The sequence below is a fragment of the Panthera tigris genome, chromosome C1 (genome assembly GCF_018350195.1).
Source record: "Panthera tigris isolate Pti1 chromosome C1, P.tigris_Pti1_mat1.1, whole genome shotgun sequence".
NCBI classification, from domain to species: domain Eukaryota; kingdom Metazoa; phylum Chordata; class Mammalia; order Carnivora; family Felidae; genus Panthera; species Panthera tigris.
The window spans coordinates 100,737,981-100,859,876 of NC_056667.1; the positions used below are offsets into that span (position 1 = coordinate 100,737,981).

At 37.3% G+C, this 121,896-nt stretch overlaps 1 long non-coding RNA gene and 1 pseudogene across 1 annotated transcript; both read left to right on the forward strand.

Annotated features, from left to right (window-relative positions):
• The first annotated feature begins 24,561 nt into the window (after positions 1-24,561).
• LOC122241231 lies at positions 24,562-106,567 on the forward strand. Its single transcript, XR_006221265.1, has 4 exons — positions 24,562-24,750; positions 51,179-51,237; positions 84,987-85,062; positions 106,486-106,567. It is a non-coding gene; the product is annotated as an uncharacterized LOC122241231 (long non-coding RNA).
• A 3,269-nt stretch (positions 106,568-109,836) lies between these two features.
• Positions 109,837-116,592, forward strand: LOC122240785 (annotated as a pseudogene).
• Positions 116,593-121,896: the final 5,304 nt, after the last annotated feature.

The window sequence follows — 121,896 nt, forward strand, 5'->3', positions numbered from 1 at the left end:
GTATTTAAGCACCTGAACTCAAGTGAGGATAATAAATGTCAGAGGAATATTTATAGCTTGGTATATGGAGACTTTCCAGGTCCCTGTTCTGCAATAACACAGATCCATCTGCTAAGAGCATTAGAGTTGTGTGTTGTTGCTTTTTTTCTTCTTTTTTTTTCCAAGATGATAGGTTCTGAAAATAGAAAAACTGTAGTATGCAAAGACCAACATTGACTTTAACCCTTTGCTACTCAAATAATTACTAAATTAGGACTTAATTACCAAGGGCAAAGTTTCCCTACAATCCCTGGCTATTGGATGAGAGCCCAGAAGGAATATTATCTCAGTCTTATATAAGCCCCTGTCATCATTGCCCTGATAGATCTGCCAGAGGATTTACTATATAGTTGTCAGACTTTAGGGACCTGGGGTTAGTCCACTCCCTAATCTATCGTTGGGATTATGATTGTTTTTACTGCTATATCATAAACATAGTTACCACCGGTACTATCATAAGTTAATGTATTTCTATTGTAAGGTCTGAGAAAGAGTACTTGTAAAAATCCACAAAGAAAAATATGTATTTGTACCAAGAAGTTATTTAACTTCCTTTCTATGATTGGCAAGGGCAAGAAGAACCTCTTTGGTCTTTTCCATCTGTGTGTCCCAACCTAGATGCTCAGAGTCAATGAGTTGCTAAGTGAGAAATTCTATGCATTTGTTGAGATTAATACAAGAGTACAAAAGCAACACAATGAAGTGGAAGAATGATACAATATCTCTTCTGTGACTAAAGAATGAATATTCTCTGCAACACAAAAGCACAGAAGACAGTACTTTGGTATGTCAGGAAGTTTGCCTCATGTTACATCTGGGCTTGTTTTGAAATGGTATGCAAATTAAATTTTGCACAATGTATTTTCCTTTACAGCACAGTTTCCAGTTCATTTCGTTTCTAGGTCATCAATTGACACTGACTTCCCTCTTTAAATTTGTTTATTTTTTAAAAGATGCTAACTGCAGACAGTTGAGTTAACCATATTCCTCAGGCTATGGCATATTATTATTTTGGTCTGCGCAAGGCACCCTTCTTAGCTATTTATTAAGTTATCCCTTTGTCATTCCCATTCTGTAGTCCCGTATCTTGCTCTCACCCTATGATCAGCTCCCCTCATAAGCTTGTTTTTAAATCTTTTCTTCATACACAGCCTCAAAAATGGGAGTGGTTGCTGTATACATGACATTTAATGTAAACTGCTAGTGCTGTGCTACAGATACTAACTTTCTTACTTTTTTTCCACTCAGCAATATATTTTTAAGATAAAGCCTTCCTGCTATACATCCATCCAGTTTGCACTTTCTGGTTTCTGCAAATATTCCATCATATATATTCACCTTGTGTTAATACTCCCCCAGGGTTGAAAAACAGATTACTATCATCTTCCTGCTACCACAAATAATACTATGATAAACTGTGCTTTAAGCTTCTATTTGTTCTGTGCTCAATAATGAAAGCCTTTAAACAAATATTCAAGTGCAATGATAGATTCCCTAAGAAAATATGCAGACTTTTATTGCAAATTAGGTTACATGGCTATTTCCCTTATTATGCAAATAATTATCCTTAATATGTTTGTGGTATAAGTTTTCTGTCTGGACTTACATACATTTGACTTACATAAATATAAAACATATAAATGGAACAATCTGGACATTCTTCCAGCTCAGTGGCTTCATGCTTTGTTCCCTTATGTATACACTGTTTCAAGTAATCAGCTTTCTTCCTTGAGATATTGTATCCCAAGCCAATAGATATGATTGCTCAGAAGTCCTGACATTGGCCTTACATTTTCAATTTTTTTTTAACTTATTACTTTTTAGATATTCTTACTTAAGTAAAAATGGTATAGGACACTATATAAGTTTCAGGTGTACAACATTATAATTTAACATCTGTAGGCACTACAAAGTGATCACCACTAAAAGACTAATTACCATCCATCATCATACAGTTGACCCCATTCACCCAATTCACCCACCCTCTCACCCCTTGCCTTGTTGTAACCACCTATCTGTTCTCTATGAGTTTTTGTTTTGTTTTACTTTTTACTTAGGCATACGACTGAAATCATATGATATTTGTCTTTTCTCCACATTATTTCAGACTTATTTCACTATGCATAATACCCTCAAGGTTCAACCACATTGTCACAAATGGCAAAAGTTCATTCTTTTTCATGGCTAAATAGTATTCCTTTTTAACCACATCTCCTTTAACCATTCATCCAACACACTTGTAGGTGTTTTCCATTTCTTATCTATTGTAGATAGTGCTGCAATGGAAACAGAGATTGAGAAATCTTCAACTTCTTTCATCAGTGTCTTAGAATTTTCAGTGTATTGGTCATTCACCTTCTTGGTTAAATTTATTACAGGTATTTTATTCTTTTTGATGCAATTACAGATGGGATATTTTCTTAACTTATCTTTATTACAACTCATTATGTGTGTATATATATGCCACAGATTCCTATATGCTGATTTTGTATCCTGCTACTTTACTGAATTCACTATTTAGTTCTAACTTTCTTTTAGTGGAGTCCTTTGGGTTTTCTCGATATAGTATCATTCTATCTGCAAATAGTGAGTTTTACTTCTTCCTTTCACATTTTGATGCTTTTTCTCCTTTTCCTTGCCTAACTGCCATGGCAAGGACATGTCAAATAAAATACTCCGTTAACTAAATGTGGTGAGAGAGTACATCCTTATCTTGTTCCTGATCTTGGAGAAAAAGCTGAATGGAGGAAAACCTTTCAGCTTTTCACTATTGAGTATGGCACTAACTGTGGGTTTGTCATACATGGCCTTTATTAGGTTTAGGTACATTCACTCTGTACTCACTTTGTTGAGAGTCTTTTTCATAAATGGATATTGAATTTTGTCAAATGCTTTTTCTGCATATTGAGATGATCATATGATTTTTACCCTTTGCTTTGTTAATGGGGTGTACCATGTTGATTCATTTGCAGATGTTGAACCATCCTTGCATTCCTGACATAAATTCCACATGCTCATTGTATAAGATCCTCTTAATTCATTACTGAATTTGACTTGCTAATATTTTGTTGAGAATTTCTCCGCCATGCTCATCAATGATATCGGCCTATAATTTTCTTTTTGTGATGTTCCTCTCTGGTTTTGTAACAGAATGATGCTGACTTTGTAAAATAAGTTTAGAAGTGTTTCCTTCCTCTTCAATTTTTTGGAAGGGTTTGAGAAAGATAGATATTAAGCCTTTTTTGAACATTTAGAATTCATCAGTGAAGCCATCTGATCCAGGACTTCTGTTTGTTGAGAGGTTTTTGATGACTGATTCAATCTCCTTCCTAGTAGTTAATTGGTCTGTTCTGATTTTCTCATTCTTCATACTTAGAAGGTTGTATGTTTCTAGAAATGTATCCATTTCTTCCAGGATGTCTAATTTTTTGACATATGATTTTTCATAATAGTCTCCTATGATCCTTTGTATTTCTGAGGTGTCAGTTCTCTTCTTTTTTTTTTTTTTAATGTTTTTATTTATTTTTGCAACAGAGAGAGACAGAGCATGAGCAGGGGAGGGGCAGAAAGAGAGGAAGACACAGAATCCGAAGCAGGCTCCAGGCTCCGAGCTGGCAGCACAGATCCCGATGTGGGGCTCGAACCCGCAGACTGTGAGATCATGACCTGAGCTGAAGTCGGACGCTTAACCGACTCAGCCACCCAGGCGCCCCAGTTCTCTTCTTTTTCACTTCCGATTACAGCACTCTTTCCTTTTCTTGGTTTAGTCTACCAAAGCTTTATGAATTTTATCTTTCCTAAAAAACAGCTCTTACTTTTTCACTGTTCTCCATTTTTCTAGTCCTCTTTTATTTCTACTCTGATGTGTATTATTTCTTTCCTCCTACTGACTTGGGGCTTCAGTTGTTCTTTTTCTAGCTCCTTTACATGTAAAGTTGGATCGCTTTTTTGAGATTTTTCTTATTTCTGGACATAAGCCTGTATTGCTATGATCTTCTCTCTCAAAATGGTGTTTGCCGCATCCCAAAGTTTTTTGGTATGTCATATTTCTGTTTTCATTTGTCTCTAGGTATTTTTTTTAGTTTATTCTTTGATTTCCTTGATGACCCAGAGGTTGTTCAGGAGCATATTGTTTAATCTCCACATTTCTGTTTTTTCCCAGTTTTCATCTTGTAATTGTTCTAGGTTCATACTATCGTGGTCAGAAAAGATACTTGATATGATCTCAATATTCTTGAATTTATTGAGACTTGTTTTGTGGCCTAACATGTGGTCTATCCTTGAGAATGTTCCACGCACTCAAGAAGAAAGTATATTCTGTTGTTTTTGGATTAAATAATCTGTATATACTTATTAAGTTCATTGGGTCTAGTGTGTCATTTAAGACCAATGTTTCTTCATCGATTTTCCATTTATTTTTTTTAATGTTTTTATTTTTGAGACAGAGAGAGACAGAGCATGAGCAAGGGAGGGGCAGAGAGAGAGGGAGACACAGAATCTGAACCAGGCTCCAGGCTCTGAGCTGTAAGCACAGAGCCCAACGTGGGGTTCAAACTCAGAGTGTGAGATCATGACCTGAGCTGAAGTCGGATGCTTAACCGACTGAGCCACCCAGGCATCCCATTAATTTTCCATTTAGATGATCTGTCCATTGATATAAGTGACCTGTTCAAGTTCCCTACTACTACTCTACTACTATCCACTTCTCTTTATAAATCCATTAGTATTTGCTTTATATATCTTTGTGTTTCTATGCTGGGTGCATATATAAATGGTATACCTTGCTTGGTTGACTTCTTTATCATTACCTAATAGTCTTTTGTGTCTATTATTATAGTCTTTGTTTAAAGTCTATTTTGTGTGCTACAAGCACAGCTACATAGCTTTTTGCTTCCATTTACATAGAATATATCTCTCCATCCCTTCACTTTCACTCTGTGTTCTTACATATAAAGTGAGTCTTTTTAGAAATAGCACATAATTTTTTTTTAATCTGTTCACTCAGTCTATGTCTTCTGATTGGAAAGTCTGGTCCACTTACATTTAAAGCAACTATTGATAGGTCTGTATTTTTGCCAATTTGTTGGTTGTTTTCTTTTTCATAGTTCTGCTCTATTCCTTTCATCATCTCTCTTGTCTCTTATGGCTTATGATTTTCTTTACTGTTATGTTTAGATTCCTTTGATTTTTTGTGTGTTTACTCTAAGCTTTTGTTTAATGGTTACACATATAATTTCCCATGTATATAAATGTTTTGAGTTAACAGAAACTTAATCCTGAATATATTCTAAAGCTTTATACATCTCTATCCCCATTTTATTTTTTTATTTAAAAAAATTTTTAATGCTTATTTGTTTTTTTACAAAGACAGAGCATGAATGGAGGAGGAGCAGAGATGGAGACACAGAATCTGAAGCAGGCCTCCAGGCTCCAAGCTGTCAGCACAGAGCCCGATGTGGGGCTGGAATCGATGAACTATGAAATCATGACCTGAACTGAAGTCAGATGCTTAACTGACTGAGCCACCCAGGCACACCTCCCCATTTTATTTTTGATGTCGTGTTTTACATCTCTTTATTTTATGCATCCTTAAACTAATTATTACAATTTTAGTTAATTTTACTATTTTTGTTTTTTAGTCTCCATACATGCTTGTAAGTGATTAATCCACTACTTTTATTATACATTTATCTCTAGCAGTGAGATTTTTATTTCATATGTTTCTTGCTCTTAATTAGTGCCACTTCTTCTCAGTTTAGAAAAGTCCCTTAACATTTCTTATAAGGTCAGAATAGTGGTGATGAATTTCCTTAGCCTTTGCTTATCTGGAACAGATAAGCAAACTGTTAAACTCCCCTTCAATTATGAATTATAACCACATCAAGCAGAAAATTCTTGGAAGTTTTTTCCTTTCAGCACTTTGAATATGTCATGCCACTCATAGCTTGCAAAGTTTCTGCTGAACAATACACTGGTAACCTCATGGGTTTCCCTTGTATGTAACAGTTTTGTTTTGCTGCTTTTAAGATTCTCTTTAAATTTTATCTTTTTAATTGTAACATGTCTTGATGTAGATCTCTTCAGGGTCATTTTATTTGGAACTCCTTGGACTTCTTGGACCTCTATGTCTGTTTCCTTCCCCAGATAAGGGAAGTTTTTGACCATTTTATTTTATTTCTTAAAATAAGTTTTCTGGCCCTTTCTCTCTCTTCTCCTTCTGGGACCCATATTATACAAATATTATTCCACTTAATGTTATCCCAAAGGTCTGTTATCCTCATTTATAAAAATTATTTGTTCTTTTTGCTATTGTATGTGAGTTCTATTGTTTTCTCTTCTACATCATTGATAAAATCTTTGGCGTTAAAAACTCTACTGCTGAACACCCCTAGAGCATTTTTCACTTAGATTTTATATTCTTCAGCTCTGTAACTTCTGTTTGAAAGCTTCTAGTATTTTCTCTTTGTTGAGGGTTTTTTTCTTTTTTAGTTTCAAGTTTTTATTCAAATTCCAGTTACATACTGGAACCTTAGTTTCAAGAGAATTTAGTTATTCATCACTTACATATAACACCCATTGCCCATCCCAACAAGTGCCCTCCTTAATACCCATCACCCACTTAACCCATTCCCCTGCCCACCTCCCCTCCATCAACCCTCAATTTGTTCTCTATACTTAAGACTCTGTTTTATGGTTTGCCTCTTTTATTACCATGTTCATCCCTTTTGTTTCTTATATTCCACAAATGAGTGAAATTACATGGTTATTTGTCTTTCTCTGGCTGACTTATTTTGCTTAGAATAATACACTCTAGCTCTATCTACATCATTGCAAATGGCAAGATTTCATTATTTTTGATGGATGAAAAATATTCCATTGGGTATACACATCTTCTTTATCCATTCATCAGTCAGTGGACATTCAGCTCTTTCCATAATTTGGCTATTGTTGATAATGCTGCTGTAAACATCGGGATGCATATTTCCCTTCAATACAATATCTTTGTATCCTTTGTGTAAATACCTAGCAGTGCAACTGATGGACCATACAGCAGCTCTATCTTTTACTTTTTGAGGAACCTCTGTACTGTTTTCCAGAGCAGCTGCACTAGTTTGCATTCACACCAACAGCGTAAAAGGGTTACCCTTGCTTTGGGTGGTATAGACATTTTAACAATATTTGCTCTTCCAATCCCTGAATATTGAATGTTTTTCCATTTCTTTGTGTCCTCTTCAATTTCTTGACTTAAGTGCTCTACAGTTTTCATGTACAGATCTTTTACCTCTTTGGAAAGGTTTATTTCTAGGTATCTTATGGGTTTGGGTACAATTATAAATGGTATCAATTCCTTATTTTCTTTCTGCTACTTCATTATTGGTGAAAAGAAATGCAACAGATTTCTGTACATTGATTTTATATCCTGCGACTTTGCTGAATTCATATATCAGTTCTAACAATTTTTTGATGCAGTATTTTTGGTTTTCTACATAGAGTGTCATGTTGTCTGCAAAAAGTGAAAGTTTGACTTCTTCCTTACTGATTTAGATGCCTTTTATTTCTTTTTGTTGTTTGATTGCTGGAGGCTAAGACTTCCAGTACTATGTTAAATAGTAATGGTGAGAGTGGACATATCTGTCCATATTTTCACCGATTCCTGACCATAGGTGAAAAGCTCTGAGGTTTTCCCCATTGAGGATGATATTAGCTGTGGATCTTTTGTATATGACCTTTATAATGTTGAGATATGTTCCACCTACCCCTACTTTGTTGACGGTTTTTATCAAAAATGGATGCCATATTTTGTCAAATGCTTTTTCTGCAACTATTAAGAGGATCATATGGATCATTATCCTTTCTTTTACCAATGTGGTAGGTATATCATGTTGATACTGAACCACCCTCCAGACAAGGAATAAATCCCACTTGAACATAGTGAATAATTCTCTTAATGTACTGTTGGATTCTGTTTGATATCTTGTTGAGAAAATCTGCATCCATGTTCATCAGGGACATTGCTCTGTAATTCCCCTTTTTAGTGGGTCTTCCTCAGGTTTTGGAATCAAGGTAATGCTGGCCTCACAGAAGCAGTTTGGAAGTTTTCCTTCCATTTCTATTTTTTTGGAACATTTTGAGAAAAATAGGCATTAACTCTTTAAATGTATGGTAAAATTTCCCTGGGAAGTCATCTGGCACTGGAATTTTGTTTGTTAGAAGAAGTTCGATTACTGATTCAATTTCTTTGCTGGCAATGGGTCTGTTCAAATTTCCTATTTCTTCCTGTTTTAGTTTGGCAGATTGTATGTTTTGAGGAACTTGTTCATTTCTTCCAGATTGCCCAACTTGTTGGCATACAATTTCTCATAATATTCTCTTATAAAAATTTGTATTTCTGTGATGCTGGTTGTGATTGCTCCTCTTTTATTCATGCTTTTATTTATTGGGGTCCTTTCTCTTTTCTTTTTGGTAAGTCTGGTTATGGGTCTGTCAATCTTAAATCCTTTCAAGGAAACAGCTCTTAGTTTCATTGATCTGTTCTGGGGTTTTGATTATTTGTTTATCATTAATTTCTGCTCTTTTTTTTATTTCCCTTCTTCTACTGGTTTTAGACTTTATTTACTATTCTTCTTCTAGGTCTTTTAGGTGTAAGATTATGTTGTGTATTTGAGACTTTTCTTGCTTCTTGGAATTAAGTCTGTATTGCAATATGCTTCCCTCTTAGGACTGCCTTTGCTGCATCTCACAAGTTCTGGACTCTCGTGTTTGCGTTTTCATTTGTTTCCTTATACTTTCTTATTTCTTCTTTAATTTCCTGGTTAACCCATTCATTCTTTAGTGGGATGTTCTTTAACCACCATATATTTATGGTCTTTCCCAATTTTTTCTTGTGGTTGACTTCAAGTTTCATAGCATTGTGATTTGAAAATATGTATGGTATGATCTCAATCTTTCTGTACCTGTTAATGGCTGATTTGTTACTCCATATGCAATCTGTTCTGAGGAATGTTCCATGTGCACTCGAAAAGAATGTGTATTCTGTAGCTTTAGGATGAAATATTCTGAATATATCTGTTAAGTCCATCTGCCCCAGTGTGTCATTCAAAGTCACTGTTTCCCTGTTGATTTTCTGCTTAGATTTTCTATTGCTGTAAGTGGGGTGTTAATGTTCCCTAATATTAATGTATTATTATCAATGACTTTCATTAAGTTTGTTATCAGTTGATTTATATATTTGGGTGCTTTCAAGTTGGGGGCACAAACACTTGACAACAGTTAGATCTCCTTGATGGATAGATCCCCTTATGATATAATGCCCTTCTTCATCTCTTATTATAGTCATTGGTTAAAATCTACTTTGTCTGATATATGTATGGCTGCTCTGGCTTCCTTTTGATGTCCGTTAGTATGATAGTTGATACTCCATTCCCTAACTTTCAATCTGTAGGTGTTTTTAGGTCTAAAATGAGTCTCTTGTAGGCAGCATATAGATGGGTCTTATTTTTTTTTAATCCATTCTGATACCCTATGTTTTTCAATTGGAGCATTTAGTCCATTTACAGAGTGATTATTTTAAGATATGAATTTAGTGCCATTGTATTACCTGTAAGGTTGGTGTTTCCAGTGATGGTCCTTTCTAGTCTTAGTTGCTTTGGTATTTTTTCCCCCACTCAGAAATTCCTCTTTAATATTTTTAGTAGGGCTGGATTAGTGGTCACAAACTCCTTTCGTTTTTATTTGGGAAACTCTATCTCTCCTTCTATTCTGAATGACTCCTTTAGTGGATAAAGTATTCTTGGCTGCATAGTTTTCCCATTCAGCATGTTGAATATATATATCCTTCCATTCTTTTCTGGACCACCAAGTTTCTTTGGACAGATCGACTACAAATCTGATCTGTTTCCCCTTGTAGGATAAGGACTATACTTCCCTTGCCGCTTTCAAGATTCTTTCCTTGTCTCTGTCTTTTGTGAATTTGATTGTGATACGTCTAGGTAATTACCAGTTTTTGTCAAATTTAATGGGAGTTCTCTGTGCTTCCTGGATTTCAATGTCTGTGTCCTTACCCTGATTAGGGAAGTTTTCAGCTAAAATTTGCTCAAACAAACTTTCTGCCCCTTTTTCTCTCTCTTCATCTTCTGGGACTCCTAGGATCTGAATATTATTGTGTTTTAAGAAGTTGCTAAGTTCCTTAAGTCTACATTCATGATCTACTACTATTCTTTCTGGCTTCATTATTTTCCATAATTTTATCTTCTATATCACTGATTCATTCCTCTGTATCTAGGTTATAGCATTTTTAATTTCAGCCCAATTAGATTTTAGTTCTTTTATCTCTGCAGCAAATGATTCTCTCATGTTTTCTCCACTTTTTTCAAGCCCAGCTAGTACTCTTATGATTAGTGTTTTAAATTCTAGTTAAGACATCTTTCTTATGTCTGTATTGATTAAATCCCTGTCCATAATTTATACTTCTTGTTCTTTCTTTTGGGGTGAATTCCTCCGTCTTGTCATTTTGTCCAGAAAAAAAAAAAAAAAAAAAAGAGAAAACAAACAACAACAAACTAGGCTTGTTTTAGTCTGCTTGTTAAAAGAAGATATATCCAAGGATGCCTGGGTGGCTCAGTTGCTTAAGTGTCTGACTTTGGCTCAGGTCATGATCTCATGGTTCATGAGTTCAAGCCCCACATCAGGCTCTGCACTGGCAGCACAAAGTATGTTTCAGATTCTCTATCCCCCACCCTCTCTGCCCCTCACCCACTCACACTTTGTCTCTCTCAAAAATAAACATTTGAAAAAAATGCTGGATTCAAAAACTACACACACACACACACACACTGATAAGCAAAAATTTAAAAATAAGAAATAAACTAAATTAAAAAAAAAAATGCCAGATCCTATTTCCCCTAGAGCTGAAGCTTTTCAGCACTCTATGATCAGTAGACTTGGTGCTTGTGAGTGGTCTGTGCTGGCCTTCTAGGAGGGAGGCCTGTTGCACTAATTCTCAGGCTGACTTTCCCATACAGGAAATAAGCCTTTAGGGTGTAGGGGGTGGGGTTTGGTGTAACGACAGCAGTCTCCAATTGGTGGTTCTCTTTAGCTCACTAAGGTTGGTCACTGCTGGTGGGCCAGGGGTGAAAATGGCCTCACCCTGCTCTCTCATCTCTGGAATGGGGAGTTCATGCCCACCACTGCTCAGGAAACCTTCACAGATGAGCAAACAATTACCCCTCCTGTGTTCCCAGCTTCAGTCAGATCCTCACATGCACCCTATCTAAGTCTGAGCTGTCTACCCTCCTATGTTTTATCTCAGATGTGGCTGGGTTTCAAAACTAACTTCAAAGACTCCCCCATTGTACAGCCCTACATTGATATTCTGGGGGAGGGTGTCACTGTGGCTGTGTTAGCTTGTACCAAAAAATGGTTGTACAATTGAGCCGTGGTTCCTAGTTTATGATAAATCACAGCACAAAGCTGGTGCCAAGGTTTGCTGCCCTCAGCTGGTGTCTTTGTTCCTATGCTTGTGAAAGGAGCAGCTCAATCACAACCACAGGGTCTTTTGCCCTATCACCTCTACCAAATGCACTCCAAGAAGGGGAACGGTTTCTCTCCATATGACTCAGGGGATCTTCAGATCATACTATCCACTACTGCATCTCTTTCCTCCTTCCCCAGCAAAGCACCACCAGGCATGACCTTGGCAATGGCACTGACCTATGAAACTTCAGACTCTGTGCTCCACTGTTTAAAAAACACTCTCCTTGGGGCACCTGCGTGGCTCGGTCGGTTAAGCGTCTGACTTCAGCTCAAGTTATGATCTCACAGTTCACGTGTTCAAGCCCCACGTCGGGCTCTGTGCTGACAGCTCAGAGCCTGGAGCCTGCTTTGGATTCTGTGTCTCCCTTGCTCTCTGCCCCTCCCCTGCTCATGCTCTGTCTCTGTCTCTCAAAAATAAATAAATATTAAAAAAAATTTTTTTTAAATGCTCTCCTTTTTCCAAGTCAATGGTTTGGGGGAAGTGGTTTACCTGTGAAATTCCCTACTCGTGTTTTCACTTTTTTCATTCTTTCTCTCTCTTTCTCTCTCTCCCTTCAGCTACCAGGACTCCCTCCCCTCCCCAACACCTGCAGCTCTTTTCTCCCCTAAATCAACTCTCTATACTTCCTACCTTCTACAAGGTGGTCATTTTTTCTGCTTGTAGATATGCAGCTTTGTTCTTTCAGGCTTCAGATCAATTTCTCAGGCGTTCAGAATGATTTGATATTTATCTAGGTGTGTTCAAGGGAGGAGGCAAGCTTAGGGTTGCTCTAGTCATTTGCCATCTTAACAATCCCCCTACAACTCTTTCCTAACTTAAGTAAGGTCCTAATAAGGATATTTTTAGGCTGAGGCCAAAGTAGAAGAGAAGACTTAAACCCAGATTATAGGGTGCATGTCTTTACATGTTGATAGTTCTTTTAGGACAAGATACTAGGCATGTATATGGGCTAGGAAAATATCAATATTATCACCTTAGGACATTTGCATAAGTTTTCTCTCTGCCTGAAGAATTTTTTTTCCCAATTCTTCATCTGAATGATTCCACTTATCTCTCAAGTCTCAGTTTCAATGTATCTTTCTTGATGGGCATTCAGGAGGTCACTTGTTGGGATGAGCACTGAGTGTTATATGTAAGTGATGAACCACTGGGTTCTCCTCCCGAAACCAATAATACACTGTATGTTAACTAACTTGAATTTAAATAAATACATTTTTTTTAAGAAATCACTTCCTTAGGCCCCTTTTAGCCCACATGTCTGAACCTAAATTTGCCTTTCTATGCCATCCTTTCATCTTTTAGGTCCTTTACCATAAATTTTAATTCCATATTTGTGTATTTATTAGTGGTTATCAAACAACGTGTTTAAGAACCCTGGGGAGCTAATTAAAAACGTAGACTCTTGCATCTAACTTCAGGAATTTCTACACAGTAAATCTTAGTTGGGACCCAGAAATCTAGATTTTTAACAAGTTTGCCCAAGTAGTCCTGATGTAGGTAGATCTACAAACACACTTGTGGAAGTTCCCCGTGACGGTAGTAACCATGTTTCTTTATGTCTACACCTCTAGCATCTAGCAGAGTGATCAATAAATATTAGCTGCATTACAAATAGTAGGACAAAAAATGTCCAACATGCTTTGGCAAATGAGTCAGTGGACCGATACTGCAATGGGTCAAGGCTGCCTTCAGACCCAGGAAAACCTTCTATATCTAAAGAGTAGGTGGAAGAAGTTAGAAAATGAGAAATGGAAGAGTTCAGAGGGGGGTAAAAAAGGAAGCCAAGTATTAGGGTTTTGGCCAGAAGTCAAAGTTGATGAGCTGTCAGCAGCCAGTCTTTATTGTGATGAGTCAAAGACTATATACAAGACTCCCACGGGGTATCCAGTTCAAAATTTCAGCTGGATAAGGGCACTATCTTCCTTTCATCGCAGTGCTGCTTTCAACACATCAGGAAACACCATATCACTCCTTGACAGAGCCTGGCAATTTGAACTAGGAAGATAATCTGATGCCTTTAAAGCTGGCTGATATTTTCATTTGTGATTCTGCATGGCAGTATTGCCCCTCCTTTTCTGATCTGTCCCCTGTTGTGAGTGAGGTTTGGCAGCTAGCACTTATTTTAAGGCTGAGCCGGTGGTGGGGTGTTACAAGGGAACTGTAATGCCAGCATTTCTGATAAAAGGTCCTCGAAGGGACAATGATGCATAGGAAAATGGCATCTAGGGAACTAAAAAATACTGAAATGAACCAGAGGGACTTGAGAGCTAAGGCCTAAGGTTACCTTCTGGAGCTACAGATAAGCATAGTAGAGTTGTTTGCTATTTTAGAGTGCAGAAAAGATTATTTAGGGTCTGTCTTTTCAACTTTGCCTTCCAAGCAGAAGTTCAGTTTGGGTATAGTGACTTTAAGGGAAGTCTCAACAAAATCAAGCGTTCAGGAAACCAGTTACTGAAAAAAGTTGACTCAGTAAGGAATGGTAAGAACAGGGCTGGAAAGAAAGTCAATTACTGCATGGCAGTCAGCATAGCTATGTGAATTCTACCTGTACCTTTAGGGAAAAACAAATGTTTGCCTTCTTACCTGCCATTCTGTCTTTATAAATTTCTGTCTTTAGATGTTCCTTTTTAAGGAGTTGGCATACAGACAGTCTCTGACAAGACAAAATATCTTTAATGGGTTTTCTCTGAGTTAAGATCTTTGGCCTCTTCCAATCTTTCATCTCCTTTGAGCAGTAAATCCCTTTGCTCTTTTAGACAGCTCTTGAGACCAGGTTGACATAAACAGTAATATCTTCCAGGAAGCATGGCAGCTCTGCTTAGAAGAACCTGGAGTGCCTGGGGAATACTTGGCTGCAAAGTTTTGTGGTGAGAAATGTGGCAGCAGAGATCAGAGGGGATACATGTCCCTCTGGCTTTTAGTTTGCACTCAAGGGCTATGCTGTCAGTGACCAGAGGCCAAAGCTAGAACAAAGCCTCCTTAATCTGTGCATCTACCAACATCTTTCCCATCTGGCAGGAAGATTCTCCTCTTCTGTTTTCAGTTACTCCCAGTTAATATTTCAAACAGAATTTTTATTTCTGTGGTCCCGATTCTAATCAGACCCCTTCCAACCTCTAAAAGGCTTATGTACCTACTATTGCTAGCCTGTTCTCTTGACTTCATCTGAATTACTCAGGATACCACCATGCTGACATTTGGACTCTAATATGACTTTAATTTAATAAATATAAATTTCAGATGGTATTGTTTCTCTTATCTTAACTTTATCCCAGTATGACATTCTAATTACCTACATCAAAATTACCATGAAACGGGAGGACTACCAAATGAAATCTCTTGAGTCCTTGCACAAACATATTTAATCAGAGTCTCTGTAGGTAAGATCTGATAATTTGTATATGTTCAGCTTTTGTGAAAAAGGGACTTTGTCTTCCAGCTATGGCAGAAGAATTGGTTATCAGACCTCCACAATAAATAGCTATGAAAGTGCACAAAATACATAAGACAATTTTCACATATTAGAAAACATGAAGTATAGAACTGTGATCTCTGAGAAAAAGAAAATAAATGAGTTGAGTCTCAAATTATATCAGCTCTCTGCCCACAATCACTTTCCAGATGATGTCCCAGGGAAATATACCCCAAAGGGAGCACAGTGATCCTAATGAAATTAGGAGATAAAGATAAGAATTCAATGTTATTAGCACAGATGAAATTTGTAGGGCATATTATTAGAAGGGGAAGCCATGCAGAAAAGGAACTCCAGAAATCTACCTAGAGGTTCCATTGAATTTTTGGTTCAATTCTAAATTACACATGGAGTGATTTTGCAAGTCCTGGCAGAAAGTATCAGAGATCTCTCAATTAAATGGATATTCTAGAGACCATACAGAACTGGGAGATGAAGCTATGACCATCCAGAGTAGAGAGATATTGATAAACACTTCAGGCATTCAGTTGATATCCCCAGAAAGTCCACACTTTAGGCACAATATTACTCTAAGGCTACAGTGAGGACAAATCTAGACCCATAGAATCAAATTCAAAGCTCTTTAAAGAAAGATAGCACATATCTGCAATGCCCAACAATTTAAATTTCTTGAAAAGCAAAGAAGTGGGAAAATGTGACCAATGGCCAGAAGTAAAATCAGTCAACAGAAGCAGCCCTAGGAATGAGAGATGTTACAATTAGCCAAAGAGAACTTTAAGAGCTATCACAGCTCCATTTCTTTATCCACCCTCTGCAGATAAGTTTTTTTTTTCAATTTTTCTTAATGTTTATTTCTTTTCGAGAGAGACACAGACAGAATGCAAGTGGGTTAGGGGCAGAGAGAGAGGAAGACACAGAATCCAAAGCAGGCTCCAGGCTCCAAAGCTGTCAGCACAGAGCCTGACACAGGGCTCGAACTCACGAGCCATGAGATCATGACCTGAGCCGAAGTCGGACGCTCAACTGACTGAGCCACCCAGGTGCCCCAAGATAAGAATTATAAACTCAGGACAAATAGACCCAAAAGCACTTTAGAGTGAAAACATCAAGCAGATTCTAGATGGAGTTGACACTTTGAAGAATGAAGGACTGAGAACCAATTATATGGAGCTCTTAGCCTTAGTATAGACCATAGGTGACATCTATCATAACAGCTAGAACTCACAATTCTTCTGGGATGAACTAGGGTGGAAAGTCTACTAAAACCACAGCCACTAGAAAGTGAGGAGGGTATCCCAGAAAGGGAAGAACCAGACAGAGGGAAACCCAAATTTAATGTATCGTCAGCCACTCTGGCTTACCCTGAAATAAGTAAGTGCCAAGTAGACTCCAAACAACTGTATCTGGTTATAGTATCAGGCTGGCCTTATAGAATGAAGCTTCCTTACTTTTCAATTATTTGGAATAGTTTAAGAAGAATAGGTATGAACTCTTCTTTTTTTAATGTTTATTTTTGAGAGAGAGAGCACATACACACACATGTGTAAGCAGGGGAGGAGCAGAGAAAGAGTGAGAGAGAGAGAGAATCCCAAGCAGGCTCCGTGCTGTCAGCACAGAGCCCAATGCAGGGATCAATCTCAAGAACTGTGAGATCATGACCTAAGCCAAAATCAAGAGTTGGACACTTAACCAACTGAGCCACCCAGGCACCCCAGTATTAACTCTTCTCTAAATGATTGGTAGAATTAACTTGTTAAGCCATTTGGTCCTGGTCTTTTGTTTGTTGGGAGTTTTTTGATTACTAATTTAATTTCTTTGCTGGTTTTCAGTCTTTTCAAGTTTTCTATTTCTTCCTGTTTCAGCTTTGGTAATTTATATGTTTCTAGGAATTTATCCATTTCTTCTAGCTAACCAAATTCATTGTTTCTCATAATATTTTTCTTATACTTGTTTGTATTTCTGTAGTGTTGGTTGTTATTTCTCCTCTCTCATTTGTGACTTTTCTTATTTGGGTCATTTCTCTTTTTTTAATAAGACTGGCTAAAGGTTTATCAACTTTATTGATTTTTTTCAAAAAACCAACTCCTGATTTCATTGATCTGTTCTATTGGGGTTTTTATAGTTTATATATAATTTATTTCTGCTCTAATATTTATCATTCCCTTCCTTCTGCTGGCTTTAAGCTTCATTTGTTGTTCTTTGCTCCTTTAGGTGTAAAGTTAGGTTGGTTATTTGATATTTTTTTTCTTGAGATAGATCTGTATCTTAGGACCAGTTTGGGTGCATCCCAAAGGTTCTGGGCCATTGTGCTTTCATTTTCATTTGTTCAATGTATTTTTTTAAATTTCTTCTTTTATTTCATAGTTAACCCACTCATCATTTAGTAGCATGTTATTTAACCTCCACGCATTTGTGTTTTTTTCCAGATTTTTGCTTGTGGTTGACTTCTACTTTCATAGCATTGCAGTCGGAAAAGGTGCATGACAAAAACAAACACATAGACGAATGGAATAGAATAGAAAACCCAGAATTGGATCCACAAATGTATGGCCAACTAATCTTAGACAAATTAGGAAAGAGTATCCAATGGAAAAAAAGACAGTCTCTTTAGCAAATGGTGCTGGGAGAACTGGACAGCAACATGCAGAAGAATGAAACTAGACCACTTTCTTACACCATACACAAAAATAAACTCAAAATGGATGAAATACCTAAATGTGAAACAGGAAACCATCAAAACCCTAGAGGAGAAAACAGGCAACAACCTCTTTGACCTCAGCCGCAGCAATTTCTTGCTCCAAAGGCAAGGGAATGAAAAGCAAAAATGAACCATTGGGCCCTCATCAAGATAAAAAGCGTCTGCACTGCAAAGGAAACAATCAACAAAACTAAAAGGCAACCGACAGAATGGGAAAAGATATTTGCAAATGACATATCAGATAAAGGGTAAGTACCCAAAATCTATAAAGAACTTACCAAACTCAACACCTGAAAAACAAACAATCCACTGAAGAAATAGGCAGAAGACATGAATAGACACTTTTCCAAAGAAGACATCCAGATGGCCAACAGACACATGAAAAGATGCTCAATGTTACTCATTATCAGAAAAATACAAATCAAAACCACACTGAGATACCACCTCATACCGGTCAGAGTGGCTAGAATTAACAACTCAAGAAACAACAGGTGCTGGAGAGGATATGGAGAAACAGGGACCCTCTTACACAGTTGGTGGGAATGCAAACTTGTGCAATCACTCTGGAAAACAGTGTGGAGTTTCCTCAGAAAAATAAAAATAGCACTACCCTATGACCCAGCAATAGAACTACCAGGAATTTATCCGAAGGATACAGGAGTGCTGATTCATAGAGGCACTTGTACCCCAATGTTTATAGCAGCACTTTCAACAATAGCCAAATTATGGAAAGAGCCCAAATGTCCATCAACTGATGAATGGATAAAGAAGATATGGTTTATATATAAAATGGAATACTTGGCAACGAGAAAGAATGAAATCCTGTCATTTGCAACGACATGGATGGAAGTGGAGGGTATTATGCTAAGTCAAATAAGTCAGTCAGAGAAAAGACATATCATATGTTTTCACTCATATGCGGAACTTGAGAAACTTAACAGAAGACCATCACAGAAGAGAAGGAGAATAAAATAGAGAGGGTGGGAGGCAAACCATAAAAGACTCTCAAATAAAGAGAACTGAGGGTTGATGGGGGGGGGGCGGTGGGCGACAGGGGAGAGAGGAAAATATGTGATGGGCATTGAGGAGGGCACTTGGTGGGATGAGCACTGGGTGTTATATGTAAGCGATGAATCACAGGAATCTACCCCCAAAACCAAGAGTATACTGTATACACTGTATGTTAGCCAATTTGGCAATAAATTACATTTTTTTTAAAAAGGTGCATGGTATGACTTTGATGAGGCCTATTTTGTGGCCTAACATTGATCTATTCTGGAGAATATTCCATGTGCACTTGAAAAGAATGTATTCTGCTGTTTTAGGATGAAATGTTCTAAATATAACTGTTAAGTCCATCTGGCCCAGTGTGTCATTCAAAGCCATTGTCTCCTCTTTGGTTTTCTGTTTAGATGATCTGTCCATTGATGTAAGTGAGGTGTGAAAGTTTCCTATTACTGTATTATTAGCAATTAATTTATGTTTGTTATTAATTGTTTTACATATCTGGGTGCCATCATGTTGGGTGCATAAATATTTACAACTGTTATATCTTCTTGTTGGATTGTCCTCTTTATTATTATATAATGAACTTCTTTGTCTCATTAAAATCTTTGTTTTAAAATCTAGTTTATTCAATATAAGTATTGCTAGACCAGCTTTTGACATTGTTTGCATGATAAATGTTTCTCCAACCCCTCACTTTAAATCTGCAGGTGTCTTCAGGTCTAAAATGAGTCTCTTATAGGCAGCATATGGATGGGTTTGGGGTTTTTTAATTGATTCTGACACTATGTCTTTTTATTGGAGTGTCTAATCCATTTACATTCCCAGTAATTATTGATAGCTGTGTATTTATTGCCATTTTACTACTTGTTTTGTAGTTGTTTCTGGAGATTTTCTCTGATCTTTTCTTGTCTTTCATGTTTTGCTGATTTTCTTCAGTGATACATTTTTATTTCTTTCTCTTTATTCTTTGCATGTTATGAGTGTTTTTTTATATTTACACTTTCCATTAGGTTTGTATATAACCTCTTCTGCAAATAGCAGTCTATATTAAGTTGATAGTCATTTAAGATTGAACCCAATCTTTTCTCCTCTCCTCCCCATGTTTTAGGTATATGTATATATACATGTGTGTGTGTGTGTGTGTGTGTGTGTGTGTGTATGTATGTTTTAGGTATACCCTTTTTTGTGAGTTCCTTGACTAATTTTTTGTAGAAATATTCATTTTTATTACTTTTGCATTTCTTGCCTTTATACTATCACTTTTAGACTCTCCTTTGCACTCAAAGAATCCCCTTTAATATTTCTTGCAGGGTTGGTTTAGTAGTCCTGAACTCCTTCAGTTTTCATTTATTTGGGGAACTCTCTCTCTCCTTCTATTCTGAATTATAGCCTTACAGGATTGAGTATTCTTGGCTACAATTTCTCCCATTCAATACTTTGAATATATCATGCCACTCCTTTCTGGCATGTTATGTTTCTGTTGAAAAATCTCTTGCTAGCCTTGTAAGTTTTCCCTAATATATATTGATGACTTCTTTTGTTGCTTTTAAGATTTTTTTCTGTATCACTATGTTTTCCAAATTTAATTACAATATGTCTTAGTGTGGTCCTGCATTTTTTTATTTTGAAGGGAGTCTTCTGTGTCTCCTAGAGCTGGATGCCTGTATCCTTCTCCAGATTAGGGAAATTTTGAGCTATTACTTCTTCAAGTAAATTTTCTGCCCCTTTTTCTCTCTTCTTCTTCTGGGATTCCTCTAATACAAATGTTATTACATTTGATGGACTCACTGAATTCCCTAAATTTATTCTCATTTTGCACAATTCTTTCTTTTGTTCAGCTTCACTGCTTTCCATTACTTTGTTTTCTATGTCACTAATTAATTCCTCTGCTTCTTCCAGGCTTCTGTTCATTGCATCCAGCATGTTCTTAATCTCATTTACTGCACTCTTCATGTTGCTCAGCATCAAGAAAATACAAATCAAAACCATGATGAGATACCACCTCACACCTGTCAGAATGGCTGAAATTAACAACACAAGAAACAACAGGTGTTGGCAAGGAAGGGGAACCCTCTTGCACTACTGATGGGAGTGACTGATTCTTTTTTAATTCTTTTATACCTGTGGTGCAGGTCTCACTGATGTCTTCCATTCTTTTCTCAAGTCCAATGAGTATCCTTATGATCATTGCTTTAAATTTTCCATCAGGCCATGCTACTTATATCTGTTTCTTTTATATCTTTGGGCAGGGCCTCATTTCGTTCTTTCACTTGGGATAAATTCCTCTGTCTTCTCATATTGCGTAAGTCTCTGCCTTCTTCTCTACCATTTATCTCTCAACAGGTCCTATAGTGCTCAGGGCCTGGCACTTCAGGGAGTGCCTCCAGTGTATGTTGCATGCACTCTGCTGTTGTATTCTGGCTACTCTGTCCTTTAGGCTAGTCATCTACAGAGGCTTTCCTTGCCTGCTGTGGGCAGTGTTTGGTCCCTGGCCTGAATATGTCAAGTTTTAATCAGGTGTGCTTTGGCCTTATCATGAAATGAGACCTGTCACCACCTCCACCAGAACTGAGCCCCTGCAAAACCCTCTGGTCAGGAGACATGGTTTGGGCAGGTATTTGTGCTGGACTTCTAGGGGAAGGGGTTCTGCTGTGCCGGGACTGAGGTAAGTGTGACTGAGAAGAGCAGTTCCATGAAAGCACAGGGTGGTGAGGCATGGTGTAAGCAAGTTAAGCAGCCAGTGTCCATGTTGCACTGTGTCCTGCATGTGTCTCTGTGTTTATTCTGAGGGGTAGGGGAGGGAAATGGGGCCCGCTAGCTCCTTTGTTTCTGGAGTGACATCTCCATGAATGATGCCTCTCAGGGACATGCTCTGAGAAGACCAAATAATCTCCCCGCTGTGTGCCCCAGGAACACATCAGATCACTGTTTCCATGCCATATGCCTCTGGGTTGTCTGCCTGCCTTCTCTCTAAGAGCAGTGCAGTGCCCTCTGGGTTCTATCCCAGCCAAGTGCACTGATCTTTAAAACTCCAGGCTTTAAGCCCTGCTGGTTGCAAGAACTCACGAAATTCAGCCCCTCTCATTTTCCAAGCCAATGGCTATGGGGAAACATTCTCCATGTGCATTCCTGTGTACTCCTCTGTAACACACCCTTCTCCGTGACCACAGCCCCCTCCCCTCCACAGCAGCTCAGATCCATTTCTTCCCTAATTCACATCTCTGCATTTCCTACCTTCTCCAATGTGGCCTTTTCTCTCACATTAGTTGTGGAGTTTGTTCTGTCAGTCTTCAGGTCATTTGATGATTTGATAGTTATCTAGTTGTATTCACAGGACAAGGCAAGCCTAGGGTCCTCCTACTCCCTCTGCCACCATCTTCCTCTATTCCCTCAATAAATAAATTTATGGATGTTTATTAAAATCCTTAGAGCAATCAATAAAAATTAATATAAATGGTATAACTAAAAAAAGAACAAAGTTAAATTGAATTCTAAAAACTAGTCAAAGTTGAAAGCAGGTAGAAAAGAAGGAAAACAATCACAAAAAGGTAGAAACAAAACACAAAGAGTAAAATAGTAGACCTAAATACAACCATATCAACAATTAAAAAACAGAAACTGTCAGGATACATAAAGAACTAAGACCCACTGGATACTATGTATACATAGTATAAAAATAAGTAAATGAATGTAAGACTTCTATTTAGCTCTGATATGTAAACAGCTTGGAAATCATCACTCAGATCTTTATAAGAAAAAAAGTTTGAAATATTAAATGTTAACAACTATTCTTGAGCTGATCAAAGAAATGAAATTGCAGAGCAAACCACCACCCCAAAATCTGGAGAGACAAATTCAAAGAGACACAGCCAAGATCTGATTACCTAGGGCAGAAGCTGCTGAAGCTATAAACTGGTAGGAACTCTGTGGGGTTTTTTTTTGTTTTGTTTTGTTTTGTTTTTTTGACACTTTTCTGGAGACCAAATGTTGACTAGCCTGAGAGTAAGAAACTCCTGGACATGGCACATTTTCATGGGCTTTGCCTCCAGGAATTCCACAATGTTCTTATAAAGAAGATCCAAGAAAGATCACTTCTTCGTTCTGGCAGGGTAGAGAAAATAATCAGTGTGAAGTATACCCATGGAATATTTCATAACAAAGGACTACTCTCCAGAAAAAATAACTTTGCCAGAGTCACATCTCAGTTAGGATAAGAGCATTTCTCCAACTCCAACCACCTCTAGACTTCCTATCTCATTTAACAACAACAAAAAGAACAGTCAACATAGGTCAAGACCTCTTGGAAATACATTGGGAACACTATAGCCAGGGAAGGGAATAAAAATGGGGTTTGGAGCATTATATCACTGGATAAACACATCTGAAGGTCACAGCCCCAAGACACAAGCTCACTAAAACACTAAGATATAACCAGATAATTAGAGAACACTCCCCCTTCCACACACTTTCCCACAATAATAGGGCTTTAGTACAATGACAGCCGGTTACAGGTGAAAAGCTACAAGACACATACACTGACTTTTTTTGAAGAGGAGTACTAAGGGAAGCTCAAAGTCAAGAGGGGAGACAAATACACGGACACTAGAGGAATCTGAAGCCTCTGCCACCTATAGCTACAGAAAACATTAAATATCCTAACTTCTAGATTACTGTAAATCCTCACAATGAAGGTCTGTTTACCATAGTTCTTATTATCTACAACAGATCCAGCTTTCAATAAAAAATTTATAAGTCATGCTACAATGCAAGAACAAACACAATGTGAAGAGATAAAGCAATCATAAGAATCAGACAGATATGACAGATACTGGAATTATCAAAAAGGGAATTTAAAGTAACTATGATCAATATATTAAGGGCTCTAATCAAAAATGTAGGCAACATACAATAGCAGATGGGTAATGTTAGCAGAGAGATGGAAACTCCAAACAAGTAAATGGATGAAAAAGACCATGCAAATAGTAAGCATAAGACTGGAGTCACTATATTAACATCAACAAAAAATAGACATCAAGATAAAGAGTATTGTCAGAAATACAAAGAAACATTTCATAATACTAAGAGGGTGAATTCAACCATATTAACACTCATAAACATGTACATGGCTAATACCAAGGTTTCAAAATACACGAAAAAATTTAGAGCTGAAGAGAAAGACAGTTTCACAGTCATAGTTAACCATACTAACACCCCTCTCTCAACAATTTATAGATCAACAGACAGTCAATAAAAGCATAGATAATCAACAATACTATTATTCATCTTGACCTAATTGATATTTGTAAAACATTACTCCCAACAACCATAGAACACATATTATTTTCAATTACATACAGTATGTTCACCAAGATAGAGAGCATGTGCTGTGATCTAAAATAAGTGTCAATAAGTTTCAAAGGACTAAAATAATACAGGATATGTTCTCTGGCCACAAAAGAATTTAATTAGAAAGCAATTAACTGCTATGAACATTGGGGTGCATGTGCCCCAATCATATGTATCAATATACTGATCATATTTGAATCAATATTTTTGTATCTTTTGGGTAAATATTTAGTAGTGCAATTGCTGGGTCATAGGGTAGTCCTATTTTTATCTTTTTGAGGAGCCTCCATACTATTTTTCAGAGTGGCTGCACCAGTTTGCATTCCCACCAACAGTGTAAGAGGGTTTCTCTTTCTCCACATCCTCACCAACAACTGTTGTTTCCTGTGCTAAGTTTAGCCATTCTGACAGGTGTGAGGTGATATCTCACTGTAGTGTATTTCTCCACCTCCGGGTGGAGGTGAAACCAAAGCCGCACCACCGCAGGGTGCTTTGGTAGCGGAAGAAGTTGGTGCTCAAGCCACTCGTCCTTTGTGTGTGCGATATACCCGAACAGTGGAATATTATTCAGCCTGATAACAGGAGGAAATTATCCCGTTTTGTGACAATACGTTGAGGAACCTGGAGGACATTGTGCCAAGTGAATAAGCCAATTACGGAAGGACAAATACTGCATGATTCTGCTTACATCAGGTATCTAAAATGATGAAACTCATAGAACCAGAAAATAGAATGGTGGTTGCCAGGGTGTGGGGTTGGTTAAATGAGGAATTGCTTTGTTGTTCATTAGGCGTAAAATCACAGTTCGAGAGTACTGCTCTACAACATATTGCCTATACTTAATACTACATTGCCCACTTCCAAAGTTGGTAAGAGGGTCGATCTAATGTTAGGTGCTCCCAACAGAAACAAAACAAAACAAAAACCAGAAGGGCACAAGGAACGCTTGGAGATGATGAATATGACTATTACTTTGTGGTGATGTTTTCTCAGGTGTATGCATGTTTTCAAATTCACCCGGTTGTATACATTGAATCAAAGTGTAGGGTTGTGATTGTTTCAGTTTTGGTTGTTTGTTTGTTTGGTATATCAATTATAGCTCTGTGAAGATGTTTAAAATGAAGAAATAAAAATATTTAGAAATTTTATGGTAAAAAGTACTTTGGAAAAATAAAACAGAGAAGAGACATGGGAAGTTCTAGATAGTGGGGAGAAGGACACTATTTTAAATAGGATAGTAAGGGACAATTTCATTGAGAAGTTCATACCGAGCAAAGTTTTCTAGCTCACTTTTCTGGCTTTTGTAACATCTTGGTTTCCCTCCTTTAACGTGGTTTCACTCAAGTTTTCCATATTGTTCTTTCTTAGTTACACCTTGCAAGATCTTGTTCTTCTGTTTACCTTTAAAAGTTAATATTCCTCAGATTTTGCCTTTAGCTCTTTTTTCATTCTGCATGCTTTTCCTGGATGACCTCCTAAATTTTTATGATTTCAAATATAGACATATATTTCCTAAACAAGATGGTGTCCAGGATCTCCTGGCCCATTATCCACTGTGGCTTACAGACTCTTCAAACTAAAAATACATGAAAACAATTGCAACAATGTTCCTTCTAAGCCTTCTCCCTATTCTGTATTGCTTTTCTTATAATCACCAAAGGCCTGGAAGTCATTCTAAATTCTCCTCTGCTTCATTTCTAAAAATGAGACTGGAGGCAGGGAGAACAGCACAGGTAAGAGATGATAAGAACCTACCATGGACCAGCAGTAGTAGGGATGAAGAGGAAGGGACAGAGTTGAAAAAATATTATCAAGGTAGAGTTAACAGGTTTGTGACAGAATGGCCTTGAGCAAGTTTGGGTTTGGGTAACTTGGTGGGTGGAGAATTGAGCATAGAAGAGGAAGAACAGATTGACACTAGAATACAAAATTGTTTTGAATGAATTATTCTTGAGATATCTGTCAGTGAAATAGCCAGGTTAAAAAGTCTTCTAGTTTGCGAAGTACCTGGGTGACTCAGTTGGTTAAGCATCTGACTTTAACTCAGGTCATGATCTCAAGGCTCATGGGTTGGGGCCCCACGTTGGGCTCTGTGTTGTCAGCTTGGAGCCCGCTTCGAATCCTCTGTGTCTCTCTCTGCCCCTCCCCTGTGCACGCTCTCTTTCTTTCTCTCTCTCTCTCTCTCTCTCTCTCTCTGAAAAATAAACACTTTTTAAAAACTATTTTAAAAAAAGTCCTGTAGTTTGCTAGATGCCTGACTTTGGGTTAGCACATAAATAGACTCTTGAGATAAGAATTCAAATGCAAGTAGTATATTTTGGAAGTGGTCCTGGAAAACACCAATAGGTTAATGAGAAAGTGATGAAGGAAAAGTAAGGAAACCTATAAAATGTGCTTTGTTGAGCCAGTTATAACCACCAAAGTCAGGGGATTTAAAGTTTAGCACCACTGGTAAAACTTTAGAAGATGGTATAGAATATACCTTGGAGTTACCACAACCTACTGGTTAGACGCTGGGATTGTTAGCCACCAAATCTCCACCAGTACTGTTTGAGAGCCATTTCTGGAGCTGTTAACTCTCCCAGCTCTGCAGCACTGCTAGCTTACCCTAGGATGCACATTCTCTTGCAGACCTTCCCCCCACCAAAAAAAAGGTGTGGAGAGTAGTAGGTGTTTCTTACTACTAAGTAGCCTTCACCATATAGAGGATAAATGTCAAGGTGATATGAGTGAGACAGTGATAGCATCTGCTATATAAAATATATGAACCTGGAGTACTGGGAGAGATATAGCTAGAGAAATAGATTGGGAAATCTTTAGTACAGAGTTGGTCAAATTTATATCTCCAAAACAAGAAATTTACTGAACAGGTCAAATAACATCTCCAAATGTCAACTGAGGAGAGAGAAAGAAGATATGAGCTACTTACATCAGTGATCTGGAGGTCAAGGCAATATCCCTTAGAGGATGGAAAACTGAGTTTAGGGGACAGTATCTAAAGTGGACAACAATGGGAGAGGGGAGGGCACTTGGGTGACTTAGTCAGTTTAAACATCTGACTTTGGCTCAGGTCATGATCTCACAGGTCGTGAGTTCAAGCCCCACATAAGGCTCAATGCTGTCAGCTCAGAGCCTGGAGCTTGCTTCCGATTCTGTGTCTCCCTCTTTCTCTGCCCCTCCCCTGCTCATGCGCTCGCTCTCTCTCTCTCTCTCTCAAAAATAAACAAACATTAAAAAATTTAAAAAAAATAAAGAGGATATTAGGTCTATAGAGATAGGCAACATTAAAAAAGGAAAGAGAAAAGGAATTGCTAACAACTCGAGGAAACGGGAAATTTCCATGGTGAGCTTCAGAGTGTCCAGGGAGAGTTATTTACCCTCCTAATAGGGAATGCATGCTTCTTGGGGGAGAGCACTGGATTCACCCCTTGGTGGAGCCCTGAGACACTGCATACTGCATAAATATGCAGTAGAGCTGGCATCATCAGAAATTCCAGTAGGAGCCCTCACAGCAGAAGAATTCCATCAAAAACCATGAAGTTGAGAGCAAGGCTAAACCAGTGATCTGATCCGAAAATATGAGAATTTATCCTCTAGTGACTGTAGTTAAGGGGAGAAATAATACTTCCTACGGATCACCCAGCAATTGGGGATGCTATAGGACATTGTAACTTCTGTTTACTGGATATCTCATGGTATGTGTTGATTTTTATTCTCTTTAGAATTGATTTCTTTCTACACCATTCAGTGTTCCCTAATAGGGTACACCCAATAGGGCGCATTTTTGGAGGGTTTTTTTTACCATTTCTGAGTAGGAGTTTGAGCCAAAATATTAAGACCTGAAAATATATTTGAGTCAGCCCCAAATATAACCCGATCCCAGATTCTGTAGCCATCTTTGATGAAAATGTCCCATTAGCAAACATTTTGATCTGCTTAGAACTGGACGTGGAAAGCCAACGGAGAATGTATTTAACCTGGGTTTTCGACGTGGAGGTCTCCAAGAAATCCCTGATACCATTTCACATATCCAGGTAGTTCACCAGGTTCAGACATCATCCCAACTCCAGAACAAGCCCCTGGTAATTTCAAATACTATGAGCCCCAGTGTGCAAATAGGGTGTATCAAAAAGCCAGCCACTACTATGGTAGTGAGAGTTACACAGTTGGAAGGAAATTGATCTTTATCCCATTTAAATTTTAAACATCTTAAGCTTCAGTCTTTGCAACTTTTACTCCTTCCATCCAGTTCTTTAAAAGAAAATGTCTAAGATTAGTGTCAATTGGAAAGTATTTGTATATCCTGGCTGTTAAGATGGAAAGTGTGAATTTACAGAAACTCTAATATGTAGAGAGATGGTGGTAAGTTTAGTAGAGTGATGGAGGGGCAGTAGATGAGAGTGGGGTGCCTATGGGACAGAGCCAAGAAAATGAGACTCACAGACTGAGAGTCAATTATGCTCAAATTTCACAGTCTCTCCACCTATGTGCCAAAGGCAACGTGTTAGATGCTGGGTGAAGTCTCAGCCAGGAAAAGAGAGCCTAGTAACGTGTTGCTGTGTTTAGTAATGAGGCTGGTGAGCATTTGGCCTTCATTTAGTTTTGCTGGCACATGCAGATAACGCTATACCAAACCTAAACATAGTTCTAAAGTTAAATAATCTCCTGTTGAATTTTTAATAATCACTTTTTAGGGAGGATATAGATAGAAAAAAGCAACTGAAAATATAGACTTCTTTTTTCCATACCCCATCCCCACTGTCCAAAATATGGTCCATTAACCTGGGAGAAGTGGAGATGAGGAAATTAAGTCACCCTCTTGATCTTAGACTGAAGTTTGGGGACAAAATTCATAAACAAGTACTTAGTGAACAGTACTTAAGTTTTCTTTTCTCTGTTGCCCTACCTTTTTCAGAAAAACTATTAGATCTTTTAAGAGTTGGGAAAAGAGAAGCAGTTAATTAGAGCTACTGGGAACTGCTTGAGGTCTAGGCCAACTGCCTCAAATTGACCTGTTTGTGACTGGAAAGTTAGTTTGGCTCCTCCATGGTTTTGGTGCTTTTATAGACTTTGTTTTGTTTTTCATTCCGATGATTTCATAAGCTCCAGAAAGTTAGTGCTGCTGGAAAAGACACGTGGCTATTTACTGCTTCCATTTTTCTAGAAGTGAGCTATTCCTCCTCCCCACCCTACCCTAGCCACAGGCATTAGTCTGCATCTCCATTGTCATCCCGCACAGCTCAGGAGCCACCTGCTAGCCAATTCTGTGAGCTCACCTCTTGGTTCTCACACTGAGGTCTTGCAGTAAACTGTGCCAAGTCTAGAATAATCAGAGCTGCTTTGGGGAGCTACTTCACTGGGGTCACTGCTTTTCTAAAAATCAAAGTCTGCCGTGAAATATAGTGCGCAGTTAAGAAATAATATCCTACGGTCCCCAAACACATACCAGTGCCATTACACAACACTTATTTATGAAGCCCCTTTTGAACAATTATGGGATGGAGCCAGGGCAGGAGCTGTTGGAGAGAGCAAGCTGAGAACAAATGTTGGCAGTTTTATTTTAAAGTCACAAAACTATCGAAAGCAGCAACCGCTGTGTCAATCATTGAATATATCCCTCAAGCCAAATTGTTCTTTTTTCTCTGTTTTTATATTAAATAATGGTATGCTCATTCTCACTAGTATCTAGCTATAATATTAATAAGTCACAAGCTATCGAAAGCAGCAACCGCTGTGTCAATCATTGAATATATCCCTCAAGGCAAATTGTTCTTTTTTTCTCTGTTTTTATATTAAATAACGGTGTGCTCATTCTCACTACTATCTAGCTATAATATTATACAATAACAAGAATGATATTAATTCTCAGGAGTATTTTAGTATGTCTGAGCAGTGGGAACTAAGAAGATAACGAAAACCTTTAAAGTTTACCAATGGATTATTCCTTTTATATAAAATTACCAAAAAAGAATTTTCTAAAGGCTACCTATAAAGCAGTGCATATATGGATAATAGAGAGCCTTCCAGAAACCCATATTATAATTATAATTAAAGTAAACAGTGTATGACCTCAGGATCCAGACTATCATGTCTAAATTACAGCCTCATCAACTGTATTGTATCTTGTATCATGAAAAATGAAGGTGCTAACATCCAGGAGTTGGTCAGCAGGGAGGTTAGTGTAAAGGTAGTATAAAGTAAGAGTTTGTTCTGTGTATTTCCAGCTCTGTCCAGAAAAGAGAAATCCTGGACAAAGGACCCATATCCATTATTCTTGGTAGGTCTTATATAAGTGCATAGGCTGATGGCACCAGATATTAAGATCTTCCAAAGAACTCACTTTTTAAAAATTCCATGCTTACCTGATTCCACTCCTTTTGCCAGAAAGCAGGGGGAGATATGAAGTAGGCAGGAGGAGCGGGGGAAGAGGATTTGCTGTGGAGAGAATTATTGGAAATGCTGAATGAAAGCAAGACAAAGAAACAAGTCCAATACTCAGGATCAAGCAGAGGAGCAAGGTTCATAAGCCAGAGAAGGGAATCTAAACTAGTCTGTAGGGACATCTGGGTGGCTCAGCCGGTTAAGCATCTGACTTCGACTCAGGGCATAATCCCGAGGTTTGTGAGTTCGAGCCCTGCATTGGGTTCTCTGCTGTCAGCGCAGAGCCCTCTTCAGATCCTCTGTCTCCCTCTCTCTCTGCCCCTCCCCCAAGTGCTCTCTCTCAAAAATAAACATTTAAATAAATAAACTAGCCTTTAAAAAATAACAGAACAGCTATAAGTAGACACTAGGCCCAATTACAGAGCCAAAGATAGGGAGCCCTGGGCAATAATGACCTGTGGAAAAAAGGGAGCCAATAAAAACAAAAAACAAAACAACCTGAGCAGGTGAGTAAGAGGAAGGACATGGAAAAAGATAACTTCTGAGGCATTTGATGCTGTCTGAACTGGTTTTGAAATACTCCCTCTAGCTGGATGTGAGGAAAATATGCAGGATCTGATCAGGAAGGGCCAAGAGTGCCTAAATTAAGAAGTTTTCATTTTATTTTAAAAGATATGAGGCACTTCTGAAGGATTTTAATTTTTGAAGTGGCACTATCAGTTGAGTAGAATGTCAACAAGCAGAAATGAAATAAAAGCTATATATCTGAATAAATGGTACATTTAAAGTTATTATCATTTAGTAATAAACCAAATGCAAAGGAAAAAAGCAATAGAAGAAATACGTACTTACTCTAGTTACTTAGCTAGATTTTTAACTTACTCAGGATGTAATGTAATGAGAACTGACCCAGGTCACCTCTGTTCCATCTTAAAGCAAAAAGTTTGTTGGCAAAAGTGATACCAGAATTTTATTATTCATCACTTGTCTACTTCTTGCTCTTCTCTTTCAGTCACAGCCATCACAGGTTAGCGAGGCCAAATCCTTTCACTGGTTGTCCTCATATTCCAATAGCATATTGTGGTTTAGGGCCTGTCCTTTATAATCAAGGAAGAAAAACAATGAGGAAAAGTGATTCATCTAAATTGTTTCTTAAAATGTATAATTTGGAAGAGACTCTGACTTTATGGTGGGATTTGATGCCTAAATCCTGTCACTCCTGTCTACCTCCAAGCTGCTAGCTGAGAGACATCTGCAAGAACCAGATTACATTGTAATTGCCAGCTCTTATTGACTGTTCCATGAAGCAGGCATTGGAAAGAAAGGGTGGAACTGGTTTCTAGATTTTGGATTTTTCATGTGGTCCAATGAATGCCAGTATCTGAGCAATCAGATCAGCTCTTCCTCTCCTGGAGGGAGGAGACAGTGGGGGGAGGTGGAGAAGAAGCAGAAGTCCTCACTCCTATACCTCCCCCTGCAGGCATGGGAAGTAGAGAGAACCCCTTCTCTGTAGAAATAGGAAGAGGAGGAAGACAGAGCCCTCCTTTCCCAATAGTGATCAACATTAGCAAGTCACAGTTTTACCTTAGAGGAGAAATAATAACTGGCAAAACAATACTTGTCTAGGAGTATTGAGTTATGTCTAAGCAGGGAGTTGTAAAATATCTTAACTTTTATAAAAAAAGTTTTATAAAAAAAAACTTTTTATATAAAAAGTTTTATATAAAAACTTTTTTTATTAAAAAAAAGTTAAAACAATTAACTTAAAAAAAAAAACTAGCAGGAAAGATGGGATACACTTAACTAGATTTGTAAGTGGTGTGAAAAAATTCTAAGAGTCTCTTTTCCACTCACATGTTTTCACAAATCATCAGAAAATATACTTTATGCTGAAATATTTATTTTGGAAAATGAGAAACACGGGAAAAATAATTTACAACCATTTTATCTTTTTACAAGGTAGACATCTACTTTACAAAGTAGATGATCTTCTGTAAAAAAGGATAAAGGGCATATACATGTACACATAACTGTCCAAATAAGTCATCCTTCAAACTACTTTTTACCTAAAAAATTTTAGATAACTTAGTAATCCTGATTATAATTACTTCAGTTTTTCAGTTGACTTTATAAAAATGGTTCTATTGGTAAATGACTTTCTCCTTAGGCAGATTATTCATGAGTTGCCACTGAACTATATCCCACCTCCTTGTAACTAATAGCACATATTTATAAAGCTGACTAGAAAGGAAAACACAGTCTATGGTATTAGGACATTTTCCTCTGCATGAGAAAAATTGTCCTACTAACGGAATCAAACCAGACTGAATGAAGATTAGACCTAGACTCATTAACACCATATTTTAACCTAGTAGAGTAAATAGTTTAATACATATTTAAGAATTGTACCTGTTTAAGAGGATTCATAACAGAACTTTGTCACTGTATTCGATATCTATGTGGTTATGGTACATGAAATAGCTCAAATGTTTTGGTCTCATCCTGTTTAGTTTACTCAAATTGATTTGGCCATAACTTAAACATGATTATATCTCTTGGTGATCTAATCCAGTCTCATTATTTTAAATATTTCCTGTATGCTGTCAACTCCCAAACATGCCTCTCCAACCTAGACCTCTCCCCCCGAACTCCAAACTCATACATGACAAGCACCTACTTAACATCTCTTCTTGAATGACTAATAGACACTCCAGACTCAATACACCTTCTCCCCAAACTTCTTCTGTCTTTAGCCATACCCAAATCTGTTGATAGAACATTATTTGCCTAGTGGCTGAGGCCAAAAAACAAGGGGTCATCTTCTCCTCTTCTTTTTCATTTACATCCTGCTTTCCACTAACCAAATCCTGTTGGTTCCACCTCCAAAATATGTCCAGGATCTGACCACTTCTCATCGTTGTAATTGCCATCACCTAGTTGAAACCACCATACTCCCTTGCCTAAATTATTCCAGGAGCCTTTACTTGGTGTTCCTTCAGGCAACATTTCCCTCAAACTCTGCATTAGCTTCCCATTTAACTCAGAGTAAAAGCCAAATTTATCATTGAGTTTAATTGGGGGAAAGAAATTACTTTACTTTCTTCCACTAACTAAACTAAAACGTTATCACCTTCGTATTTGGTACCTGACAAAGTTTTTAATTCCCTTCAGCACTATGTGCATTTTTACAAAGTCATGGTCATAATAAAGGAAAGTTGGTGGGCAAGAAGAAAGCCTTTTCCCTCATTCTAAGAGAATTCATGAAGCATTCTGTGTATGTAAGTATCATTGTACTTTACAGACAAAGAAGTATAATTTTTATTTGTATATCATTCTCACTGATGTGACAGCTCCTCCAGAGCAGAACCTATTTTCTTTGTCCTTTCTATCTCTAGTATATGGCACCTAATCTAACAGTAATGACACTCAGTAAAAGCTTAAGAAATAATAGAAAAATTAATAAATGGTTAATTGGAGGCAGAGTGACAGGGAGAAGAGATCATAACATTTGAAGTTTCAGTGAGTTTCTGTTCTACTAACAATATAAACTTGGCCATGATATATAAAAATATATATATATGTGTGTGTGTGTGTGTGTGTAGATATAAATATAGATATAGATAGATATAAACATAGATATAGATATATCATGCCAGCTCCTTGCTCAAGACGAAGTACTTTGATTTGGATTTGACATCAAAAATAAAGACAACAAAAACAAAAATAAACAAGTGGGACCACATCAAACTAAAACTAAAACATTTCTGCAGAGCAAAGGAAACCATCAGCAAAATGAAAAGGCAACCTACCAAATGGGAGAAAACATACATATCTGATAATATATATCCAAAACGTGTATCCAAAATATATAAGGAATCCATACAACTGAACAGCAAAAAGAATAAATAACCCAATTAAAAATTGGCAAAGTACCTGAAAAGACATTTTTCCGAAGAGGACAACAGATGGTCAACAAGCACATGGAAAGGTACTCAATATCACTAATCATCAAGGGAATGCAAATCAAAACCACAGTGAGAGATCAATGCACACCTATTAGGATGTCTGTTATCAGAAAGACAAGAGATAAAAAATACTGGCAAGAATGTGGAGAAAAGGGAATGAACTCTTGTGCACTGTTGGTAGGAATGTAAATTGGTACAGCCGCTATGGAAAATAGCATGAAGGTTCCTCAAGAAATTAAAACTAGAACTAACATATGATCCAGCAATCCCAGTTTTGGGCCTATAGCCAAAGGACACAAAATCATTTTCTTGAAGAGATATTTGGATTTCCATGTTCACTGCAGCATCATTCACATTAGCCATCGTGTGGAAACAACCTAAGGTATCCATCGATGGATGAACAGATACATACGTATATAATAGAATACTATTCGGCCTTCAGAAGAAGAAGGAAATCCTGTCATTGGTAACAACATAGATGAACCTGGAGAGCTTTGTGCTAAGCTAAATTAAGCCAGAGAGACAAAGACAAATACTGCATGGTATTATTTATATGTGGAATCTAAAATAGTTAAACTCATAGAAACTAAGTAGAAAACTGGTTGCAAGGGCTGGGGGTCAGGAGAAATAAGGAGAGGACAATTAAAGGGCACAAACTTTCAGTTAAATTATCCACTAGTTCACATTTTACCAATTCGCTTTTAAAAGAGCCCTACATTACTATCTGTTCTTTGCTAACTGGAAGAAATTTGAAGGGGATTTTTGCTTTTACCAAAAAAAGGCAAAAAGTGAAATAGCATTCATTTGTTTTGGTCAAAAACATGGTTGGAAAAATCCTTGTTGAAAGAAAAATAACCCAATATTCTGGTGGCTGATTGGAGAATGGATAGAGTTAATCCTTGTATGTTTTCTTACCCTTTCATATGGATGTAAAAGAAAATATACAGTGGATGATTCGGAGGATTCTGGATATGTATACAACACAATCCAGTTGAATTATCAGATACAGTAGAGAGAATTCTTGGGATGGGAAAATCAGAGATTACTGAATTTGGTTAAAATACTTTTTCGGACCAGAGTCTTATGGGAAATGAGTATAGATGAAATGAAAATTAGTTGATGGAGAACTTTAAAGACAACAGAGCAGTAGCGGTCCCTAAAGGGCTGTGTTACTGTCAAAGCTTCTAGTATGAAAAATGTAAGTAGCATGGTCACCAGCAGTTAAGAGTAAATACCCATTTGGGAATTGACAGAACATCCTTATGGCTCTGGTTTACATGAGAGCTTTATGGTGTACCTAAACCTTTAAAGAAAAGCTGAATTGATGAATGGAGGATCAACATGGTTCTAGAAAACTGAACCTGGCAGCACCACACACAGTCTGTGGTCCTAAATCCTAGACCTAGATACTGCTATATGTGGACTATCAAATTGATTTACAGAATAAACAATTTTTAAGATATAACCCTCAAGAACTATTAATGTCCTGTAAGCTATTGAACTTGTTTTCTAAAGTTCTGATTAGCAAAGCTCTAGAGGAAAATAGTCTTCTAGAAACTTCTGACTGGAGATCTTACAGCCTTCACAATCAAGATGCAGTGAGAGTAGAGGTAGGGGAGGAAGCGCAGGATTATTTTTTAATCACAAGAATGATGAACTTGAAATTACAAGCAACAAATCAGCAGTTGAGTGATATGTATCAAAGACTTGTTAGAGCAAAACGTTGAGTAATTTCCCAGGAGGAGCATGAAGCTAAACTCAGAGCACAGAATTTTGCCAAGGGAGACTACAATTAGAACTGAAATTACAAATAGAAAAAAATAGAAAAATGGACAAAAAGACCAACAGCACAAACTTGAGATGGTGCACAAATTACAAATTAAAAAAAAAATAGTATTAAGAACTCAGAAATAGAAAAGGTGGGAAAAAACATAGAGCTAAGAATAAATCACAAAACCAAGCAAAAAAATATTATTTTTGTGTAAATACATCAACACTTTTGAACTTATTTTACTACAGAATGGTTAAAACAGGAGTTAGCTAGTTCCTACACTGATATGAATATCATTTATATGATATAAATATATCATACTGGCTATTTGGCCACTATGGTTACTTGTAGATAACTCATATATATAAATAAATACAGCATATGTCAGATGTGATCATGGATTCTGAGAACACAATTGGTTTCATAGTTCTTAAATAATTAGCTATAAATGAAGGCCAGTTAGAATAAGTAGGAAAGTATTGAGGTAAAGTATATATGTATGTGCATGAAGAGATGAAATGATACATGTACAAAAATACTTAGTCATATAAAACACTTTACCATGATAAGAGTAATGACCTACAGTAAGGGACAGAGCTAGCCTAGGATGACTTCACCTAGAAGAAAACAGGGGAACAAATACTCTGACTTGATTCTCTTTCCAATCTCAGATCTAGGGTTCCCCACTGGCTGATAGCAATAAAACCAGTGAGCAAGGGAGCACATGGATGTAAATTCTAGGCTCCTGGGGCACAGAGTTAAGTAGAAAAGGGTGGAGAGGGGATCCAGAGGTACAAGCAGAAGTAGCACACTGACTTTAATGGAAATGTTTCAAATGTTTATTTTTTAAGTAAAGTATTTGCTGAAGTTTGGAGTAGATTACTTTTATCAGGTTAGGAATGTTCCCTCCCATCCCCAATTATCATCACAAAGTTGAATTTTTAATCCTTTTTCCTACCTCTGTTGAGATAATTGTATGGTTTCCCCCTTTAATCTGTTATTGTATTGATCTAAATTGGTATGTTTTCTGATGTGAACCATCTTTGCATTTCATAGATTTAATACTACTTGGTATCAATGTATTTTCTGTCAAGACTTTATCTACTGAAACAAGTTATATAGATAAAAATTGTGAATTTCCTAAAGGTTTGGTGAAATGTGTTTATAAAATCCTCTGAATTTAATGCTTTATTTCAGGAAGGGGGGCTTAAATTAAAATTGATTCAGTTTTTCTTTAATGATTGCTCTATAATTAAGGTTTTGTAGTTCTTCATGAATCAATTTTGTTAAATCATATTTTCTATAAATTGGTTTAATCCACATTTTACAAATTATGAACATATAGTGCTTATAGCATTATATATTTTTAAAATTATTAACATTATCTACTTTATGTGTGATCATGTTATCCTACTCATTCTTTTTTTTCTTTTTCTTTTTCTTTTTTAAATTTTTTTTCTTTTCTTAACCATGAGAATCATCTATGAATTTTTTTTGGTAAACAATTCCACTGGAAAAGTTGTCAGAATAATAAAAGAAGTTCTCTATATCCTTCTCCCAGGGATCACACTCATGTTTTCCCAACTGTTTCAGTAGCTCCTTTTAGCAAACAAGTCAATCCAGGAACACATGTTGTTCCATTTGTCATGTTTTTATAGTATTGTTCAATCTGGAACATTCTTCATTTTTTTCTTGAAGGTCTGTTATGACTTTTATAACCTTTGCATTTAAATTTTTTTTTTTATTTTTTCAATTTTTAATTTAAATTCTAGTTAGTTAGCATATAGTGTAATATTAGTTTTAGGAGCAGTATTTAGTGATTCATCACTTACATAAAATACCCAGTGCTCATCACAAGTGCCCCTCTTAATACCCACCACCCATTTAGCCTATCCCCACCCCCACCCCCCTCCCCTCCAGCAACCCTCAGTGTGTTCTCTGTATTTAAGAGTCTCTTTTATGGTGTGTCTCCCTCTTTTGTTTTCCTTCTCCTATGTTTCTGTTTTGTTTCTTAAATTCCACATATGAGTGAAATCGTGGTATTTATCTTTCTCTGACTGACTTATTTTGCTTAGCATAGTACACTGTAGCCCTACTCATTCTTTTTTTTTTTTTTTTTTGATGGTTATTTATTTATTTTAAGAGTGTGAGCAGGAAATGAATAAAGAGAGAGAGAGAAAGAGAGAGAGTCCCAAACAGGCTCCGTGCTGTCAGCTCAGAGCCCAACTCGGCTCCATCTCATGAACTGTGAGATCGTGACCTGAGCCAAAATCAAGAGTTGACTGCTTAACAAACTGAGCCACCCAGGCGCCCCTAGCCCTACTCATTCTTAATATTATGTTTGTCTTTTGAGGCTTGTCTCTTCTGTTTGTTTCAAGTATCAGCTTTTATTTTTCTGAATCACCTCTACTGTTTATTTGTTGGCTCTTGCGTTACTATTTTCTTTTATCCTTATCATTTTCTCCTTTCCACTGCTTTAAATTTGTAATTCTTTTGGTTACTTCATGAGTTAAGCAGTTTATTAGTTTTCAGTGTTTTTTGTTTTGTTTTGTTTTCTAATATGTCCTTTTAAGGCTATACATTCTGCCTGCCAATACTATTTTAAGTATGTCCCGCAAGCTCTGGTAAGTAATGCTCTGTCATTTAGCTTCCAAATATTTTTAATTCACTATGACTTTTTATTCTTAATGTATTAAATATATAGAATTGTGGTTCTCTTAAGTTTTCCATGTGATTTTTTTAACACACCAATTTGGGGGGGGTATCTTTGGTTTCTAATTTTATTACATACTGGTCAAAGAACATGTGAAATTTCAAGACATGTCCTTTCTGGATTGGTGTGTTTTATAAATAATCAATGTAATTTTGAAAGAAATATGTAATTTCTATTCCTTGGGTTATGAGATTATATCCAGCTTGTAAATTGTGTTATGTAAAGTTGATCAATCAGAAAGGCATATGATAATTTCCCTCTATTAATTTTATGATTTTGGTAATTTAATCAGTCCTTACCTATGTGTGTCAATGCTTTTTTAGATGCACATATGCTCATAATTGTAGTTGGGGGATATTTCATTTTACCATTATGTAATGTTGTAATGTCCCCCTTTATCCATATGAGTACGTGTTGTCTCAAGTTCCTTTTTTCTGATTTTAATAAATCAGTATTGAGCAGCTTTATAGTGGTGGAGAATTAATATGGAATGATTTTTATCTTTTCCATTTTCTGTCTTTTAGTAACATATTGGGCAGAACCCACAGCTTTTCAGTCACTTTCAGCCATTAAAAATTCAGTCCAGTCTAGTCCAAAACTCCAGTCTCCTATATAATTCAAGGCTATCTCATCCTTATCCCCTAGTTGCATACTACCTTTCCATTTCAGATCCCATAGCACAGCCTAGGAGTTCCTCCAATTAATGAATTTCTCATCCAAATTAGTGTTGAAATTTATTTTAAAGTAAAAATTGAAACAAATAAAAATTACTATATCTTTGCACAGAAATGAATAACAAAATGAGAAAGAAAATAAGAAAACATTAAAATTACTGTTCTGACTCTCAAACAACTTTACCTTAAAATATCTAGAGCTAGGAATCCTGGAAGGAGAAGAAAGAGAGGGGGAGAAAAAAGAAATATTTGAAGAAATAATGGCTAAGACCAAAAATGCTCAACAAAATATTAGCAAACTGGATTAAGCAATACATTAAAAGTAACATTCACCAGGATCAAGGGAGATTTATTCTGGGGATGCAAAGATGGTGTAATATTTTCAAATCAATCATGATATGCTATATCAACAAAGTGAAGGATAAAAATTATATGATAATAGATGCAGAAAAACCATTTGACAGAATTCAACACCAATTCACAATAAAAACACTCTCAATGAAGTGGCTTTATTTTTTTTTCATGTTTATTTTTTGAGAGAGAGAGAGAAAGACCAGGGGAGAGGCAGAGAGAGAGAATCCCAACAGGCTCCATGCTGTCAGCACAGAGCCTGACACAAGGATCGATCCCATGAACCATGAGATCATGACCTGAACTGAAGTCAAGAGTCAGATGCTTAACCAACTGAGCCCCAACAAAGGGCACCCCAACAAAGTGGGTTTAGAGGGAACATGCCTCAATACAATAAAGGCCATATATGAAAAACCAACAGCTAACATCTTAATGGTGAAAAACTGAGAGCTTTTATTCTAAAATGAGAAATAAGACAAGGATGGCCATTCTTGACACTTTTATTCAACATAATACTGGAAATTCTAGCCAAAACAGTCAAGAAAAAGAAATTATAGGCATCTGTATTGGTAAAGAAGAAGTTAAACTGTCACTGTTCACAGATGACGTATACTACGTGTAGAAAACCCTAGAGTCCACCAAAACACTACTAGAAGTAATAAATAATTTCAATAAAGTTACATCATACAAAATGAATATCCAGAAGTTGGTGGCATTTCTATACACCAAAAACAAAGTAGCAGAAAGAGAAATTAAGAAAACAACTCCATTTACAATTTCACCAAAAAGAGTAAAATACTTAGGAATAAAATTAACCAAAGAGGTGAAAGACCTGTACTCTGAAAACTGTAGAACATTGATGAAAGAAATTGAAGATGATGCAAACAAATGTAAATATAGTCCATGCTTCTGAATTGGAACAACTAATATTGTTCAAATGTCCATATTACCCAAAACAATCTACAGATTCAATGCAATCTCTATCAAAATACCAGCAGCATTTTTCACAAAACTAGAACAAATAATACCAAAATTTGCATGGAACCACAAAAGATGCTGAATAGCCAATGAAATCTTGAGAAGGAAAAACAAAGCTGTATGTATCACAATTCCAGATCTCAAGATATACTACAAACGTGTAGTAAGCAAAACGGTATGGTACTGGCACAGAAATAGACACATAGATCAGTGGAGCAAAATACAGAGTCCAGAAATAAATGCATGATTCTGTGGTCAATTAATCTATGACAAAAGAGACAAGAATATACAATGGGGAAAAGACAGTCTCTTCAATAAATAGTGCTGGGAAAACTGGACAGCTACACGTAAAAGAGTGAAACTGTACTACTTTCTCACACCATACAGAAAAATTAACTCAAAATGGATTAAAGTCTCAAATTTGAGACCTGAAAGCATAGAAATCCTAGAAGAGAACACAGGCAGTAATCTCTCTGACATCAACCATAGCCACATTTTTCTAGATACACCTCCTAATGCAAGGGAAACAAAAGCAAAAATAAACTATTGGGACTACATCAAAATAAATTTTTGCACAATGAAGGAAACCATCAATGAAACAAAAAGGCAACCTACTAAATGGGAGAAGATATTTGCAAATGATATATCTGTTAAGGGGTTAATAACTAAAATGTAGAAAGAACTTACACAACTCAATATCAAACAATCGATTTGATTTTCTAATGGGCAGAGGACTTGAATAAATATTTTTCCAGAGAAGACAGACAGGTGGCCAGCAGAACATTAGAGGATGTTCAATGTCAGTAATCATCAGGGAAATAGAAAATCAAAATGAGATATATCATCACCTTACTCCTTTCAGAATAGCTACAATCAAAAAAGGACAGAAGTAACAAGTACTGGCAAAGATATGGAACAAAAAGGAGCATCTGTACACTGCTGGTGAGAATGTAAGTTGGTACAGCCACTATGAAAAATAATATAGAGCTTTCTCATAAAATTAAAAACATAAATACCATATGATCCAATAATACCACTACTGGGTATTTACCCAGAGAAAACAAAAACACTAATTTGAAAAAATATGTGCACCCCTACGTTTATTATAACATTATTTTTTTTTAATTTAATGTTTTATTTTTAAGACAGAGCATGAGGGGCAGAGAGAGAGAGAGAGGGAGACACAGAATCCGAAGTAGGCTCCAGGCTCTGAGCTGTCAGCACAGAGCCCAACGCGGGGCTCGAACTCATGAACTGTGAGATCATGACCTGAGCTGAAGTTGGACACTCAACCGACTGAGCCACCCAGGAGCCCCTATTATAACATTATTTATAATAGCCATGATATGGTAGCAACCATCAATAGATGAATGGATAAAGAAGTGATAGACACGCACACGCACATACACACACACAGTGGAAAAATATTCAGCCATAAAAAAAGGATGAGAGCATACCATTTGAGACAACATGAATGGATCTAGACAATATTAAGCTAAGTGAAATAAGTCCTGTAAGAAAGACAAATACCATTATGATTTCCCTCATACCTGGAATCTAAAAAACAATGAATAATCAAAAAGGAGAATCAAATGTGTAAATACACAGAACAAAGCAATGGTTGCCGGGGGGGGGGGGGGAGTGAGTGAAAGGGAGCAGGAGATACAGGCTTCCAATTATGGAATGAGTAAGTCATAGAAATAAAAGGCACAGAATAAGGAATACAGTCAATAATATAGCATTGGTGACCGATGGAAGCTGTACTTGTGGGGAGCATAGCATAATGTATAAACTTATTGAATAGCTATGTTGTACACCCACAACTAATATGGTGTATCAAATACACTCAAATAAATTTTATTTCAAAAGAAAAAAAAAAAGAATGGCTGTGGTGCGTGGGTGGTTCAGTTGGTTAAGTGTCCGACTTCGGCTCAGGTCATGATCTCATGGTTTGTGAGTTCAAGCCCTGAGTCGGGCTCTGTGCTGACAGCTCAGAGCCTGGAACCTGCTTCGGATTCCGTGTCTCTCCTCTGCCCCTCACACTCTCTCTCTCTCAAAAATAAATAAACATTAAAAAACTTTTAATAAAAAATTTAAAAATGGCCAAATTTCTAAAATTTTGTAATACACACCAAATCACAGATACAGAAGATTTAGAGGACACCAAGCAGGATAAATACCAAAAAAAAAAAAAAAAAAAAAATCTATAACTAGGCATGTCATATTCAAATGGCAGAAAATCAAAGACAAACATCTTAAAAGAAGCAAGAGAAAGACAGCTACTTATAAAGGAATAAGAATTATATTGGACACAGCTTTAGGAAATAATGCAAACAAGAAAAGAGCAGGGTGAAATATGTAAAGTGTTGAAAAGAAAAAAAACTGCCCAGAAGTTTTTTAGGTTTCCAGCAAAATTCTTCAACAGTGAGGGAGAAATACTTTCTCAGACAAACAAAAACTGAGGGACTCTCTTGCCAACAGAGCTGCATTGGCAAGAAATGTTCAAAGAAATGCTTTAGATAGAATGAATTATATAACATTCTGGAAAAGACAAAACTCTGGGGACAATAAATGATCAGTTTTGTGGGTGTTTTGGTTTGGTTTGGGTTTTTTGCTAGAGTTTCAGGTGAAAGGAGTATGTGGAACACAGACGACATTTAGAGCAGTGCAACTATTCTATATGTTATTATCATGAGGGATACATGACTCTATTTTTGCCAAAATGCATAGAACTACACAACATAGAATATACCCTCATGTGAACTATAGACTTTAGTCAAAAATAAAGTATCAATATTGTTTCATTAGTTGTAGCACACTATTTGTAGCACACTAATGCAAGATGTTAATAATAGAGGGAAACTGCAGGGACAAAAAAAGGATATACAGGAATTCTCTGTACTTCTGCACAATTTTTTTGTAAACTGAAAGCTCCCCTTAAAAAAATGAAATCTAGGGGCACCTGGGTGGCTCAGTTGGTTAAGTGTCTGATCAGCTCAGGTCATGATCTCAACAGTTTGTGCTGCATGTCAGGCCCATGTCAGGCTCTGTGCTGACAGCTCGGAGCCTGGATCCTGTTTCGGATTCTGTGTCTCCCTCTCTCTCTACCCCTCCCCTGCTCATGCTCTGTCTCTCTCGGTCTCTCAAAAATAAATAAATGTTGAAAAAAATTGTTTTTAATGAAATCTAGTAATTTAAAATTTTTTACAGTTTTGGGGCGCCTGAGTGGTTCCATCAGTTAAGCATCCGACTTCGGCTCAGGTCATGATCTCACGGTCTGAGTTCGAGCCCCACATCAGGCTCTGCACTGACAGCTCAGAGCCTGGAGCTTGCTTTGGATTCTGTGTCTCCTTCTCTTTCTGTCCCTCCCCCACTCATGCTCTGTCTCTCTCCCTCTCTCAAAAATAAATAAACATTAAAAAATTTTTTTTTAATTTTTACAGCTTTAAAAATAGCTATGTATATACTGCTTGTGTGTGTGTGTGTGTGTGTGTGTGTGTGTGTGGAGAGAGAGAGAGAGAGAGGGAAAGAGAGAGAAAGGGAGGGAGCGGGGAGAATATTAAAGAGATTCTTAGGGCATGGCAGGGATAAGAGTAAAGTATTAATTATCTGAATAATGTTTTTAATGTCCCACTTCAGCTTCTGCCAGAAGCCAAGAAATTGTTACAAAGAATAGTTTTTAAGACCTTAGTTATTTTTCTTACTACATCTTAGCTTCATCACCTGGGTGAAGTCAGCATGCGTTGGGAACTTTTCTGTGGGTCACTGGGTTCCCACACAGATGATGCAATGGAAAAACAACACATAAGCAAGGGAAATGATTTGACTTTGTTATTGCAAAGAGAATTTTTGGTTGGCCATATAATATGCTGGAAATCAGACCTTGCACCCCAGGATCTCACAGCTGTCCTTCTGCCATCTAATTTTTCTCTGTCAGAATGTTAGAGCCACTGTAGAATACCTTGAAGACTTTTGTTGTTGTTTTTCACAACATTCGTGTACGAATCCCTGAATTAGGAGTCCCATGCTGTGCTGATGTGATTCAGAAAAGCAAACGCAGAACAAATGATTAAACCAAAGGTCTCAGACTCGGCAAAACCATTAAGTAGTTTTACTGTTTATTTTCCTCACCTTTCTTCATCCTTCCACTGCCTCATGATATTTATATTGTGGCCTTTGTCTTCAGAGCAATAGGGACATGATAAAATATTTTAATCGGAGTGGGCGATAGAGATCATACTTATACGTCAATAAATCATTCTGGTAAAAAAAGATCAGGAGGCAAAAACCGAACATTCCCTATTAGCAGGCAGTTCTAGTCTCCTAGAGGAGAGAAGGCTCTTCCTTTACAAGGATAGCTGCATTTTAACAGTTAATCCCTTCACTTAAAAGAAGGGAGTAAAACTTCAGATGTTCTTAAATTATGAAGGAAGAAATTTTGAGTAGTCCCAGAGCCCCTGAAATTATTCTAATTATCTTTCGGTACTAATGTACTTTTTGAAATTAAAGAAAAAAATAATGCAGTCAAGCTGAATATTTCTTGCTCACTTACCCAATGGCATTTGGACTGCAAGGCAACATCTCATACTCTGATTACTGAAAAAATTTAGACCCACTGGAGTCATTTGAAGGTTTGATTTCAGTCTCAGTAAAGTGACATGATTTTGCTATTCTCAACTGATCTTTATTGGCAAATAGATGATTAAGCCTGCTGGTATTACACAAAATGCATGGGTTAGTCGGTGAGGGCAATAAGGCTTGGTTACTCATGTACTAAAGTATATATTTAAACAGCAGCTGAGCCCCTAGAACCATTCTTGGCATTGTGGGGGATATAAAAATTCGTAAGACACGTTACGTACCCTTGAAGGAACATATAGAAGAGGTAAGACATGTACACAAATAAACCAAAGAAGAATATACATGTTATTTAAAATTACCTAGGAATATTCAGAAAAGGAAGAAATCTAAGAAACTTTTAAGAGGTTGTATTTGAATAATGTCTTAGCAGCTTAGGTAGATGGAAGCAGAGGACATTCCAGTTGGGGGCTTGGCATGAACAAAGGCAATATTCACATAACGGTGAGATGTCCAATTAGGGTGGAGCGTAGAGAACCAAAAAAAAAGTTTAAGTTCTGAGACTGAAATGGAATGTGGAGCCAGATTGCAAACAGCCATGAGTAGCAGGCTGAGGATCCCAAGCTCATACTTTCTTAGTCATAGAGAGACTAATTAAGGTTTTACAATGGGGAATAGAGAGCAGTGGTATATGGAATTGTAGGAATTTTTCTATCTAAGACAGTGTTTCTCAAAAATGCCCAGGGTTGTACCTCATCTCTGGAGATCCTGAATTAATTGGTCTGGTCATCTGTGTTTTAAATTTTTTTTTAATGTTCTTATTTTTGAAAGAGAAAGAGAGACAGAGTGCAAGTAGGGAGGGGCAGAGAGAGAGAGGGAGACACAGAATCTGAAGCAGGCTCCAAGCTCAGAGCTGTCAGCACAGAGCCCTACGCGGGACTCGAACTCAACGAACCACGAGATCATGACCTGAACCCGAAGTCGGATGCCCAACCGACTGAGCCACCCAGGCACCCCTGGTCATCTGTTTTTTAGAAGCTCCCAGGGTATTATGTTCAGTCAGTGCTGAAAAACAAAAAACAAAAAAATGCTACTTTAGGATGTATCTGCTCCACTCACAATAACCTCTCCTCCTACTATATAATTTGCAAGGCCTAGTGCAAAATGAAAATGCAGAGGTGGTCCTTCGTTCAAAAATTATTAAGAATTTCAAGATGGCAACATTAAACCAAGGGTGGGGCCCTTCCAAGCCTAAGACCCTGCATGGCTGCAAGAGTCACACAACCATGAAGCTGGCCCCGCCTCCCTCCTTGTTTTTCTGTGAACTGGCATTACCCAAACCTAGGTGAGGGCTATCCACAGCCATGTTGAAGTTTCTTCACTCCATTCCCCCAGCCATAGCTGATTAGTGCAGCCCAAGCTGTGTAATGTAATCTACTCAACAACACAATGCAGTAACTGAGACTGAGGGAGTGTACGTAAATTGCCCAAGATCATACATTTAGACCATAGCAGATCTGAGGTACAAATCTAGACAGCTGGACTCAGAAACAGAGCTTTGCCGCCCAATGTGCTTCATGTCAGATAATGGTGTGATCTTAAATACGGTATATGACAAAGCTAAAACTCAGTTCCTTCCAGCCAATATAATAAATAACAATGTATTCGTAAATTTTTTTTACATGTGCCACCTATAAAATACTTTCTTGAATGATTACTTAAATAACAGTTTGGTTGGTATTTAACAACCCCTTTTCTTTCTTTCTTTTTTTTTTAATTTAATGTTTATTTTTTTTTCATGTTTATTTTTGAGAGAGAAAGAGAGACCCAGTGTGAGCGGGGGAGGGGCAGAGAGAGAGAGGGAGACACAGAATCCGAAGCAGGCTCCAGGCCCCAAGCTGTCAGCACAGAGCCCAACACAGGGCTCAAATTCACTAACTGCAAGATAGTGACCTGAGCTGAAGTCAGACACTCAACTAACTGAGCCACCCAGGCACCCCAACAACTCTTTTTCAAGATTTTTTTTTTAAGAAAAAAAAACTGGCTTCAGGATAGTAAACATAATACTTTGTCTCAAACTGCAGTCCTTTCCTTCCATTTCCACTGCCTTCTTTTTAATCTAGGACTTTATTACTCGTTCTGAGACTATTCCAATAGCCTACATCTAAGCTTTCACTGTTCCGCATTGCCCCAAATCACTTTGCTTAAAGCACTGCGGTAAATACCACCCACCCTGCTTAAAATCCCACATACTGGTTGCCACTAGCAGGACCCATTGATTCACCCCATCAATAACTTAAATGAAACTCTAGCTTTCCCATCAGTTCAATTCCTAACTGAGGCAGGAAATGTACCAGTGCCTCCCACCCCCACTTCTCAATCTAGCGAGCCTAAATATTTAGTGATTCCCTGTTGCCCAAAGGACTGTCACAACAGCAGCATCTTCACAGAACCTGTGTTCCCAGTGGTGACTCCCGGGCATGTGTGTCACAAGAGTATTTTGCCTCATCCTGTGCCCTCCCCTACCACACATTCCTACCCCCTTTGCTCAGGGAGTATAATATGGCCCTGCCTTGGTTGTTTTTAATTCCATCTGTTTTTCTAACTCAACAAGCCCCGTTAGACTTGGAATCCTTTCCTCTGTTAAATGCAAACAAAATACTATACTTGAGGGGATACTGAGACAAAAATGATATGGTCCCTGCCTTCAAGAAGGCATGAGGATTGACTAATAAGTTAGATTATAAATCAATAACTATAAGGCACAATAAAATGAACACCATAGTAAATGGGTAAACAAACTTCTTGGGAATTCAAAGAGGGAAAGCTCTAAATTTTGGCTTCAAGGACTGGAAAAAACTAAACAAAGGAGTGGTATTTGATCTGGCTCTTGGAGAATAAGCAAGAGTTTGACGGACAGAGAAGAGAATTCCAGAGTAAGCAAAGGCATAGACAAAGTCACCGAGTATAATGTGTTTAGAAAATAACAGTCTAATGTGACTGAATTTAAGGGTCACATTAAATTAACTGACATTACAAAGCATACTGGTTTCATGTTACAAAGCTGAATAACTATCAGTGCAAACAATACTGCGATTACAAATTAAAGGTCAGGGGTGCCTGAGTGATTCAGTCAGTTAAGTGTCCAACTTTGTCTCGTGGTCTGTGAGTTCAAGCCCCACGTCGGGTTCTGTGCTGACAGCTCAGAGCCTGGAGCCTGCTTCAGATTCTGTGTCTCCCTCTCTCTGCCCCTCCCCACTCATGCTCTGTCTCTCTCTCAAAAATAAATAAACATAAAAAAATAAAAAATAGATTTTAAAAAAGGTCAAAATTAATACTAATCTGATTTATCAAACAAAAGAACTTCAGCATCATGATCCATGCCAATTTACATGTGAAATACATTTGTGTTTAAAATCTTATGTTTTAATCTAGATCACTAGAGTGAATTTAGTATACTAATTAGACACCTTTTGGAATTATACATTTCTAGTGAAATGGCATCAATGTTGTAATTCTCTATTTGAATTCTCTGTTAGAATTCTCTATTCTCCCACTTGACTGGGAATCCCTTAAAGGCAGGGACCTTGCATAAGTCATCATGTATTCCTTCCTATTACCTGACACATGGTAAGTATGCCTTAAGTATTTATGAAGGGAAAGAATGAATTGCAACTTAAGTGCCTTACCACCAGAAATTTTGAATTTCCACAATCAGTAATTCCACAGATTAAATAATAAAATACCACCACAGCACTAACCCTTACTTAGTCAGGATTCAAATATTGGTATCTTTCAATTATAGTAATTCTCAAAAGAAGTTGATTTCCAGGACAGTCCCCTATACCTTCTTATCAATAGCTACAGAGTGTAAAGCTAAAAATAATGAGCATAGCACCAAAAGAATAGTAACAATACTTAATGATTATTTCGTGTTTTCAGTATACAAATTGCTTGGTGTGTACCAATTTATTTGAGCTACAACCCTGAGAGGTATGAGTTATTGAAATCACCATTTGCCAATGAAGAAAGTTAACGTCAGATGAGGTCATAAATTGCTCAATATCACATGTGTGTGAACTGTAGAGCTAAGTTTTGAACATTAAATTATCTTACCATACTTATTAGAGTAGAAAACGCCCTGATATTTCAGAAACACTTACCATATCAACTTACAAATCAACCACAAAAATCTCACTAACCATATTCCTCAAACAATAAAATAGTACACTTCTTTCTACCCTGTATGTGAACTTCCTTTCTGTTTGAGGAAGTTTATACCATAGAAGTTTTGGGGGCAGTCAGAACTACCTCCTACTTATAGAGGCTGAAAAGCCAAATACTTGATTTCCCAGCCTCTGATTTGGCATGGATGTAAGCACTTGACCTGTATTTAGTGACCAGATGTCTCCACCCCAGACTCTGGATCTGGGTGCCGGTGCCACAGAGAAGAAGGATAAAGGAGACCCCATAAGCAGTTCTTGAACATGGCTTTGACTGCCTGGCCTCCCTCATTTCCTGCTTAATTGCCCAGTCTTATTCTCTAGCTTTCCGGGGATTCTAATAGGTTTTCAATAAATTGCTTTTCTACTTAAATCAGCTGGAATGCATTTATTTGCTCACAATTATGAATCCTAAATAACAGATGCAGTGATGTGCCTCATTAATAGCCAGGTGGTACAGGCCCAGTTTGTCTGTCAGTAAGTGTTGGGCTTTTTTCGCACCAAATTGGGATATAATCAAGTCAGAAAAAGACACATTGTGGAACGAAAAGGTTTAGGAACCAATGCAGTAGACTAATTTATTCATTTACTGCTGTCATGTTCACAGTATTTTGCATATACCTTTACATTCCACAGTGAAAACTTGCCAGTGTTCTGTGTTCTGACCTGAAAGTTGTGCTGCTTCTTCTCACAGTGTTGTCACTCGCTAATCTTCAGTGCTGGCCCAGTGTGCAGGAAATACACAACAAAGCCCAGTAGTTCCCAAGAAGGGGTGCCCATCAGAATCTCCTATGGAACTTTTTTTTTAAACATAGACTTCCAGGTCTGTTAAATTAGAATGTCCAGAGATGGTACCAACACAGGGAAACCTACTCCTCTGAGGACTCTATAGCATACTTGTGGTTAAGAACCTCTTGGCTTGTTCACTATTTCTATTTGAATATTTCATGTGTTTCACTTAAAGGAATCCCACTGTGGTGGTCTCTTAATACAAATAATCTAAAGAGAAATTATTAAGTTTAATTTTACCTATCAACACCACAATTTTCTTCCTGGTTTCTTTAGGAAACTCAAATATTAATGCATTGACTCACATAGCCTTCGTAATATCAATAGAGTCCCTATGACTCTATACCAAGGTTTTTCGTCTATAAGATATTTTAATAATAGGTTTTCTACAGAGCTTTTGAGTAATCATGGCAATTAGAAGAATTAAAGAAGAGTTATTTTTTTAAGCCAAAGTGATTAAAGTCCTATTATATTATCATCACTGAAGAGTGAAAATGAAAACAGGAGGATGACGTCATCAGCACTGTGTGAGGTCAGGAAATTAATCATGACTTTCACAGCTCAAACATTGTCAAGTAAACATTGTCCAAGACTTCAACACCTTCTATGCTCTAAATTTAAAACTCTGGTAGGTTCTCAGTATTTTCTCAGACATGCCTTTGAAGAATCTTCACATTCCTTTTTATTTTTTATCCCAGGATTCTGACCAATTTGAAGTGACTTCACTCATCCAAGACAAGGCAACTTGATCTGTCCTGTGAGTAAACTTCATAAAGTCAAGTCTGGTAGATTCCACTGCATTTCATATTATGATGAGAACTGTCTCTCCGTACTTTAAAATTTTTTTCAGGTTTCACACTGTCTTAAGCCTGTATCGTATGTCCCAGGGGAAAACAGTTTCCTTACAAAAGTTGGAGCTGATGACCTGGTACTTGTTTTTATGGCTTCCTCCTGAGTGTGAACTTCCCCAATCCCATGTGCCAAGTGCAGTAAAAAATAATGTGATAAATATTTTCATCTGTCTGGTCTTAGTTGTACTTTGGTATATTATGCAATGTAATAAGATTTGTTTTGAATGGCATACATTTTTTTGTGGGATACAAATCTACCACGTTAATTTGTAGGGTTGAGTGTAATGCGTGCAGAGGAAGGATGGAGGGAGCTTCTGAGATAAGATTTCTGAAAGGAGGAGAGAATTTTAATTCTCCTCAATCCATAGTATTCCACCCAAAGCTTATTTAGGACAGTAGCTAAAATTGAGAGACCTGCATGCAAAGATGCCAACTCTAACAGTGAATGAGGAGGAGAGGGTAGAATCTGAGGAATGACATCTGAGAAAAATTCAAAAAGAAAAGTCAAATAGGATAAGGTAAACCAAGCAAATACGGTGTTCCAGAAGCCATGAAGGAGAGGGTTTTGAGAAAGAAGAAATGAGAGGATGAGAATCAAGGGAACTTTTGGAGGAGCAAAAGAGTCTTGAGCTTCTTTACAGGCTAAACAGAAGAAACTGGTAGGGATAGAGGCATGGAAGGTACAAGAGCAAAAAGAGGGAGTCCCAAAGGTGGGGGGCAGGGGGAGGCTCACAGGACAGCAAGTGGAATGGCTACTGCTTCTCTAACTTTCAGCAATGATCTTGTCTCCTGCCACACAGAAAGCATAGAAGACACCAGGTTGGCACTCTGCCTCCTGGCCCCTCACAAAGACACTTAGAAATGTATCTTTGTCTATTCCTCTCCCTTCTTCCTTCCCTTCCATCTGTGTAGAAGATGTGTCTCTCCTCATGAACAAGGTTAATCTCTATATGGGTACATAAAAATGGGATTGATGTAAGCGCCTTGGGCGGCTCAGTCGGTTAATCCTCCAGCTCTTGATTTCAGCTCAGGTCAGGATCTAATGGTTCCTGAGTTCAAGCCCCATGTCTGGCTCCACACTGACATTGCAGAGCCTGCTTGGGATTCTCTCTTTCTCCCTCTATCTCTGCCCCTCCCTTGCTCACATGCATGCATGCTTTCTGTCTCTCAAAATATGTAAATAAACTTAAAAAAAATATGACTGGCTAATGGTTGCCACATATATTACTATATGCCTAAGGAACATAAGAAGTATGAATTGACCTCTGGTATGTTTAGATCTGTGCAGTAGCATATACTTTATTTGTTTATTTTTTTAGCTTTAAAGACCTCTTTATTATTTTTTTTAATTCTTTTAGTTTATTTTTTTAATTTACATCCAAGTAAGTTAGCATATAGCGCAACAATGATTTCAGGAGTAAATTCCTTAATGCCCCTTCGCCATTTAACCCATCCCCCCTCCCACAACCCCTCCAGCAACCCACTGTTTGTTCTCCATATTTAAGAGTCTCTTATGTTTTTGTCTCCCTCCCTGGCTATACAATGGATCACTCTTTCATTCAAATGAAATTTGACCACTCATTAATATAGCCATTGGTAAGACTCTTCTTTTTAGGATATCATGAACAAATATTAAACAGTTGATCTTGATTGACCATATAATCCACCCAATTATTTGAATAATCTAAGTACTCAAATAATCTAAAACACATTCCTTTTAATATTACATCATATAGATACAGTCTTTAGCTTTACTGAACATAAAAAACGATACAGCCAAAGCTCAAGTCAGAGCAATGGTAACAGTGGGAAGAATGAACTGTCTCATTTGTAATTTCCAATATGCTCTCACCCAAGCCCTGAATGTCTACTAGTCAAAGCATTAGCCTTAAGCTGCTTTTGGAAGAGAAAAAAAAAGTGCTGTAGTAAGCTTCTAGAGATAGAATTTCTCCCTTACCAATGCCCAGATCGTAAGAATGACTACAGCACAGCTATCATGTAACAATCCATATCCACTCCTTCATGTATTGCAGGTGCTTCCCTCATGCTACTATGTGAAAGACCTGTGCTAGGGACTAGACATTACAAAAGTTGATGAAAAGAGTGACTCTGCCTTTGAGGAACTTGCAATCTCCTAGGAGTAAGAGACCCGGTCATAGTTAGTTATTACATAAATATAATATGGAAATATGTGAGACAAGTATGATATAAATAGGCTACAAATAAGTGTTAAAGTTTATATCCTATGTCAAAAATTTTACCTCTAGAAATCTATCTAAAGGGAATACTCAGAAATAGAAGAGAAAAAATCCAACGCAAAAGATAATCATCATATTGTGATTTATAGTAGCAAAAAAAAAAAAAAATTAAAACAATTACCCCAAATAGTCATATGTGTAAGGATAGGCCAAGTTATGCCATATTAATAGATAACTTTCACATTTCAATGGCTTAATACAACAAATGGCACAGTCCAGTGTGGTTAAGAGGCTCCCCGTGTCAGCTTTTCTCTAAGCAGTGACTCCGAACTCCAGACCCTCTCTGTCATGAATGAATGCTAGCAGAGGCTTGCATCATTTTGCCTGCTTCTCGTCAGCTCTGACTCAGTCACATAGGCCACACTCAGCTGTAAACGGAAGCTGTAAATATAATCTTACTGTGTGTCAGGAAGACAAAACAGTGTCTTGAACGCAGAGCTATATTTCTGTAACATAGCATTCATCAACTGCACAATGTAGGCATGCTTTGATCAGGAGTTCATAAAAGTGCCAAAAATATATATTTTGTGTTAAATATAACAAAAACATGTAAAGATGTATCATGATTGAAAAAATGTGTTTATAAAAACGACTGGCAGGGAATATACTAATATGGGATGAAAGAATGACCATTAAAATTTTTTTCTGCTTGAATTTCCACATTTCTATAAAAATTTCCACATTTCTATGATGGAAAAATTTAACAACTTGTTGAATTTCTTTAAGAATGGGTTATAGCAATTACCATACTATTAGGGATAACCGGAAATCAGATACTCTGGGGAGGTGGCAAAGAGGGAAAACAGAATGAGATGGGTAGTAAATTAGGAGTAAGTAGCTTTTGAAGATAAAAGCAATGGACAGTGGGCATTTTAACCTAAGAACCACAAGGGAACATCAAGAATCATTCATGGAAGGAGACTGGGGCCCTGAGAGACATGAAAACCTGGCATTTGTACACGAACAGAGGGCTGGGTGCAGAGTGGCGCTGGGGTGAGGTCACCGTGTGATGGAAGACATAGGGATCATTTGCCTCCACGAATGTAGCATTGAGTAGAGGAGTGACATGTTTCCTTCTGGACAGATGTCCAAGTCACACCGTACCTCATAAGCCACAGCAAATATCAACACGTGCATATGGACATGTGACTTCGGATTTACTGTTCTGTGAGTTGTTTACATCTTGTGTACAGATTACACCAGGCATGTGTGATTTCGGTTCTGCCCAGAGAACTATGGAGTCCTGTGTACTTGCAGTCTAAAATCAGCATAAATCTTCAGTGAAATTGCATGCTGACTCTGGGCACATGAGTTTAGAAAACTCTTTTCACTGACATTTAAATACACTGCAGGTCGCCTGAACTTTTTGTTCATCCAGTCTTCTACTTTCTTCCATGGGAGTTAGACAATCTCCTATTGGTTTGCTAGGTTTATTCTTTAAGTACCATTTGGAAGGTAGAGTGAAGGCTCATGCTCTTAGCTCCTCTGCTAAACCCCAACCAGGCCCAGGTTTTATCATCATGCTGTCTCCCTCAGGGCCTGACTCAGTGTCTAGTACCTAGTTTCTTTTAAAAAAAAATAATAATAATTATCTATTAAAGGAATGATTCCTTATAGCTTCCATGTGTCGTATAAGTTTATGCATTCTAAATCTAATTTTTACTTTGAAACAAACTTACTGAATATCACTTCTAATATAATTTTTCCCAATCCAGTTTGCTCTGAATCTTTGCAATCCTCTTTCAAATAATAGGTTAGTTTGTGGAACTGCCCAACAAGAGCTTGTGGTGTGCCATCTAGTGACCAATGTCACCAAGATGTGTACCACACTAAAGACATTTGTTATTTTAAATGTACGCATTAATATTCTATTAATACTTGAAGGGAAAAGCATTGTTTTCCAAATAACTAGGTGCATACTAATATAACTGATGTGTAACACTCAAATAATAGGGAAAGAAGGAAAAGAAATGTCAGCTGATGTTGACCTGCTACTATTCAGCATTCCTATAGTGTATACAAAATGACTGACCACACTGCGGACCCTTGTTGTCACTAGTTACTTAACACACACCTAGAGTATGCGAGGTACTGTGAAGAATGCCAAAAATCGCTGGCATGCTTGGTGCTTCTCCACAAGCATGTCATGCACGCATTTCTTAAAAACACCAAAATGCGAGGCAGTTCGTGACAGATGACAAATATTTGGTGTATACCACCACAAACAGGTGATAAATAGGTTAGGTATGAAGGCTTCCAAGGGTGGAAAAGGCAACATGTAGAGAGGAGTGTCCTGAAAAGAACGTAGAGGCAATACTCATAAAGAAGTAAGATAAAGAGCCTTGATGCCATGCTAATAAATTCAGACTTTACCCTGCATCCTGTAAGTTATGAGAACCCCTGAATGGTTTTAAGGAAGATGGTAACATGACTTAAATGTCATTTGGAGCAGGCATGTAATGTAGTTAAATGATAGGCACAAGTTCTGTCATACAAGAAGAAATAGGATATAGATTAAAATTACAATTATTTAATCCTAGATCAGGATAACAATTTACATAGTGCAATTTATCTAGAGGATACCTGATATTTGTTATTTTATAGATGATCCTGAAATAATACTGATAAAGAAGATAGCATATTTTTAAAAATTTTTCAAAATATTTTTACACCTATTGCCCTTGCTAGGTGAGCAGAGTAGGGGATGGGTCTGGTTTACATAGAGTTATGGGCCGGGGGAGGGTGTCTTCTCTGTTTTTCTTTACATGAACTATCACAGAACCAGGGGAGAGTTTAAGATGTTTACTGGATCTCAGTCCTAATGGTGAGGCTGTAAGGTGCTGCCCGATGATTGATGGGTTCATGTAGGGCCACCTTCATACTAGCAACACAACTTTGGTTGCTAGATAAACACAAGCAGAGGGATTCCGCTTCAGTGATTTGCAGCAGTGATGGATGGCAAAGGTATTTGCAATTCCCCTTTCACCAAGTAGGACACATCAAAATGATTTGGCAAGATGGAGAGAAAATATTAGATTCGAATGACAAATGATTACCTGACACCAGCTGAGTTTCCTTTGGAGGGTTATTATGAGGCTACAAATAGCCAGCACGTATAGGACTTTAATTCTGATAAGTTAGTGAGGAAAGTAGTAGAAAGGAAGGTGGCATCTCCTATGTGCACATTCAGAAAGAAGGCCCTTTGCCTTCCCATAATTTATGTTGCCATTTCTTTCAATTAGCTCGACTTGTAACATTGGTTACATTAAGAAATACACACAAAATTTATTTCCGAAAGTTCTCTCTAATATGGGAATAATTGTTTTTAAAAGACTGCATCTACGGAAACCCAATTGTATCCACATAAATGATGATCAGGAGCTTGACAGTTCTGAATCCTAAATAAGAAGTTTTTCCCTCATATTTTGTCTGGGTTCATAAACACATTGTTTTAGACTCACATTTTATACCCAAATCGAAGTGACTCTTTAGGTTCCAATCGTATGTGATCCAAAGAAGCTAAGAAATATTTTCAATTATGATTTTAAAAAATGGAAGTAACAAGAATAAAGACAGCAAAGGAGCTATTCCAATCTTCTGAAAATAATAAAACAATTATGTGTGTGTATCAAGTAGACCAACTCCTTACTGATTAGCATGAAGGTGTTTTCTGCTCTCTAGCCGATTTCAGTGTCTCTAATGTGCCCTCTTCCTTTAGGCTTCAGGCCCTTGCTGGAGATCTTCCGTTTTAGCCCCTGGAGCTCTCTATTCTTAGAGCTCAGCTCCAGCATTATCTCCTCAGGACTGCCTCCCTAATTACCATCCAGCCCTTTCCTTACTGTGTTAAATACCCTCCACATGAATGCTTCCAGCACCTCATGATTCTTCTTGGCTGTAATAAAAAGGGTAACTTTAGTTCATCTCTCCCTCCTCCTGCAGAACGAGAGCACCATGAGAGACAGGCTCTGGCCTTTCTCCTCAGCTGTAACTATAGAGAGTCAGTGGCAACTGAAATCTGGCACCTTCCCAACTCTTCTGCTGAAGCACCTCCCAGGCTCTGCCCAGAGGAATGCCCCTCTGACTACCACCCCTATTTTGGGGCAGACCCTGCATGGCTACCTCTCCCCAGCTGCGTACCTCCACCTCACCCACCATGGAGCACCTTCCTTGAACCAGACAAGGATAGCCTCAAAAGTCAGCAACTTGCTCCTGGCAAGTAATTGTATCTTGAAGGGATCCTCAAACTTCGAGGTTCTCAGGGGCAGATTCTAAGATCCCTACCATTCTGCCTTTGACCCAAGAAGGGGCCCAACTTATAATGATGCTAGTGGTTTAACTGATAAGGATATAGTCGGCCAGACTTGAAAGTTCTGTGAAGAAATTAAGGACACAACTCCTAATTTTAAGAAGACACATATTATAAAAAGTATTTAGGACTGGGGGTAGGAATAGACAGTAAAGTACAAATACAGTAAAGTACAAATACAGTACATCTGAGTGTGAGAGAAACATTGATTATTACTAACTTTTTGGATATATTACATGAGCCTCTCCAAGCTGTTAACCCTGTTGGCTGCTGTGGAAATACAGACAGAATCAAATCCAATAAATGTGGACACAAAAGAATTAATTTTCATAGCATTCCAAGACCAGCAAATAAAACACTAGTTTCCTAAGCCTCGTTATGACCTGGCACATTTTTTTGCATATCACGTTTATGAGCATTCTTTGGCATTAGCCAATATGGACTCTGAGGGTGAAATCTTTTTTAACAACTGCAACTTCTCGGTGGGTACTGAACATGGTCATAGAGGCTGTTTTGATTGCTCATGAAATAGGTCATTTCATTGGTATGATGCATAATAAGCAATACCATACATGTCGTCTACAGAAGTGTATTAAAGGTAGATCAGACTCGTCTGATTGTTCTGATGATGATTTTGATTGGGTATCCAGTGGTTTGGAATGTTTCAATGACATGTCCATGGTTAGTGCTATACAAGAGCCAGGTGATAACAAATTGGTGGGAAAAAAAGGGAAGGGATGGCTCAGCAAAAGAAAAATGAAGAGAACGCATACTGTCAGTTAGATTTTAAAAGAAAGCATGATGTAAATTGTCCTGGGCACCTGGGTGGCTCATTCGGTTAAGCATCCGACTTTAGTTCAGGTCATGATCTCGCAGTTCGTGAGTTCGAGTCCCAGGTCGGGCTCTGTGCTGACAGCTCGGAGCCTAGAGCCTGCTTCAGATTCCGTGTCTCCCTCTCTCTCTGCCCCTCCCCTGCTCATGCTCTGTCTCTCTCCCTCTCAAAAATAAATAAACATTTAAAAATAAATAAATAAAATAAAAATAAATTGTACTTTGGGACTTTACTGTAAGGGGTGCAGTTCTCTCCCCGCTGAATACATTTGTAGAAAGAAGAAAAATGAATGTAATCTAAAGGAATTTTATACAGAAATTTCAGAACAGTGCCCAATAGATATATATGTACAAGATGGAACCTGTGTGTAATGATTCCCACTGCTAACATGGTATTTGCAATTCTCACCTTCAGTAGTGCAGATACATTTTTGCTCAAAAATTTAGGCATTAATTACAGAAAAAGTGTTCATCAAATGGCCAGTTGTGCCAAGGAATACAATGTGTCAATGCTAAGAGCATCGCTGTTATGACAGAACAGTTTCCTAATTCAGACTTGAATGGAAAGCAACAGTACCACTTAGCAGTGATGCCATCAGGCTTGCATGATATTGAAAGAATGAAAGCGCCTCATGTGGCAAGAATGAAATATGTATTCAAAGGATCTGTCAGTGTATCAGTACTTAATATGACCGTCTTCAAGCAAAGCACAGCCAACAGAGATATGCAACAATATGAAATATTGGCACTGAATTGGCCCTGTCTTTCTGTGAATATCCTAGAAATGAAGTAATCTTTAACATCGACCACCTGGGAATCCCTTGGTCCCTCTTCTCAGGGCAGCCATTGAGGTCACCTTTCACAAAATAACTTCTAAAAGACATGAATAAAAAGATATGTGTCATATGTGTGGGATACAACTATAAAGAAAATTATTTTATTTTCTTTTTTTTCAATATGGAATCTTTCTCATTATATTGTGATCACACCTTATATAACTGACAAAACATATATAATATTTTTCTTAAACCTTAAATAGAACCTGAACTTGCTTATAAGTTTCTGTATTGTATTTTTGAAAATGGCAGGGGAAATCAGGACCATTAATTGATTAGAAATTAATATCAGTTTTCATAGGCTTGGCTTCTTCAGATTAGACAAGGAAATGTCACTTCATATTAGAGCCAAGTGAAATTTTATTTTCTTTCTACACCTAATGTTTACAATAAAGAGATCTTGTCTAAAACCATGAAGTAATATATGCTAGATGACCTGTGTCAGCCATCTGACCACCTGCATAAAAATCATCTGTGGAGCTTGTTGTAAATACATATCTAAACAAACACTGACTAAGGAAGAAATGTACTTATGCATATTTTAATCTACTAAGATAATCCTAACACTATGTTATGCAGCAGTCATAAAATTTTTAAATTCTAATTTTTTAGTACTAGTTTGGCACATAGTGAGATTCCAATCATATTATGAGTTTTAGAGGGAAATAGTAGATGAACTTGAGTGAACGTCTAACCGTGGCCATGGTAACACTGTGTATGGTAACAGCTATGTAGTTATATAAACTTCCAAAGTTATTTCATCATCCCTTAGCCAATCAGCTTCTTTCAAAGTTTATAGTTATCCATTCAACTCTGTAGAGTTAGAAAGTACATTAACAATATCCTGATTAGACTCTGTCATATGCTTTTATCTCCCCAAAATTTGGCCATTTAATTTTAGCAAAAGAAGTTCTGCAGGAAAGGATGCATATTACTAACCTTTCCTAAGCCTCTTTCCTTATCTGCAGAGTTACAGAAAGGATAAGCAATACCATATGCTGAGTTATTGGCACAAAGCATCCACTCAATAATTGATAACTAAAATCATAGTTATTGTTACTATTCAGTGGTCAAAATCTGTGTTTGGTCTTCTAAATGTTGCTGTACCTGCTAATACTTGGTTGTTTATAAAGCTTATACTGTGATGTAACTGTTAAAGGTCAAACTTGATATGGTAAGGTCACAAAGGAAGCTAGACAATTTTGTAGTTGTAGATCTTCAGTCTACATTTAGCCACTTACCGATCAAGTTAGCACGTTCATTTGATTCTAGACTTCCTCGTCAATATGCGGTACTTGGTGTTCATGTCATTCAGATTGCATCTTCAAGTCTCATGTAAAGTTGAGCCTTGAGAAATCATTGCTAAATTTGCAAATTGCAACAAAAATAACTTATCCCACTACGCATACAAACTAGACTAGTTGTTACCAGTCATCAAATTTGCAGCTTGAATGCAATAGGAACCACAGATCCTCCAGATTTCTAATCAAATTTAAGCTTTGGCAAACTGAAAAAGAAAAGCATACATGACTTAGTTTATAAAAATATCTTTGTTTTTAAAATTTTGCAGTTCAGACTTTGGTAACATTCCAACATTACTCATTGGGAAAAATAAAATTTGTATCACAGCTTAAGTGGTGGTGCTAAAATGTAAATTCCTACCCACATTAGGAATATGTAAAGATCTTTTCATAATTGAACAAGTACATATACAAACTCTTGTTTGGTTAAATGCATAGGAAAGATTGGCAGGATGCACCAAATCTGTTTTCTCAAAGATCCTGCAGTTGTGGCTAGAGTAGAAGAGTTTAAAGGATGTAAACTCTTACAGGGAAGAGGTAGCCAGGGAAAAGGTAGCATAAAGATGAGAAGCACTGATACCCTTCCAATTAAAAAAAACAAAAACAAAAACAAAAACTGGTAGCAATTCCATTTCCAGCAATGTATGAGCAGATAAGGTATCCTAAAAAAAACACTTTTTACCTCAAAATACCCGGAAAAGTGGTGAGTAAAATCTGTCACAGGTCATTTTAAGTTTATAGCTGAACTTTAAATAAGAAAATGTCCAGGGACCAAAAAACAAAGAGAAAGCTGAAAATTAGAATAGACCTTTATGACCTTGGAAGCATTTGCCAAACACATAGGGATTTGGATTTTAGCAGCCAAACAGGGACAGCAAAGAAGACATTGGGCCAAAATGAGAAAACAAGAACTAAATAACATACATAATGCTTATATTCCTTAAAAGGCAGATGCTTAACGAAAGGATAGGTTGGTCCAGTTGGGTGGGGCTTGGCAACCGACAGAATGGGAGAAGATATTTGCAAATGACATATCAGATAAAGGGTTAGTATCCAAAATCTATAAAGAACTTATCAAACTCAACACACAAAAAACAAATAATCCAGTGAAGAAATGACATGAATAGACACCTCTCCAAAGACATGAATAGACACTTCTCCAGAGAAGACATCCAGCTGGCCAACCAACACATGAAAAAATGCTCCACATCACTCATCATCAGGGAAATACAAATCAAAACCACAATGAGATATCACCTCACACCTGTCAGAATGGCTAACATTAACAACTCAGGCAACAACAGATGTTGGTGAGGATGCAGAGAAAGAGGATCTCTTTTGCACTGCTGGTGGGAATGCAAACTGGTGCAGCCACTCTGGAAAACAGTATGGAGGTTCCTCAAAAAATTGAAAATAGAACTACCCTACGACCCAGCAGTTGCACTACTAGGTATTTATCCAAGGGATACAGGTATGCGGTTTCGAAGGGGCAGATGCACCTGATAGCGGTTATAGCAGCACTATTGACAATAGCCAAAGTATGGAAAGAGCCTAACGTCTATCAATGGATGAATGGATAAAGAAGATGTGATATATATGCATATATATATATATATATATATATATATATACACATACATACATACAATGGAGTATTACTCGGCAAAAAGAATGAAATCTTGCCATTTGCAACTATGTGGATGGAACTAGAGGGCATTATGCTAAGCGAAATTAGTCAGAGAAAGACAAATATCATATGACTTCACTCATATGAGGACTTTAAGACACAAAACAGAAGGGAAGCAAAAATAATATAAAAACAGGCAAAGGGGTCAAAACATGAGAGACTCTTAAATATGGAGAACAAACAGAGGGTTACTGGAGGGGTTGTGGGGGAGGGGGATGGGCTAAATGGGTAAGGGGCATTAAGGAATCTACTCCTGAAATCATTGTTGCACTGTATGCTAATTTGGATGTAAATTTAAATAATAAATAAATAAATAAATAGATAGATTAAAAAGGATAGGTTGGAAGGAAAATCTGCATATTGACAAAGAAGATGAAAAGTAAGACAGTATATTTTAGCCCAGGTGATTTCTCATAATCATCAATTTACCATCACACAGATTTGGATTCTAATTTACTCTACCTCCAATAAACAAACAAATAAAATAATACAAAGTTAACTAGTTGAAAAAAATCAAATGTGTCAACAGTTACAAGAAATGTAAGTGGACTAAATCAATTAAACTGAAAGATAGAAATCTTCAGCTTGAATACGAAAACAAAATCCAGCTCCAAAAAAAGCCATAAAACATTTCATAACACACAAAAAATTGTAAATGATGAAAAATACGTCCCACAGAGTGTTAAGTAAAATAACACTGGAGAAGCTATATTAATATTAGACAAAATTTATTTTAAGTCAAAGAACATTATCAGAGGAAAGAGAGTCACTACCTAATGACAAAAAGTACAGTTTGCAAAGGAACTACAACAATCCTAAGTTTATATGCAAGTTATAGCACAGATGCAAAGTACGTTTTTTTAAGTAACAATTATTTGTTTTATTGTTTATTTATTTATTTTGAGAGGGAGAGAGAGAGGAAGGAGCAGAGAGAGAGAGGGAGAGAAAGAGAATCCAAAGTTCAAAGCCCCGTGCGAGGCTTGATCTCACGACCAGGAGATCATGACCTAAGCTGAAATCAAGAGTTGGACACTTAACCAACTGAGCCACCCAGGCACCCTTAAAAATGAAAATTGTGAAGAGAAAACCACAAGTCCAGATTCACAGTGAGTGATTTGAATATATTTCTATTGGAAATGATAGATTTACAGACAAAAAATAATTAAAAGTATAGAATATGTAAAGAACACAATTAACAATGTTGAATAAAGATGGATTTAAAATACCAAATTTAGCAATTATAGAATGTCCACTCTCCTTACCAAAATTGACCTTGTATCAGACCGTAAAGCAAGAGTACACACATATTAAAATTAAGTGTAATAATATAATAATCAAATGAAATAAATTTAAGTTAGAAGTTAAATCAAGTTAGAAAACAACAAAAGTGATAATCTGTTCAGAAATTTTAAAAACATGTTTTCACACCCAAAGATAAAAGAAGTCAAATGAAAATTATAAAAGATTTAGAACTGAGTAATAGTAAAACTCTTACATCCAGAAATTTGTGAGAGACAGCAAATAAGGGAAATATAATGCTAAATGCTTACATAGGGGAAAGTGAAAATTGAATAGTTACATATTGACTTAAGGAATTAGAAAAAGTCTAAGTAGACTAAGCTAAAACAATAAAGAAAAGGGCAACTTAATGTGTACAATAGAAATCAGAAGTATTAAGGTGGGCGGGGGGTGGGGGAACCACAAAACCCTTTAGTTTGAAAAGCCAGTAGGTAAAATCCTGGAAAAATTAATCATAGGAAAAACAGAAGACACAAATAAAATAGTAGGGGGAACATAGTAGATATACAGTCAAAATTTAAGATAAAATAAGAGAATAGTGTGAAAATCTTTATTTTAATAAATTTGAAAACCTGAAGTGACAAATTTGCTAGACATAACCAAGATGTAAAGTAGGAGACTTCATTTGTCCCCCAACGAAGATCAACACTTTGACATGGGAAGAGAAATTCCTAGAAACATATAACTTGCCTAGGCTGAATCACAAAGAAAAAGAAATTCTGAACAGACCAATAATGAGTTAGAGATCAAAACAGTAATCAAAAATCCCCCAAAAGAGAAAGGCCCAGCACCAGATGGCTTCACAGGTGAATTCTACAAAACACTGAAAAAAAAAAAAAAAAAAAAAGTCAATGCCAATTCTTTTCAAATTCTTCCCAAAAATTGAAAAGGAGGGAAGACTCTGCACCTTACTTTACAACCCAGAATTACCCAGATACCAAAACCAGATAAGGATTCTACCAGAAAAGAAAACTACAGGACAGTATCTCTGTCAAAAATAGATGCAAAAATTCTCAACAAAATAATAACAAACTGAATTCAACAGAACATTAAAAGGACCATAGACTGTGATCAAGTGGGCTTTATCCTTGGGATTCAAGAATGATTCAGTATGTGCAAATCAATAAATGTGATACAGTACATTAACAGAATGGAAGAAAAATATGACATGGTATTCTTAATAGATGTAGTAAAGTCATTTGACAAAATTCAAAAACTTCCGTGATAAAAACTCTCAACAAATTGGGTATGGATGGAACGTAACTCAACATAATAAAGGCCATATATGACAGGCCCACAGCTAGCATCATACTCAATGATGAAAGTTTGAAAGCTTTCCCTTTTAGATCAGGAACAAGACAAGGGTGCTTATTCTCATCATTCCTGTTCAACATAGTACTGTAAGGCCTACCAAGAGCAGTTAGGAAAGAAAAATAAAAAAATAAAGACATTCAAGTCAGAAAGGAAGAAGTAAAATTGGCTCTGTTTGTTCACGACATGATCTTGTATATATAAAATCCTGAGGACTCCATCAAAAACAAACAAACAGACAAACAAAAACCTGTAAGAACTAATGATAAAATTCTGTAAAAATTTAGGATACAAAATCAACTTAGAAAAATCAATTGCATTTTTAATACACTAACAATGAAGTATTTGAAAAAGATATTAAGAAAACAATGCAATTTATTTTATTTTATTTTTTTATTTTTTTTACTTTGCTTTTTTTTCAATATATGAAGTTTATTGTCAAATTGGTTTCCATACAACACCCAGTGCTCATCCCAAAAGGTGCCCTCCTCAATACCCATCACCCACCCCCCATCAATTCTGAGTTTGTTCTCAGTTTTTAAGAGTCTCTTATGCTTTGGCTCTCTCCCACTCTAACCTCCTTTTTTTTTTTTTTTCTTCCCCTCCCCCGTGGGTTTCTGTTAAGTTTCTCAGGATCCACATAAGAGTGAAAACATATGGTATCTGTCTTTCTCTGTATGGCTTATTTCACGTAGCATAACACTCTCCAGTTCCATCCCTGTTGCTACAAAGGGCCATATTTAATTCTTTCTCATTGCCACGTAGTACTCCATTGTGTATATAAACCACGATTTCTGTATCCATTCATCAGTTGAGGGACATTTAGGCTCTTTCCATAATTTGGCTATTGTTGAGAGTGCTGCTATAAACATTGGGGTACAAGTGTCCCTATACATCAGTACTCCTGTATCCCTTGGGTAAATTCCTAGCAGTGCTATTTCTGGGTCATAGGGCAGGTCTATTTTTAATTTTTTGAGGAACCTCCACACTGTTTTCCAGAGTGGCTGCACCAATTTGCATTCCCACCAACAGTGCAAGAGGGTTCCCGTTTCTCCACATCCTCTCCAGCATCTATAGTCTCCTGATTTGTTCATTTTGGCCACACTGACTGGCATGAGGTGATATCTGAGTGTGGTTTTGATTTGTATTTCCCTGATGAGGAGTGACATTGAGCATCTTGTCAGGTGCCTGTTGGCCATCCGGATGTCTTCTTTAGAGAAGTGTCTATTCATGTTTTCTGCCCATTTCTTCACTGGGTTATTTGTTTTTTGAGTGTGGAGTTTGGTGAGCTCTTTATAGATTTTGGATACAAGCTCTTTGTCTGATATGTCATTTGCAAATATCTTTTCCCATTCCATTGGTTGCCTTTTAGTTTTGTTGGTTGTTTCCTTTGCTGTGCAGAAGATTTTTATCTTCATAAGGTCCCAGTAGTTCATTTTTGCTTTTAATTCCCTTGCCTTTGGGGATGTGTCAAGTAAGAAAGAAAACAATCCAATTTGTAATAACATCAAAAATAATAAAATATTTAGGAAGAAATTTGACCAAGAAAGTATAAACCCTTTACCCTCTGGAAACTATATGACATTGATGAAGGAAATTGAAGAAGACACAAATAAATGGAAAAATATCCTGTGTTCATGGATAAGAAGTTAATATTGTTAAAATGTCCATATTACTCAAAGCCATGTATAGATTCAGTGCAATTCCTATCAAAATTCCAATGGCAAAAATAGCAAAAACAATCCTAAAATTTGTAAGGAACGACAAAAGACCCCCAAATAACCAAAGCAATCTTCAGAAAGGAGAACAAAGCTTGAGGCATTACATTTTCTGATTTCAAAGTATGTTTAAAGTTATAGTAACCAAACAGTGTGGTTGGTACTGACACAAAAACAGACACACAGACCAATGGAACAAAATGGAGAGCCCAGGAATAAAGCCACACATATATGGTCAACTAATATTTAACAAGGAAGCCACGAATACTCAATGGGGAAAGGACTGTCTCTTCAATAAATGGTATTGTAAAAACTAGATATTCATATGCAAAAGAATGAAATTGGACCTCTATGTTACATCAGTCACAAAAAATTAAAATAGATTAAGAAACATGTAAAACTTCTCTAATAAAACATTAGGGAAAACTTCTTGACATTGCTCTTGCCGATAGTTTGTTCGTTTGTTTGTTTTGGATGTGACACCAAAAAGCACAAGCAACAACAGCAAAACTCAACAAGTAAGACTACCTCAAATTTAAAAAATTCTGTATAGCAAAAGAAACAATTGACAAAATGAATAGCAACCTATAGAATGGGAGAAAATAGTTTCAAACCACGTATCTGATAAGAGGTTAGCATTAAAAATGTATAAGGAACTACTACAAGTCAATAGCAAAAAAATAATCAGATTAGAAACTGGGAAGAGGGAGTGCCTGGGTGGCTCAGTCACTTAAGCATCTGACTTAGCCTCGGGTCATGATCACACTGTTTGGGAGTTGGAGCCTGGTGTTGGGCTCTGTGCTGACAGCTCAGAGCCTGGAGCCTGCTTCAGATTCTGTCTCCATCTCTCTGCCCCTCTCCAGCTCGCCCTGCCCCTCTCCTGCTCACACCCTCTCTTCCTCAAAAATAAATAAACATTTTTTTAAATTAAAAAAAAAAGGGAAGAGAAATTGAATGGATAGTTCTTCAAAGAAGACATACAAATGGCCAACGAGTACATGAAAAGGCATTCAACGTTACTAATCATCGAGCTAAGGCAGATCTGATGAGATATCACCTCACACCTGCTAGGATACCTTTTATCAAATAGACAAGAGATAATAAATGCTGGTAAGGATATAGAGAAAAAACTCCAGTACACTGTTGTTGAGAATGAAAATTGAAAAACAGTATGGAGTTTCCTCCAAAAATTAGAAAGAGAACTACCATATATTCCAGTAATCACACTTTTAACTATATCCAAAGGAAATGAAAGTAAGATCTGAGAGAGATATCTACACTATCATGTTCATAGAAGCATTATGTGCAATAGCCAAGACCTAAGTATCCATCAATGGATGAATGAATAAAGAAGCATGCGCAAACATACATACACAGAGTGAAATATTACTCAGCCATTAAAAAGTAGGAAATCCTGCCATGAGACAATGTGGATGGACTTTCATTTATTTAATTGGAATAAGTCAGAAAGACAAATACTGCATAATCTCACTTATATATGGAGTTCAGTGAACTCATAGAAACAAGGTAGAATGGTGGTTGCCAGGGGCTAAGGAGTAGAAGAATTAGGGAAATATTTGTCAAAGAGTAAAAACTTTTAGTTATAGAATGAATAAGTTTTGGAGACCTATGGTATAGCATGAGAACGATAGTTAATAATATTGGATTGTATACTCAAAAGTTGCTATGAGAATAGAGCTTTAATTTTCTCACCATAACAACAAAATAGTCATTGTTTGAGGGAAAGGATGTGTTAACTAATTTTATTGTAATAAACATTTCACAATATATACATATTATGAAATCATCACATTGTACACCTTAAATTTACACAATGTTGTGTTTCAGTTGTATCTCAATAAAACTGTAAAAAAATTAAAAATAAAGACATAAAGTGAAAATCTATAATAACTAAACAAAATTGTGTTAGTAATATGGTCAGTTGAATATTTGTTTAAAATATGTGCCGCAGGTGCTCACCAAGCCCTCCTGGTAGGAAGAACATATTTCCCTGTTTGCCCACATGACTTGTTTGGCCAATGAATATGAGCAGAAGTGACATATGGTGTGTCTGATAAGCAGCTTTCTTTCACCTTTCCTTGTTTCACTTTTTTTTCACCTTTGACTTAAATCATTTAAGTGTGTCCGGTATTCATAAATGAATAAAATTCTTATTTCCTGTCCAAGTGTCTACAATGAGATCCTCTTAGAGCATTTCAAGATGTCTCAAATCTAAATCTTCTTTTCCTTAGAACACTCTAGTTTTCCTATTTTACTGGCATCTATTGTCATAACCACTGCAATCATCCCTGAATGAGTATTTCCATGGTGAAAAATATCTATGTGTCAAGAAAAACCACTGACTCTGAGGCAAATGCTTAAATACTTGTTTCTTTCCCTGCCATCCCCCCACTGATGTTACCAGGTCAAATCACTATTACTCTGCTTCTCCTTTTACAATAGTTAATTCCCCACCAATTCAGAGTATAGCTTTCTTCTCATCAGTGGGCAGCTGTGTGCCACGCCCTGCCATTAATTTTAATGAGTCGTGGATGTTGGTTTTCCATTTGCTCTTACACATGTTTTTCTAATGTTGACACTGGTTTTCTCATGCTGGTTAGTTTATTTTCCCTATTTGTTAGAAGCAGGTCAAAAACCATTCAAGGGGAAAATAATAGAAGGCTATAATTTCAGTTTGAGTCACACACAAGTAAAAAGAAGGTTAGAAATCAAAGGCACACAGTCCATTCTTCCTCGAAATGTACTTCCCAAATCAAAGCCAGAACTCAAATCGCTAGGATTTTGCCCATCTTTAATGAAGGAGAAAAAGTTCCACGATGAAGCCAGAACACAGCCAAAAAGTATCTTATGGTCTCGAGTAGAAAGAAACTTATGGTGGCAAACATCAATTTGTGCCAACCATCTGTTATTACTGTAAAAAGGCAAGTGAAGGCTGCAGCCAGGGCCTTGCAAGCCAGAGACCCAGGCTGCCTGGAGCCCATGAAGAACACTTAGAGGGTCTCTGGAAATGTCTTTATGGCAGTTGCCACACCACTAACACATGGACTAATTAAGCAGCTTCTGCTGTAATTGACTTTTTGGTCAACATTTTCTCTGGTCAGAGATGGAAAAACTATTTTTAATAATCTTAAAAGTGTACATTCTTGGTCTTGAAATGGAAAGGCAAGTAGAAATCCCTAGAACTAAAGATTCCACATATTTTAAACAAAGCTAATTTCCTGGAATAGCCTTCTGCTACAGGGAAGCTATGAAACTTGTATCTTTCTATAACCTTTAAGAAAATTTCTTTCATAGCTTTATTTTTTAAACACTAGCCTTTCCATTGCTATAAGCCAGTTGGAAATATCAAGCATGCAAACACTGGTAGTTCTATTCAGACCCTATTCAGCCAAGCATCTAAAACTGAAACTGTCTCACTGACTAAGGAAAGAATTGATAAGATGTATCTATAAACTTATAAAGGCATACGAGGACACCTAGCCATATTTGACTCATAAAGCCCAAAGTTTAGAGGAAGAAGAAAGTTTAGAATCTCCTAGTCCACCTAGTTGATAAGTTAGCAAGGCAATACTATAGTGGATATCTGTTGTATTTGCCTGCCCAGCATCCTTTTCCTGTTCTTCTGGTGATAGCCTCCACTTTCCCTGGGAATGAACCATGGCATCCCTCACCTTCACCCTGCCCTCACCAAGGGATAAGTACATTAAGCAAACTAAGCCAATAAGAGCTTTCTTTATGGAATCTAAATTGGAGTCAAGTCCCCTCTAAGGCAGTGTCCCAGAGGGACACTTACCAGTTCCTGACTTCCTGACTCAAGTATTCCTGGAGCCACTTGACTACCCCAACCCGGTTGCTCACTTTTTCCTTTGCTTCTGTGAAATCTCACGTATCTTTCCAAGAAATTCACCCTGCTTCATCCCCAACATCTTAACCTTTGCTCAAGTTAGCCAGAGTTGCTTTTGGTTTCTGTAACTAAAGAAACTGATACAGAGACACTGTCAAAGGTGGAGGCGAAAAAATCTCTCTTGTTGACCTCTGACCATGCTGTATGCTACACAAGGCTGGTTTTATAAGCAGGCAGAGCAGGTGGCCAGCTGTGAAATATAAATGATTGTCACATAGCCAAAAATTAACTTTTAACTAAGCTTTTAACAGCTTTTAACTAAGTAACCTTACTTGCAATGCTACCAATATAGAATTAAAGGTGGTTCTCCTAAAATAAGCCTATGACTTATTCGTCAGTCAGTATCAAATTGATTGCTTACTCCAATAGCTGACAAAGATAGGCTTTGCTAGACAGAAAGATGAATGGGAAATGAGAAGAGACAGGCAGAATTGAAGGTGGGCAGTCTGGGACAACCAGAAATGTCATACAGACATCTGGTACAAAGGAGAGCATCAACCTGTGTCCCTGTGGCCTTAGGACCTTGCTAAGATGCTTGCAGCACCTCCTGATAGGGTCTTCTGTCTCCAGTCCCAGCATCTCTCCTCAAATCCACCTTCTCTACAGAGGTCCGTGATCAATTTTGAATACAGATTTGGTTATCATTCACCTCCTTTATCAATGATTCATTGCCCAACTACAGGGTAAAACCCAGTTCTTCAGCATGGATTAGAAGGCTGATCCTCACCTCATGATCCTACTCCTCAACATGTTTCTTTCCATTGCCCTATGTTCACTCACATTCTGGCTATACCTAACCACTTGTATTTTCCTACACCTGTTCCATTCACCCTCCCTTTGTGCCTTGGTAAATGTTTTCCTTCCATCTGGAATGCCCTTCCCTTACGTTTCACTGGACTCACACTATTCCCAGTGTAAACTCAGGCATCACCATTACCAGCAAGACTCCCAGGACCCCTTAGTTAGAACTAGGTTTCTTTTTTTTTTCTTCTATATTATCTTGGAATATTATTTTAACTAAAACATATACCACAGACTTTAATTGTCCATTTATAGATCTAGATAGACTTAGAGTGTCTTAAGGGCTTAGGCTGTGTCATTTATCTCTGGATCCTCAGCACCCAGAATATAGAGGGCTCTCAAATGTTGTTAGTAAATGAAATTCAGTGTTCAAAACTGAATTTAATTTTCCTTTCTTTTTTAACGCACTTCTTCACCTTTGTTCTTTATAAATAATATCATTATTCATCCCATCAACCATGCTGAGAATTTAGCCATAATTACCTCCTTCCTGTTTCTCTCTACCTTTAAGCATTCTGCCCACCTCATGGGATAAAAAAACTCTAACCAAAGAATAATTTCTATATCCCATATTCAATTATCTTTTTCCTACAAAGTGTTATGAGACACTATGAGTCTGCATTACCTACACCAATGCCCTTGTCATTTGAGTTTTCTGATTTGTACTTTGGTTTATTAAAAATAGTAGTTAGTTATTATGGTGTCCATTTGCTGAGGGAACCAAATCCTGTGGGTTTAGTGATAAAAGCTTTAAATGGTACCACATATCTCAAAGATAGGAACATCCGCTGCAATAAAATTATCACCTCAGGTTAGGAAGAAGGGACAAGCCTAAATTGGAGTTGGTGGGGATTAACATGGGGGAAGGCAGGAGCAGCTGGTAGACATTCTACCTTGAGCACATAGTATTCAGAGTTTAAGATTAGCATGTCAGAGACCTTCTTTAAAACCACAAGCTCCTTTCACTCTTTTCAACAGCTGAGGCTTCCAGCTGAGAGACAGAATACTTGCCTATCTTAGAATATTTCCCTGCTCAGTGATTGATATGTTCTCCACTGCTGTTGGGATGTGGGGAAAAAGCACTCTTACATATCGCTAGAAGAAATGTGAATTGCTACAGTCTTTTTGGACAGCAATCTGGCAATTTCTTTTAAAATTAGAAATACACATACCCTTTGACCTAGCAATCCAACTCCTAGGAATCTACCCCACAGAAATAAAGGCACGAGTATGTAGAGAAATAACAGGGCCAATATTCAGTGAGCACACACCCGTACAATGTACCAGCCAGCATCTGTTCTGATTGGTCTGTACCTGTGCCATACCGGTTGTTAAATATTTTTAATGCCACCTCTGGATATATAAATAAAATTTTACATAAGTGAGATTTTTTAAATTATGAGCACTTTTTTTCCTTACAAACTGTGTGTATGCATGTGCCTTGCTTCTTTCCACCCCCCTCCACATCCCCATCTCTTCAAGTAATCAATGTTTTTTACCCTTTTGTGCTTGTACAATTTATATATAAATGTACACACTTATGCACAGAAGATTTGGGGAGGCGCATTGTTTACAAAAAGAAGAGACCATACGTGCATCTCTATTTTCTCTGTACATTTAGAAATCCCTCAGCTAAACTAGAAACTCTAACTCATTCTTCTTAATTTCCTTGTAATATTTATATTCTGGATGTATTACAGTGTACTCAGCCACTCTCAGGTTGATAAGCATTTGCTCTGTTTGTCCTTTTCTCTCTATCACAAAGACAGCTGCAATACACATCCTTGTGTTACCATCCGATAGGGGAGATGTTCCTACCACTGAAACAGAACATATGTTCATATATTAATGAACCCTTTGAATTTGCATTTCTTCTGATTGCTTTTTCCCATTCTTATTGTGTTTTTGTCTTTTTAGTAGCAGTGTAAGAACTTTGTGTATTTAAATTTATTTCTCAGATGCATTGCGGAGAAGTTATTCTCACTCTCTACCTTATACTTGCTATGGTATCTCTTACTATACAAACATTCTTAGTTGTTATGCAATCAAAAAATCAGTCTTTCCTTTTATGGCTTCTAGGTTTTCTATCTTGATTTAAAAGTTCTCATCCCAGGGGCGCCTGGGTGGTTCAGTCAGTTAAGTGTATGATTCTTGATTTTGGCTCGGGTCATAATCTCGCAGTTCGTGAGATCAAGCTCTGCATTGGGCTCTGTGCCTTCAGCTCAGAGCCTGGTTGGGATTCTCTCTCTCCCCTTCTCTCTGCCTCTCTCTCTCTCTCTCTCTCTCTCTCAAAATAAGTAAACTTCAAAGAAAAATTGCTCATCCCAAACCTAGATATATTTGACATTTTCTGCTAAATGCGTAAGGAGAGAGAGAGAGAGAGAAGTCAGGGAAGGGGGAAAGACAAAAATTGGTTCTGGGCTTTCTCAGTTGTGCTAATTTTTTTAAAGCTATCTCAGTGCAATTATTTTTACAAAATATCTCTTTTTATTAATTATTTTAGAAAAATTGACTTTTATACTTGTTAAATTGTTTCACCCAAGAATATGGCATGTAATTCTGTTTTTTAAAGTTGGGGGTCAGCAAACTACAGCCCATTGGCCAAATCTAGCCATGCCCATCATTTATATCTTCTCTATAGCTATCATAGTGCTACAGCAGAAGGTGAGCAGTGGCAGAGTTGAATAGTTGCTATGGAGACCATATATGCCACAAAACCCAAAATATTTACTATTTGGTCCTTTACGGAAAAGCTACGAGATAACTGGTTTAAATCATAATTTATATTTTTGAGTAAAATTCTATGGTTTTACTTATCAGTACTTTTTTTGTTAAATTTATTCATAGGTATTTTCTAATCTTGGTTATAATGGAGATGTTAACATTAGCCTTTTTTCCCAACCCTTTTTTTGACTGGTTATTGTTATTAAAGGTAGAATAAGAATAGCACATGTTTTTTATGTGCCAGGTCCTGTCCAAAGCACTTTTTATATACCACAGCTCATTTAATCCTCCCAATAAGGGCCAACCCCCCAATAAGGTGGAAGCAAGCAATAGCCTTCTGTAGACTTGACCACCTCCTTTCTGTGGGCCCTGATTAGACTTCTCTCTGATCCTCCCTTCTTTCCCTTTTAGACTTTACTCCCCTAGCTCCTTCCACAATTATTTCATATCACTCAATGCTTTCCCAATCAAATACACATTTCTTTTTCCTTCTGCACTCTTTTTTCTCTGCCCCCTCTTTCCAAATTTTTAAGCTGAAAGCTTAGCACATTTATTTCCAAACTTTCTTCTTCTCTAATATTTCAAAGCTACATATTTCCCTATAAAAATTACTTTATGTCCCACAAATTTTGACAGTCTTTTAAATTTTCTTTAGTTTTAAATATTTTTCAGTTTCCCTTAGAATTTTATTTTTAACCAAGGATTATATTTTAATAGTGGAAGAATGTAATCTGTTTGACATTGATTACCATATATGTATCTTTCATACCTACTGGTGTGTTCATGTTCTCTATTTCTTCTTGTACCAATTTTAGCATTTTAACTTTTCCAAGAAATATCATTCTATCCAGATTGTCAAATTCATTGCATAAGAGTATTAGTATAACATAAAGATTAAGAACAGTTGCACAATCGAGGGAATTGGGCAAGTTACATGTTGTAAAATGGAAATAATAATGGACCTATTTCATAGGATATGTTTCTCTAAGGATTCAAATTATTTAGAACTGTGTTTCAAAAATTCTAAACACTTACTGTTATTGTGCTCATTTTACTCATCATTATTTACTCCTTGGGATGTATTGAGGTTTCCTTGTACATGGTCAAATTTTGTAAATATTCTTATGAATGCACAAAAATGTGTATTCAGTGTTGCTGAGAGTTCTATATGTAACTAATAGCTTGTGCTTATTAATTGCATTGTTCAAGGCTTTTATATCTTGGCTCTTTTTTCCTACCTCATTCCAAGAGAACTGTGTCAAAACTGTAACTATAACAGTAGATTCATCTGTTTCTCCCCACAATAGTTGCATTATGTATTTTAAGGTTATAGTAATAGATATAAATACTTATAACTATTATATCTTCTTACTTTATTATTTATTAGAATGTGACTTCTTTCTTCATCTTTGTATTTGTTTTTGCTAGTTCATCACGTTTTAAGATGGCTGGCAGTCCATCATCTTTTGGTTAACACTCTTATTTTTTGTTCTTCTTTTTTTTAGTTTCTAAATCCTTTTGTTTTAAATTCTATCTTTTGGACATTGAGCAACATTTTTTGAGATTTTTCCAGTCAAAACTAAGAGTCTCTATATTTTAATTGTTGAGTTTAGCCTATTAAATATATTACATTTATTGCAATCACTATTATATTACTGCCATCCCTTTTCACATATTCTATTTCCCAGACTTTTGTTTTGTTTTTCTCCTGTATTGCTATCTAATTAAGAGAATGATAATTTTTCCTAATGGTTTAAACTTTATTACATCCTATTTTTATTTTCAGAGATTGTCCTCAACCCTCGATTCAAACATAATGTTTCTCAAACTTATCACTCTATCTTCCTCTCAATGAGACAGTAACTCTAGCACACTCTCATGTTTCTGTGGCCTTTTCCACCCCTGTCCCACAAGGTCAATATTGTCTAGAATTTCAGTTCTGAGTTACATTACAAATACCCGGGCTTGAGCCTTAAGACAATGGGCATGCCTTCTCTGTGCTTCATTGCCCCTTGATACCAGCTGGAAACTATGGAATCCCAGCTGAGACCAAGCAATGATAGTGCCCTAGGAAATGGCAGAGCAACATGATAAAGGGAAGTAAGATCCCTGATATAATTAGTATGTATAATATATATGTGTATATGTGTAATATATGTGCAATTTATACACACACATATTGCATATGATCTATATAATATATAGAGTCAGCGGTTTCCAAAATATGGTCTTCTAATCCCTGGGGGTTCCTAACAGCCTTTCAAGGAGTCCTCAGGTAAAAACCATTTTCATAATAAAAGTAAGACATTATCTGCATTTTTATTGTGTTGGCATTTGTACTAATATGCAAAAGAAAGGGTGGGTAAAGTTGTTTAACCCAAATCAAGAAAGAACACTGAACTATTATGGAAGTCATTTTCTTCACTGAAACACACTTGCAATAGAACAAAAAATGCTTGTTTCACTTAAGAATATCCTGATGAAGCAGCAAAAATAATTAATTACGTTAAAACTTAACCCTAAGGACATCTTTTTAATATTCTGTAGTATGAAATACAAAATGTGCAAAAAGTACTTCTGCTGTGTATGAAAGTAAGATGGTTGCCTCAAGGAAAATCAGTTGTGTGATTGAATTGAGAGCGGATTTACTCAATACACACACACACAAAGGAAAATAATTGACAATATTTCTTGCTAAAGGTAAAAGACAACTTTTAAACAAAAGTAGAAGTTTGAAAAACTAGTTTGATCTTGACCCCTTTCTAATACTTAAAGATTTTTCTGGTGAAATTGGTGACGATATTAATGAGTCTAGTTTTTGAATAATGTAAAATGACTTGTCAACATTAGGAAGATCTGCAAACTCAATAAACACATTACCACTGCATGATGTTACAAAACAATACATGGGTAAAAAATCCCTTCTAAGTGCATAAGCAATCAATGGATGTCAGTGTAAACTGAGTCTATAAGACTCATTGATATAATTTCAGATTTCACATTGCACCTAATATTTACGAACACACCACTGGCCAAGTTTTGGTGTATACTAAAGAAGAATATCCATAATTATCTGAAAAGGCTGTTAGCACTCTTCTTGTCTTAACTACATTTGAAACTGTATGAGGCTGGATTTTCCTCACATACTGCAGCTGAATTGCAAATTGAATGTAGAAGTGAAATATGAGAATGCATTTTTCTTCTACTAAGCCAGACATTAAATATATTGGAAATTCAAAACATTGTCACTCTGTACTTTTTGTTTTTAAAAATATTTTTTTCCTAAAATATTATTCTTAACATGTAATGAGTTTATTGTTGTTTAAAATAAGTTAATATTTTCAACTATCAGTTTGAATTACTAATGTGGTAAATATAGATACATTATAACTCATATGTTCTAAAATATAGCCATATATACCCACATATATATATATATATATACATGTATATATATACGTATACATACATATACATATATATATATATATATATATATATATATATATACACATACACATACACACACACACACACAAAAACTATTTGGGGGCTGCAATAATATTTAAGAATGTAAAGGGATCCTGAGACCAAAACGTTTGAGAATAGCTGATAAATAGAGAGCTATTCTGAAATACGTAGATATAACACTATATACATATCTATTAAATTCAGACCGTGTGTGTGTAATAGTGTGATTCAAGTCTTCTGTGTCCTTGGTAACATTTGACAACTAGATTCATCAGTCCTGAAATAGGATAACAATATCTCCCACTGCAAGTTTAATTTTTCATAATTTTCTTATATTTTAACTATTTTCCTTTGCATATTTATCTCCATGATTTGGTACACATTGATATTTCATTGTGATATATGTTCATAAACAGCACCACTTAACAAATACATGTCTCTTCTTACCCTGTTTTATATCTTTTAACTTATCTTTTTGATATTAATAGTATGACTCATTCTTTCTTTTTATTTGCATGTACCTGGTATCTTTACTCTTTTATTTTCAAATTTGCAATATCATTTTGAGTTGTTTGTTACTTGTAAATAACTTATAACTGAGTTTTGTTTCTTAACCTAAGCAGATCATCTCTGTGTTTTAATAGAGGGATTCAGTCTGTTTCTGTTTAGTGTAACAACTGATATATTTAACATTATTCTTTCATGGTACTTTATATGAGTTATTTATTTCACTTTGTGCTTTTATCTTCATCAGCTGTTTTAAAAAGGATAGACATATAAGATACACACTAAGAAGAAGCTTGGAATCTATAGAGAGACATCTTAGAGCAGTTAGGTCAGATAAAATAATTCACCAACTTTTTTTTCTCTTTTTTCTTTTTTTTCTTTTAATTTTTTAAATTTAAATTTAAATTAGCTAACATACAGTGTAGTTTTGGTTTCAGGAGTAGAACCCAGTGATTCATCACTTCCATATAACATCCAGTGCTCATCTCAGCAGCGCCCTCCTTAATGCCCATCACCCATTTAGACAATGTACCCCCTCTCCTCCAGCAACCCTCAGTTTGTTCTCTGTATTGACAGCTGCAAGAATAAACACAAATACAAAAAAAAAACCACATTTTTATTAAAAGTTTGTAAATTATTCACCAACAAAAATGTGGTTGTTTGTCTTTGTGTTCTCCCACTGTGCCCAGATCTCAAAACATCACCCCACCTGAGATGACAATATTGACCATCGTAATTTTGGCCAAGAATTGCTCTATATGGTGGATAGCCAATATTTCAGTTATTCCTCATAACAAACATATGGGATAGATACTATGATATCCCCGTTAACACGTAAGAAAACTGAAGCTTAACAAAGTGACTTGTCCATAGTCATATAATCTATATGTTTGATTAGGAATTAAATTTCTACTTCTAAAGTTGGAGACTAGAGGATAAACAAATGTGCCTTTCCCAGAGACTCAAACTGAAAGAATGTGTATTAAGTGCAAATAAGCTTTCTCACCACCTCCCATCCTCCTGGGTTGCATGGAAGAAGAATGAGGAGAACGCACAGTGGAATATGGGTGTCAAGGGCTACAGGGCCCTCGTAGCCCTGTACAACCTCCAGGCAGGTTTGCTATGTGCTGTTAGAGAAGGGTGGATGAAATCTTTTCCAAGAAAGAGAGAAAAAACACTACCATCCGTTGGTCTGAACAGGTACCACAGCGGCCATAAAGGCCGAGTAATTTTTATTCAGTATTCCATAATTGGCTTTCAACCCAATTTACAAAATTCCATCTTCTAACCACTGTTCAAGTCTTGGCTCTTCCCCAGCCTGTAATTTCCCATGTATCACACTCATTCCTTCTGTAGATCCACCAGGAGAGATAAAGCCCCTGGGATGCCTTTCCACATTAACAAACAGCAGTCTGGCTAGTTCATGGTATCACCTTTACTTTTGTACTAGACTATCAGCCGTTTTCAATTTGTTTAAGGTACATCGCCATGCTGTAATTTAAACAGTATTCCCAGAAGAGTTAAAAACTAAGGTTAGATCTGCAGAATTTATAATCACATACTGACGCTACATAGAGATGATCAAATCCTACCACTTTGTGTTACAAATGAAGTCGTAAGGCCCAAAGAAGAGAAGTTGGTGCAGACCCTGTTGTGTCCCACTGGAGGGGGTTGATTTTGCTTGGTAGTTAACAGTTTGCCTTTGGGACTTTAGAGAATTGTTCTTGGGCCCCAGAGCCTTTGCCTTTTACAAAGAGTCTGAAGACATTGATTGTTGGTTCTCTCACTTCCCAGCCCAGGACAGCCAAGAACTACCTGGTATACAAAGTTCAGAGTTTGGGTTTTGGGTTTTTTGTGTTTTGTGGTTTTTTTTTTTACAAAATTGTCTTCATAATAGGTCACTTGTACCCAAATAGGAGTCTAGGAGTTTGCTTCTGGGGTACCCACCTGGGGCAAGAGTAGATGTAACCCATGGTGACATCTCCACTCGGAGGCAAAACCATTACAGAGTGTATGTCTTCTGCCTCCTAGCTCAGTACATTTTTCATCAGTCTGCAGGGATTCCCTAAAATTCAGCTGCAAGAAGTAATGCTCAGGTTAGCCAGTCAGGGTATCGTATCTGCCCAGACCTTCTTACTTTGATCTCTTGCAGAGTTACTGCTACTGAAGTGAGTTGATGTTCTGCCATTGGCCTCTCTGAGGGACACAATAAAGAATGTTATAACAGTATTGTCTTTATGGTAGCTAGGTGACCAAAAACAACATCCACCACATTATCCAGTGTCCCCTTTGTGAAAACCTACAGGAGAAATTTTTATTAGACCTCAGTACCAGGAAACTCTTTGCTTCTCCTAACAACTCAGTGGTCTATTTATTATATGGTCAGAAAGAATGTTGTAGCTCATACTTTCTCCTTTGATTTTGGCCATTAGGAAGTTCAGGGGCAAATTTGCAGTTCATATTCATGCTGTGCCTTATGGCATGTCTGTTAAACTGACTTTTTCTCTACCTTCATTTAGCATTCCACACTGTTTGTCCCTGCCTTAAAATATTCATTTTTCCATCTTTTGATATATAGTTTTTCATGTCTCCCCAAACCAAAGCAAAACAGCGTTAAAGAGACTAAGAGATGACAGTCCATTCTGTGGCTACAGCACAAAATGCTTTTACTTCAGGAAAATTGTTCTGCAAATACTGGCTAAAAAGTGTTCCTTCCTCATATTATAGTCAATAAGCTTTCCACTGATTATTTTTAATGATTTATAGTAATGACTGTGTTTTTCCAAAAAGTATCTCCACAGAATTACTGTGTGTGATGCAACACAAATACAGAGACTTTCTGTGTTTAAATCATTGCAATATAATTTTCCCATTGCTTATTTTTAAAAATTGTTTCCTGCATCATTAATACAGCAAATGTTTTCAACTTCTATTACATTTACTGCAATTTGTACTCATTAGGTAAAACTTCCTAGTAAATATTCCCAGCATTTCTGTAATATTGGCCATTACACGTAAAAAGGACTTTCGTCCTGAACCAGTACAGGATCAGTGCTTTCTTTAGAGAAGCATAGCTAATTGCTATTCGATTGCCAGGAGCCTCTTCTCAAAGATAAAAAAAATACCTCATGACAATTAGAGATTTTTCCTTGGCTAGCACTTGCCTCATACTAAGAGGTAGTCCAGATAATAATAGCACACACTTATTTGGCACTCTTTATATACAATGTACTATTCTAAACTCTACATATATTAACTCATCCAATTTTCACAAGGACCCTTTGAAGTAAGTTCTCTTGTTATCTCCATTGCACACATGAGGAAACCGAGGCCCAAAAAGATTAAGGATACTTTCCCTTTTTATATGGGAAGGGTAGGGGGAAGTGGCAAGAAGTAGAGTCACAGAGAGCTTAAATTATTTTTGGTTGTCGTACAAAAGAACCCTGGAATTGCCACCATGGAATGCATGGTTTCCAGATCATAAATTCAAATTCAGTACCCTTGGTTCTCTATTTATACCCTTATGGGGTTAGTAGTACCTTCACATGTCTTCAGTATGTTTCCCTAAGAGACCTCATAAGAACCAGAGTTGCTAAGTCCCATGGCCAAATGTCTGTTGAATAATTTAAATTTGTGAAGTGTTTATAGAAATCAGGAACAAAAGATGGTGGACAGTGATTGATGTCAATAAGCACTGCAGTGATAAGAAAAGATCAGTCAAACAGCATCATCAACAAAACACATTATCTATCTATCACCCTGTTTGGGGATAAGTACAAAGTATACAGTCATAGTTCCTCTTTTTTGGGAAGTTTACAAAATAAAAAATGCATGAACATCAGTATTACATATGAAAATTAAGCAAACAATGGACACAAAGAAGAAATAACCAATGTGTATTATGTTTCTGTTATGCCTGCACTTTGCTTCCAGTAGATGAAGGAGTCATTTCCTTACTACATGTTCAGACTAAGATCAAGTTGGTTACTGACATACTCTGTTAGCTCCAACACTTTGCTACATATCTCTAAAATGCCCTCACTCCAAAACAATGTTCAGCATGTTGCCTTTTCAAGTCTTACAAGTCACATGAGATCTTCAAGAATGGAAACCTCTAGTCTCCTAATTCTTCTGCACACCCTTTGAGGGTGACACCACTAGGGCCATATAAACTTCTCATCTGTGGCTCACAGTCTCCTTGTGAAATGTAAATCAGGAATTCTTTGGAAGAAAAAATGGGAAAAGGGAACGTTCTAGGCAATGGGCAAAGCAAAAGGGTAAAAGAGTTAAAAGCAGGATTAGGATAATGAAAGTATTGAACAGATTTGCCTAAAATTAGCTAAGAGAAAAGATGGGAGAATAGGAAACTACAAAAACTTGGGTGCATACTAACATGGTACCTTGAAACAGAGCATGAAGAATTAAAACATCTGATTTATAGCATAATGGCAAGTCAATGAGGGGCCCTAGTCACTAGGCCTAGGACTGTGCCCTACAAATAGAAGTCATGCAATAAATATTTCCCTTTATGAAAACAATGACGGTAATCATGATTTTAAAGAAAAGCAAGGAGGGGGGCCTGGGTGGCTTAGTTAGTTAAGCTTCCGACTTCGGCTCAGGTCACGATCTCATGGTTCGTGAATTCAAGCCCCGCATTGGGCTCTATGCTGACAGCTCAGAGCCTGGAGCCTGCTTCAGATTCTGTGCCTCCCTCTCTCTCTGCCCCTCCCCTGCTCACACTCTGTCTCTGTCTCTCAAGAAATGAATAAACATTAAAAATACATATATTTAAAGAAAAGCAAGGATGATGCACTCTGGTGTCAAACAGAAAAGTAGTTTTGGCAGTGTGTTTGTTCCCTTTCATTGGGTTTGGAGTGCACTAAAGAAATAAACGTTTAGCAGAAACATTTAACACACACACACACACACACAGAGGCCTTTAAATGTGCAAACAGGAGTGGTCAGAAATGAAGCTGGAGAGCTGTACAGTTGTGCCCATATCACAACTCGCTTGAACATCATATCTCTGAAGTCAGCCCCTCCTGCTCTCACATTCCAAATAACTCCCACCATACTCTCTGGTTCTCAGCATCTACCATGAAACCTAATTCTACCCTTTACATTCATGCATACATGAGTAGCACCCAACTTCCCCATCATACTGCTGTCATCTTCCAGCTCATCTGGATTTCACCAATGTAGAATGACTGATCATATCCCAGTGGATAAATCCCTAGAATTTTCAGAGGATGAAGGCAATATGAATACAGTTCAAAGGCTTTTTGCATACAGCACTGTTAAAAATGGAGGAAAAAGATCTGTCAGGGAAGGTAAGATCAAGGCATTGGGTCTTTACCTGGCTGCTTTTGCATACCATAAAACCTGGATTTTAAAATAATGAAAACAGAAAATAATAATAATCATAATTATGTGGTTTTGGAAATTTTTTATAAACTCAGCCTCTGTAGATACTTGAGGAAATAGTAATAAGGTAAATAGCCCGTTAAATATCAAAAAGAAGATGCCCCCTTGGGGTTGTAGATTACAAAAAACTGAGAGCTATTTGAATGTTAATTAGACCACTGACCCAAGAGCTTAATATATTAGAGAAGCTCACAGGAGTGCCAAGAATAGGACTAATTAAAGAGAAGAAAAATTCAAGCTAAGGAATAGCCATTGGCTTTTAACACATTCAGAGAATATAGAGAGCTGTGAACCATCAGAAGAAATAACTAGCAAATGATAGGATAATTGCAAACAGATGTATCTGAAACTACTGGTGGGATTTAGAATTGTGAATTTTATCAGATGGTAATTTATCCTGGGACAAATGTCAATCAATGAACTATCCCATTCCAAAACCAGGATTTATTTCTATGGTTTGCCAAAATATCATAGGAGAAAAATTATTATTCAGACAGTAACCACTCTCTCAAATAAATGGAATATTCAGGGAATGAGTCATTCTGTTTAAGGGATACTAACTGGGAAACTGAAAATTATCCAGAGAACCCTTGCAATTCACATCTATATTTTTGGAAACGATTCCCTATGATTTTCCATAAAGGATGGTGAACCTAATGGAGTTTTCTTGCTGTTGGGAAACGTGATGGCTCACTGTTTCTCACTGCCCAGGACTCCAAACGGAAGGTGTAAAGAACTGGGCTGCCTGTGTCCTGGTCCCAAGTCACGCTCTGAGGGCCCCAGCATTGCCCAAGCCCAGGGGAGACCATTCACACTGAAAACTTGGCTCCAGTCACATTGTGAATGAGGTCCCCTGGAGAAACCAGACTCTCTGGCAGTGTTACTGTTATTGTTTTAAACAAAAGCCTGATGTTTGTTTGTGTGTTGTCATTTGCTTTTTTCTCCACGAGTAGAGAGGAGTAGAGAGCTGAGGAGAGACAAAAAGGGATGGGCGTGGTTAATCCGCTTGGTCTTCAGCAAGGGCTATTTTGTTCCCCTCAGGGGACATTTGGCAATGTCTGGAGATATTTTTGGATATCATAACCAGGGGGTTGCTACTGGCATCTAGTAGGTAGAGGCCAGGGATGCTGCTGAACATACTACGGTATCCAAGACAACCCCACACACAGAATTATCTAGCCCCAAATGTCAACAGTAATGAAATGGAGAAATCCTGGTCTACAGTTTTATTCATTTCTGGTTGTTTACTTTAATAGGCTATCAAGTGGTGTGTTTATTTCACATGTGAAGAGCCAATTAAAAGAAAGGGATAATCTTAGGAAATGCGGGAAGGTAAGAGTTGAAGGGTAAGAAAAGAACTGTTTTCCTCCAACATTTGAGTACCTGCTATATTGTGACAGTTGTGTGTGGTACATTGCTCGCTTTATCATTCATTATCACTAGTCCAAATAACCATGAGACAGATTTTCCTACACTTTCTTTATGAGCAGACTCTTCAACTAAATAATTAACTTCAGGAATTTGTAAGCAGCACTATAGGAAAAGTGAATTTAAGAGGCAAGGCTACAGGACATTATTTAGATCTCTGACAAAATAGTAAAAGAATCCACTCAATTAAAATCAAAAGGCACCTAAGACATGAACTATCACATGTAGCCTTCAGTCTGGTGGAATTGGCTCTTTTGCCATGTGGGAGAAAGTTCTTTTCATTGCTCAATCACAAGAACAGCCGGCTCCTCAATGCAGGAAGCCTCTAAGCCAGTTGCACACACATTCTGAGTCCTGTCTTGGATTTCTGACCTGTGGTCTAAGCTTGTGGTCTCAAGAAGACTGTTAGAGGAGAATGAAAAACACATTTGTTAATCTGCATGACATTACCCCTGACCACCCTGCAATGGGACAAATACTATCAGTGCCAGGCATCTGCAAACCCACAAACACCAGGATGCCACGATGTTTTTCTGGCTAACTAGGATGCTCTCAAGTTTTCAAATTTATGTCTATAATGTGCCTACCAGCAATACTGGCTGTAGTGTTGTTCTGGGGATTTTTTAGGTTACTATCCTTTACGGGTTAGATCTACAAAGCAAACCTAGATATGTGCTGTGCTGGCTTCTATGTTCCTATTTCTCTAATCCTGAGGCCACCATAAGGGGCCAGGTTTTGCTGTTAGTGAGAGTCTAGATCCAACATTGCCACGATGGATGACCCAGAGAAGGGGAAAATACACAAAATCCAATTAGTAGTGTTTCTTCTATAAAACTGCTGGTTATTTTTCAAATGATTTTAAAATATTCTACCTAACAGACCACAAGGAAGAAAGACTGAAAGAAAATACAATCTAGTCGTGTTCATATTCCGTATGCAATTTCTTATGATTAACTTTTAGCTTTTATCCTTGCCTTGTCTCTGAGAAGCCTTTTCTTATATTCCTGGTATTGCTTACCTTCAGCTTCTGGATTTCTTTGAGGTTTCTGGGCTTCAGAGCTTTCTATGAAAGTTCAACATTTTAAGACTTCATCAAAACTCATAATGCCTTGTTTCCTTACTTCTTTAGAGAGGACCTTATCTGTTCCTGTGTTCCAGGCTGTCCTTTCCTCCTTCCACAGCTCAGAATTTCCCTTCACAGTCAGGAAAGTAGAGTCCCTCTTCCTTCATACTTCTTATACAGCTCAGTCCATCACACAAGAGATCTGGAGGAAGATGGACCTACACACACATCAGCAGGGCTTCCTCACTGAAGCTGCTGGAGTCCGGAAGTTCTCTGGCCGCCATCTTTCCATGTGGCTCTTCACCCTGATGCATCATGTAGCTAGCCTACTTTACTTCAGCCTTTCTTCTTTTTCTAAAACTATAACCAATTTTGAGCAAAGCACGATACTTTTAAAACCTATATTAGAGTCCCATCAGTTTTTCAGCATGAACTTCATGTGAGAACTCTTCTGAGTTGGGAAATACAGATGCAATTTTGAAAATCTAAAGAAATAATCACCTGTACATCAACAAATACATTGCAAATACATGAATAATAATAATAATAATAATAATAAAACAACGCAGTTTCTTGGGGTTTCAAATGCAAAGTGTTTTTTTTTTCTTTTCAACAACTGCTAAATGAAAATGTGCAAGGGAAATTAGGTAATTTAAGCAGTTGCAAGTTTCTTTCAAATTGAATCCATGGGAAAAAAAAAAAAACTAAATGAGTAGTGAATACGGTTAATTATACCTCTGAACAAAATAGGTGGCTGCCAACAGAAGTGTGATTTGAAGGATTCCAGAAATACACACTTACCTGAAAAACAAATCTCACCCCCTCTAATCTGCCAGAGTGTTTTTAATGTAGTATTTAGAGGTTTGGGGTTTTTTTTAAAGTAAATATTGTCATGTATAAGATACCTATTAAAATGTAAATCACCTTGGTAAATAAATGAGTTAGATGGTTTTGATCATTAATATATTAATGAGATGAGGGGAGCAGGTTGTAACTCAATGGGATGGCATTGAAGAAATGAGGCATTTGGGTAAGTGTGATTATGGGACCCCACTCCCACCCCAAAGGCCTAACTACAGCTTAAGAAAATAATGCTGGTACTGGGTAGTGTAGACGAGAGAGTATAAAGGGCCTAGGTAAACAGGAAAAGACATGAAGGAAAAGGAATCAAGAAAGAGAAATAAGTAAAAACAAGGAGGTGAAAACACCTAATTCACAATTTTGCACAATCTGGAAAAGTATTATTCTACTCAGCTTTCTCTCCTCTGTCTGACATTGAACCTCTGAGAGTTTCTAAAAAAAAAAGAACACTTTTCCTCCAACTCCTCTTAATACTCTGCTTAAACCCAGCTTAGCACAGTGCCTTTCACTTAGTAAGCACTCAGTAAATATTTGATTGATTGATACTCACTCTCCTGTCAGACTTTCATGTTCTACAACTGACACCATATCTCAAGGGACTCTGAAAATGAAATAGAAAATGCTCTCGTTGAATATGAAAGATACAGATATATTCCCATGGTTAAAGCATGCAGCCACACAACTGGGTACGTATAGTGGGACAGAACACCACAATTGCCATTTATATAGTTTACTGAGATGAATGAGAAGCAAATGCAACCTTACCTCTCCTGGGAATAAATATCAGGAGAACTTCCTGACATACGTTATTGTGGTCAGAAAAAAGGTTTAATAATCCTATGTTACAGATGTAAGACACCAGCTAATAGAAAATTACAGTATTCAAATGCATTCTAAGTGAATACAGCCAATGAGCAACAAAACTTGGCCTCCTGAAATTATCCACCCAACTCATAGCTTAGCCTCAATGAAATGGACCAAGAGTCATTAAACTCTAGCTGCCCACATATGGAGGGCTCTGAAAGGATAATGCTGCAGCCCTTTAATATGCTGTAGCATTATGCTATTTGGGAAGTTCCAGACATTTTTCTCTAATGGTACAAATGAAACTGTAAACTGCTGTTGGTGAATAAAACCAGATTGCTCTGGGCACAGAGCCACACCAATCCAGGCCTAATGTGTCAACCAGAACTGAGCCTGGTAGGTAGCCTCTGCAGAGGAAGAAAGTTATATTAAAGAGATGAGAAGCCTACAGCTATTCTATGTGAGCAAATCAGTCTGGCTACTAAGTTGAAAAAGACTGTAAGGGATCCAGGGGAAAAGCATAGAGATCAGTCAGTGACAGCATTGCAGTAATCCAGGCAAGAAGGATATGATAATGGCTTAAACTAGGATGGTGACAGTAGAAGTGCGGTAAGACTTCTGGATAGTGTCTAAAGGTGGAACTGAGAGAATCTGGTAATGAACTGAAAGTGGGATAGAAAGGAAACAAGGATGACAACAGTTTTGACCATTTGGATGAATGGAGGTACAGTATTTTTAGTGCATGGAAGTGCAAAATTCAAGAAAAAAAGACAGCTGAACTTGGTATAGTTGAAATGCCTTTTAGACATCCAAGTGGAGATGTCAAGTAGACAAATGGATTTACAGCTCTGGATTTCACAGAGGTTTAAACTGGAGATAAAAATGTGGGAGTCAATAGAATATAGATGGTGTTTAAAACTATGAAACTAGATGAAATCACTTGGAGGTTAAGTGTTATAAAAGAGAAGATGTTCAAAGCCTGATCCTGGGATATTTCAGATGAAGATCTTGGCCATATTGATGGAGTTTGCTAGAGGATGGGTATGAGGAGATATTCTAGGACCACTGACCCATAAAGGACCAAATGACAGTTACAACATAAGACTATTTCCATAGTTAGAAAATCAGGTAGGTTAAAAGCTCATAAATTCTCTAAATAAGCATTTTATTGTTTGTAATGCCTACATGGGGAAAACTTAATAAGGAATCATAATTCTGTAAGTAATTATTAAACATTACTAATATAGCTAAATTTAGTCAATCCATAATCCTCACCTCTTCAAATATTTTTTTTTCATTCTATGTTTCTCTTAAGAAGAGAATTTGGAGACTGAATTGCCTTAATTCTCCATTTCATTTTGTTTGGTATATACCTGGAGTCTCCATAGCCAAAAATCAGAGTTGATCTGTTCATTATCTGGTTAATTTGAATTGTTCAAATTGAGAAAACTTTTAACTAGGACACCTGATTTTGCCTTCAAGCTTAATCATATTAATCAGATACTATTTTACTTATGTTTTTAAATTCCTGAAAATCATATATTCATTTTACATGATTTAGGAATTGGGATAATGAGAACATATTGTTTTGACCACATAGAAGAGTATTCATCTCTTCTTGATGGATGGATGGATGAAAGAAGGAAAGATGAAGTAAAACTACATTGCATAAATTGTCTCTAATGATTAGCATACATCAAGACCAATGAAACCGAGGTACTTTCTATGACCTTAATTTGAAAAAAACCTTTCTGGTGGCCACACCTACCTGTGGCTCATCTGCATCAATGTGCTTGCTAGTACACCTATAAAATTCATGACAGATAAATATTCAGAAACCATCTCTTTGATTATATCAACGACCTTGATTAAAAACCTCTTTGAGAATGACTTCAGCAAGATAGCAGAATAGGAAGCCCTGAACTCTCCTTTCCCTCATGAACATACCAATTCAAGAGTAGTACACAGATCAATTCCCTCTGTGAGAAATACAGAAACTAGTTGAAAGGTTCCTGCATCCCAGGCAAATGTGAAACCATCCACATCAAAACTGGTAGGAAAATGTAAGACACCCTCTCTTTCCACACCCAGAACAATAATCAGGAGGAATATAAACAGGAGGAAACCCCCAGCTCCCAGCTTCTCCTTGAGAAGGCAAAGAGTTAGGTTGCATATCCGATATTTCAGATTTTGTAGATGATTCCTAAGGGACTGGATTTTATCTTGCCTGTCTTACAGCATTGATGGGACCTGGTAAATGCTAGATTCTTGCGGGCTACAGAGAACAAAGATGGTAGTTTGAACTAGGGAGCAGACACTTGCCACAGGAGGAGTCCTGTCTCAGCACAGAGCAAGCAGGTGGGAGGGAAAAAAAGTCTCTCAAGAGACAGAACCCAAGAGACGTAATCTAGATGTTTGGAGGCCACTAAGAACAAAGATGGCAGTTTGGACTAGCATGAAGATTTGAGAGGCCCACACAAGCTCTGGCCAGGTTGATTGGTGAAGGTCTTCTGTACATGGCCAATGTGTGAAGACTGGGAGAAATGGCAGACTTTCCTAATATGTACATACCAACACAGAATCAAGGAAAATGAAGTAACTGGGAAACACAATTCAAACAAAGGAATACAATAAAACTCCAGAAAATGATTCTAATGAAACATAGATATATGAAACATTTGACAGAAAATTCAAAATAATCATCATAAAAATTCTCAAGAGGCTCAGGAGAACAATTTATGAACAAAATGAAAATTTCAAGAAAGAGATTAAAAAACATTAAAAAGTACCAAACAGAAATCATGAAGGTGAAGAATAAAGTAACTAAACTGAAAAATTCAATAAAGAGGTTCAACAGCAGACTAGAGCACAGAAAAAAATACTCAACAAATTCAAAGACAGTTCATTTGAAATATCCAATCAGAGAGCAAAAAGAATGAATAAAACTTAAGGGGCTTCTGGTCCATCAAGAAGACCAATATGCATATTATGGAAGTCCAGGAGAAGAAGAGGAAGAAAAAGGATAAAATTATTCAAAGAAATAATCACTGAAAACCCCAAATTTGGGAAGGAAATGGACATCCAGATTTAGGAAGCCCAAATGATCCCAAATAAAATGAACCCAAAGGAAACCACACAGAGATACATTATAATCAAATTGTCAAAAGATACAGAAAGACAAAACGCAAATTTTGAAAGCAGCAAGAGAAAAGCAACTTGTTAAGCACAAGGGAAATCCTACAAGATTATTAGTGGGTGTTTCAGCAGAAACCTTGCATGCCAGAGGGAATGGGATGATATATTCAAAGTGCTGAAAGGAAAAAACTGCCAACTGAGAATACTGTACCAGGCAAAACTGTCCCTAAAAAAATGAAGAGGTGATAAAGATTTTCACCAACAAAAGCTAAAGAAGTTCATCACTACTAGACCTGTCTTACAAGAAATGCTAAAGGAAATTCTTTAACTTAACACTGTCCTTTCATTTCAAGTTGAAGAATTTCCTTTAGCATTTTTTATAAGGCAAGTCTAGTGGTGCAAATGTCTATTGACTGATGAATAGATAGAGATGAATGGAATATTACTCAGCCATCAAGAAGAATGAAATCTTGCTATTTGCTACTACATGGATGGAGCTGGAGGATATTATACTAAGTGAAATAAGTCAGAGAAAGACAAATACCATATGATTTCACTCATATGTGGAGTTTAAGAAACAAAACAGATGAACATAGGGGGAAAAAGAGAGGGAAACACAAAATAGAGGCAAACCATAAAATAGATTCTTAACTATAGAGAACAAACTGAGGGTTGCTGGAGGAGAGGTGGGTGGGGGATGGGCTACATGGGTGATGGCTATTAGGGATGGTACTTGTTGTGATGAGCCCTGGGTGTTAGTTTCTACTCCTGAAACTAATATTACACTGTATGTTAACTAACTAGCATTTTTTAAAAACTTGGAAAAAAAAAAGAAAGAACACTAATGGGCAATATAGTAGCATTAGAAAGTATAAAATGTGTTGCCAAAAGTAAATATATAGACAGATATAGAATACTGTATTACTATAATGGTGGTGAGTAATTCTAGTGTATGAGTTAAAAGACAATTCTAGTATATAAAAGAAAAAAATGTTAAAAATAACTGACTAAAAATATATTAATAGATATATATTATATACAGTATATGATATGTTTCATATATATGATATGAAACAGATATAAATTATAGCATCAATAACAAAGTATAAGAAGGATATTAGTAAAGTATAGAATTTTTGTTTACTATTGAATTTAAGTTGATATCAGCTTTAGATAGACTGTTATATTTTATGTAAGCCCTATGGTAACCACAAAGAAAATACCTATAGATGTTATACAAAAGAAAAAGAGGAATCAAAGCATATAAAATACAAAATATCAGCAAAACACGAAGAAAAGCATCAAGACAGGAAAAAAACAAAAGAACTATAAGACAAAAAACAATGAACAAAAATGACAATAGTATATTCTTCCCTATCAGTAATTACTTTAAATGAAAATGGATTAAACTCCCAAAGTAAAAGATGCAGAGTGGCTGAACGAATTATAAAAATAAGGTACAACTATACTGTCTACAAGGTATTTATTTATTTCTAAACACATAAATAAAGACACACATAGGCTTAAAGTGAAGAGATAAGAAAAGGTATTCCATGCAAATAGTAACCAAAAGAGAACATTCTTATATTCTTATATCAGACACAATACACTAAGTCAAAACTTGTCACAACAGATAGAAAAAGGACATTATGTAATGGTAAAAGGGCCAGTTCATCAGTAAGATATAAAAATTATAAATATACGTGCACCCAATATCAGAGCACCTAAAGATATAAGGCAAACATGACAGAACTGAAGGGAGAAATAAACAGCAATACAATAACAGTAGGAGACTTCAATACCCCACCTTTAATAGGGATAAAAGAACCAAACAGAAAATCACCACCACCACCACCACCACCAACAACAACAACAAACAGCAGACTTGAACAACACTGTAGACCAAATGGACCCTAACAAACATGCAGAACATTCCACCCAATAGTAGCAGAATTCAGATAGAGAGTGAGGGGTGGGTAAGGGTGGGGGAGAGAGAGAGAGAGAGATTGAACTTCCATATGATCCAGCAGTCCCACTTCTGGGTATTTATGCAAAAGAAATTAAATCATGATTTGAACAGATACTAGCACTCCAATGTTCATTGTGGCACTATTCACAATAGTCAAGGTGTGAAAATAACCAAATGTTCAATGGTAGATGAATGTATAAAGAAAATAAGCTTATACATACAATGGGATATTATTCAACCTTTAAAAAGAAGGAAATCCTGCAATATGTGACACAATGGATGAACCTGGAGGAAATTATATGCCGAATGAAATAAGTTGATCACAGCAGGACAAAACTGCACTTTTACACATATATGATGTATCTAAAAGAGTCAAACAGATGAAGAAAATAGAATAGTGGTTTCCAGGGGGTAGTAGGGAGGGAGAAGTGGGGAGGTACTGATCAATGGGCATAAATTTTCAGAAATGCAAGATGAGCAAGTTCTAGAGATCTGTACAACATTAGACCTATAGTTAATACAATATTATACACTTAAAATTTATTAAGAAAGTGAATCTCATGTTGTGTTCTTAGCACAATAAAATTTAAAATTTTTAAATTAAGAAAAATACATCGACTTCTTCCAACTGACTTGAAAAAAATGTCTAAATTCTCTCACCTAGTGTTCAAAGCCCTCTACAGCCTGTTGGCATTCTTCCTCACCTTACTTAGCTCCCACCATTTCCCTGGATGACTCCTCCCAGGAAGTCACTATCTACTCATCATTTCTGTCTCACCTTGAGCTTTCCTGTGTCTTTGTCTTTACTCATAGCATCTAGGTTCCACTGAAATGACCTTCCTACTCAACTCCATCTGTATGCATTTAGGCTCACTGAAGGCCAAATTTAGCCCTTTTTTACCCACAAAGTCTCTTCTGAACATCACAAGTAAAGTAAATCTCTTCTGAATGTTGGTAGCACAGTAACTATACTCTTTTCAAGGCACTTGCCACTTTCTACCTTGCTCTATACTTATTTCCTCTATTATACACTAATCTTCTTGAAAACAAAATGCACCTATAATTTATATTTGTACCATCTTAAGTAGTAAAAATAGTGCTTGAATGTAGTGGATGCTCAAAAAGACATTTGTTTAGTGAATGAAGCCATCTTGGAGAACTTAACATAAGGAATATATTGGACAAAACAATTGCTAATAGAAAATAATTTATGCTTGGCTTTGGCAAGCATAGATAGGTACATAAGCCAAATTTGTGAGCAATAATTTTCTTTCCTCAGAAACTTCTTTAACTTCTTCAACCATCTTCAGTCCAAAAAAGCCAGGTCATCTGTACAGCCTCTGTGTTTAGTAGTTATAATAGCCAAAAACTGCAGATAAACCATTTTAGATTCCACATTTGCTCTCCCTTAGATATAGCCCATATGTCTCAAACTAAGAAGCTCAAGTTCACAGCCTTACCTTTCTGTTGGAACCCACTTCCATCATTTTGTTCCTACTTAGTGTTGCTTCAACCACAGGAGGGGGTCCTCAGATTACTAAAATAATTAGCCAAGTAAACAGTCAATTCTGATGTAAGGAATAACTGACCATTGTGCTTTTCAACAATGTACACAACCATCACACAAAGCCTCAGTGTAAAATGTTAAAAGCCACTGGTTCCAGTCTTTTTCCTTCTTTACTCCTCCACCTTTTCCCGGCCCTGCCCTAGCACCTTTTCCTGCCAAGGAAGCTTGCAGAAGGATTTCCTTACTTCTATTGTATGTGTTATTTTCCATCTTCTCATTTGGAACAAAGGCACGCTATGGTCTTGTTTTAAATTTTGTGTTGGACCAAGGTGGCCATTGGTTGAAGTGGAACAAAGTGAAATCCAGTCTGGAAAATGATAATGCTGCTTTCCAACTTCTCATCACTGCATATTCTGCCCGCCTTGGCTCCAGAAAATTCTCCAGTTATTTCCTTTTGGCAGCACCATTTTAATGCACTTAATAAATCTGGACTTATGAGGGCGTAGAGTAGCCTTCCCAGCAGTTTTTTTTTTTTAAACTGTTATGGACATTGCTGTTTCCCTTAGAGAGAGCTAAGTAAAACACCTCCTGCTCTTTGTCATTTCTGACTCTGCTGTCGGCTGCAGGTTTTGCTGCTCTTGGTGCTGTTCAAGGCAGGCAGAATAAGGGTTCTTCTACGCAACATGATTCAGTAGGGTCCAAGGGAGTCCTGAGGCTCAAAATTCTTTCCCATCTTGGAAGACAATCAGCTTCACCCTTTAAATGTATTGGGTGCTTAAAATTCCCCCATTATTTATTACCATAGATTATTTATCTCGACTGTCACTTTCTACATGAAGTCTCTCATGATTTCCTCTATTCAATTCAGCCTCCTACTCCAAATACAATAAGTCAACCCATTATCTTGTTTCCATGATTAAAACTCATCATGTTCTATTACATAATTAGTTTTTTTATGTTTCTGTCTCCCCTACTGGACAGTGGAAGTCTCAAAGGTTAGAACCACGTCTTATTAATCCTTGTTTTCTTAGCATCTGAACAGTAATTAATGTCCCATGAATGAATATGGAATTTTACCACACATCATTTCTTTGGATTCCTTTCCTACAAAGCTTCTTCTTAAATCCATATACTCTTGGGTAGAATATCATGATGTAATACTAATTAGGCAATTATTATTGGTAAACTATTAAAGCATTTCTCTTGAGAGGGACCAAGATCAGGATGAAAATACTGGAGGCTGGAGAGTCTGCCAAAAGATGATTTAAAAGGGAGAGAAAAGGACCACAAAGTGAGGCATCAAAGATTATCTACTTGATGATTTTGGTTTTTAGGCCAAATCTATCTCTCAGCTCAAGGCTAATTTACTACAGAGAATTATGCTTTCAAAATTTTTGCCCATAGAAGATGAAGGAGTTGACTGTCACAATTAATCTAGAGATGCATTTGTATCTGCAATATAATAGGGTACATGAAACCTTGCCTAGAGCCAATATGCCTTTAGGCTGGAACTCAATAATGATGCGCCTATAAAAATGTTCCAGCTATTACCAAAAACCCTGGCAAGCTGAGGGTCTCTTTTCACAGCCAGCCCTCTGGGGTTCTCCAGTGACTCAGTGTGCCCCTGCTACGCCCCAGCTCATTAAGTTGCTGGGTTATATAGACAGACATTAATTACTCAGAATTAAGTGCCTGTGTCTAAATGCTTATTTTGGATAATTCCAAAGGTTATTCTAAAGAAGTACTATTAACTTCCTAGTAATTTTGACTTACATTCAAAAAGCTTTACTCAGGAAGGCCAGTCACCCCTTGACTGAAATGTTTGCTTTCCAATCTTCTTCCTGGATCTCTTCTCCATAGAATCCTTAACATCCAAAAGGATCATCTTCCCAGAGATTAATTTACACATATATATCAGGACCCCTGAAAAAAAATGTCTCAATAGATATCTGAATCACTCTCCGACTGGCTGTTGTGTTGCTGGTACAACTTTTGTGAGTAGCCATGTTAAGGTGCTTCCAACAGAGGGCCCACTTAAGAAGCAAGACAGAGGTAAACTGTGCATACTTCTCTCATCACCACCAGCTACTGCTCTTGGTGCCAGCAGGCTTCCTGAGATGAGACAGTTTTAGGTGTGTGAACATAATCTTTTTGAAAAAGAAAATTCACGTTTTAATTTTTCCCCAAAGATACAGTGATTTTTCATTAATATTTGCTTCAAATTTAAAGTTTCCTATTACATGGTGCCCCCCACTCCATGTCACATACTCCCTTTGCCAAGATATTAGCATTAAAATTAATATCTGAGAGTTAAACTGTAGAATTCACATATCACATATTCACATAAAGATCTGAAAAGTCATCTTGGTGAGATGATCACTTCCATGATGATGAGACTCTAAGCCTGATAGTGGCCATAACCACTACGTCATTACACTCAGAAAGCTCGTCTTGCTCCTTTACCTTACCTTTGATATGTTACATAACTTTTTGTACCTCAGTTTATTCCTCTTTAAAATAATAATAATATCTATATCATACAGTTGTTTGTGGGGTGTGTCAGTGAAAGGATACACTGAACGCAGTATCTGGCTCATGATAGGCACTCAGTAAATGTTAGGAATTATTAACCTCCACTGATAGAATACGTATTCAAATTGAAGCACTGACATGTGCCTTGTACTATGGCTGAAAAAGGCATATAATCATGAAATTTCAGAATGCCAGATATAAAGAAAGGAGTCTAGTAGAAAGGGGAAATCTAGATAACTTACAAAGAATTGGAAATCAGAATAATCTCAGACTTCTCAACAATAACCCTTGAAGCTATAAAAGGATGCCTAATGCCTTAAAAATGTTGAGAGAAAGTGATTTAACTTGGAGTTCTGTGTAGGAACAATCTACCTATCTACAATGATGGGAGAATGATACATTACCATCAGTAGCCTTGGAGAGAAAATATAATGCCTCTGTAAAACAAAAACAGGATGCCATGAAAATGGGAACTAAGTGAACAGAAGGGAAATAGAAAGAACCCTTGAAAGGAATTTTTAAGAAAGTTAGTAGGATAACTAAAAATAACTACTGGAACATAAGGTCAAGAAAATATCTTAGAAAAGAGGGGAATCATTAGTCAAAAGAAAAGGCAATAGTGAAAAGAAAATTAACAAATTCAGGAATAACAGTCAACTAATAGTAGCTCCAAAGAAACAGGAGACAGAAAAGGAGGGGGATAAAATTATCAAACAAAAATATGCAACTTATTTATTTATTTATTTATTTATTTATAATTTACATCCAAGTTAGCTATCATGTAGTGCAATAATGATTTCAGGAGTAGGTTTCAGTGATTCATCCCTTATGTATAACACTCAGTGCTCATCCCCACAAGTGTCTTCCCTAATTCCCCTTACCCATTTAGCCCATCCCTCCTCCCACAACCCCTCTAGCAACCTACAGTTTGTTCTCTGTATTTAAGAGTCTCTTATGTTTTGTTCCCCTCCCTGTTTTTATATTATTTTTGCTTCCCTTCCCTTATGTTCATCTGTTTTGTATCTTAAATTCCACATATGAGTGAATTCATATATTTGTCTTTCTCTGACTGACTTATTTAGCTTAGTGTAATACCCTCTAGTTGCATCACATTGCTGCAAATGGCAAGATTTAATTCTTTTTGATTGCCAAGTATACTCCATTCTATATATATACCACAGCTTATTTATCCATTCATCCTTTGATGGGCATTTGGTCTCTTTCCATACTCTGGCTATTGTCGATAGTGCTGCTATAAACATTGAGGTTCATGTGCCCCTTCAAACCAGCACACCTGTGTCCCTTGGATAAATACCTAGTAATGCAATTGCAAGGTCGTAGGGTAGTTCTATTTTTAACTTTTTGAGGAACCTCCATAATGTTTTCCAGAGTGGCTGCACCAGTTTGCATTCCCCCCAGCAGTGCATAAAAAGATCCTCTTTCTCTGCATCCTCGCCAACATCTATGTTGCTTGAGTTGTTAATTTCAGCCATTCTGAATGGTGTGAGGTGGTATCTTATTGTGGTTTTAATTTGTATTTCCCTGATGATGAGTGATGTTGAGCATTTTTTCATGTGTCTGTTAGCCATCTGGATGTCTTCTTTGGAAAAGTGTCTATTCATGTCTTTTGCCCATTTCCTCACTGGATTATTTGTTTTTTGGTGTTGAGTTTGATTAAGTTCTTTCTAGGTTTTGGATACTAATCCTTTATCTGATATGTCATTTGCAAATATCTTCTCCCATTCTGTTAGTTGCCTTTTAGTTTTGCTGATTGTTTCCTTCACTGTGCACAAGCTTTTAATCTTGATGAGGTCCCAATTGTTCATTTTTGCTTTTGTTTCCCTTACCTCCAGACAAGACACATGTTGAATAAGAAGCTGCTGCAGCCGAGGTCAAAGAAGTTTTTGCCTGCCTTCTTCTCAAGGGTTTTGATGGCTTTCCTGTCTTACATTAAGGTCTTTCATCCATTTTGAGTTTATTTTTCTGTATGGTGTAAGAAAGTGATCCAAGTTCATTTTTCTGCATGTCACTGTCCAGTTTTCCCAACACCATTTGCTTAAGAGACTGTCTTTATTCCATTGGAAATTCTTTCCTGCTTTGTCAAAGAGAAGTTAGCCATACATTTGTGGGCCCATTTCTGGGTTCTATATTCTGTTCCACTGATGTGAATGTCTGTTTTTGTGCCAGTACCATACTGTCTCGATGATTACAGCTTTGTAGTATGGCTTGAAGTCTGGGACTGTGATGCCTCCAGTTTTGGTTTTCTTTTTCAGGATTGCTTTGGCTATTTGGGGTCTTTTCTGGTTCCATACAAATTTTAGGATTGTTTGTTCTAGCTCTGTGAAGAATGCTGGTGTTATTTTGATAGGGATTAGATTCAATATGTAGGTTGCTTTGGGTGGTATCAACATTATAACAATATTTGTTCTTTCAATATATGAGCATGGAATATTTTTCCATTTTTTTGTGTCTTCAATTTCTTTCATAAGCTTGCTATAATTTTCCATGTATACATTTTTCACTTCTTTGGTTAGGTTTATTCTTAGGTATTTTATGGTGTTTGGTGCAATTGTAAATGGGATCGATTCCTTGACTTCTCTTTCTGTTGTGTCATTATTGGTGTATAGAAATGCAACCGATTTCTGTGCGTTGATTTTATCCTGTGACTTTGCTGAATTCATGGATCAGTTCTAGCAATTTTTTGGTGGAATCTTTTGGGTTTTCTGCATAGAGTATCATGTTGTCTACAAAGAGGTGAAAGTTTGACTTCCTCCTTGCCAATTTGGATGGCTTTTATTCCTTTGTGTTGTTTGACTGCTGAGGTTAGGACTTCCAACAGTGGCAAAAGTGGACATCCCTGTCATGTTCCTGACCTTAGAGGGAAAGCTCTCAGTTTTTCCCCATTGAGGATGATGTTAGCGGTGGGTCTTTCATATATGGCTTTTATGATCTTGAGATATGATCCTTCTATCTCTACTTTCTTCAGGGTTTTTATCAAGAAAGGATGCTGTATTTTGTCAAATGCTTTCTCTGCATCTATTGAGAGGATCATGTGGTTCTTGTCCTTTCTCTTATTGATGTGATGTCTCACACTGATTGTTTTGCAGATACTGAACCAGCCTGCATCCCAGGTATAAATCCCACTTGGTCGTGAATAATTCTTTTAATGTATTGTTGGATCCGGTTGGCTACTACCTTGTTGAGGGTTTTTGCATCCACGTTCATCAGGGAAATTGGTCTATAGTTCTCCTTTTTAGTGGGGTCTTCATCTGGTTTTGGAATCAAGGTAATGCTGACTTCATAGAAAGAGTTTGGAAGTTTTTCTTCCATTTCTATTTTTTTTTGGAAGAGCTTCAAAGAAATATGTGTTAACTCTTCCTTAAATGTTTGGTAGAATTCCCCAGGAAAGCCATCTGGCCCTGGACTCTTGTTTTTTGGGAGATTTTTGATTACTAATTCAATTTCTTTACTGGTTATGGGTCTGTTCAAATTTTCTATTTCTTCTTGTTTCAGTTTTGGTGGTTTACACATTTCTAGGAATTTGTCCATTTCTTCCAGATTGCTTAATTTATTGGCATAAAATTGCTCATAATATTCTCTTATTATTGTTTGTATTTATGCAGTGTTGGTTGTGATCTCTCCTCTTTCGTTGTTGATTTTATTTATTTGGGTCCTTTACTTTTTCATTTTGATCAAACTGGCTAGGGGTTTATCAATTTTGTTAATTCATTAAAAGAAACAGTTTCTGGTTTCATTGATCTGTTCTACTGTTTTTTGTTGTTTTGTGTTGTTGTTTTTTAATTTCAATGGCATTGATTTCTGTTCTAATCTTTATTATTTCCCATCTTCTGCTGGTTTGGGGTTTTATTTGCTGTTCTTTTTCCAGCTCTTAAAGGTGTAAGGTTAGGTTGTGTATCTGAGACCTTTCTTCCTTCTTCAGGAAGGCCTGGATTGCTATATACTTCCCTCTTATGACCATCTTTGCTGCATCCAGAAGTTTTGGGCTGTGGTGTTATCATTTTCAATGGCTTCCATGTACTTTTTTAATTTCCTCTTTGATTTCTTGCTTAGCCCATTCATTCTTTAGTAGGATGTTCTTTAGTCTTCAAGTATTTGTTGTCTTTCCCAATTTTTTCTTGTGGTTGATTTTGAGTTTCGTAGCGTTGTGGTCTGAAAGTATGCACAGTATGATCTCAATCTTTTTGTACTTTTTGAGGGCTTATTTGTATCCCAGTATGTGATCTATTCTGGGGAAAGTTCCATGTGCACTCAAGATGAATGTGTATTCTGCTGCTTTAGGACGAAATGTTCTGAATACATCTGTTAAGTCCATCCAATCCAGTGTGTCATTCAAAGTCATTGTTTCCTTATTGATTTTCTGTTTAGATAATCTGTCCCTTGACATAAGTGGGGTGTTGAAGGCCCCTACTATTATGGTATTATTATCAATGAGTTTCTGTATGTTTGTGATTAATTGATTTCTATATTTGGGTGTTGACATTGGGGGCATAAATGTTTACAATTATAAGGTCTTCTTGATGGATAGACCCCTTAATTATGACATAATACCCTTCTTCATCTCTTGTTAGAGTCTTTATTTTAAAATCTAGATTGTTTGATAAGAGCATGGCTACTCTGGCTTCCTTTGGCGACTATTAGCATGATAGATGATTCTCCATTCCCTTACTTTCAATCTGAAGGTATCTTTAGGTGGAAAATGGGTCTCTTGTAAACAGCATATAGATGGAACTTGTTTTCTTATCCATTCTGTTATGCTATGTCTTTTGATTGGAGCGTTTAGTCCTTGACATTTAGAGTGAGTATTGAAAGATATGAATTTATTGCCATTGTGTTGCCTGTAGAGGTGGAGTTTCTGGTGGTGTTCTCTCGTCTTTTCTCATCTTTGTTGCTTTTGGTCTTTTTTGTTTTGTTTCATCTTTTCTCCCCTCAGAGAGTCCCCTGAAAATTTCTTGTAGGGCTGGTTTAGTGTTTACAATCTCCTTTAGTTTCTGTTTGTCTCAGAAACTTTTTATGTCTTCTTCTATTTTGAATGACAACCTTGCTGGATAAAGAATTCTTGGGGCGCCTGGGTGGCTCAGTCGGTTTAAGCGTCCAACTTCGGCTCAGGTCACGATCTCATGATCCATGAGTTCGAGCCCCGCGTCGGGCTCTGGGCTGATGGCTCAGAGCCTGGAGCCTGCTTCCGATTCTGTGTCTCCCTCTCTCTCTGCCCCTCCCCCGTTCATGCTCTGTCTCTCTCTGTCTCAAAAATAAATAAACGTTAAAAAAAAAAAAAAAGAATTCTTGGCTGCAAATTTTTCTGATTCAGCACACTGAATATATCCTGTCACTCCTTTCTGGCCTCCCAAGTTTCTGTGGATAGGTCTGCTGCAAACCTGTCCTGCTTCCCTTGTAGGTTAAGGACGTTTTTTCCCCCTTGCTGTTTTCATGATTCTTTCCTTATCTTTGTATTTTGTGAATTTGACTATGTTATGCCTTGTTGATGGTTGGCTTTTGTAGAATCTAATGGGAGTTTTCTGTGCTTCTTGGATATTGAAGTCTGTGTCTTTCCCCAGGTTAGGAAAGTTTTCTGCTGTGACTTACTCACATAAATCTTCCACTCCTTTTTCTCTCTCATCTTCTGGGACCATGATTCAGATGTTACTGCTTTTTAATGAGTCACTGAGTTCTCTATTTCTTATATTGTGCTCTTTTGCCTTAGTTTCCTTCTTTTTGTCTGCTTCATTATTCTCCATAAGTTTGTCCTCTATATCGCTGATTCACTGCTCTGCTGCCTCCATCCTTGCTGCCATGGCAGCCATTTGAGATTGTATCTCAGTTACAACATTTTTAATTTTGTTCTGTCTAGATTTTACTTCTTTTATCTCCGCAGAAAGGAATTCCATGTTTTTTTCAACCCCAGCTTGTATACTTACTATTGTGATTCTAAATTCTGGTTCAGATATCTTTCCTGTATCTGTGTTGATTAAGTCCCTGGCTGTCATTTTTTCCTGTTCTTTCTTTTGGGGTGAATTCCACTGTTTTGTCATTTTGCAGAAAGAAAAAGAATTAACAAAATTAAAATTAAAATTAAACAATTAAAAAACAGTACAAAAAAATCAAATAAAGGTTGCTAGATCCTAGGTGTGTTTGGTCTGGTTGTTGAAAGAAGCCTGATAGATTTGAGAAAACAAGTAAAAAAAAAAGAGAGAAGAAAGAAAGAAAGAAAGAAAGAAAGAAAGAAAGAAAAGGAAAACATTTGAAAACTTAAAAAATGAATACAATAAAATAGAACAAAATGAAATGATGAAAGTAAAATAGAATGAAAATTAACAAAAAATAAAAAATATAGTAGAAAAATTTTAAGAAAAATCTTTTCTTTTAATTTTTTTTAATGTTTTATTTATTTTTGAGACAGAGAGAGACAGAGCATGAGCAGGGGAGGGGCAGAGAGAGAGGGAAACACAGAATCCGAAGTAGGCTCTGGGCTCTGAGATATCAGCACAGAGCCCAACGTGGGGCTCGAACTCACAGACCGTGAGATCATGACCTGAGCCGAAGTCGGATGCTTAACCTACTGAGCCACCCAGGCACCCCGAAGAAAAATCTTTTTTTATAAAAATGGAAAATAATGATTTTTTTCTCTTTCTTTGTTCATGAATAAGAAAAGAAAAGGGAAAAAATTAAATAGATAGATCAGTGAGCAGAATGGAATATAATTGAAATTACATCCAGTTTCCCCTAGAAGTCAAACTATGAAGCACTTTATAGTACATAAACTAAGCAGGTGGACAGACTTGTGGTGTTCGTCTAGAGAGCAGTTGGTGCAGCTGGATGGGGCTTGGTGTAGATGCTCTGTTCTCCATTAGATGCTGCTGCTTAGCTTACTGGGGTGGGTCATTGTGGTGCTTGTAGGTGTATATGCACATGCATGGGAGGGGTGAAAATGGCGTCACCCAGCTACCCAGTTCTCTGATATCAGAACTCTGTGCTCCTGCTGACTGGCAATCAAGAACCCCTCCTTTGTCTCTGGCCTCCATCCACTCCCCACTTCTACCCTGTCCCCAACGAAGTCATCAGTCTGCCAGGCGGCACCTCCCTCCCAAGTTTTATCTCAGATGGGGCTGTGTTTCCAAACCCCTCACTTCTGAGGGCCCTGTGGCTCTGACCCACTCAGACCCTCTCGGAGAGGCTTGCCAAGCAATGGCTGGATACCGGCCCACCCTCAGGAACATTCACACGACCAGCTGCTGCAGATGCCAAGAGACTGCAGCCAGGTGGCAGCCCACCCCAGAAAAAGTTCACAGGACTGTGTAGCAGCAGCATTTTGGGGGGTTATGATAAACCACAACACACATCTGGTGCCAGGCTTCACTGCCCCTTAATGTCCTTATTCCAACACCAGCAAATGTGGCTGTTCTCCGAGGTCCGCTGTGACCTTTGCCTGTGGGGAAGCTGCACAGCCTCTACCAGATGTCCTCTCATCATGGGAACCGCCTGTCTCCATGTGACCTGAGGGCCCCTCAGACTTCACTCTATGCTCCTGGAAATTCGCCCTTCCCACCAGAGCTCCACCAGGTATTGAGCTGCAGAGTTTCAGACTCCACACTCCCCTGTTCATAGAGTCTTAAGGGTATCCAAACCCTCTCCTTTCTCCTTTCTCCTTTCTCCTTTCTCCTTTCTCCTTTCTCCCTTGCTTCTTAAGTCCCTTATGGGTGTTTCCACTCTTTCTCTTTCTCTCCAGCTCCTTTTGAGGGGGGCACTTTTCCTATACTTCCCCCCCTCCCTGTCTCCATCCTCTCTCTGCAAGCAAAAGTAGCTCCCTACCCTCTGTGGCTTCTTTTTCCCCAAGTTCACATCTCTGAGTTGTGTACATGCTGAGTTCTGTGGTTCAAGTTATGCAGATTGCTGTGTTAATCCTCAGATCAATTTTCTAGGTGTTCATGATGGTTTGGTGTTCATCTAGCTGCATTTCAGTGACAAGAGACCCAAAATCTTCATGTTGCTCCACCATCGTGGCCCCCTTCATCAAAAATATACAACTTCTTAAACTGAAAGACATGAGCCTCTAGGTTAGAACACTCCATCTGTGCTTTATTATAGATAGAAAAAAAACCCAATGCTATGAATGAAAAATGCATGTAATCAAGAAAATTCAGAAGCATTGGCAGAGGAAAAAAACCTACATGAATACTGCAATGACTGTAGTTCAACAACTGCTAGAGATAGAGGAAAATGTACTAATACAATAATGCCTTAAACACTCAGATGCACAACCAATCTATCCATCTCATGTGAGGATAGAATAAACACGTTTTCAGACCTACAGGCCAAAACTTTGATCTCCTCCATACTTTTTGAGGTATATCTACTAAGTATGCTATCCAGCATATGAATGCACACTCCAGTCAAACCAAAACAAAGTGAGATTTGGGATCCAGGATATGGAAGTTCTATTACAATTTAATAACAAAGAAAAGTCCTATTTGACAGAGGAGGAAAGTCCAGGAAGACAGCAGTGAAGCAGGTCTGGAATAAAGGGCAAGTGTAATCAAGAGGATAGATGACTCTAGGAGACTGGTATCTCAGCGGAAATGGAACTGACAGCTTATATGATTGTTTCAGCTTTTGTAAATAAAAGGCAGTTGGCAGATCCATTGGAGCACTTAGGAAAAATCAATGAGAGACACATAGAAAACCAAGCAATAAAAATAAAACAACCCATATTCAGGTAATGATTTCTAAATACCATTCCCCATTAAAAGGAACTGAAACTCTTAGAGAAATGGCTGATGCTAAGGCCAAGAAGGGAAAATTATATAAGATGAGACTTGAGCATTTTGTAGTGCCAGAAAGTAGGAAAGTACTCAAAAAACATAAGCATGGGATCATGTCAAAGGGATGCAGGAGTCAGCCTGAAAGAAATCCTCCCAATGGCCAAAGTTGGAATGATTTGAACAACAAAACAAATAACCCAGTATATGATATAATCTAACATATAAAATAAATACCTATGAATTCATCCTGAAGTAAATAAATAAGTAAATAAATAGAAGAGACAGATCTTCTTTAAGAAAAAACCCAAATAACTTATGTAGATATCTCCCTCAAGAAGATAAAGCCTAGTTTCAAGAGATGAAGCCTAGTTACGCCCCTCTGTGAATATGAGCCAAACCTTGTGATTTACTTCCAAAGAGTGGATTATAGAGAGCAGGGATAGTAACTTCATACTGGAAAATACTGGTAAATACTTTCTTGGGCAGGTGATCGAGGTTAGCACCACCAGTGATAATTCATGTTGATGTGTTATGTATCCATTAATATGATGAAAAGGGCACTGTATCTCTGAATCTGTTTGTCTTAAAAACCCATAACCCCAATCTTTAAAATTTAACCACATCCATATTGAGGGACATTTTATAAAACATCTAACCCATACTTCTCAAAACTGTCAAGGTTATGAAAAGCAAGGAAAGACTGAGAAGCTGTAACAGACATGATGGAAGTAAAGGTACATGACAACAATGCAATGTGGCACCTCGGATGGAATTCTGGAACTGAAAAAAGACACTAGTGGAAAAACTGTTGAAACCCTAATAAAGTTTGGAGTTATTAGTAATGTGCCAATGTTGGTTTCTTAGTACTGACAGTGTACCAGGATAATTTACAATGATATTAGTGGAAACCAGGTGAAAGGTATAAAGAAACACTCTTTACTATCTTTGCAACTTTTCTGGAAATCTAAAATTATTCCAAAATCAAAAGTTTGTTTTTCAAAAAGCACCTGTTAACTCCAGGAAATCAAACTTTTGTATACAAAGAAAATATACTTCAGTAGACTACCTGGCTCCATAGTAAACAATACTTATATTATCATGATACCATAATTCCAAATATTGATTTAGCCAAAAATTATAATATCACTATAATGGAAGAATGGGAGGGAAGAAAGTAGAGGAGGTGTGTGAAAGAGATTACAGTCTCGTTACCAGAGGGAGTCAATAGGTGATGTAAAATACTAATAAACTAAGAAATAGCAGTGAAAGGACATTTGGAAGTAAATAACAGTACAAACAATGAAAAGGACTGAAAGTGGTTGGAATTAAGACATAAGAATGGGAAAAGGGACTGCTATTTTTTGTACTTGGTGTTTCATTTGATTCAAACAAACAAAAAAACAAACACCTGTCTTCAACAAGCTACCTGGTCTTTTTTTCCCTTCATGAAATGAGAAAAGAGGCTCAAGAAAGAAAATTCTTTGCAAGTACATCGACACAGTATCTAGGAGGGAGGTATCCCAGGCTGTGAAAGACATAGCCTTCCTATGACCAATATCATCCCTGTTTTATGCCTAGTATTATCCTCACATAGGAGGCCCACAGGAAACATTTTTTAAAACAATGCAGTGAGTATGTGAGCCATGGGAGAGGTTGGAGGGAGCTCCCACTCTGTACTGGGCACTAAACGTGCATCATCTTATTTAAATAAATCCACAGTTCTTATTTCTCTTTATAGGTTCACTAATAACTCACAAAAAACTGCATGGTAAATATTATTCCCACTTTATAAGTTATGAAACTGGTGTGTTGAGGTTAAATATTTTGTCACATGGTTAATAAATGGCAAATGTGATCTAAACACAGCTTTGTCTGGCACCAAAGCCAAGCTACTTTAGTGCCTCTACCATCCCGCTTCCTATAAACTTTGAGGACAGAACAAGTTAGGGACCAGAATGGTCAGGAGCTAGTCAGAAGAGGCTTCTTGGAGAACTCAACATGAAATAACCAGAAGGAAACAGCAGGGTACTCATAACCCATCAAAACAAAATTCATGGAAGACCCGAGGTGGAAAAGAGTGAGAAATGATATGGTGACTAGCTGGACTGGAGAATCAGAGGAAAAGGGAAATGGTTAATATTTCAAAAGCTTCTTAGTACCAAGCTATGAAGGCTTCAATCACATTTCACCATCTGTCTTTTTTAGCATTAGGTTAAGAGTGGGATTGAAGTTAGACTACCTAATTCAAATCTCAACTCCGCAACCTTAGGAAAAATATTCAACCTTTATATGCTTTGGTTTCTTCATTTGTTAAATCAGGAAAATAATCGTACAATCCTCAGAGCATTGCAATGAGGACTAAATGAGATGAAACATTAAAACTCACAAAACTATTTCTGGTACCTTAAGTGCCCAATAAATGCTGGCTGTGATTGGTTCTTCTTTGACTAGTCATAAAATAAAGTTGGTGTCCTCCTCCAGCTTGACCAAGTGCATCTTTGTAGTGGAGCTAACTGGTTGGAAACAGGAGACGCTGACATATTTTCATGAAGCCAGACTTAGCAACAAGGAAGGCAGGCTTTTCTAATCTCTCCGTGCCACAGCAAACTGTGATTGGTCCCTCAGCCAGTCTCTCTCTCTTTACCAATAAGAACAACAGGCCATTATTAGACTGCCTCACACCTAAACATCGACTCTATTACATTAATTTCATTCATTTTTCATCCTGTTATTTGGACAAGACATTTCATCTGCACTTACCATGAGCAAGGAGCTCTGCTAAGCCCTGTGTCAGATGTAAAGATAGAAAGTTTGGACCTCGTTACCTCTTGCTTGGGCTCTTGCAACAGCATGATTACTTATCTGCCTGCCTCCTGTCTCTTACTTGTCAAAGTCAATTTACATAAAGCTCCAGACAACTCTTTTTAGAGTATAAAGTTTGAATCAGTTGTTTTCACCTCAAAAATCTTTTCTAAAGGGCTATCCTTTTCAAATAAAGTTCAAACTTACGAACTTGTCATTTACTGCCCTCTGGCACCTAACCTGAATCCACAGTTCTTATTTCTCTTTATAGGTTCACTAATAACTCACATCCACCCTGAACTGCACTGCCTCCAGGGATTTCCACACTCCATTTGAAATCCCTCCAGCCATTGAAATACTATGTATCCTTAAATATCAGCTCAAAAGCCACTTTCCCCTTTAAACCTGCATTCATCCTATCCATCCATATACCCACAAATATATGTTGAGCATTTCCCATGTTCTGGGTACCACATTAATGGCAAGGGATACACTAATGAATGAGGAGGTAAGGCTTCCGCCCTTAAGAAGTTCACCATCTAGTGAATGGGAAGACAAAGTATACTCAAGTAAGACTGATTTGAATAGAAATATTTACACAGTGAAATGGACCAAAAAGGAATTGTCAATGTGATCTGAAAGATCCAGGAGCAGTTTCAAAGAAGAGTTGGCACTTGGGCTAAGTGTTGAATAAGCAGGTAAGCAAGGTGGTAAATGGCCTACAAGGTGGTGAGGAGAGTATAAACCAGAAAACAGGGCATGAAACCATAGGGCAGCGCCAGAGACCATCAGTAGACAGGTTTGACATGGAGCGTGAGGAAGCAGCAGGGAAAAGCTGGTCTCACGTGCCATCCTAAGAACACAAGACCTTTTTCTGGGAGCCACGGGAGCCATAAAAGGCTTTAAACAAGGAGGTGGTGTAATGAGATTTCTATTTTAAAACTTTCTCTGGCAGCAAGATAAAGGATGAATTGGAGGAGGGGTGCCTGGGTGGCTCAGTCGGTTAGGCGTCCGACTTCGACTCAGGTCACGATCTCGGGGTCTGTGAGTTGGAGCCCCGTGTCGGGCTCTGGGCTGATGGCTCAGAGCCTGGAGCTTGCTTCCGATTCTGTGTCTCCCTCTCTCTCTGCCCCTCCCCCATTAATGCTCTGTCTCTCCCTGTCTCAAAAATAAAAAATAAACTTTAAAAAAAATTTTTAAAAAAGGATGAATTGGAGGAGGCGTGATGATGGAGGAAGGGAGACCTGTTAGGATTCTATTCCAGTTTTCCAGTAAGGTGAGAACTTAAAGCAGTGACAGCAAGCATACAGTGGAGTGAACTAAATGAGAAACAGTGAAAGGAGAGCAGAGAGGATTTGGTCAGAGTCCAGATAGATGAGGATAAGGGAAATGAGAAGTGGAGGTTGACTCCCAAAGCCACCCTCTCCCAGAACTCTGTCTTCTATGTGGGGAGGGCAGCATTTGCAACACAGGAAATAATATAGAAAAAAGTAACAGCACATATCAGCAATAAAGTTTTATAATTAAGAGGAACAATTTCAGTGACTTCTTCAACCCAGAGCCTCTGCTTCAAGGCAATTTCCTGTGTCCAGTTATGCAGAGGGTGGAAAAAGGCTTAAATGTCTAAAATTTTACCTTCTATTTCTCCAAATATCCAGTTTAAAATAGCCATATCTTAATGGAGAAGACTGTACCCTATTCATTTAAGATCCCTCATGGGACTTCATTTCTGAATTTGTTTCCAGTGGGTCTGAAAATTCTCAATTACAAAAATGGCATAGAGCTTACAATTTTCATCAAATGCACTGACTCTTCCATTTACATGAGAGGTATCACATCTGCCTATGCCAGTGAATTTAAGGCAAATCTAAACACCAAATATTGTTTGAGCACCTATCAACTTCACCAACTATAAAATATAGCACTAGGACACAACATCCCTTTAAAGTACATTTTTTAAAATTTTATTCATTTTTGAGAGAGACAGCACGAGCAGTGGAAGGGCAGAGAGGGAGACACAGAATCCAAAGCAGGCTCCAGGCTCTGAGCTGTCAGCACAGAGCCCAACGCAGGGCTCGAACTCACAGACTGCGAGATCATGACCTGAGCCAAGATCAGATGCTTAACCGATTGAGCCACCCAGGTGCCCCTAAAGTACATTTAACTGGCACATTAGGTACAAAATGAGAACCTGCCCAACGTCCAATAACAAGCAATTAATGGCAGACACTGAATACAAACCTATCCAAACCAAGTTCCAGGATCCGTGTTCTGTTGGTAGCCCACACCACTTCTGAAGTCCCAGAACCAGTGTAACAAAACAGGGAACTGGAAGGTCCCTACTGAATGTGATCATGTAAATCAGGTAGCAGATCAGAAAAAGCAAGAGTTTTAGTCACATCATATAAAAGTAGGAACAGGATAATCATTGGTTTAGGTATTGGTAGATAGATACAGCTAAAAACTAGTATCTTTTTGCTAGAAAACAGTATTTGTGGCACATAAAGTGGGTGAAATATTAATAATCAGAATATTTGAAGAACTAAAAGAAAATGGTGATCAACTCATTAAAAAATGAGTAAAAAACATGAATCAGAATTTCATGGATTAGAAAACGCAAATGATCCTTAAATATATCAAGATATTCAATTTCATTAATCATCAGAAAAGATGCAAATTAAAACACCACAGTGATATCAGATTTTATCCACCCCCCATCCCCCCCACCCCAGATCAACAAAAATTTGAAAAGTTGAAAGCACCAAGAGGCAGCTAGGATGTAAACCAATTCTTCCTTATTAGAAGAGGGAGTATAAATTGATACAACCACTTTGAAAACGTTTGACATTATCTAGTGAATCTGAACATACTTATACTTTGTGACTAGAAATTCAAGTCCTACATATGTATATACCCTGGAAATAAATTCTTATACATGTGTTTGTGAAGACACATGTACAAATGTCCAAAACAACATTGTTCATAGTAACAAAAAGGAAAAACCCAAATTTCTATAAACAATAGAATGGATAAATAAATCGTGGCATGTTCATAAAATGGAGCTCTATGTAATAGTTGAAATAAATTATCCATTGCATTAACGTGGGTCAATCTCAAAAGCAAAGATTTTAGAGAGAAGCAAATAGCAAAGAATACACGCAATATGATACAGTTCATATAAAATTTGAAACCAGGCAAAACTAAAGGATCTGCCTCATGGAGATTCTTCTATAGGTGATAAAATTATGTGAAAGCAAGAAAATAGTAACACAAAATTCAAGATAGTGACTATTTCTAGAGTGTGATCAGGAAGGGGCATTGAAGGGGCTTTTGAAAATTCACTGGTAGAAGTTCTAGTTTTTAAATTGAGAGGTGATTGCGAGATGTTTGCTTTATCATTATTCTCTAAATGGTACATATATATATATTTTAAAGCCTTTCATATAATTATTCACAGTGAAAACTTTTAAGCAATAAAAATCTTAACCTAAGGAAGTAACAACTGCACATTTTTACAAAGAATTCCTGTAGATTCTTTGCCAGCATAAGTGGGCTTCAGAAAGGAGGCTCTCCCGCAGGTGCCAGCAGGAAAAGGAGACAGTGTTCATGGCAATTGTCCATGGTGATTAGGATCCAGTGCAGAGTTCCTCTCCACAGCTAAAATCTCTTTACACCTGTCCCTCATAATCCCAAACCTGAGACAGCAAGCAAGGAACTGAAGTTTTTTGCATTGACATTAATTGAAAATTATGCTTCAAGGCTTCAAAATCAATTCCAAGCTAGGTGCATGTTCTAAAACCCATTAACAGCTGCGGGGCAATAAAAAGAGCCCCAGACTTAGAGTTGGAAGTTCAGCATTTGAGTTCAGGTCTGCTGCCTCCCAGCTATGCTACCTGAACAGATCTCTGTCTCTAGGTCTTTGTGAATGGCTGACTGATTCTTAAGAGTAGGCTGACTCCCTAAAATGGTCTCTAGAAGGACCAAGTAAGAATTGTATGAAATCTCTTTGTAAACTGCTAAACAATGTGTAAATGTAAGTAAGGAGCCTTAACTGTAAGCTTAGAAGGTATACCCTGAGTTTCTTTTATAAGAGATCCAGCTGTGAGGTTAGAGATCTTTGTATTCCCTTTCCAGACCTAGTTGCTGACTCCAGACAAGAAACATAATCTCTCTGAATTTTGGGTTTTTAAGCTGGAAGATTGGATTGGTTAATACTACCTACCTCTTGGTGTCATTGTAAAGGATTAAATAAAATAATGCATGTAAATATTTAGACCTATCCCTGGAAACTTAAGTGTAAAGTAAATGTTGATTGCTATTGTGTGCAATGAAAATCTTTCATTGGGCTTGTCTACACAAGTTAGACATTCTCTTTTCCTAAGATCATGAGAGTTTTCTCATGAAATTACTGAAAATTGTGTTAGTCTCAAAATTGAAAAATGAATGGCCAATGTACACATATACATAGCTGTATCCAAAAACTCACCTATTCAGTAAATAGTTATCACTTTTGAGCCTACATACCTGGTGCCAGTCAGTATGTAGACATTTTATAAACATAAACTAACTTAGTCTTTACAACAAGCCTACCAGGTGGTTATTTTTGCCAATTCTTAGAAAAGAAAGCTAGACTCAGAGAGGTTACAGAATTTGTGTATGGTCACACCACAAATCAGAGATAAAGCCAAAATTTCAGTTTAAGTATCTCACTGCTGGTCTCTTGATCCTCTTTTCCTTTTCTTTCAACTTCTTGTCTTTCACTTTATTCTCAATCCTTCTTCCTTTTCTTTCACTGCTCAAAGGTTTAAAATAACAATGCTCTAACTCAAATGCAAATAGTTTATAATTGGTGCTAATTAACGCAAGCAAAATCAGTTTGTCCTGAATGTTTGTGCTGTTGGTAGTAGGTAAACTGCTAAACAGATTGAGTAGGCACATAGTCTGTGCTACTTTAACTGCTCATGCCTCCCTGCTTTGATAGATACTAACAAATGAGGTGCTTTTGTAGGGTGTGAGTACTTGCCTTTCTTGTGCCTTCAGCTTCTACATGTTCAGGCCAATCTAGGATCAGTTCAGTCCTATGGATTCCACATATTGAGGAAGAGAACTTTGAGAATTTATAACCACTCATCATCCAAGCATCAATCAAATACTTATTGAAAACCACTTTTGAGGAAGGAGTTGAATGAAGTAATAAAGACAAAAATGAAGCAGACCTTTTTTTTTTTTAAAGCAAGATGGTGGAGTAGAACCTGACTTCTCACCTTGTACATCATTTAGATGGGGATCTAGATTTTCTGCTTTCTTTTAATGAGGAAGATATACAATGAAAAATAAGTATTATGAGGGAAATCGGATCTTTTTAGTGGTGCTAATGTGGTAAACTCTGCTGTGGATCTCACAAACCCTTTATTTTGATAGTATCTTCATGCTTTGGAAAAAAGAAAAAATAACACAGTTGTTGCACAACTGAGACAACTTCAGGCAGAAATGGAACTAATTGTAAAGATTTTCGAAGATCAAAAAACTACAAAGTAAATGCAGTCAACGAGAGACAGATGGATGCTGTTTGGCAACCTAGCTTTGAACAGGATTTTAAGCAGCATTATTATAGACAGGCTCTCAGGTATGCAAAATTCCAATATGACTGTAGCAATTACTTAGCAATGGCAGGAAATCTTTTTCAGAGTATGTTTCAGTAATGGATAGAAATGCTTTTGAGTTCACGCTGAAGAAAACAGTCCTCTGAAATTCTAATGCAGTCATGGAAGGCCTCACATGATGAAGAGGAAACATAGATAAAAATTCTGTCATTCTTCTACTCTTGTCTCATCGTCAGTGAACATGGCCCATTCACTGGTCTCTTTGTTCTTTAATTAGCCCCAAAGCAGTTAATAATATTATTAGTCTTTTCTTTACCAGCCACAATATCTTAAAACAATTCAGACCATGTGTGCCTATATTCTCCACTGTTTGACTACAGCAGTCATAACAAACATGTTGGAAAATACAAGCAGGGACTAAAAGACCATCAAAGTTGTTCAGTGAGAGTCTTTCACATATAAAGACCCTATTTCAGTTTGTTGAAGGAGGAGATGTGAGTAGGTGCTTATGGACTTCGTGCTGGTTGGTCTTGAGGATTTCCTTGAAAACGCTTCTCTTTTCATATTTGAGACCTTTGATTGCATCTAGCAGTGTATCAGCATTAAATATGCTGACAGAGAAACTGAACATGACCCTAGAAGAAGCTGAATTTATTAGAAATACAAGATTGATTCTAAAATAAGCCATGTGGTCTCACCTCATCCACAAGTAATCAAAAAGAACAAAGTCTCTCATTTACAAACCAGATATTGGCCGTAAATATGGAGAAGAAGCTTAATCAGAATGACGGGACAGATGCTCTCAATTGGGCAACTCGGGACGTTGGCTCTATAGTGCACCAGATGTGTCTCCCCCAAAACCCATATATTGAAACCTTAATCCCAATGTTATGATATTTGGAGGTGGGACCTTCAGGAGGTGGTTAGGTCAGGAGGTGGAGCCCTCGTGAATGGGATTAATGCCCTTATAAGAAGAGGCCAGAGAGCTAGCTCACTCCACCATGTGAGGATACAACAAGAAGTCAGCCATCTGCAGTCCTGAAGAAGGCTCTAACCAGAACCTGACCATACTGGCACCATGATCTTGGATTTCCAGTCTCCAGTGCAGTGAGAAATGAATTTCTGTTGTTTATACGCCACCCTGCCTATGGTGATATGTTATAACAGCCTAAACTGACTGACACCCCCTACTGAAGTTATAAAAGAAATACATAGAAATTCAGTATCATAAACCCATTATTAAAGAGTATTATACATTTTAGAAGTAATGAAAATTTTGTGTAGAAATTTGGGGACAGGGAAATAAATCAGACCTGGATCCTATTCTCAAATCATCATCTAATAGAGAATAGAAATTTAAAATGGCATAAAAGATGATAGAGTTAGATTCTGCAGGATTTCGGGAGATGAGAAAATCCTTTAAGCTGGAGGAATCAATGGAAGATTCATGAAGAAATGGACATTTGATCTGGGCATTGAAGGATGGTAGGATTTGATATATGGAGGAGAGAGGAAAGAGAAAAAAGAAAGCAAAGCTACAGGGGAGACATGGCTTTTGTAGATCAAACTACCTCTTTGACTTGATTGGAAGGCATGTAAAGAACATTAGCAGGCCATTAGTGCAAGAAGCTAAGCAGAACTAAATCACAAAGGTCCTGAAGCCTGGTCATAACATGGCACAAAGCAGCCCTCCTCTAGCTCCCCTTTTAGCCTTCTTGCCAACAGGATTCTTTCCAGAAAGTTCCACTTACAGCTCCCCACTCAATGCCATGGCCTTACTTAAATCAGGCCTGACACCCAACACCTCTCTCCTTTCTTCCCCAAGACATTTCCCTTCTAGCTTTGACAGGATGTACGGCTACAGAGCAGCCTGAGCACCAAGTTCCCACTTTTGCAGATCTTACAGAGAAACTTGTGGTGTGGCAACCTGCCAGACCCTGATCACTTAGCCAAGGGAGCCCGCCATGGGGGAGTTAATCTGACGTGCAGAATGAGCTGTGAGGCTCCCTCTCCAAAGACACTACTAGGGCGTCAGTGCTAAATTGTACCTGACATTTAATTCCAGCTTTGGGCAGTTCTGTGTGAAACTTGACTTCACTGAGACATTGATCAGCCCATAGCTCTTCATGAGCTTTGACACAATCAATTTTCTCCAGTGGATTGGGCGATCATTAGCTGACTTACAGAAAGGCCTGGGTCACGCACAGCTTTCTACAGGCCTCGGAACTGCACGCCGTGAGGAAATGATGAAAAATTGCTGCTGGCAAGTGACTGCCCCTTTCCCTGCAGAACATAACCAACCAGAGTCTATGAAGAGCAGACCCACCTTCAACCTCATCGTCTCTGGGTCTTTGAGAGGGTTAAGAAAATCATCTAGTTGATTTAGGAAAAGGGGGCAAAGTTGGATGAGACTCTAGGCACTTAAGGTGTCCTTTACACCCATGTCTTATGGTCTCAAATGTTCTAGACCTATTCTCCCCATGTTCACTTATCTAGTACTGTCTAGAAATGAAACAAAAAAGATGGCACTAGTGTGGCTTCATGTAACTTAGTATGAAGTTTTGATCAGTCAGTCAGCAAGCATTTATTGGGTTCTTAGAAACAATGTGAAGGCAAAACATGTTTTTAAGTCACTGATCCCCACCCTTGTATGCAGAACTGCCCTGCAACAAGACAGTATGGATAGCCTCCTATATTATATGATTCATACGATACCAAAAGGCTTGCCCCTCCCAAAACATTATACTTCAGAAAGCATGACTACATTTGCTCCCAATTCTGTGCCGAGTGGTCAGCTAAATACCTGCCACATGGTCAACGTTCATTTAAAAAAAAATAAAAAAAAAAAATAAAAAAAAAATATATATATATATATATATATATTGAATCCATGAATAGTTCAAATGTCATATTCCTGATATTGGAGTGTTTCCTGTGGTGAAAGTGTTACTACAAGTGTTTCTAGAAAGTTCCCACCGAAAACAAAAACATAAATCCTGGCTTATTTGCACACCTGCACAGGTTAGCACAGCATGGCATATATTCAGTAAGTGTTTCATGAGTGACTGAACCTTATTTATTCAGTCATTTGGAATGTGAAGTAAGACAGGCAAATTTTAAGATGAAGGAACAGTCTTAGAGCAGTACTACATCTATGTCTCTAGAGACATAGGTACAATCTGCAGGAAGCCCATAGTCACCTGGCTGCAACATTCTTGGGGAATATGTGTGCTGTCCTCTCTACCTGGACAACTGGGGGTTTTATAATCGCACAGGAAGCTCCTGTCCATTGCCCATGACTTGAAGGGCTGTGAGTGAGAGTGTTCCCTAAGTATGTCTCCTATTCTTTCCCACGTAAACACACCGGTCCTCATGAGGAGATGCAGCTTTCAATCCTTTGAGGGAAGATGTGTGGGGCCTGAACTGAATGGGCTTTGAATTACCTCCTCCAGGAAAGCTGGCACCATCTAACACAAAATCAATCTGCCAGAAACTGACAAATGGTACAAGGCAGGCCAGACTCGGCAATAGCAGGCACTTGGGATTGAAGAAGGCCTGGAACGTACCAGGGACTTAGTAGATATTCAGAAAATTTTGCTGACAGAGTTAATTTCATTTCATTAGGTATTTAAAAATATATTTTATTACTTGTAGAACAGATGTTCTCATATGTCTTAAAACAGCATATTAGAAGGGAAAAAGCTTGGGGCACCTGGGTGGGTCAGTCACTTAAGCATTCGATTCTTGATTTCGGCTCAGGTCATGATCTCACAGTTGGTGGGTTCAAGCCCCACGTCAGGCTCTGTGCTGGCAGTGTGGAGTCTGCTTGGGATTCTCTCTTCTCCCTCTCTCTCTGCCCCTCCCCACTTATGCTCTCTCTCTCTCTCTCTCTCAAAATAAATAAATACATTTAAACAAAAAAGGGAAAAAGCTTTAGGTTTAGAATTAAAAGACAGATTTCAATCCTGGCTCTGCCCACCTTGTCCTTAACTTCTCTGGCCTCAGTTTGCTCAGTTATAAAATGGGCATGATACCTTTGCTGCCTTCCTTGCAGTTTTTATAGGGATTAAACAAGACAACAAATATGAAAGTTCTGTGGAGAACTAATTTGCTGGGTAAATAAAATGTAAGCTTTCATTAATAGATACATGATATCATTTAAAATACAAATAACTTATATTTGAAGCTTAAGTGGTATTGTTGGCACATAATTTTACATCCACTGCTGAAGAATCCTAAATTAGCATGATAAGCACACTGGTTAAAGGTAAGCGGCACAGTAGCACTTCAGACAGAATTCTGATCTCAGCTATCCCAAGCTCAGTATGATCTTGAAAAAGTCACTTAGCTTCTTCAAGTCTCAATTTCTCTATCTGTTGAAACTGATATATTACTTATTGTGTTTATCTCACATATACTGGTGAGAGTCACTTCAGATGGTAGATGGGAATACACTTTGAACAATAAAAATGTAAGGTATAATTTGTGCTTTCTTTAAAAAATGTGGACTCTTCCCTTGATATGGTCCAATGAAAAAAAACTACATTTCCTTCATTGATATGAGTATCCCTTGAATATGGAATCTGCCCCAGGGACTATCTGCCTCTGCACATGGCACTCCTGTTCATTAAGAAAGACTGTGAAGCATGCTCATCAATACAGAAAATGTCAGCTATAGGTATTGGTCAGTATACTCAATGCAATGGAAATAAATAGCCCTGACTTTCAGGGTCATTTTCAGGTTGCTACCCAAGCACAATGTCTCCCTTAGAAAGGAACAAGTTCACCAGCCATGGGCCACCGTACCCATCAGGGTAATAACACCAACAGCTGTAGCAAACCCCCAAATTCCAGTGGCTTACCACAAGAACAGCTTATTTCTTGCTCATATCATAGTCCAATGCAGGTTGAGTGGCTCTCTTAAGCATAGCTCAGGGATCCAGGTTTCCTCTCCTCTGTGGCCCAGGCATGGTTTAATGGTCAGATGAGAGGAAAGAGAGTATATAGAAAGCTGACGATGACCCTCACCATGTCAGCCCTGAAGTGACAAGCATCATTTCTCACAATCCATCGGCTACACTAGTCACATGGCCAAGTAACCGTAAGAGAGACTGGGCAATGCAGAAGAGCATAGGGATGGTAGTGGGCACTAATAGTCCCCATGGGACTCCCTGATTAGAAGCCTTGAGTTCAGCAAACCACTTTCTGGTCCTGAAGACATAAGTGCAGCACAATCCAGCCAGATGGAAACATTTGGTAACGTCGTTCTTTATTAAGAGAGAATGCAATGGGAAGAGATGAGATAAGCTGGGTAGGCTGACTCCTTACAAACACCCACCACCAGCACCTGCACAGTGACTGGTTTATAACAAATGAGCAATCTGTATCTGATGAATAATACAAAAAAAGAATGACGGGAGAGAGTGACTATTCAAGGAAGTTGTCTGTTTCACAATCATAGACTTAAATTGTGTAGTTCTCAACGGTCTAGGATTGGAAAAGGGTCACTGAGGCTTAAGGGTGAAATGAGGTGGAAACATGGTCCACTTCTTTTCTTGGTGGTTTTAATTTGGCTTCACAGTATTCATGCATGTATAAAGTACTTTCTTCACTCCACTCTCAAACTTTCCACTCTTTTTCTTTTCTCTCTCCTTCTGCTATCTTTGTCCCCTCCAGTTTTCTCGAAACTTCATATTACACTCCTTTCTTTTCTTTCCCTCTTCTGGTTCAAAAAAGGCATAAGAATTGAAGAAGATGTGATCAAGATCTGACATGTGGTTAATGTTGGACAAATATGAGCACAACTTAAAGTGGGTCAGTCATTAAAGACAATGCTAATAAGTCTAAAGGGGACTCCAAAGATTGTGTAATTCACAGACATGTCATACAATGACAACTTCCTGCCCAACAACTACAATTTAAATCTTATCCATCCATATTATTTCCTGTGCTAAAAACTTTGAAAAAGAGTGATGTGGACTAGTCCTCTTTTCTATGGATATGAAAAAATGAGCCATAGAAAAGAAAATGGATTAGCCAAGGTCAGACAGAGGGTGAGTGGCCAGGATGGTGTAGAATCTTACTGCCCAATACGATAGCCACTAGCCACATGTTGTGTTGAATTCTTGAAATTTGACCAGTCTGAAGTGTACCATAGTGTAAAATATACACTGAGTTTCAAAGATTTAGTGTAAAAACAACATAAAATATCTCATTTTTTTGCTTTGATAACATGCTGTTATTATACATTTTTATTGTTAGGTTAAATAAAATAAATTATTAAAATTAACTTAACTTGTTAATTTATTTTTTAATGGAGCTACTAGAAATTTTAAAATACATTTGTGCTCAGAATATATTTCTATTGTAGCAAATAGGTTATACCTGAACTAGCAGATAGGCCTTTCACTTCTATGAAAGCTGTTTTCCATGCCACAATACTACTTTCATTTGCTTTGTTTGTTTATTTGTACATTTGTTTGTTTGCTTGGTTACTTTCTTAAGCACCAGTTATAGCCTACTCGGGACCTCATCACTTGTGTCAACCTTAAATCAAAAGAAATTTAAGTAAATGATCTAATCATTCTGCTTTACTCCAAATATGAAAATGCTCTTCTACACAGAAACAGTCTTTCATGTATACTCCTATGTCTGTCTAGTTTTCCTTGCCTGAGATATACGTGGCCTTAGAGCATAATAAGCTCCATGTTTTAATCTGCACCCACCCCCAGCCCCAGCAAGGATTCTAGTAAGCCCGTATCTGCTAACTTAGTAAGAACTCTTATGCAGGATAGGACCCGGCAAATGCTGAAGCTGTCCATCTGTCCTCAGAAAGAACTGACCTTATGATTTGGGAACTTTGTTGTTATTGAAACAAACAAACTACTACTTGTCCAACTACTCAGTCTTCTCTCCAGTCACAACCTGCTTTTTATATCATCTTTTTATCAAATACCTCTTTGGTATGAATTAAAATAGGTAAGAGCTCACGAGGCTTAGAATCAGTGCTTTTTTATCATGCTGTGAATTCAGAGGGAAATCTAAAGGGAAAGTTACCCTAGATGGAAGGAGAGAAGAAAAGGAAAAGAGCATGTAATTTCTGCTACTGTTGTCTTGCCTTGTGTGTCTATTATTCTGGCTTCGCCCTTACATCTTATTTTGTTCTGAATGATTGTCATTATCAGTTGAGTGATAGAAAGGAAGTGTGTCTATTGATGGAGCCAAAATCAGAAGCTATGTAGTATGCAGAGACAGACCATTTGCCTGCTTTAGCCAATAGGACAGAGCCTTTCAATCAGACGGAATCTGATTGGCCAACTAGATGTAAAAGGCAAGGTGCTTTGCAGCATACTGTGGGGGAAGAAACTGCCCTCATACAGCCAGCCCTGCAACATCACTATCCTGTGATATATTCAAAAGTGTTCCATCCAGCCCTGCATTCAGATAAAGTAAAAAAGCCACCTTCTTAAAGAAATTACTTCTGTACACAGTGTCCTGAGAATTCGAGCGCAGTTAGAGATACCTGATCAGTGGTCAGCCTTTTTACTTTCGTTAATTTCCATCTCATTGATCCTTGTTGTAATCCCTTAATAGGAGTTTCTCTGTGGTAAGGTCATGGATTAGAGTTTGTTTCCACCAAGGAGTATCAGTGTCATTAGTAAACTCTGCCCTTCTGAGTTTCTGCC